The following is a 144,179-nucleotide window of genomic DNA, read 5'->3' on the forward strand; positions in this document are numbered from 1 at the left end:
GTCAACCAAAAAAAAAAGATTGACAGTTAAAAGGATTAGACAATTTCAATTCTTAATCTTTTTAACTGCAATGTAAAAATCAATGTAATTACAGTTTGCAAAATTAATCCAGTGTTGAAATTGTACACATTTATTCTATAATACTTGATATAAATAGGTCAGTACTTTATGCTTTTAATACTTAATGAAGAGACCATTGATTTATTTTCTGCATTGTAAAGTAGAGAATTGATGTTTAAAACTCAAATGCAAGACCAGCTCAACAGAAGCATTGAATGAATCCTAAAAATAAATTAGACCAAAGGGTAAACTTGTTAAACAAATAGGGTACAGTGGTCTAAAATTGCATTTTGATTAAAGAACTTTCTCTTCTTTTTTTTTTTTTTAACAATTTAGACATATTGGCAAGTTGTTGTTCTGTTGGACTTTGCCTTTTAGTCAGAGCATCTGCACTAATAGAGTCCTGTTGATAAATTTAAATACAAAACAGTTTAGTGAAGGATTATTTTTTTAAAAAACCTTAGCAGGACTTCCCTTGTGGTCCACTGGTTAAGACTTCACCTTCCAATGCAGGTGGCACGGGTTCGATCCCTGGTGGGGGAGCTAAGTTCCCACATGCCCTGCGGCCAAAAAACCAAAACATAAAACAGAAGCAATATTGTAACAAATTCAGTAAAGACTTTAAATATGGTCCACATCAAAAAAATCTTTAAAAAAACTTATCAAAGTTGTAAAACAATATGAGTATAAATAATGAAAGGTTAAAACTTAACTGCTTGAGTGATACTCTCTTGAGTTCAGTAGCTTTTATTATACCACAGACACTATGAAAATCAAGTCAAAATTATGAATCAACCTTCTGAAAAATTCACAGAAACAACTATCTGAGAAAATTTCCCTATATAAAATCAAAATTTAACTTTTTCTACCTCCATGTTACATCAGTTGTTTCTTTACATTGAATTATTTATTACCATTTTTCTATGCATTTCACTTTCTTAAAGGATTGATTTCTTTTTTAATTAGGAGAAAATTCTCTCCCAAACAACTATAAATGACAACAATTACTTTAATAAGAACTAAAATTATGTCATGTACAATAGGTAGCTGATTATTTTATGAAAAGAGCTACAAACCCACCCTGAATGAAAGTAATCAACACTAAACAGAATTAAAAATTTGTGACTTATTTTTTTAGGCAAAAGCCAATTTGTGTCAAATAAAACAAAAATTGTTGACTATCACATGATTTCGATTTATATCTCAAGTCAATAACTGCATCTATATAAAGAATTTATATGAGTTTATAAATAATAGAAGTATACATTATAATTACCCATATGGATTGAGATTTACTTTGAGTTCTTGTAGATATTTTAGGTTCTTAAGGATCAGGGAGTTCTTCATTTTTAAAAAATGATTTTTTAAATATGACAAACAACTTTTGTCATATCAGCACCAGAAACATGTGTCCAAAGGTTGGCAACTTCATGATCTCTACTATATTCTTTCAGAATAGCTCTTTGGTCATAAAGCCAGTGATTCTTGGGCTGCATCCATAATGCTGTCTTCATTGCCATGCACTGAATATTGCATCAACATTTTGTATGAACATTTGTTGATGCATATATTTGCATCAACAAATATACCCCCAAACAAACAACATTTCTGTCAAAATATCTGAGAATGGTCCTTACTTTTTTTTAGGAAATCAAACTTCTACCTGAAAATCATGTTATGTGTCAGAATTTACTCTCTGAATGCCATAAACTCTGGGATATACAAATGCATAGTTTTCTCACTTCCTTTAAAACAAATCATTTTCAAAAGTTGGAGAGTTAAATCTTCGACAGAAGTTTTAGCTTTCTTGGCAGATTTTATCCAGAAATAATGGTTTTATTTCATGTCAATGCATGCTGAAATGGATCACAGTTATCTTTCTTTTAAAATAAGTAATTAGACCACTTATATTGCCAAATATTACAGGTGCTTTTTGTTCAAAGCAAGTCAAAGTTGTTTTTTGCTATTATTTTTGCATGACAAAGAAGCTTCAAAACTTTTAAAGACCTGAATGGTTGTTTTGTTTTGTTTTTCCTAAATGAATCTCACATTAGAGCAATTTTTCTTTGATGTGTCTGCAGGTACACAACGCAGAAAACAGAAATTGGATGCCAGGAAAACCATTACATTTATTGTTTCATGTTGCCAAATCCTACATGATATGGTTTGAAACATTCAAAATTTGTTACTAGGTCTGCAGTGGGTCATACCATTTGTAGAAGACATTTCTTCATTTATTTTTTTATTGTTGTTTAAAGCCACAAAGAAGCTCAGCCATTTCCAGAGAGCATGATTTTAAGGGGGTGTCTCTGATTTTTGTGTGGCTTCTCTTATTCCACCAGGCTTAAGCCACTGAAAAGTGTATATATATACACACACACACTTAACATATATATACACATAGATACACATATATATGTATGTATATTTTAATGATCTAATATGAGAGTTTTGAATTAAAACAAGTCTACATTTGGTCCACTTCCATTTATTTTTCAAATGAGTGTAATATTTACAACAACAACAATAATGTAACATCAGACCTGGATTTTTGGCCAAAGATAAAGGTTCTTCTTTATCTGTGTGTGGTCTTCCTATTGCAACTGACAAATATATTGCCATAATGAAAGCAATTCCGTATTAATATCTCATCACACTCACTGATGTAACAAAAAACAAAGGATTAGTAAACTTGTTTTGGTTGTTTCTTTACATCTTTAACTTAGCTAGATATTAAAAAAAACCCAAAATACCCCAGATCATATTTATAGAGCTTTGAATGTAGTTGTATTATATTTACATAATTATATATATATGTATATATATTATATAATTCATATATATATAAATCACATAAATAATATATTTATAATAACTATAAAGAGATATAATATATGGCTTTGATTTTATGTGTATTAAAACATTTAAAGGGAAACCATTTGATATGCTCTTAAACCACCGATAATTATCTGTTACTTCACTCTGTAAAGTATCATTCTAAACCTGTTTGAACTGAAGAAGTACAATGATAACTTAATTTGGTATAGCTTTCAAAAATAATTTTAAAATACCATGAATAAAATAGAAATGTATTATAAGTAGCACAGATAGATTTCATGTTCTATTGTAAATTTGAAAAGTCAGAACTCTGAATATTTATTGAGAGTATGTATCAATTCTTAGATACTTAACTGTTAGATTTTGATTTTTTTGTTACGCATCCATGAAATTATATTAATAAACTTATAGAGAAAGTGGCAATATACACCAAGTGATAAATTCTGAAGAGCTCTATCTCTTGTGGTTGAAGCAGTTTAACTTTCAGCAAGATAAACACCTTTTTCTGTTTCTTCCAAGGTGAATTTCAAAGTCTTATTTCTTAGTCACCACACTCAGGCTCTTTAAAAAAAAAAAAAAAAAACTGCATTAATTAACACAGACTAGGTAGGGTGTTAGGCTGAAGCCCCTTAAATTTTACAACCCTTCATCTTAACCTGAGTATAATGGGTGTCTTAAAGGATCTGCAAATGTCTCAGAGGTCAAGCATAAAAATATTTTTCCTTTATAATTGAAGGCTAAAAAAACAGTCTGGAAAACCAATGAATGGTTGGAGGAGGGGTGATCAGACAGTAGATTAGCAAGTGTTTTACCCTGAGGTCAGCCTGTTCTCTGGAGGGATTGATTGAGGCTGAAAGTATGTCAAAGTTCAAGGACTTGGAAAGAGAAGACCTTGATGTGGTTTCATCAAGTCAGATTAATGGGCATATTGTTCTGATTGATCAGTGCATACGAATAGTTCCGCTATTTATGAGGTTAAGAATGAGAATTTGGAGGTCTGTGTCCGGTCTTGTCTTCTGTTTTATCTAAGTCACATGGGGAAGGGCGTTTGTTTGCCGAAAGCAGGTTCTTTGAACACAAACAGGTGGGAAGATTTTCCATTGTCACAGGGTTTATGTAATTTTCAACACTGTCAATATTAAGGTGTTATAAGTTTGTCCTGTATACCTCTCTGGCCTCATCTTATAGCATTCTTCTTGTTTAAGGTGCTTTAATTTTAAAAAGTTTCCTCCAGTTGCTTAAGTACTCTAAAGTTGTCTGACATCCACTTGTCTGAAATTCTTTTGCTCTCTACATTCTCAAACATCATTTTGTCAGAAGATTTTCTCTCACCATCCTCTCATTTGCTTATCACCCTATTTTATTTTCTTCATAAATCTTAATATTCTCCGAAAAGTATTTATTTACTTATCCATTGTTTGCTTTCCCACTACCATCATTTCTTCGAGATACCTGCTCTTTTTGATTAGCACTCTATCTCTAGACCCTACCATATGCTTAGCTCAAAATAGGTGCTCCAACTGTATTTAATAAAGAAAAGCAAAACTGAATGTTAGGCATTGAATTTAATAACAAGGATTTTTTTTTAGCTCTTTCAGTCACAGTGAATCAAAACTAATACAACTTAAATCTTGTATATCAGGAAACATAATAGAAAAGGGGCCCCCAATTTTAAGAAGAGCTGGAACTTTGATGTTCTATATTCAAGAGCATTCTAGACACCATGAACACACTTTCCGTGTTCAAAACATCTGATTTTCTTTTAATATTCACCAATAAATTAAATCTCAATCTCAATCTTTCTCTCTCTCGCTCCCTTTCTCCCCTCCCCTTTCTCTCCCTCATGCCTTCTTTTTGGAAGTTTCTTTGTATCACTAAGAATTTTGTTTTTTGTTTTTTTTTTAAAGTGATTGTTGTAGTGCAAGCTACACCCATGGGATGTGCGTATTAGCTTTCATGATACTGGACATAGGTTCTTGTTGTGATTAATACATTCCAGTGTATTTTCAAGGAAACCAAAGGATTTTTGACAGATTATTCTCACCCAGAAAATGACTGTTGGATATTTGTTACTTCATTCATTTTACATGTGAATGTGTGTGTATCTGTGTGTGTGTGTGTGTGTGTGTGTGTGTGTGCTGCAAAGGTCCATTTTAATTTATCAAGGTAAAATGAACATAATCATATATTTAGCCATTTTAAGATGTACAATTCAGTGAGGTTTAGTGCATTCACAATACTGTGTAAATGCCACCTCTTTCTAGTTTTGAAACTTTTTCATTACTCCAGAAGACTATCCCTTATCTACTAAGTAGTCACTCCCCAACCCACCCCAGCCCCATCCGCTGAATTATGAATAATGTTGTTATAAATATTCACTGGCAAGATTCTGTGTGGACATATATTTTCATTTTTCTTGGCTGTATACTTAAGAGTGGAATTGCAGGGTCATATAGTAATTCTATATTCAACAGTTTGAGGAACTGCTGAACTGTTTTCCACAGTGGCTGCGTGATTTTACATTCCTGTTAACAATTTACAAATGTTCCTATTTATCCATATCCTTGCCGGTACTTACTTTCAAGATATCATAGTGGTTGTGAAGTAGCATCATCTTGTAGTTTGGATTTGCATTTCATGTGCTTGTTGGCCATTTGTATATCTTCTTTGGAGGAAAGTTTATTCAAGCCCTTTGCCCATGTTTTAATCAGTTGTTTGTTCTTTTTTTGTTGAGTTGTAAGGGTTCTTATATATTCTGGATATTAATGAGATACATGATTTGCTAGCATTTTCTTCTATTCTGCAGTTTATTTGTTCACTTTCTTGATATCGTTCTTTGATGTGCAAAAGTTTTTAATTTTGATGAAGTCCAGTTTATCTATTTTTTATTTTGTTGATCATGCTTTTGGTGTCAAATCAAAGAATCCACTGCCAAATCTGAGGTCATGAGATTTATCCCTATGTTTTATTCTAATAGTTTTAAAATTTTACCTCTTATATTTAGGTTGTTGGTACATTTTGAGCTAATTTTTGTGTATGGAGTGAGGTAGGCATCCAGGTTCATTCTTTTGGTTATCCAGCTGTCCTAGAATCATTTGTTCGAGAGATTATTTTTTCCCCATAGAATGGTCTTGGCACCTTTGTCAAAAATCAATTGGCCATAAAGGTTTGGTTTTTTTCTGGATTCCCAATTCTATTCTACTGCTTTATATGTCTATCCTTATGTCAATACAGCACTATTTTGATTACTGTAGCTTTGTAGCAAGATTTAAAATCAGGAAATGTGAGTCCTCCAACTTTGTTTTTTTCATTTTCAATATTGCTTTGGCTATTTGTACCCCTTAGCAATTCCATGTAAATTTAAAGATAGGCTTTTTCATTTCTGAAAAAACAAAAGGCAATTTCAGTTTTTACAGTGATTACAATGAATCTGTAGATTGCATGGGAGAGTATTGCCATCTTAATATTATATCTTTCAGTCACTGCTTATGGGATACCTTTTAATTTAATTATCTTCATTAATAACTTCAGCATATTTTGTAGTTTTCATTGTACAAGTCTTTAATCTCCTTGGCTAATTTATTCCAGGTATTTCAGTCTTTTGGATGCTATTTTAAATGGAATTGTCTTCTTTATTTCCTTTTCAGATTGTTCATTACTAGCATATAAAATCACAACTGATTTTAGTGTATCAATGTTGTACTCTGTAACTTTGAATTTGTTTATTAGCTGTAGTAGGGTGTGTGTGTGTGTGTATTCTTTGGGATTTTCTACATATGAAATCATGTCATCTACAAATAGATATAGTTTTATTTCTTTTTTTTCAACTTGGATAACAATTTTCCCTTGCCTAATTGCCCTGGCTAGAACTTTCAGTATGGTGTTGGATAGTAGTGAAAGTGAGAATCCTTGTCTTGTTCCTGATCCCATGGGCAAAGATTTCAGTCATTCACATTTGAGCATGATGTTTACTCTGGGTCTTTGAAGAATGTCTATATCATGCTCAGGAATTCCCTTGTATACCCAGTTTGCTGAACGTTTTTATAATAATGGGTATTGGATTTTGCCAAATGTTTTTCTCTACATCCATTGAGATAATTTTGGGCTTTAAAAAATGTGTTCAATAGATGTGATGTATTACACTGATTTTCTTATGTTGAACCACCCTTGAATCCCTGGGGTAAATCTGAGTTGGTCATGTTGTATAATTTTTTAATGTGCTATTAGATTAAGTTTGCTAGTATTTTGTTGAGGATTTTTTGGTCTATAGTCATAAGGGATATTGACCTCCAGTTTACTTGTGGTATCTTTGTATAACTTTGGTATAAGAGTAATGCTGGACTATTAGAATGTGTTAGGAAGTTTTCTCTCCTCTTCTGATTTTTGAAAGGGTTGGAGTAGGATTGGTGCTAATTCTTCTTTAAATGATTAGTAGAATTCACCAGTGAGTCCATCTGGTCCTGGACTTTTCCTTGTTTAGAGGTGTTTGACTATCGATTCAATCTCTGTTCTTGTTATAGGTTTGTTACTGTATAGGTCTTTACTTGTTATAGGTTTTGTTATTTCATCTTTAGTCAGTTTTGCTATTTGTGTGTTTCTAAGAATTTGTTTACTTCATGTAGATTGTCTAATTTTGTGGTGTACAATTATTCATATAATTCTCTTATAATCCTTTTAATTTCTATGAGGTTGGTATTAATGTCAATACTTTTATTTCTGAGTTTAATTATTTGTTCTTTTTTTTTTTCTTAGTCATTCTGCAGAGAAATTTTGTTAAAGCTTAAAAGAACCAAGTTTTGGTTTTGTCATTTCTCTCTACTGTTTTCTTATCTCAGTTACATTTATCTCTTTTGTAATCTTTATTATTCCTTCCTTATGCTACTTTGGCTTTATTTTTTTTTAAAATTTTTTAATTTATTTATTTATTTATTTTTTAAACATCTTTATTGAAGTATAATTGCCTTACAATGGTGTGTTAGCTTCTGCTTTATAACAAAGTTAATCAGTTATACATATACAATATGTTCCCATTTCTCTTCCCTCTTGCATCTCCCTCCCTCCCACCCTCCCCATCCCACCCCTCTAGGTGGTCACAAAGCACCGAGCTGATCTCCCTGTGCTATGCGGCTGCTTCCCACTAGCTATCTATTTTACATTTGGTAGTGTATATATGTCCATGACACTCTCTCACCCTGTCACATCTCACCCCACCCCCTCCCCATATCCTCAAGTCCATTCTCTAGTAGGTCTGTGTCTTTATTCCCGTCTTGCCACTAGGTTCTTCATGGCCTTTTTTTTTTTTTTTTTCCTTAGATTCCGTATATATGTGTTAGCATACTGTATTTGTTTTTCTCTTTCTGATTTACTTCACTCTGTATGACAGACTCTAACTCCATCCACCTCATTACAAATACCTCCATTTCATTTCTTTTTATGGCTGAGTAATGTTCCATTGTATATATGTGCCACATCTTCTTTATCCATTCATCTGTCGATGGACATTTAAGTTGCTTCCATGTCCTGGCTATTGTAAATAGAGCTGCAATGAACATTTTGGTACATGACTCTTTTTGAACTATGGTTTTCTCAGGGTATATGCCCAGTAGTGGGATTGCTGGATCGTATGGTAGTTCTATTTGTAGTATTTTAAGGAACCTCCATACTGTTCTCCATAGTGGCTGTATCAATTTACATTCCCACCAACAGTGCAAGAGAGTTCCCTTTCCTCCACACCCTCTCCAGCATTTATTGTTTCTAGATTTTTTGATGATGGCCATTCTGACTGGTGTGAGATGATATCTCATTGTAGTTTTGATTTGCATTTCTCTAATGATTAATGATGTTGAGCATTCTTTCATGTGTCTGTAGGCCATCTGTATATCTTCTTTGGAGAAATGTCTATTTAGGTCTTCTGCCCATTTTTGGATTGGGTTGTTCGTTTTTTTGTTATTGAGCTGCATGAGCTGCTTGTAAATCTTGGAGATTAATCCTTTGTCAGTTGCTTCATTTGCAAATATTTTCTCCCATTCTGATGGTTGTCTTTTGGTCTTGTTTATGGTTTCCTTTGCTGTGCAAAAGCTTTTAAGTTTCACTAAGTCCCATTTGTTTATTTGTGTTCTTATTTCCATTTCTCTGGGAGCTGGGTCAAAAAGAATCTTGCTGTGATGTATGTCATAGAGTGTTCTGCCTATGTTTTCCTCTAAGAGTTTGATAGTGTCTGGTCTTACACTTAGGTCTTTAATCCATTTTGAGTTTATTTTTGTGCATGGTGTCAGGGAGTGTTCTAATTTCATACTTTTACATGTATCTGTCCAATTTTCCCAGCATCACTTACTGAAGAGGCTGTCTTTTCTCCACTGTATATGCTTGCCTCCTTTATCAAAGATAAGGTGACCATATGTGCGTGGGTTTATCTCTGGGCTTTCTATCCTGTTCCACTGATCTATATTTCTGTTTTTGTGCCAGTACCAAACTGTCTTGATTACTGTAGCTTTGTAATATAGTCTGAAGTCAGGGAGCCCCAGCTCCATTTTTCGTTCTCAAGATTGCTTTGGCTATTCGGGGTCTTTTGTGTTTCCATACAAATTGTGAAATTTTTTGTTCTAGTTCTGTGAAAAATGCCAGTGGTAGTTTGATAGGGATTGCATTGAATCTGTAGATTGCTTTGGGTAGTAGAGTCATTTTCACAATGTTGATTCTTCCAATCCAGGAACATGGTATATCTCTCCATCTATTTGTATCATCTTTAATTTCTTTCATCAGTGTCTTATAATTTTCTGCATACAGGTCTTTTGTCTCCTTAGGTAGGTTTATTCCTAGATATTTTATTCTTTTTGTTGCAATGGTAAACGGGAGTGTTTTCTTAATTTCACTTTCAGATTTTTCGTCATTAGTGTATAGAAATGCAAGAGATTTCTGTGCATTAATTTTGTATCCTGCTACTTTACCAAATTCATTGATTAGCTCTAGGAGTTTTCTGGTAGCATCTTTAGGATTCTCTATGTATAGTATCATGTCCTCTGCAAACAGTGACAGCTTTACTTCTTCTTTTCCGATTTGGATTCCTTTTATTTCTTTGTCTTCTCTGATTGCTGTGGCTAACACTTCCAAAACTATGTTGAATAACAGTGGTGAGAGTGGGCAACCTTGTCTTGTTCCTGATCTTAGTGGAAATGGTTTCAGTTTTTCACCATTGAGGACAATGTTGGCTGTGGGTTTGTCATATATGGCCTTTATTATGTTGAGGAAAGTTCCCTCTATGCCTACTTTCTGCAGGGCTTTCATCATAAATGGGTGTTGAATTTTGTCGAAAGCTTTCTCTGCATCTATTGAGATGATCATATGGTTTTTCTCCTTCAATTTGTTAATATGGTGTATCACATTGATTGATTTGCATATATTGAAGAATCCTTGCATTCCTGGGATAAACCCCACTTGATCATGGTGTATGATCCTTTTAATGTGCTGTTGGATTCTGTTTGCTAGTATTTTGTTGAGGATTTTTGCATCTATGTTCATCAGTGATATTGGCCTGTAGTTATCTTTCTTTGTGACATCTTTGTCTGGTTTTGGTATCAGGGTGATGGTGGCCTCGTAGAATGAGTTTGGGAGTGTTCCTCCCTCTGCAATATTTTGGAAGAGTTTGAGAAAGATAGGTGTTAGCTCTTCTCTAAATGTTTGATAGAATTCACCTGTGAAGCCATCTGGTCCTGGGCTTTTGTTTGTTGGAAGGTTTTTAATCACAGTTTCAATTTCAGTGCTTGTGATTGGTCTGTTCATATTTTCTATTTCTTCCTGGTTCAGTCTCGGCAGTTTGTGCATTTCTAAGAATCTGTCCATTTCTTCCAGGTTGTCCATTTTATTGGCGTAGAGTTGCTTGTAGTAATCTCTCATGATCTTTTGTATTTCTGCAGTGTCAGTGGTTACTTCTCCTTTTTCATTTCTAATTCTATTGATTTGAGTCTTCTCCCTTTTTTTCTTGATGAGTCTGGCTAATGGTTTATCAATTTTGTTTATCTTCTCAAAGAACCAGCTTTTAGTTTTATTGATTTTTGCTATTGTTTCCTTCATTTCTTTTTCATTTATTTCTGATCTGATCTTTATGATTTCTTTCCTTCTGCTAGCTTTGGGGTTTTTTTGTTCTTCTTTCTCTAATTGCTTTAGGTGCAAGGTTAGGTTGTTTATTCGAGATGTTTCCTGTTTCTTGAGGTAGGCTTGTATTGCTATAAACTTCCCTCTTAGCACTGCTTTTGCTGCGTCCCATAGGTTTTGGGTCGTCGTATCTCCATTGTCATTTGTTTCTAGGTATTTTTTGATTTCCCCTTTGATTTCTTCAGTGATCACTTCGTTATTAAGTAGTGTATTGTGTAGCCTCCATGCGTTTGTATTTTTTACACATCTTTTCCTGTAATTGATATCTAGTCTCATAGCGTTGTGGTAGGAAAAGATACTTGATACGATTTCAGTTTTCTTAAATTTACCAAGGCTTGATTTGTGACCCAAGATATGATCTATCCTGGAGAATGTTCCATGCGCACTTGAGAAAAATGTGTATTCTGTTGTTTTTGGGTGGAATGTCCTATAGATATCAATTAAGTCCATCTTGTTTAATGTATCATTTAAAGCTTGTGTTTCCTTATTTAGTTTCATTTTGGATGATCTGTCCATTGGTGAAAGTGGGGTGTTAAAGTCCCCTACTATGATTGTGTTGCTGTCGATTTCCCCTTTTATGGCTGTTAGTATTTGCCTTATGTATTGAGGTGCTCCTATGTTGGGTGCATAAATATTTACAATTGTTATACCTTCCTCTTGGATCGATCCCTTGATCATTATATAGTGTCCTTCTTTGTGTCTTATAATATTCTTTATTTTAAAGTCTATTTTGTCTGATATGAGAATTGCTACTCCAGCTTTATTTTGATTTCCATTTGCATGGAATATCTTTTTCCATCCCCTCACTTTCAGTCTCTATGTGTGTCTAGGTCTGAAGTGGGTCTCTTGTAGACAGCATATATATGGGTCTTGTTTTTGTATCCATTCAGCCAGTCTGTGTCTTTTGGTGGGAGCATTTAATCCATTTACATTCAAGGTAATTATCGATATGTATGTTCCTATTCCCATTTTCTTAAATGTTTTGGGTTTGCTATTGTAGGTGTTTTCCTTCTCTTGTGTTTCTTGCCTAGAGAAGTTCCTTTAGCATTTGTTGTAAAGCTGGTTTGGTGGTGCTGAACTCTCTCAGCTTTTGCTTGTCTGTAAAGGTTTTAATTTCTCCATCACATCTGAATGAGATCCTTGCTGGGTAGAGTAATCTTGGTTGTAGGTTTTTCTCCTTCATCACTTTAAGTATATCCTGCCACTCCCTTCTGGCTTGCAGAGTTTCTGCTGAAAGATCAGATGTTAACCTTATGGGGATTCCCTTGTGTGTTATTTGTTGTTTTTCCCTTGCTGCTTTTAATATGTTTTCTTTATATTTAATTTTTGACAGTTTGATTAATATGTGTCTTGGCGTGTTTCTCCTTGGGTTCATCCTGTATGGGACTCTCTGTGCTTCCAGGACTTGATTAACTATTTCCTTTCCCATATTAGGGAAGTTTTCAACTATAATCTCTTCAAATATTTTCTCAGTCCCTTTCTTTTTCTCTTCTTCTTCTGGGACCCCTATAATTCGAATGTTGGTGCGTTTAATGTTGTCCCAGAGGTCTCTGAGACTGTCCTCAGTTCTTTTCATTCTTTTTTCTTTATCCTGCTCTGTAGTAGTTATTTCCACCATTTTATCTTCCAGGTCACTTATCCTTTCTTCTGCCTCAGTTATTCTGCTATTGATCCCATCTAGAGTATTTTTAATTTCATTTATTGTGTTTTTCATCGTTGCTTGGTTCCTCTTTAGTTCTTCTACGTCCTTGTTAAATGTTTCTTGCATTTTGTCTATTCTATTTCCAAGATTTTGGATCATCCTTACTATCATTATTCTGAATTCTTTTTCAGGTAGACTACCTATTTCCTCTTCATTTGTTAGGTCTGGTGTGTTTTGACCCTGCTCCTTCATCTGCTGTGTGTTTTTCTGTCATCTCATTTTGCCTATCTTACTGTGTTTGGGGTCTCCTTTTCACAGGCTGCAGGTTCGTAGTTCCCGTTGTTTTTGGTATCTGTCCCCAGTGGGTAAGGTTGGTTCAGTGGGTTGTGTAGGCTTCCTGGTGGAGGGGACTATTGCCTGTGTTCTGGTGGATGAGGTTGAATCTTGTCTTTCTGATGGGCACGTCCACGTCTGGTGGTGTGTTTTGGGGTGTCTGTGGCCTTATGATTTTAGGCAGCCTCCCTGCTAATGGATGGGGCTGTGTTCCTGTCTTGCTAGTTGTTTGGCATAGGGTGTCCAGCCCTGTAGCTTGCTGGTCGTTGAGTGAAGCTGGTTCTTGATGTTGAGATGGAGATCTCTGAGAGATTTTTGCCGTTTGGTATTACGTGGAGCTGGTAGGTCTCTTGTGGACCAGTGTCCTGAAGTTGGCTCTCCCACCTCAGAGGCACAGCCCTGATGCCTGGCTGGAGCACCAAGAGCCTTTCATCCACACAGCCAAAATCCGTGTTTATTAGATTTCAATCCACTTCTGATTTAGAAGAACTTCCGTAGATCTTAGCAAGTTCAGCATACGATTTTTTTTCCTTTCCTTATTAAGTCGAGAACTTTCACCTTTTCACATAGAGGAAGCACTTTACGGCTACTCTTTGGCATATCCGAATTGCCAGTATCACTACTCGGGCTCTTTAGGGCCACTGTTTGGTAAAGTCAGGGTGACTTGTACGCAGTGCCTGCGTATCAGATGCCGCCACAGTCCTCCCGATAACCAAGATCTACTTTGGCTTTAGTTTGCTCTTCTTCTGATTCATTATGGTTTAAAATTAGGTTGTTGATTCGAGGCCTTTCTTATTTTTTTTAATATAAGCATTTGCCATTTGCCAGTATAAAATTCCCTCTAATGCTGCTTTGGCTGCATCCCTTAAGTTTTCAAATGTTGAGTTTTTGCCTTCATTTATCTCAAAGTATTTTCTAATTTTCCTTGTGATTTTTTCTTTGACCAATTGGTTGCTTAAGAATATTTTGTTAATTTTCCAGGTATTTGTGGAGTTTCCAGTTTTTCTTCCATTATTCCTTCTGTATTCCATTGTGGCCAGAAAAGATACTTTGTGTAATCAATCTTTTGAAGTTTATTGACAATTGCTTTTTTAGCCTAATATATGGTCCATCCTGGAATGTTGCACGTGGACTTAAGAAAAATATATATTCTGTTGGGTAGAGTGCTCTGTATAGTTCTTTTACAGGTAGAAACAGTATCTTAAAAAATAATGGTGAAAATTTTCCAAAATTGACAAAAGATATTATACCCAGATCCTTGAAGCTTTACAAAGTGAATCAAGTTTAAAGGTAATACATCTGGATTTTATATGAAAATTGATGAAATATCAGAGTAAGCAAAATTCTTTATGTAGCTAGAAAGCAAAAAGCAATTAAAGGTGGTAGTTGACTTACTGCTAAAAACAATGGAAGCCAGAAATAATAGAAACCTATCAAATTATGCATCAAAATGCTGAAAAAAGAATAATGCCAACATAGAACTCTAAATCCAGCAAAATTTCCCTTCAAATTAAAGGGGAAAATAAACACATTTTCATAAAAACAAAGTAAGAAAATGTGTCACTAGCATAACTTTGCAGTGGAAATCATAAAATAAATTGCTTTAGGTCAAATGAAAATTAGTCCATGTTGATACAAGAAGAAGTGATTAGAAATACAAAGGTTAAATATGGGATTAATCTAAATTAATATGGAGTCTAAACCAGTAGTCATAATATCTTGAGAAATTTAAATATACATAGAAATAAAACATTGAGCAGCAGTATCAGAGAGCAAAGTAAATAAGAGGTAATATTTCAATTTCTTGCATTGACCAGTAGGTGGTAAAATAATAATTTTAATTAGAATATACAAGGATACATATAGAAATCTCGAGATAATCACAAAAATAATGGCAAAATAATATAGAATTAACAAGTTAATGAGGTATGTGTAAAATAATACAAACATGATTAATTTAGTAGATGACTAAAATGGAGAGTCAAAGAAATGGAAAACAGTGGAACAAATAGAACATAAGTGACAAGATGATTTATAAATCTAAATGCATCAGCAATTGCATTGTATTGTAAAAGAGACCAAATAATTCCATTAAGGAATCAATATTTGAGACTAGAAGGTGAAAAGAAAGACTGCATATTCCTTTAAAAAGACATGAATAAAAATAAGGATGCAAAATTTTGCAAGTGAAAGAACAAAATATATGCCATATAAACGCTAGGTAAAGAAGCTGCTGTAACTTTTTTTTAAAGATCTTTTGATGTGGACCATTTTAAAGTCTTTATTGAATATGTTACAATATTGTTTCTGTTTTCTGTTTTGTTTTTTTTGGCCCTGAGGCATGTGGGATCTTAGCTCCCCGACCAGGGATCGAACCTGCACCCACTGCATTGGAAGGCAAAGTCTTAACCACTGGACCACCAGGGAAGTCCCTGCTGTAACTTTTTTTACACCAGAGAAAAGTAGACTCTAAATCAAGAAATATTATGAAAAATAAAGAAGGATGTTTCATATGATAAGGATCTTTCCATGTGGAAGACTTAAGAATTCTAAATTTATTTTCACCTAATAATAGTCATACATATAGATAGATATAGATATAAAATACATACACACACACACACACACACACACACACACACATATTAGTCTGCATGACCAAGTTGTATTTGTCCAGAAATAAAGATTGTTTTAACATTCAAAAATCCAACGCCATCAACACACATCTTATGATTATTAAATAGAGGCAGAAAAAGCATCAAACATTTATTTAATGATTAAAAGCTCTTAGAAAACTATAAAATGAAGTTTCTTAATCTAATAAAGAACATCTACAAAGCTCTACAACATATATAATGATTAATGGTCAAATATTTCTTTTCCACTGAAATTGGAAACAAGAAAAGCTTTTATACTATCACAAACTCAGTGTAACATTGGGATGAAGTACATTGCCAATAAAATAAGATAAAAGAAAATAAAAAGTTTAAATAACAGAAATAAGTAATTTGTGTCTCTGAATGGTGTGATTTTATATGTAGAATATCCAATAATAAAATAATTAAATTCATAACACACAGGATCAATATAAAAATAACAGATATCCAACAACAGTAAGTAATTACAACATAAGATTTTGAGAAAAAGTGCCAATTACAATAGTATCAAAAACATAAAACTACTTATAAATAGAACATGTGCAAGATTTCTAGACAGAATATATCAGACTGTTATTTAGCAAACTAAAGAAAACGTAAATAGAGAAAAGTATCAAGTGCATTGAGTAGAAGACTCATCACACTTTATTATATATTTATAAATGTCAATTCTGTCAAATATTGTAAAATATGACAATCTGTATAAATATTATCCCTAGCTTCAATATGGTATGAATTAAAATTTGATGCTTTTGTGGAAATTGAAGCGTTGATTCTAAAATCATTTGGAAACATATGTTTATCTAAGGTAATTTTTCATTCTTTACAATTAAGTTAATTATGTTATAAATTATAGGCAATATATACCCAAATTTTATGTGTACAGCTTGTTGAATATTTAACATATGTGTGACCTAAGAGAAATAAAATTTTTATCAGCACAGATTTCCTCAAGTCCCCTTGTAGCAATTACCTCCGTAGTAATCTCTATTTTGACCAATATCACCGTAAGTTAGGTTTGAGTCTTTTTTGAATTTCATATAAATAGAATCATATAGTAGGTGTCCTTTTACATATTACTTTCACTCAACATTGTGCCTTAGATTCACCTATATTTCGCATGTAAAGGTCACTTACTTTTTTTTTCATTGTGAGTGGCTGGTAATATTTTACCAATTTTGACCTAAAAATATATTTTGCAGTTATCTATAAGTTGTCCTAACTTGTGGAAGTTGAATTTAATATTGTATTTCACTAACATATATCTTTAATTTTTTACTTTAGAACTTCTCTTTATCAGGCAATCTATTAGTTTTTGTATTTCAATGGGTGTGAAATAAGACACTCAGTTTCTTCTTTCCTGGAGTTTAGAGTGAATGATGGGCATTAATTAAAACAAAATTATCTATACACTAATAATGAAGTAACAGAGAGGAAATTAAGGAAACAATCCCATTTACCATCACATCAAAAAGAAAAAAATACGTGTAATAAACCTACCTAAGGAGGCAAAAGACCTGTACTCTGAAAACTATAAGACACTGATGAAAGAAGTTGAAGATGACACAAACAGATGGAAAAATATACTGTGTTCTTGGATTGGAAGAATCAATATTGTTAAAATGACCATACTACCCAAGGCAATCTACAGAGTCAATGCAATCCCTATCAAATTACCAATGGCATTTTTCATAGAACTAGAACAAAACAATTTTAAATTTATATGGAAACACAAAAGACCCTGAATAACCAAAACAATCTTGGGAAAGAAGAACAGAGCTGGAGGAATCACACTCCCTGACTTTGACTATACTACAAAGCTACAGTAATAAAACAGTATGGTACTGGCACAAAAACAGACATATAGATGAATGGAACAGGATAGAAAGCCCAGAAGTAAACCCATGCACTTCTGGTCAATTAATCTATGGCAACGGAGACAAGAATATACAGTGGAGGAAAAAGTCTCTTCAATAAGTGATTCTGGGAAAACTGGACAGCTTCATGTAAAAGAATGAAATTAGAACATTCTCTAACACCATATACAAAAATAAACTCAGAATGGATTTTAAAGACCTAAACATGAGGGACTTCCTTGGTGACACAGTGGTTAAGAATCTGCTTGCCAATGCAGGAGACATGGGTTTGATCCCTGGTCCAGGAAGATCCCACATGCCACGGAGAAACTAAGCCTGTGCACCACAACTAATGAGCTTGCCCTCTAGAGCCACAACTACTGAGCCCTCATGCCACAACTACTGAAACCTTTGAGTCTGGAGCCTGTGCTCTGCAACAAGAGAAGCCACCATGATGAGAAGCCTGCGCACTGCAACGAAGAGTAGCCCCCACTCACCACAACTAGAGAAAGCCCACAGGCAGCAATGAAGACCCAACACAGCCAAAAATAAATAAATAAATTAATTAATTAATTTTTAAAAAAGACCTAAATATAAGACTTGATACTATAAAACCCCTAGAGGAAAACATAGAACATTCTTTGACATAAATCATAGCAATGTTTTTTGGATCCATCTCCTCAAATAAAGGAAATAAAGCAAAAATAAACAAATGGGACCTAATTAAACTTAAAAGCTTTTGCACAGTAAAGGAAACCATCAACAAAACAAACAGATAACCTACTAAATGGGAGAAAATATTTGCAAATGATATGACCAATAAGAGATTAATATCCAACATGCATAAGTAGCTCATACAACTCAATATCAAAAAAAAACAACCCAATTAAAAAATGGGCGGAAGAACTGAATAGACATTTTTCCAAAGAGGAAATGCAGATGGCCAATAGGCACATGAAAAGATGCTCAACATTGCTAATCATCAGGGAAATGCAAGTCAAAACCACAGTGAGATATCACCTCACACCTGCCAGAATGGCTATCATCCAAAAGAACACAAATGACAAAAGTTGGCAAGGGTGTGGAGAAAAGGGAACTCTCGTACACTGTTGGTAGACATGTAAATTGGTGCAGCCACTGTTGTAAACAGTGTGGAGGTTTCTCAAAAAACTAAAAGTAGAGCTACCATATGACCTAGCAATTCCACTCCTGGGTACATATCTGAAAAAAAAAAAACTAATTTGAAAAGATACATGCATCCTAATGTTCATAGCATCATTAGTTACAATTGCCAACATATGGAAGCAGCCTGTGTCTATCAACAGATGAATGGATAAAGAAGATGTTTTATATATACAGTATATATATATATATTATATATATATAATGGAACACTACTCAGCCATAAAAAAGAATGATATTTTGCCATTTGCAGCAAGGTCGGATGGACTTGGAGAACATTATGCTAAGTGGAATAAGTCAGAGAAAGACAAATACTGTATGGTATAACTTATATGCAGAATCTAAAAAAAATACAACTAGTGACTATAACAAAAAGAAGCAGACCCACAGAGACAGAGAACAAAGTGGTGATTACCAGTAGGGAGAGGGAGGAGGGGCTATATAGGGGTGGCAGAGTGGGGGGCACAAAGTATTGTAAGATAGGCTTAAGGATGTATTCTGTAACATGGGGAATATTGCCAATATTTTATAATAAGTGTAAATGGAAAGTAACCTTTAAAATTGTACAATTTTTAAAATTAAAACAAAAACTTTAAATGTACATATAATTACCAGCTGACATTGATTTATGATGTGCAAAAGTAGAAAAAAGAGAATCAAGTTTTTAAATGTGTTTGTGTGCAGGATGTAGGGTGGGAGTTGTCTAGGAAATCTTCCCTTAGAAAATGATGTTTGTTGGAGATCTGTCAACTGAAAGGGGGTAAGTGAATAGAATCTCAGAAATAACAGCGTGTGCAAAGGTTCAGCTGCAAACAATTCTCTTATATTCTGTTTTAAGTTTTACTATCCTTTTAAAATTTTATTTGTGTAATGCAAAAGAAAACAATGGTCCCATACTTACATTTTCATGTAAAAGATTAATAGATTTACTCCACTATCTCATGTCCCATCCTCTCACTCTTTCTTCTCCACATGCAGAAGAGTGAATTATATGAGGAGTGAATTTGCGGGAAGGAATCAGGTAGATATGTCATAACCCTTTCTAGGTTTTCTTTTAGGTCACCTCCCTACTCAGACTGTCTTTTTGTGGTTTTATGGTCATTCTTTAAGGGGCCCGTAGAGTTAGTCAACAATATTTTAATTCTGCTTGTATCAGAGTGGGTAAATCTATGTCTGGTGTAAAAATAGAGATGCTAAATAGGCCAAAGGGTGAAGACAACATTTATAATGAGTTTTAGAAATAAAGCTGGCTTCTTTTTGATCTGCCTCACACTGATTTCTGTGTTTCTATATCCGGGTCAGTTCCAGAGTTATTTTTCAAGATCTGAATTTTTATTTTGCCCAAACCTTAACATATAAGCAAACTCAGCTAATAGATAGTAGTTGTATTTGCATATATTTATGCTCATCTAAAACATATTTTCAATATAAAGTCAGGATAATATCATTTGACAACATATAGATTTTTCATTATTTTGGGTTTGAGTGTGGGATTTCATGTATCTTTATGTTTCATTGTCATTTAAAATAAAGCATAAGTAGATGGAAATTATTTTCAAAACTAACTTCCTTACCTTAAAACTATTTTATGCTCAATGACACTGTATCTCTCCTAATCTCAAAATAAATAATGCGGTTATCTTTGGACACCCTCTAATTCTCTCTCCATTTTCAGTCACTGACCAATGCTGTGAATATATCCTTGTTAATATCTCTTGCTTGGTAAATATATACTTATTTTTCAGTGCTCTAATCATAGGGTAGCACATCTTTGAAACCTCCATTGATTCAGAGTTGATATACTACTCCCTTGTGTTCCCATTCTAACATGTGCACACTTCTAATTTATGGAGTCATACTATTTGTAAACTTATAGTATCTATTAAAATGATAGTTCATAAATACCAAATTAATGAATAATCTACAGTTGGCTTTGATTTTCTTTTATAGCATATTATATTAAGCAGGATATTTTAGGAAAAAAATGTAATGCTGCCATAGCTGAATTTTGAAGCACTATAGAATCAAAAAACGTATCTAGGAAGATATAAAGTCTAGAAGTGATTAACATGCTAACACAAAGGAAAGCCATAAACCAAATGTCTGGTTTCATTGCCCACTACTTCCTTAAACACCATGCAGTTGATTTATTTAATAATTTGAAATGCATTGTGAACCTTCTGTCTTTGGGCTTTTTGTGAACAAATCCCACCTGTTCCTTTAAACCTTCCTGATACATCTCCACCAGTGGTTAGACCTCCTGTCATTTAAAGGTTGCATAAAAAAGATCATAATTCATCAATGATAAACTACATGTATACTGTGCTATGATATTTCTTCCACCATTTCCTAGAGTCATATATTCCTTTTAATTAAAAATAATATTGGCTTATATCTTGCTTATACAGTTAGATGGAAATGCCCTTGAGGGTATGAATGTTTTATGCCTATTGATTTCTCTAGAACAGAGAAAAATATTCCATTTATATCTGTTCCTTATTTTATTAAAGAGTTACAGAAAAAAATTGCACATGTTGTATAAAGCATATGACTCGTATACTAATTTCCTCTCATGTCAATATAGACCGTTTTAATTACTATAAAATGTGACAGCTTTATTCTCTTGATTCCTCATGAATTATTGCCAATTTGAAACAAAGTGACATATGGTTTTCCTGATTATCAGTATTTCATTCATTAAGGTACCATAATGTGAACACAGTATAATACTTTGAAATGCCACTGAACTAAGCCAGTTATTACACATTATTTTAAGTAGGAGTGGTATTACTCAGTAGCTCAACTGCTGTAAAAAAAAAGAAAACAGCATTACAATTAAATGGAGATGTATATCACTTCCTTTGTATCTACCTAGAAAGCTACACACATATTACATACTACTTACCAAGCATTGTTGATATATGACTTATTGTCTCTTTCTTACAAATACATATATGCTGCCTCTGTAAGACAGGTTACCCTATAAAGTTAATGAGCTTCATCAAATTTTTATTTTAGTTTTTATAATAATCCTCCTGTCTGTTTGTGTCATCTTTGGGAAATGATTAGTTATTTTATTTTCTACTTCATAGTTTTTTTCTTATTCCTATCTTTCTTGAGTGTTATTGAAATCTAGTTACCTAATATAACAAAGCTTGTCCCTGAAAAAGTTCCCCAAATAATCGTGAGATCAGCTGTTCTGTTATAACATAACAAAAGATTGATTTGGATAACTTATAGATGCTCTATAGTATTAAAATATATGATCAAATTGCTGTGACAATTAATTTAATAAATTGAACAATATTTACTTCTGAAGCTTTCTCATTTAACATTTTAGAAGATATTGCTCCACTCTACACTCATTTTTTTTAAATAAATTTATTTGTTTGTTTACTTATTTATTTATTTTTGGCTGCATTGGGTCTTCGTTGCTGCGTGCAGGCTTTCTCTAGTTGCGGTGAGCAAGGTCTACTCTTCGTTGCAGTGCACGGGCTTCTCATTACGGTGGCTTCCATTGTTTTGGAGCACAGGCTCTAGGTACGTGGGCTTCAGTAGTTGTGGAGCCCTTGTCAGTTGCATCATTTGCAAATATTTTCTCCCTGTCCTTAAGTTGTCTTTTTGTTTTGTTTGTGGTTTCCTTTGCTGTGCAAAACCTTATATGTTTGCTTAGGTCCCGTTTGTTTTTGCTTTTATTTCTATTGCCTTGATAGACTGACCTAAGAAAGCATTGCTATAATTTATGTCAGAGAATGTTTTGCCTATATTCTCTTATAGGAATTTTATGGTGTCATCTCTTATATTTATGTCTTTAAGCCATTATGAGTTTATTTTAGTGTATGGTGTGAGGGTGTGTTCTAACTTCATTGATTTACATGTGGCTGTCCAACTTTCAGGGAAGGGTTTTTAAAGGCAACATTAAGCAGAGGGTTATAGGGTAAGTGATCAGCTTGTGGACATCCTTCTGATTGGGTGATGGTGAAGTAACAGGGTGATGTTTCAGGAATCTCAGTCGTAAGTCTTCTAGTTCCAGTGGGTCTGGAGTGCTGATGGTCAGCATGCAGTTAAATTCTTCCACCTGGTGGTGGTTTTACTATCTGCAAAACAACTCAAGGATGTGGTTCAGAATATTATCTACAGTCCTTGAGGAGGAAATGAAGGCCCTTGAATTTGTTTTATGGCTAAACTATTATTATTTTGTCTTGCTTGACTGTTTTCATTTGTTTATGCATTTTCTCATTTCTCTGATTAGATATGTTCTTTGGAACTTGGGGAAGGCCCAGGATGCTAAAGCTTTTCTATAAACAAGAGGCAAGGGACTGTGGGGGTGGGTGTTTCTGTCTCTAACTGTATCTCTATTTCTCTCTTTCCTCTCTCTCTCTCTCTCTCTCTCTCCCTTTTGTCATCTTTCTCTTTTAGTGAGAACAGTATAGTGAAGAAGAAAGGGAAATGAGATGGGGGGAATAAAAGAGGATTCTGGAGAAAAAGAAGAGCCTGAGCTGGGAAAGAGGTGATAGAGGCCATGTCCTGCACAACTAACAAATTAACCATACAGCTGCTTTAATTACCTTTTATTCCACTCACATTCCGTTACCTTCTTTCCATTTTGCCATTAAAGACTTATTTTTCCTGCCATAAAACACTTCAGCTCTGGATTGAAATATGGCCTTTTATGTTCCTATAAACACTATTCTCAGTGTAACTACTAAAAAAGTACAAATCAACAATAAACCTATATAACTAAATAAATTCATATGTAGGTAAACAAGTGGAAAATACTTATATATATACATATGTATATATATGTATATATAATATTTGTGTGTGTGTGTGAGACACTGCAAATTACTGTTTTTTTAAATTTCTTTTGAGTCCTCAGTATTCAATTAAGATTTTGCATCACTATTTAACTTCTGCTAAAATTCCCCCTCATTTGCTAATCCAAATTTTTAACTTTATCATAAAATTTCAACCTCATTCTCACCTTATTCTGTTTTTATTATCAGCAGAGAAATTTTCTTGCTAATTTACAGGAAATCAATAGCAGTAAACAAAATTTCTTCAATTCCTTTTCTTAACATATACATGCATCTTAATTTTCAGTGATGTCCCCCTTCTACCATCATATAATTTTTGTTGTTTTTGTTTTGGTTAAAAAAGCACCTGTTTTTGTTTTCATATGTGTTCCTTAATTGTGTTTAGCTTGTGTTTTCTCTTCTCTCCTCAAGGTTTAGGCTTCCTGAATCACTCCTCTTCTTTTAACTTCCATCTCATCTCTACTTATCTTTCTTTTATTTAATATAAAAACAGAACATCTCAGATAGCCCTGCTAAACTTCTTGTCTTCATTAAGCTCTTACATGATATTTCTTCACAGCTCATATTCTTAAATGGAGCCTACATTTCCCTTATTATCTCCTACTTAGTAATAAAACTCATATATTGTTATTTATACAATAACATTGGATAACACTCTGGTTAAGATAGCCAATTATTTTTGTATTGCTAATTCCATTGAAAGTGTTCTGTACTTCTCTTAATTTCTCAGGACCACTGCATATTATACTTATTGATTCTTAAAAATCCTCTACTTTATTGATATAATCACTCTGTTTTTTCACATTTTCCTTTCTTTATTATCCCTTATCAAATATCCTTTGTGGAGCCATCGTCTTCCAGTAGTTTATTAAATGTCAGTATGTTCTTTGCCTTCTGCTCTGTGGTGATATATTCAACCTTGTCTTCTCTCTTGCTTATAACGTGGATCCCAATCTAAATCTCTTAAGTTGGCCAAAAAATACATATTCAGTGTCTAATAAATATTATCAGCCTTTTTTAATATAAAGCAATGAAGACCCAAGGATGGGCAAAACAACTGTCTTCCATGTCTGCATGAAGTACATAGAAAGATATGAAAATAGCCATGCAAATAAATTGACACTTCAAACTGTGATTAGTGCAATGAAAAGATACATGGTGACAAGAAGTTTTACAGTAGGATAATTTGACCTAGTCAAGTATGTATGGAAAGACTTTCCAAATGAAATAAAATAATTTGGATCTTAAAGGTGAGTGGGCTCAAACTTGGCAAAAGGAGAAGAGATTTCCGCACAGAGCAGAGCAACATGTGCAAGGACTCTATGATAGGATGAGCATGGTGCCCTATAGGAATTATCTTGTTAATATGGTTAGAATGATGAGGAAAAAGAGGTGTGTTTGTTGCAAGGTGAAGATGGATAGAGGTAGGTACCAGAATATAAAGGCATGTTAAGGTTCTTTTTATTCTTTATTAACAGAACAATAGTAAATAATTAAAATATTAATTATAGCAGTTATGTGGATATCTAAGTTAATGACTTTCGCCTCTGTGTGGACTTTAGGTTGATGGGGACAATAATTAGTATCTGGAAGCTATCAGTGTAGATAAGTTTGGGGAATACAAATTTCTCTTGGGATAGAGAAATGTTCAGGGATCCAGAGAAATCTGCATTATTTGAGACATATTCAGAAGGTTCTATTGAGAGGACTTGGTGATAAGTTAGAAATGGGAAGTTGAGGGTAAGATGTCATCAAATTTCTAGTATCACGCAACTGGATTGTTAATCATGGTGTTGCTGAGATAACTGGAGGAAAGTTAAGTTTATTTGTGGGGGAAGAGGACACTTTGATGTTTGATATGCTTTAGAGAGGTCAAAAAAGATAAGACAAATAGGCATTTGAGATATATATATACATATATATTTGGAATAGAGGTGAAATATCTGGGAAATATAAATGATTTAGTGAATTATTTGTATGCAGGTGGTAATTAAACATGTGGGCATAAATATAATTGCTTAAGCAAATATATTTCTTAGGCAATGTATTGAGAAGAGAGATGAAGACAGAAACTTCAGGAATTCAATCAGTGTTGGGGAAGAGACAATAGTTCTGTAAAGGAAGTATGGAAGTAGCAACCAGAGGAAGAGAAAATGGGTCAGAAAAACTTAAAAGCATGTGTATTAAAAATGATGCAGCAGACATTATGATAAATGCTGCCAAGAAGATGAAGATTGATAAATGGGTATCTTGTTAAATACTCTTGTTCTTAGCAGGAACTGCATCATTGAAGGTGTTAAAAATGATTAACACAAGCATAATACTTAATGTGGTGTTGTTTTAAGTTCATTAAGTATATTAACTAATTACAAGATAGGCGGTACATATACTATTATTATAAGACTCATTACACAGATGAGAATCATGGCATAGATACTCTAAGTATATTATGCAAGGTCAAATGGCTAGTAAATAGTTGGAAGCAGGATACAAACAGTCCATTTAGTGAGTCCATAATCGTGTGTGATATCAATAAGGACAAGATAGTTTAGAGTAATATATGATGAAATAGGAGGAAAGTAAATATATCGCAGATAAAGATAATTCTTCAGGAGCAAACTGCATCACATATCTGCGTAAATGTAAATAAATATTGTAAAGTAACAATAATGTCTGGTGAGTTTAACATGTAGAAATAATTAAAACATAACGTGAAATAGCATGTAAGTCAAAAGGGTGTTGTATGTGGTTGAAGTGTTCCAAGGTTGTTGCATTTTCTGGGAAATGAAGATATCAAAATGCAGCAAGTGAGTTTTAGGTCAAATACTAAAATAATTGTAAAGAAATATATAAATACCAAGCAAATGATGGTATTGGATAAAATTCTACGAAAGAGCAGAGTAGAATAATAAATAAATACATAAGAAGGAGGTCAAATGGGGGAAAAAACATAATTGATAGATTTAATCTCAAACATACATTAAATGTAATTGGGCTTTATCTCTGGAAAGAGTATAGTAAACAGAAGCAAGACAGTGTTCCTGTTGCCACACAGAAATATCTGGTAAATTACAAAGCAAAAACACATAATTTTAATTACATTTGAGAGCTAGGGACGGAACAATACAATAAGATTCCAGAGAAAGAAGTTCTTCCTGAATGTGATTACATCAGTGGCTAATTTCTTCCAAGAATATTGTTGGTTTGATGTTAGGGCTTTTAAGGGTAGACAGATCTGCCAGGGAGAAAGCAGCAAATTATGCTAATCCCTTACAAAATAAATCAGTAAAACTTATAGTAATAGTCTTCCTTCTTTTACAACAAAATCATCCCTTTTCCCTATAACAAATAGTGGATTGAGGTACAAATCAAGTATCAAGTCTCAATTAATTCTGGATTCCAAGTTTCTTTTATGCATAGCTATATGACTTTTTACTGTTTTCACTGTAAACAAGCATAGAAAAACATAAATAGGAAAATACAGAGTGAATTAAATTTATGTAGCTAATTATGGATGATGTGCTTTCAATAGACCACTTCAGTAATTTAATCAATATCTCATAGTTTGCTGTCACTTTTTTTTTTAATTTAAAACTTTAGTCTGATCCTTGCAGTAACCAATGTAGAGACACAAGGGAGAATAAATGAAAAGTAAATCTGACTTAAAACACCTCCTGATCTAACGTAGAGCATTAACATTCATAAATAGTCAGAGAACATTTGGTATAGCATAATAAGCACATCAAAAGATATATAAATCTAAAATCAGCTAACACTAGAGATAGAAAAAAGGTTAATCAGGGGATTGAGCATATGAAGGTTATAAAAAGGCAATTTAATTGCTTAAAATTTTCATTGATTATAGGATATACATGTCATTTTTTATTTGCAAACATATAGATTTGGTTCCTTGCTTTGCTCTAGAATTTTATGAAGAAGTTATGTATGATAATTATTATTTAATTTATAAAACCATGAAAAGTTTTATGAAATATTTATATTATTCTTTTAAAAATATAGCACTGAATTACTCTCAATTGCAAAATATTTTAGTGTGAAAAAGTCATATTTTTGAAAAGTTATAAAAATAATTTTTGAATAACCATTATACACAGATTTCCTAAATGATGTATATTTACTTAATTAATTTATAATTTGTTCTCTTTCTTCCTCTTTTCTCTCTCACTCCCTCTCTCTCTTATTTATATTGACATATGTGTATGTATATGTGTTTATATATATATAAACTATACTGTAAGTACAGCAATGAATATATTTTAAAAACAAGGAGACTTGGTTCACATTTTTCTAAAGTTCTCGCTAATTTTCTTTTTTCTAATCAAAGATCCAAAATAAGTTATCACTTTTTTTTGTTAAAAAATCCTTATCCTACAAGACAAGAGTTTTCTAGAGCTGTATATAGAGGTATCAGTCATCAGGTTGTGTGTGTGTGTATATGTGTGTGTGCACGCATGCGTGCTGCATGCATATAAAACAGAAAGGCATTATATCTCTTATACGTGGGTATTTGTGATTCATCGTGAGAATTCTCGCATAATAAGTAAATAATTTTTAAAAGTAAAATTGAGAAATGTGGTGGAATATAATGGAAACCAAATATATAATGAAAATACTTTATATTTTATGACTCCAAATTTGTGTCACTGGTGGTAGATTTTGCATCCACACCTATCAGAGAATACTTCAAAACCTATCTATATTTTTAATGTGAAAATACGCACATGCACACACATTGAAAGTGTTACTGTGAGTGAATGAATTGGTCATTTGGCTATATAATATAAACAGAGAAAGCTACACTAGGCCTCCAGATAGTTTAAAACACTTAATTTAAAAAGTTACTTTTGAAAATCCCCTCAAAAATTTTAACTGTCCACTTCTTATTTTTAATATTATTTATTCTAATGTGAATGGAATGAATATATAATAAAAACACTGACAATTTAGATATAAAGTCTATAAAGCAATCAATTAATTTCTAACTTAAGACAGTTTTAGCATCACTTTAATGCTATAGTTATTCCATTATTCAAAGCCTCAGGTGATTCATCCTTATGAGTACATTTTTGTAGCAAAGTATAATCAACTATTAAATAAAAGCAAGGTAGGAAACATAGAAAATGTAGATATTTTAGTCATCCAAATATATATAGACTGGGAATATTAGAGTGCTCTTTACATAGATTTAAAAAAATAATTTATAATCAGCAATTTTCTAGTTTTGCTATGGTACCAATGATTTTACTGTCTGTTTTTCTATATTACTAAACTGACCAATGATGTTTCTACTGTGAGCTTTTTATTTGTTAAAAGATTTATAAACGCCAATATCATCAAACAGATCCTGAATTCACAAATATGAAAGAAGGATAATATTTTTTAAAATTTTATAATGATTATTATGTGTTGATATGTGTTTACAGTCTCCTAATATCTTTATATTATATACTTACTACGTATCACACTTTTATTAAAGCAATTTAGTTATATTAACACATTTAATTGCATAGCATGCTACTTTGTGCCAATTATGAACCAGGCTGCACTATTAAAGTTTTACATTTATTAACTTCTTTTAATTCAAGGTATACAACTTTTTGAAATAAATATCACTCATTAGAATACTATTAGTCAAATTGTATATTGGAGAAATATTGCATTATCTTTTCATGATATGCAGCAAATTCATGATGAAAAAATAAAAGGACATTCACATATAGTATTTGTAAAACTTTTAGAAGAAAACATAGGAAAAAAATCTTTATGTCCTTAAGGTAAGCAAAGATTTCTAAGACATTATACCTAAAATACAACATATCATTAGAATTTAAAAAATCATGTGACTCCAAAGACAGTGATAGAAGAATGAAAAGACAAGAAACAGACTGGGAGAAAATATTGGCAAATCACATATCTGATAAAGGACTTGTATCAAGAATATATCAAGATATACCAAAACTCAATAATAAGAAAGCGAACAACACAATAAATAATGGGTAAAACATTTGAGCAAACGCTTTACAGAGAAGATGTGTGTATTGCTGGTAAACACATGAAAAGATGCTAGACTTAATATTCATTAGGAAAATTCAAATTGTGAACACAGTGAGATATATAGAGACAGAGAGAGGATTGATAAGACAAAAAGCTGGGGAAATGGAATTTATTGGTGAATATAGTTAAAGGGCATACAGGCAATTCTCATAATCTTATAAGTTTGAATTTATATAAAAATAAAAGGTTACAAAAATACTTTCTAGAAAATTTGAGAATTATATAACACATAAAATGTCAATTTCTTCCACAATGATCAGACTGTACACGACTAAATAAAGATGTAATAATACTTCTACTTCTCTACATCTCTACATTCTCTTCCTTTTTTATAAGATAATTATTCATCTCACTTTTATGGAGCACACACTTTTAATATTGCCAATTTATTATAATCAACTTAATCTCTTTTAATGTTTAAGTTTGACTTGGGAATTATCAAATACATTACATATGACTTCTTTTTCCTTCTCATCACTATGACATTTTTGGTTTTAAATGCTATTGTATTGGGAGCACTCCTGTAGAAATTAGTAGTGATATGGGATCTTAATATTTCATCATTAAAATATTAGGAGAAACAAACATAATTTGGAATACATAAAAGTAAAAGCATGTTGTTAAACGTGTAACAGTTTTGCAGTTAATTTTCATATTGTGGAAGTGGTTCAAGGTTTATCTCAAAATTATTAACAATTATTTTGACAAGAAGTATCCACTTAAATATTAAAAACTAAAACTAAATTTCTACTGACTTACCATAAGATTTAAGAATCTAGGGACTTCCCTGGCGGTCCAGTGGTTAAGACTCTGTGCTTCCAATGCAGGGGGCATGGGTTTGGTCCCTGGTTGGGAAACTAAGATCCCACATGCTGTGTGTCATGGCCAAAAAAAAAAAAAAAAGAATCTATACCAAGCTGAGAGAAGAAGGAACTTCTCCTAGAGGGTGATATTCCACCATGTTTTTTTGTTGCTTTTTAACTCGATGGGGTTGATTGGTTCAGTTGAACTATTGAGTTGAAATAAACTGTAAGATTTACTTAAAAGGCAGGGTCATTTGGACAGATTTTTTCATAGAGATATCATAATGAAAAAGAGAGAGAAACATTGAGAAACATGAAGAAATACGTCAAAATGTAATTAAAACACTGTGAAGTTAGAAAAAAAAAAGAGACTGAAATGAGATCAGTAAATCAAATCATCAAGATTAAAAGTTGGAAATTTACACTGAAGCTATGAGTACTGGAACTTTCTTGTATAAGAACACTGATCATTTTCTCTGGCTTGAAGTTAGGGTCTAAAAGGAACTAGGCCAGAATTAATTCTTGGAAGAAGGGAGTCCAGAAACCATTAACTAAACCATAAAGTGGTGTTTTAATTTGGGTACTCCCCAAAATAAACTCAGAGACAGGGAACTGAGTCAGGTAGTTTACTTAGTAGGTCAAGTCCTCATAAAGATGATAATCAGAAAGTCAGGAAGTGGAAGCAGCCAAAAAAATGTTAGATGGAGTTTAGTGTGGGTAACTAGAGTTGGTTTTTATTAGTGCTCTGTTCTCAACTTGACACACTAGTATAATAGTTATTTTAGATGGCATATATTCAGATTTTCAGTTTCATTACAAGGCTGACTTATGGCTAAATTTGCATACTATAAGGCAAATACAAACTATCCCTTAATCAATGCTGATATCAACATCTGAGTGAGTGATGATGATCCTCTTAAGCATGAGTGCTTCCTTAAAGGTCTACAAAAGGAATAGAGGATTCCTGAATGGAATCCACTTACCTATGACAGAAATTAGCTCATCTAAAGAAGGAGTACTAAAAATTTTGAAACTGCACCATGACCAATATGGCCATTTGGTATTATATTCTGACATAAACATGAACTTACCTATCACTCTGTAGTACAGTCTGGTCTGATTATATTACTTAACTCTTTTCTGTGGAATCACAGCTGGAGTCAGCTTCCCAGTTCTTCCCAGGAATTATGGTAATAAACTTTTAGATCAACCATGAAACCTATTTTACAACAAAAACACAGTAAATAAAACTACAACAAAGATCCAAAAAATATTTTTCTCTATTGGCTTCTCATATTTTTTTTCAAAATTTAATACTAGAAACTTTAGGAATTGTAGAGGACCTCTATTTACATCTCCCTTACCTTCAATTTTCACTAGAGATAACTACTGTCCAGAAACAGATCCTGTCATTCTTCTCCATTAGACCCTGACAGCAGTTTTTCTCTATATCATTGCAAACTCTAACACTGTCAGATGTTTTAGGGTTTTTCCCTTAAAAGTAATGAGTGTGATAAAGCTTAAAGTTATTTTGATTTGTATTTTTTCATCATTTGTGATACTAATCAATTATTTTATAGACCAGTGCTCATTGAGTTTTCCTAGTCTGCTAAGTATTTGCTTACTTATTATACTCAGCTCTCTATTTGCTTGGTTATCTTTTCGTTACTGTTATGTATTTGAGCTTTTTATACTGTCAGCTATTCATGTTTTCTCCCAATTGGGCTACCAGTTGTGGTCTAGGACATAATCAGTTGAAACTTCTCACATGTTGCAGATATAAAATCTTGAAAAATTATTGAAAAACTGAAAATGTAAAAAGCATTGGAAAACCACAAACAAGCAGTAGTAGAAGAAAATTTACCCTTGCTAAGGTACAGCTGCAATATAAGCATGAAGTGAGAATTGTTGGGGTTTTGTTGTTGTTTTTTTTCCTTTATTGGCTGATGGTACTTTCCTACTCCCTTAGTAATAGTGCCAAAGCCCACAACTTTACTGGCTCAAATTTGCAGGAAGTTTTCAATGCTGTCAAAAAAGCTGGAAAATTAGCAGGAGTTGGGGTGGAGAGTGTGATATTGATAGTAAGAGAACTGTAGAAAGGGTAAAACCCCAATTCTGAGTATTAACTTTGCCCAAATCTCTGCTGACTACCAAAGTATGAATGCATGGCAGAAACACTTGGGAGTTTTGCAAACAAGCAACCAGAAAGCGAGGAGTCTACATCTGAACGACAAAAGTGCACCAGATGAGTTTTGTGAATTTACTGTTTTTATAATGAATTCAGTTTCTCAACCTGAACTAATCTTAGGCAGCATCAAATTGAGACTTTTGTAGCTTAAGATGTCAAAGCACAGAGCTCTGGGCTGACAGGTCAGGTGAAGATTTAGGGGAGAGGTGACCATCAGAAGCAAGGAAGTACTGAGTTATAAAATATGAAAATAAACTCAGCCCAGATCCTTGGCTGACTACTAAACTAAACAGGCACTGACAAGAACCCTGAGGGAGCCCAGGCCAAAATATCAACCTCCAGAAACTGAAAGAATGAAGAGATACATCAACTAATGTGCACTGTATGAAAGAGTTTGCAATATGAGTCTAAGGAATATTAATTACCTAGTAGACGTAAAATTAACAATAGAGAGAAGGACATAAAAGAATACAGAGTCACTACATTATTTTAGCATTTACTGCATTGTCTAGTTGTGGTGGCCATGAAAATGTACCTTTCAAGTCTACTGCTGTGAAGAAAATATTTGACCGATAGCCTCTGTTACCATTCCACAAGATATACTTACTACTACATACACTACACAGCTACCGTTTTCACTCTGGGTTGCTCCCAGCCAGTGTTTGAGCATGGTGGGGATACTGATGGAGGCCCTGATCTGTGAAAGGTGGAACTCTTGCAAGGGGTATCTTTCCTTAAGGACTCCTCATCAATCTAGCCAAAACAAACTTGAGGTCTGCACCTCAGTCTGAGACTCAGCGCACAATTTTCCTTTCTTCCACATTTACTTTTACTAATGTCAGACCTATAATGTGTTCTGAATGTTCCCAATACATACCTTTGCTCCACCCCACTCTCCATTTTTCTTTTATAGGAATTTGACAAGTAAATCTTGTGTACAACTAAATCCGTCTGGTTGTCTGTTTCTCAGAGGACCTAAAAATATGGTACCATGTTTGATCTGAGAAGTCAGGTGATATGATGGGGCCTTGGGACTGGCTCACTCACTGCCATGAAAATATCATGGTGAATGGTATGTTGAGCACAGCCTTGTTGCTGATCTCAGTAGAAAAGATACTGATAAGGAGGAACACCCTTGGAGGGGTGATGATTCAAAAAAGATGGGGTTGAGGAAGCAGTTCTTAGAGTAACAGCAAAGTTTGCTGGTTATTGCTAAGTTGAAATTGATACACTGCAGAGGGATAATGAGGGCCATTTGGGAACACACAAAGGCTAATTATGAGTCAGAGGGTATCTTTGGTAGCTTACAAAAAGCTCTGGGTGGAAAAGTTCATTCTAATCCTAATGGGAGGCACTGAAAAGCCTAAAATGGCTACAGGTCATGAATATTTGATTTTGCTAAAGGGTGAATGTAAATCATACATTTATTCCAAAGGAGCAACAATAAAACTGACGATATTTTCAACAACAACAAAAAATGGGATGAGGAGATATTACTAGTATATCTTTAAATGAAGAAACAGCAACAGTAACAATTGCCAACCTGGAATGCTATATTCAATGAAATTATCCTTCAAAAATATAAGCTAAATGTAGAAATTTTTACAACAAACATGAAATAATTGATCCTTGGAAATTCTTGCATTAAAAGGGCTACTAAAAAGAGTATTACAGCACATTCTTCAGAGGGAAAAATGATCCTAGATAAAAGAATAGAAGTACAGGAAGACCTGAAAAGAAAAGGAAAGGGTAAATAGGTTGGTAATTGTATTGGTTTAGGTTTAGGTTTAGTAATTTATATTTTTTCCTAGAAATTTCCCAAGTTCATCACAGTTATGAAATTTATTGGACAGAGTGACCATGGTTTTCTCTATGTCTTTAATTTTCTGAATGTAAATTGTAGAATAATGGAATACAGTCAATTTTCTGCTGTATTGATGATTCCTTTATCTTAGGCAGAAAATTTGGTTTTGAGGAAATTAAAGTCTTTCATTCCTTTAAAGGAGGTTTTGCATTTTATCTGGCAGTCCTTAAAATTTCCTGAATTTTTGGTTTCTGCAGTTTCATGATGAAGTATCTAGTAGGGATTTCTTTTTATTTATTTCCCTCAAAATTCTTTGGGATCGTAGAATTTTCTGATTGGTATTTTTCATTGTTTTGAAAAAATATCTTATCCATTAACTCTTCAAATACTGCTATTCTGTTTTCTCTCTTTCCCTAGTGGGTCTCAGATTAAACAAATATTTAGATGTTCTTACTTCATGTATTTTACCCCCTCCTCTGTATTTTCTCTCTTTATTATTACTCCAGGTAAGACTCTGGAAAATTTATTCTGACCTCAGAGTAGTTCACTTTCTCTACTCAGTTGTGTCTAGTCTTTTATCAAACTCAGGAGTTGAGTACAGTATTTGATTTTTGTTACTGGATTTTTTTAGTACTAGAAGTTTTCTGCTTCTTTTTCAAATTCAATATGTGACTTAATAATCTCTTTTTCCCAGAGATATTTTCAAACTTATCTTTTTAAAAAAATATATAATGGATCAGTATCTGATCATTCCAAAATCTCACATCTTTCTGAACTGTTTTCTATTATATATTGTTTCTATGCTTCTCAGGCATGACAGTTTAAATCTTGTGTGACTGGTTTTCATTGAGAATGTAGATATAGAATTTAAAACTTCATTTGTATGAACAATTTTAGACATAGCATGATGTTAATTTCCTGCAAATATACTTTATTTACTTTTGCACCAGACACCCCAATGTCAGGGAACACTAGAGACAAGGACAATCTTAGTCCATATTTTAGGCCTGAGGTAGCCTGTATTGCCCAGGTGGCATTGAACCAGGTGGAATGTCCCCAAGAGTACAGTTTTACTTCTGTTTCATCCTCAGTCTGAAGGTGTAGCCATGTGGGATCCCAGATTAAAATGGGAATACATTAGACTCTCCTCTTTAGGTTAGAAGGCCCTGCACTCTAATGTTGTTCCCTGCTTCTCACTACTACACAATCTGAAGCTCGATTTTCTAGATGGATTTTTTCAGAATTGAAAAATACCCTCAATAAAAAAACTGCTTCATAATAGACATATATCTATGGTGTCTCTCCTTTTCCTAGACTTTAGCCCTGCAACCCCTTACTATGTTGTTAACATTTCACATAATATATTCTAATGAATATTTTATTTAATTTTATTCATATTTTTGATGTCCTTAGCAGAGAGGTTGGTCTTAAGCACTAGCCCACTATTACAAGAGTTGGAAGTTTAAGTTTCATGATATTTTGATGCTTTTAAGAAGTATATCATTAAAGTTACACTAATTAAATAATTAATAATTTAATATAAAACCCTTTTTTAGTCATATCAGTCAGATCATCTTTTCAATGGGATACATGAAAAAAGAAGGCATAATTTTTTGTGCCCTTCTTTGTTTTGAGCCACACATTAATCTTAACTAATTAGCCCTACGTTAAATACATTAAGACATAATCATAGTTGGAGGACCTTCAAGACGGTGGAGGAGTAAGACATGGAGATCACCTTCCTCAACACAAGTACATCAAAAATACATCTACATTTGGAACAGCTTCTACAGAACACCTACAGCACTGCTGGCAGAAGACCTCAGACTTCCCGAAAGGCAAGAAACTCCCCACGTACCTGGGCAGGTTAAAAGAAAAAAGAAAAAAACAGAGACAAAAGCATAGGGATGGGTCCTACACCTCGGGGAGGGAGCTGTGAAGGAGGAAAACTTTCCAAAAACTATGAAGCCCCTTCACTGGCGGAGACGGGGGTAAGTTTGGGGGGGGGGAAGCGTGGGAGCCACAGAAGAAAGCGCAGTAACAGGGGTGCAGAGGGCAAAGCGGAGAGATTCCCGCAGAGAGGATTGGTGCCGACCAGCACTCACCAGCTGAGAGGCTTGTCTGCTCACCCGCCAGGGCAGGCGGGGGCTGGGAGCTGAGGCTCGGGCTTCGGAGGTTAGATCCCAGGGAGAGGACTGGGGTTGGCTGCGTGAACACAGCCTGAAGGGGGCTAGTGCCTCAGAGCTACCTGAGAGGGAGTTCGGGAAGAGTCTGGACCTGCCTAAGAGGCAAGAGACCATTGTTTCAGGGTGCACGAGGAGAGGAGATTCAGAGCACTGCCTAAATGAGCTTCAGAGACAGGCGAGAGCCATTGCTATCATCACAGACACCAGAAACGGGCATGAAATGCTAAGGCTCCTGCTGCAGCCACCAAGAAATACAGTGGAATATTACTCAGCTATAAAGAGGAACGAAACTGAGTTATTTGTTGTGAGGTGGATGGACCTAGAGTCTGTCATACAGAGTGAAGTAAGTCAGAAAGAGAAAAACATACCGTATACTAACACATATATATGGAATCTAAAAAAACAAAAACAATGATTTTGAAGAATCTAGGGGCAGGACAGGAATAAAGACGCAGACGTAGAGAATGGACTTGAGGACAGAGGGAGGGGGAAGGGTAAGCTGGGACAAAGTGAGAGAGTGGCATGGACATATATACACTACCAAATGTAAAATAGTTAGTGGGAAGCAGCCTCATAACACAGGGAGATCAGCTCGGTGCTTTGTGACCAGCTAGACAGGTGGGATAGGGAGGGTGGGAGGGAGACACAACAGGGAGGGTATATGGGGATATATGTATACATATAGCTGATTCACTTTGTTATACAGCAGAAACTAACCAACCCACCATTGTAAAGCAATTATACTCCAATAAAGATGTTAAAAAAATAAAAACAATTGAAAGCAAAAAAAAAAAAAAAAGGATTTAATCATACACTAAAAAAAGTGTGTCAACAGAGAATTCTCACATATAGCATCTTCATGCAACACGCATTACCAAAATACAACTGGAAAATTAAGAGAGCTCTTTGGTAATATATACTAAGCTATTATGATACTGATTTATGTAAATAACCTTGTCCATAGGAACCATTCCTAATACAGAGTGGCATGTTATTCACTGTGTCATAGATGTTAATTTACATGACAAGAAAATTCAAAGGGGAAAAACAAGATGTAAACCCTCCTAAGCAGTAAATCCAGAGCTTTTCTCAGTTTTTTAAATCACAGACTAGCATCAAAACCTATAAAGCTAACTGTTGAATACATTGTTGAGAGTAACATTTGTTTTTGTGTTCTGAACAACTTAGATCAGAGAAAGTGGCGTCTTTTCTTTCTCAACTTTTCATCTTCCATTTGGTGCTTCCTAAATTATTCATGAATGAAATAACAGTTTTCTGCATTAATAATGTATAACTACATCAAGAGACTATGTAAGATAAAATATGTAAGTGGTAAAAGAATCAAAGTTTTGGCATCTTTTATGATGCCCATTCATCTAGTATTTTCTATCATTAATCATTATGCCGTCTTTGGTAGATACATGCTCAGGGATAGACGGTTTCCCATTGACATGCAATACCATTATATTTTAATTTAAAGATACAACTTTTTTCTTTACTATAAGATACTTGCCAAAGAGCAAGAAATTTATTTTTATTTTTATTTGTTTTGGGTGTTGTTATTTAAAAAATACTTGGAAAAATTAGGCAGAATTTTTTTAGTTCTATTTTTTCTCTCATGTATTAATTACCTTGCATGGTACAATGCTGTCAGCTGGGATGAACATGGATAATATTTCAGTAGAAAAATTAATGTCCTCTACAGAATATTTTTTTCTTCCTACATACTTCACTCTTATCTTTACTCAGAATGATGCACACAGATATAATCTCCACAAATTTGTGTATAGATTTTTTCATCGCAGTGCAAAATTTCACTTTAAAGCTTATCAAGTTAAATATTTTTAAAGGCATAGAACACATCAGCTTTTCAAGAGGCCAATATTTGATTGCAAAAATACAAAAATAAGTAATAAATTGTGATCTTAAGGGAGTTTGTTTCTTAGTTATCCCTGCTAGAAACCCTATCAATTGGTTCTAATTGTTTTGCTAATATAAAGGTTTGAGTTTGAGAAGCAATTCCAATGCTTTATTTTTCACCATAGAACTTGAATATTGAAATGGGTCTTAAATATCTTCTAGTCAAACTCCTTCACTTGCAGGTATGGAAAATAAACACCAAAAAAATCAATTATATTATCACTATTGTAACAGGTATTTATAATAGAATCATATTATCCTGAATTTCCATTATGTAATATTGACTATTCTTGTGTCCTTCATTGTCAATAAGCATTATTCTTTAATCATCCAGCCCTAAGTTAGCATAATAACCACGAAAACTTCCCTTCTATATTTGTAATATAAGCAGATCATAGAACATGACGATAACCATGATCAACCTATTACATTACCAAAATCAGATGCTGCAAACTGATTTTCTTCCACAAATGAGATTTATTTGTCCTTCACAGTGTTGAAAGTAAGATTAATTTGTTGAAACAAGATTAAAAATTGGGGGAGCTTAAGTAAAAACACAGATTTGCTAATTTTCATGAGGTTATACATATACAATGGTAAGTGTAAAGCAGCAGTGATGTAAGCATTCCACTTATCACAATCCTCACCACTCCGTATCTTCTTGCAACCATCTGACTTTTCTCACATACATAGCTTGCCTGCTCTCTGAAGGAATTTCAGTTTGTTACCCCTAGAATGTCTAAGAACATAAGGAAAATGAAAACTTGAAATCCGAAGGGAGGGATGCAATACGTAATGTGTGTCTATTATGAGTCAGACATCCTGCTGAGGTACTTAGGTGGTTATTCTGTCATATACTTTACTCAGAAATTCTGGGTAGGGTTGACATTGTCATATTTTATACCTACAACATTTTCTTTCATTTTCCTATTTTCTTACTTAAAAATAATGTAAAAATTGGATGCAGTCTTTATATTTTCAAATTATTACCTAAAATATTTCTCTTTTGTTGTAGGTTTCTCCTCCAGATTGCTGACATATACACTGTTAATGAATACATGAAAATATAATACATAAGTCACATGTATTTATTATAACAGTCATATGTTTAACTGACTACAATGTAGTAATATTCAGTCTGTGTACTCGTTTGTATAAACAAATAGTCACTTGTATTTCTTTGAAATTTTTTATTTGATATGCTTTTTTTCCCTATGCTTATTGGTATAAATGTATTTCAGGTTAGAATACAAACAATTACCTAAGGCATATCTTTACCAAATATTGTATTATGGAATATAATGAGGAAAAATATGAAGACATTTTATACCCAATTTTATGTAAGCTCTGTGATCTATCCTTCTTAATTGCTACATGGTTATTCATTATTTATTTACCTTTCTTATCACCACTTGCGATATGTGACACCAAGCTGCCTGGAGCCTAGTGACTTATTCAGACACAGGAACAAATGCAGGCTACCCTATTATGTTATTCTTCTTGAAAAACAGACTACCGTAGTCATTGCTCTTCCCTCACTGCGTACAAATGCAGAACTGAAATATTTACCTTTAGCTGGCACGTCCACATGTCTCTAGAAAGAAAGTGATTGGTTTAGTCATTTGTCATGGAACATAAGGAGATCATTTTCATCAAAATACTCATAGTCTAACTTTTAGGTCAGGTACTCATGCTTCATCCAACAAACTGTGACAAATGTAACAGTACATATGGCAAGCCTCAGTGACCTATGTATAATAAATTTCACTTAAAAAAACAGAAAAAACCCAGAAATATTTGGCAATATATTTGTTGTAATGTATTTCAGTGTTATATTTTTTGTCTCATAAAAATAGATGTCTGATGTGACATGTATACATTACCAATATAAAATGGCCCTTTAGTCTATTACATCAATCATGTGCTCTCTTTATAAAATACTACTGCTACAGCTGTGCTACAGCTAAACCTGGTTTTTGAGGAGTTTTTCTTATATATTTTTAACATTTTCAAATGTCTTCATTAGCCATAGGTTTATGCCTCTTGAAAGATAAAATAGAATATATACTTAGGATTTTAAAATTTTACTTTGCATTTTACCTTTTTATATAAATCCAGTTCATCCATAGAGGTGATTTTATATATATATATATATATATAATTTCTATCCATTACTGGCTTTTTCTTTGTATTTTGGCTTAATATTTAATTTTCACCATTTTCTATATAAATTATATTTTATTCCTATATATTTTTTCTCTCTAGTAATTTAATACTTTTACGATCAATTTCTGATATTACATAGATTATGATGAAATAAAATAAATTTATATTAATAATCAACGTTAAGAAATGATTTATTTTGACTCCCACATATGTAAGATCTATGGTATAGATAAGAGCATATTCCAATGTATTTAAATTTATGTGCACTATTTGCCCCAATTTTCTTTACTTTCATGATATAGGATATGGAATATGTCTTAGTTCAGCCTACATTAACAAAACACCGTAGACTGGGTGGCTTAAACAACAGAAATTTGTTTCTCACAATTCTGGAGGCTGGGAAGTCTGAGATGAGTGTGCCAACATGATTGGGTTCCTGGTGAGGGCTCTTACTGGTGTACAGATGGGAGCCTTCTTATTGTATCCTCATTTGGAAGAGAGAGAGAGCTTTGTTTTCTTCATCTCCTTATAAAGGCACTAATCCAGTCTGGGGACTTGTAAATATTGGGCACGATATATTTAGGCAAATAGAAGAAGACTGTTTTCTTACTACATTCTTGTATTCTTATTGTGGGTTCAATACAATGCTTTAGATCTTTTCTCACATAAAAGATTTTTTGAATCTTATTTTGAATTACCTTAATATAAGCCACTATTTTATGTATCATAATTGTATCATAATCATATTAATTATTTGGGACACTCAAAGAAAAGCATGAACAAACATTGACAGCATCCTGCAATTTTGTTATTAGAGCATCATTCTTGCTTTAAAGCAAGTTTCCGAAGTAATTTGGTGTTGTTGGGCATAACATACATGGGAATTAATATCTAGTTTAAGTTTGTATCATAGAAATATGAAATACTTTTAAATATTTATTCTTTTGGGTAATTTATGCAATTGCAAATAATTCTATAAAATTTTATATTCACTTTATAAGTGAATATAAGGTGGATGAAATTTTCTCATTTTTATCTGGTAAAAAAGCATTTAACCTAGTTTGAAATAATTAAGTAATATCAAATGAAGATTTCAGTCACTATAGAAAGAAATCATGCTAGTGTCTACAAATTTAGTGGAAAAAATTAAGTATTTTTTATACTCAGGAAAGAGAGGAGAATATACAAACAATTTGGCATAGCTTTAATAGTTTCATTAAATTCATAATAAGCTAATATTATGTAAGCAGAATAAATTTATATTTTGGAATTTTAAAACAGGGAAAAATTTGCCTTTGAAAATTGATACATCAAAATTGCTTTAGAAAAAAGTTCTGTGTACTGAAGAGGATGTCCTGATCTATGTTTATTTATCATGTTTCATATTCTCTTGGTTTTGTCGTCATCGTCATCATCATGATAGGATATTTACCAAGGATTAAGCAGAAAATGCATCTACTAAGATACCAAACTGAAAATTACATTTGGTTCATTTATTTTGTGTGGGTGCTTTGTAAATTAATATATAAGCATTGAAATGAAAATGTTACAGTATGAAAATTAATAGGCTCTCTTAAATTAATCTGCCATTAATTCTTCAGAAACAATATGTGTATGCTTACACAAGATGTATGAACAAAATAAAATTCAAACTAAAATCAATACCAAAAACCTAATTTTACATTCCACAAAAGTCTATCCATAGCTTCTTTTTTCACTAATCAGTAATATATTTATTTTGAATACAGTGTTATGCCTGGAGTAATGTTTCCTGGATAAATCAAACATTTTTGGATATTCAGTTAGCATTTATCGTAAAATTTAGCATTTGTCATAAAATTTCAAGTATAATTACAAAATCACACTTGGCTTTCAGATATATCAATATGTATCTAAATTTATCGTATCTATTAATATCTATTTATCCATCATTTCCCTCCATCTCTCCCTCCCCTACTCCCTCCCTTTCTCCATCCCTCCTTCCCTCCCTTTTTCCTTACCTATTTAAGGGCTAAGCATTCTGAGAATATTGTTTTCCCCAGTACTAATTACTGAGATAATCGTTTCAAAAGCAGTGACAAACTAATAAAAAAATTCATCAACAATTTTCATTTGATAATGCTGCTTAACAGAGCAGGATATTTGTTGTCCAGATTTTGTCTAAAAGTCAAAACAAACATCTAAATTATAACTTTGTAACATCTGCTTCCTCTAGGGGGCTATCTGTATGGACTTTGACAGATGTGAGAACTGCAAAGAATGGTTGTAACAAATGAGACAACTAATAGTGCCATCTTAAAAATGCAGCCAGTCTGAGTTTATTGAAATGAGCTCCAGACTGAGACTGAGATGACATGCACCTGTTCCTCCAAACTACTGTTCTGGAAAAAGATAATGACTTTATAATTATTATTTTCCATCATATGAAATGTGAAAAAAATCAAAACACCACAGGATATTGTAATATCGCAGTAGCATTTTCATGAAGCAGTTTGTGCAAAATCATGGTGAATTTTATTGTCTGGTGAATGTATAGTGCAGGAATGAAAGTGGTGGAAATCGATTAGCTTATCTACTTGTGTATGCAAATGACTGTTTACAAATGGTAGAAACAATTCTGTAAACTAAGGTTCCATAATTACACACCAGAATACAAGGAGTCAGTCTTGATGCTACTTTAATATCTCAGGAATTGAAGTCTTGTTAAGTATCCTCTAAATAGACAATCAAATATATTGGAGAATTAGAAGAGCACAGTTGTCATGGTGAATTCATGAATGCTAGAATTGAAATAAGTTTAGGTTTTCATTTTAAATAAAGAAATAGGTTTATAAATTTATAGTTTATATTTTGAAAAGCATAGCCCATTGTGTGTTCTTTGGGTTTAAACATATCTGTAAATACTTTGATACTCCACTCATGAAGAGGTAGAGTAGATGTGGCCTTCCTTTGAACCTAGACATACCTTGAGTGAGTGCCTCGGTGATTAGAATGTGGTGAAAGTGGTGCTGCATGATTTCTGAGAATAGGTTAGAAAAGAACATGTAGTTTCTGATGGTTTCTCTTGGAACATATCTCTGGGACTCTCCAGCCGCAATATAAGAAGTTCAGTTACACTGAGGCTGCCAGACTAAGGAGTCCATGTAGAGTAAGTTGCCCTAGGAGACTCAGCTGTTCCCAGATGTTTGATTCTTCCTAACCCAGGCACCAAGCATGTGAGTGAGGAATTTTCTAGATGACTACATCACTTTCTGAATGAGGAACTGACCAATGACTGATTAGTTGAGCCTAGTCAATTCTGAAAAGCATAATAGATGATAAAAATAAGGGAATGTTGTTTTTATGTGCCTAAATATGGGGTGGTTTGTTAGACATCAATAAATATACAGAACACTAATTATATTAAAGTTTATTCAGTAGCACATTTATGGTGTTTAAATAAAGAAAAGTGTAAACCATCTTGTACTTTGTAAAATATTCTTTTTTTTGAAAAGTTGTAATTTGTTTTCCTTAAATGTAAAATGCAAAGTCAAATGCACGCAGACAGCTGGATTTATTCACAAAATCTTCTCTGTTCACTGTTGTGAAGTTAGAGATCTTGAATCTAGTCTTTTTAGTAAGTATGTATCATAAGACTATTTGCCTGACTTTTCTCAGCCTCAGTCTGGGCTATCTGGGTTGAAATGTGCATCAACCCACATCATTGTTGATCATTGTTTTGATATCTATATTATGGATTTCTCACAGATAAAAAAGGAATCTTAGTAACTGGTATTGTTCCAAGAATGTACATCTATTCGATTCTCCTTATTCCTTCACCTTTGACTTACCCAGGTTGCCTTCTGTGTTGATCTATTGTTTATGATCAAAGTTTTTCAAGGTAATTGATTATTTTGTGTAAGAAATGTGCAGGTTGTCATATTGTGGGTGGACTGAAAAGGTCAGTCCTGTGCAGGTAGAGTCATAAAGTAGGTAGAGACCAGAGGTGCTTCAAAATAGCATGCAATGCACAAGATGTTATCCAGCTTAAAATGTCAAAGTGCTTCTCTTGAACAATCTAGATCTGTAGTAACAAAAAAAGCAAATCAGTGGTAGTTTGGGGATAAGAGAAAAAGTTTACAAAGAGAAAAATGTGGGGAATGATTTATATGTTTATTGTCTGGGTGGTGGGTATGGTTATATGGGCCTATTCCTATGTCAGAACTTATCAAATTGTGTACTTTTAATGTGTCAGCTATGTCTTAATTAAGATGTTAAAAAAGCCAGTATATAACTGGGAATCTGAGTCTAGAAAAATATTAAATAATAAAAGAGAAGTTAGAAAAGTAGAAATAGAAGATCGAAATAAAATTGAACAAACCAAAAATAGTAAAATGACACACCTAAACCCAACCATATTGATAATTATAATAAATATGAAAAGTCAGAGATCACCAGAATTGATGAGAAAACAAGGCACAGCTACAAAGATGCACTTTAAATATTAAATTTTAGGTAAGGTGATAGGACAGAGGACAGAAAAGCACATGCCATAAAAACAGCAGATCATATGCAAAAATTAAATATGAACATGTGAAAACCAAAATTATAGTTTTTGGAAGAAAACATAACAAGATATAGTTGCAACTGGGTTGTAGACAAAAATTCTAAAATCGAGACCAGAATACAATGACTATAAAATTTACCAGAAGATATATTAGACTTCATCAAAATTAAATACTTGTTTATAAAAATAAAAGAAAAATATGTCCCATTTTTTTGTCAGTAAGAAAATGAATAAGGACACCACAGACTGCTAGAACAAATTGCAAAACATATATCTGACATAGGACTTGTGTCCTGAGTATGTAAAATATGCCAACAACTTCATACAAAGACAATAAACAACCCTATAAAAAGGTGGGAAGACATTGGAGACAACAGAAGGATGGTATACAGAGGATCAATAAGCACATAAAAAATTGTTGAGCATCATTATCCGTTAAAGATATGCAAATGAAAACCACATTAAGATAAACTACATGTCCACCAAAAAGGTGAGCAGAGAATTGGGACTCTCGTACATTGTTGTGGAAGAAAAAATAGCGCAATCATTATAGGAAAATTCTGGCAGTTTCTCCTAAAATTTAAATATATCTACCAGATGATCCAACAATTCCACAATTACATATTTAATCAAGAGAAATGAAAGCATGTATCCTAAAAGATTGCACAGGAATGTTTACAACAGCTTATTTATAATAAATAAAACTTGGAAATGTCTCAGGTTTCCATTCACAAGAGATTAAGCTTTTCTTTTTAAAAATGGCATATTCATCAATGGAATATTACTCAGAAGTAAAAGGGACATACAACTACATGGGCAAATTTCAAAAATACTATGGTGAATAAAAGAGCCTTACACAAAAGAGTGCATACTCTATAATATTTATAAAAAGGTATGTAACAGGCAGAATTAATCTATTGTAAAAAAAAAATAAGGTTGAAGAATTTGTCTTTGGGGAGTGGAGGTAAAGATGGACTAGGGAAAGACATGGAGGAACTTTGTGGGGTGATGGGAATTCTGTAGCTTAATAGGGATCTGGACTACACAGGTGTATGCACTTTAAAGACTCATTAAATGATACATTTAGGAATAATGTTTGCATTTTACCTCAAAAAAATTGTAAACAAATACTGAACTCTACTTAATTACAATTTATCTCCAGTTAATAATAATTCTGAAATGTTTAGGAGTAAAGTGTACTAATATCTACAACTTTGAAATGCATTAGTATTTAAGATACATTATGGGTTGGATAAAAGGATTGATAAGATATATAGACATGTAACAAAGGAACTATGTAGCACAGTTACTGCAAGAATCTAAGTAGTGAGGTTATGGTTTACTGTGTAATTCTTTATATTTTTCTATATATTTTTTATATATAAATTTAAAAACAAAAATTTTTTTAATTTACGAAATTTTTCCTAATGAAATGTTTGAGAAAATATCTATGAAGAAGACTGTATATTTACTGATAAAAAAAATTCACTAATATTTTCTGGATGTCATGATAAAGAAAATTTCTCAATTGTTTTTGTGAAGATATTACAAATTTTCTAGTCACTACGTACCTTACATTGTTTTGAAATTATTTCATATTTTTTTATTTCTTCATTTCTAATTTCACTGGGGTTTTTTGTCTGTTTGTTTTTGTTTGTTTGTTTGTTTCTTTGGCCACGCTATGAGGCTTGTGGGATTTCAGTTCCCCAACCAGGGCTCAAACCCATGCCCCCTGCAGTGGAAGTGTGGAGTCCTAACCACTGGACCACCAGGGAATTCCCCTAATTTCATTGTCAATTACTTATCAAGAATGTGTTTGTCCCATTCATAGAGATTTAACATTTTGAGTATTCAAAATACGATATGAACTATAAGTTTTAAAACCAAATGCTTAAAATAAGTACTTATTTTCCCTATGATAGAGAAATAAAATAATCTCATTTACATTTCCTTTTAACCAGCAGAGAAAATGTCTCCCATTATAAACATAAGTCAGTGCTATTCAACTTGTTCCATGTATCACTGAATGAGACACAAAGTTCACAGAAATAAAAGTAATACAATGTCCCTCATGTATTGTTTTACATTATATAAATCAAACTAGTTCTGTAATCCCTTTTTACAGGTTGACATTTATGCATAGGCAATATATGTTCATTCTTGCTCAGTGAACTGTTTAAAAAAAGCTATCATTTTTTTTTTTTTTTTTTTTTTGCTATGGACTAAAGTTTCTAAATTACTACAAAAGGCAATATGATTAATTTCTGCATTTTTAACTTAGAGAGAGAAAAGTTAAAAAGTTAAGTTAAAAAATTAATTCATATGGAAAAAAATTTCTCCAGAGTGATGTTACCAAGATGGCAAAACACGTTGTTCTTGACTTTGCTCCCCCTCACAAGAAGGACAACTAACAGCTATTCAAAAACAAGACACCACTGAGAGAATCCTAGAACACAGGAGTGAAATGAAAGCACTTCTGACCCCACAGAGATCAAGACAGAGTGAATTAGAAGGGTGAGAGAAGGGGCTATGCATTGACTCTGGCCCCTCCAGTGGGTAAAGAGACCCCGAGGAAGCAACCAGTCCCCACCCGCAGCACTGGGGTTATTTTGTGGGAGCCCCTACTCTGATTTTGTACCACTGGGATTGCAGGGGAGTCTGTGACTCTCAGCCACTGGAATCGGCCTATGAGAGAGAATGGGGGAAGGGCTTGCAACAACCAGTGCATGAATCTTGGCAGACTGAGTTCATACCTGCAGTGGCCAAGTACTAATCCCAGCCAGTGGCTTCGCTCATCTGCAGAGCTAAGTTGGGGACACACTTTGACCAGGGAACTCTGCAGGGTGCAGATCTGCCTGATTGGGATCCTCAAACAAAGATTTTTGCTGGCTCTAGAGCCCAGTTTGCCCACGCCCAGGCAAGGAGAGGAGTCATATTTCCACCTGCTGTGAAGAGTGTCCTCTGGCCACATTTGACCAGGAGGGCTAGCAACAACTTCTGGAAATTGTGCAGGCCAGTGGTGCCCCAGCTGAGAGATGGGTACACAGAGCTGATTGCCCTCAGAGAAAAGCCGGTACCGAGCATGGAACGTTCCTATGCTATACACGTGTAAGGAGCATTAATTTATAGCCAAGGCTGAGAGCACCTCCTGGCCCCTCCCAACCAGAAGAACTGTTTGGGAAATTGAGAGTACTCTGGAGAGGCACCTCTCCCTCCTGCCCATGCAAGGGAGCTGAGACATAGTCCCACCTACTGCAGAGAGTGTCTTCCAGTTCCATCTAAACAAAATGGTTGGTAACAACTCCTGGAAGCTGTGTTCAGCCCAGTGGTGCTCAAACCTAGAGAAGGGCAAGCAGAGCCAATACTTTTCAAAGCAAAAGTAGTGGCCCTATTTAGCTAGAGAACTTGGGGTGAAAGTCCACTTGAGTTAAGATAACAAAGAGCTTTATAGCTTTAGAGCTGCTTCTCCTGCTGCACCTGGGCAGGAATCTAATTTGAAATTCCAATCCTTGTTGAATACAGCTTTCAGCCTGTCCAGCCAAAGAACCTAACAAGAGCACAGGGGAAACTGCATAGCTCATACAACAGCCCTATATACAGTGGAACTTGAACAGAGAGCACAGCCCATGCCCCCCATCTGCAGAGCAAAATCAGTGACATCACCTGACCAGGAAATTCAGTGCACACTCTAGCCTGATTTGGATCTCCAAACAATGAGCTGTACAGTCTCTGGATCCCATCCTGCTGCCCTACCAGGGCAGGGAAACAAATTCATAGCCTCATCTACAACTGAATATAGTACCCAGTTGCATTAATCCAGTAAACCTGATCAAAGAACCAGGACAACTGCAGAACCCATTCTATAGCCTCCCTTGGGTAGGGAACCAAGCCATCAGTTCTATCCAAATGTTTTCAGCCAGAGGCACAACCACCCGTCGCCATCCTCAGAGCTCAAACGTTCCTTGCTCAAAAACAGAGCATAATAGCAGTTGGCACATGCTCAAGGATATTACCAGTAGACATATACAGAAACCCAAACTGTGCTGACTGGTGTAGAACAGTCTGCCAAAACAAACATGTAAAGTCTGGAAAAGGAGTCTGACGACTCAACTGCATAGATACTAATGAAAGGAATCAAGGACCATAAAAAATGGGCAAACATGATACCACCAAAGGAAACTAACAAAGCTGCAATAACTGACCCTAAAATAATGGAGATCTGTGAACTGTCAGACAAAAAATTCAGAATAATCCTCTTAAGGAAGTTTAATGGACTGCAAGAAAACAGACAGACAACCAAATGAAATTAGGAAACAATGTGTGACCAAAATGAGAAGTTTGACAAGGAAATACCCGTCATCAAAAACAAAACAAACAAACCCAGAAATCCTGGAGTTGAAAAATACGATAATTGAACTGAAGAATTCAATAGAGAGTTTCAAAAGTAGACTCAACCATGCAGAAGAAAGAATTAGGGACCTGAAGGATAGGACATTAGAAATTATCTAGTCAGAATGGTTGGGATCAATATGGTGGAGTAGGAAGATACTGAGCTTATCTCCTCCAACAGGCACACCAAAATTACAACTACTGAAGAGCAACTATCTCTGAGAATAACCTAAAAAGTAGCAGAAAATATTTTTCCATAACTAAAGATTAAAAAGGCACCACAATGAGATAGGTAGGAAGGGAAGAGATAGGGTCTAGTTATAACCGACACCCCTGGTGCAGTGACCTACAAGTGGGAACCATGCAACCCTAGAGGTCCTCCTTAAGAAGCAAGGAGTCTCAGCTCCATATTAGATTCTCCAACCCAGGGGCCCTGCATTGGGAAGATGAGCCCCCAAAACATCTGGCTTTGAAAACCAACAGGGCTATGTTCTGGAGAGCAGGAGGGCTGTAGGAAACTAGGACTCCACTCTTAAAGGGCACAAGCAAAAACTTACTCTCACTAAGTCTCAAGACAGAGGCAACAGTTTGAAAGGTGCTTGAGTCAGACCCACCTGTTGATCTTGGAGAGCCTCCTGAAGAAGCAGGAAGCAGCTGGTACTCCTCCCAAGGACTAAGACACTGACAGCAGCCATTTTTGTGATCTTGTTACATTGTGATGACACTGGTACTGGCAGGCACCATTTTGGAATCCTTCCTCTGACCTATCAGTGCCATGTGTCTGCCCCACCCAATAGCATACCCACAATAGCTGTGTACAGCCAAGCCTTGCAGCCAGCCATGCCAGGATTCTGCCTGCCAACCAGCATGCCCACAGCATTTGGCCCTACCACAATAGAAGGAAACAGACATTTAAGTTCATGAAGCACACAGAGTCCCAAACAAGATGAACTCAAAGAAGGCCACACCAAGACACATTATAATTAATATGTCAAAAATTAAAGATAAAGAGGGAATTTTAAAAGCAGCAAAAGAAAAGCAACTAGTTACATACAAGGGAAATCCCATAAGACCATCAGCTGATATTTCAGCAGAAACTTTGCAGAACATAAGGGAGTGGCACAATATATAGCTGACCCTTGAAACAAGTGGGGATTAATTTCCATATAATTAATAGTAGGGCCTCCCTATCCATGATTCCTCTGTATCCAGGGATTCAATGAAATACAGAACATGTAGTAGTGTAGTATTTACTACTGAAAAATATCTGCATATTAGTGGACCCACACAATTCAAACCCATGCTGTTCAAAGGTCAACTGTATTCAAAGTGCTAAAAGAAAAAAAAAAAAAAAAACCCTCAACCAAGAATATCTGGCAAAGTTATCATTGATAATTGAAGGAGAAATAAAGAATTTTACAGATAAACTAAAGTTAAAGTAGTTCATCACCACTAAACCAGCCTTACAAGGAATATAAAAGGGGCTTCTCTATGCAGAAAAGAATAGAGCACAACTAGAAGTAAGAAAATTATGAAAGAAAACATCTCACTGGTAAAGACAAACATATAGTAAAGGTAGTGTATCAACCGCTTAAAAAGCTAGTAGGAAGGTTAAAAGATCAAAGTAGTAAAATCATCAATATCTACAGTAAATAGTTAAGGTATACACAAAATTAAAAAATGTAAAATATGACATTAAAACACATAAAACATTGGGGGAGTAAAAATTTAGGGCTTTTAGAATCATTTGAAATTTAGAGGTTATTGACTTAAAATAGAGAGCTATAAATAAATAAATATATATATATATACACGCACACACACACACACACACCTACCTCAGGGTAACCAAAAACCTATAATAGATAAACACACAAAAAAGATAAAGGAATCCAAACATAAGACTAAAGATAGTCATCAAATTACAAGGGAAGAGAGCAAGAGAAAAAGGAACAGATAACTTTAAAACCACCAGAACACAATTAAGAAAATGGCAATTAGTACATAACCTATCAATAAGTATTACAACTGTAAATGGACTAAATGTTCCAATCAAAAGGCATAGAGTATATGCCTTTTATACATTCAGGCATGGCTGAATGTATAAAAAATACCATATATACATATATGATAAAAGGATAAATCAAACAAAATAATATAATATGTGTAAATGTGTATATGTACAACATCAAAGGCACTAAATAAATAAAGCAAATGCTAACATACATAAAGGGAAAAATAGATGGGAACACAATAAGAATAGGGGGATTTAACACCCAACTTATATCAATGATAGGCCATCCAGACAGCAAATCAATAAGGAAACATTGGCCTTAAATCACACATTAGGCAGGATTAATTAACAGATATATATGGGACATTCCATCTCAAAACAGCAGGATACACATTTTTTTCAAATGCACATGGAACGTTCACCAAGAGAGATCACATGGTAGGTCACAAAACAAGTCGCAATAATTTTACACAATTGAAATTCATATCAAGCATCTTTGCTGACTACAACAGTATAGAACTAGGAGTCAATTACCAGAAGAAAACTGGAAAAGGCACAAAATGTGGAGGCTATACAATATGCTACTAAACAACCAATGGGTCAATGAAGAAATCAAAGAGGAAGAAAAGAATTCCTTGAGACAAATGAAAATGGAAACACAATGTACCAAAATCCATGGGGTAAAGCAAAAGCAGTTCTAATAGAGAAGTTTATATTGATACAAGCCTACTTCAGGAAACAAGAAATATCTCAAATAAACAGTCTAACCATGTACCTAAAAGAACTAGAAAAAGAAGAGCAAACAAAGCCTAAGTTAGTAGAGGGAAAGAAACAATGATCAGAGTGGAAATAAATAAAATAGAGACCTAAAAAAATAGAAAGGATCGATGAAACTAACAATTAACTCTTTGAAAAGATAAAATTAATAAACCTTAGCTGGACTTATCAAGAAAAAAAGAGGGCCTAAATAAAATCAGATATGAAAGTGGAGCAGTTACAGCCTACACCACAGAATACAAAGGATCATAATAGATTACTGAGAACAGTTATACATCAATAAATTATACAACCTAGAAGGAAGAAATACATTCTTAGAAACATAAAATCTTCCAAGACTGAATCAGGAAGAAATAGAAAATCTGAAGTAAATGATTACTAGTAGTGAAATTTATTCAGTAATCAAAAAGCTTCCAACAAACAAAGTCCAGGACCAGATGGCTTCACAGGCGAATTTTACCAAATATTTAAGGAAGAGTTAATACCAATCATCCTCAAACTGTTATAAAAAATTGAAGAGAAAGGCTCATTTTCAAATTTGCTCATGAGGGCAGCATTACTTGATATAGATATAGATACCAAACAAAGACACAAGGACACTACAAAAAAAGGAAAAGTACAGGCTAATTTTCCTGATGAACGTAGATGCAAAAACCCTCAACAAAATACTAGCAAACAAAGTTCAACAAAACACTGAAAGAATCATATATCATAATCAAGTGGGATTTATCCCTGGGACGTGAGGATGGTTCAAATCTGCAAATCAGTCAATGTGATGCACCAAATTAACATGACAAAGATAAAAATCATATGATCATCTCAGTAGATGTGGAAAAAACGTTTGATAAAATCCAACATCCATTGTGATAAAAACTTTCAACAAAGTGAATATAAAGGGAATATACCTCAACATAATAAAGACCATATATGAGAAACCCACAGCTAAAATTATACTAAATGGAGAAAAACTTTTTCTCTAAGATTAGGAACAAGACAAGGATGCCCACTCTCACCACTTGTATTCAGCATAGTATTGGAAGTCTTAACCACAGCAATGAAACAAGAAAAATAAATAAAAGAGTCCAAATTGGAGAGGAAGAAGTAAAGTGTCACTATTTGCATAATTTTAAGAGGCCAGCATTATCCTGATACTAAAATCACAAAAAGACACTACTAGGAAAGAAAACTACTGGCCAATATCCCTGGTAAGTATAGATAAAAAAGTTTTCAATAAAATAATTCAGACCTAATTCAGCAGCACATTAAAAGGATTATTCATTATGATCCAGTGGGATTTATCCTGGAGATTTCAAGGATATTTCAACATATGCAAATCAATCAATGTGATACATCGTATGGTTTTATATAGAGAAAACCCAAAAGATTCCACAAAAAAACTATTAGAACTAACAAATGAATTTAGTAAAATTTCAGGGTACAAAAAATTAATATACAGAAATCTGTTGCAGTTCTATACAGTAATAACTAGCTATCAGAAAGATATTAAGAAAACAATCTCATTTATAATTGAATCAAAAATAATAAAATACATAGGAAAAATTTAACCAAGGAGATGAAAGAACTATGTGCTGAAAATTATAAGACATTGATGAAATAAATTGAAGATGATACAAATGGAAAGGTATATCATGCTCATGGATTGGAAGAGTTAATATTGTTTTTTTCTATAAATTGTTCGTTTTTAAATTTATTATTTATTTATTTTATTTTTTGGCTGTGTTGGGTCTTAGTTGAAGCATGTGGGATCTTCATTGAAGCTTGGGGATCTATTGTTGCAGCGCGCGGGCTTCTCTCAAGTTGTGGCAGTGGGTTTTCTCTTCTCTAGTTGTGGCGCGCAGGTTCCAAGGTGCATGGGCTCTGTAGTTTGCAGCATGCAGTCTCTCTAGTTGAGGCTCGCAAGCTCAGTAGTTGTGGCATGCGGGTTTAGTTGCCCCATGGCATGTGGGATCTTAGTTCTCTGACCAGGGCTTGAACTTGCATCCTCTGCATTGGAAGGTGGATTTTTTACCACTGGACCACCAGGGAAGTCCCTAATATTGTTCAAATATATTGGGTTGGCCAAAAAGTTCCTTTGGTTTTAAAGTAAAAATAAAAGACACAATTTTCATTTTCACCAAGAACTTTATTGAGCAACATATTCACCGTTTTGTTCCACTACCTTCTGCCATTTTTCAAGCAACTTCATAATTCCATCTTCCCAAAACTTTTTATCTTTTTGAGCAAAGAACTCTTCCAGGTGCCTTTTACAGTCTTCCAGGGAACTGAAATTTTTTCCATTAAGAGAATTTTGTAAAGAATGAAATAAATGGAAATCCGAAGGTGCAATGTCTCTTGAATACAGCAGATGAATCAGAACTTCCCAGCCAAGCTGTAACAGTTTTTGCCTGGTCATCAAAGAAACATGCAGCCTTGCTTTATCCTGATGGAAGATTATGCATTTTCTGTTGATTAATTCTGGATGCTTTTCGTTGAGTGCTGCTTTCAGTTGGTCTAATTGGGAGCCGTACTTGTTGGAATTAATTGTTTGGTTTTCTGGAAGGAGCTCATAATAGAGGACTCCCTTCCAATCCCACCATATACACAACATCACATTCTTTGGATGAAGACCGGCATATGGTATGGTTGGTGGTGGTTCATTTTGCTTGCCCCATGATCTCTTCCATTCCACATTATTGTACAGTATCGACTTTCCATCATCTGTCACAATTTGTTTTAAAAACGGAACATTTTCATTACATTTAAGTAGAGAATTGTATGCAGAAATACAGTCAAGAAAGTTTTTTTCGCATAACTTATGTGGAACCCAAACATCAAAGCGATTCACGTTACCAAGCTGGTGCAAACGATTTTCATCACTTGATTTGGATATTTTGAGTATGTCAGCTATTTCCTGAGTGGTATAACGTTGATTGTTCTCAATTAATGTCTTGATTTGATCACTATCAACTTCAACTGGTCTACCCAACTGTGGAGCATTGTCCAGCAAGAAATCTCCAGCACAAAACTTTGCAAACCACTTTTGACATGTTCAGTCAGTCACTGCACCTTCTCCATATACTGCACAAATCTTTTGTTTGTTTGTTTTCCAGTTGCATTTTTGCCTTTTTTGAAATAATAAAGCATAATATGCCAAAAATGTTGCTTTTTTCTTCCATCTTCAGTATTAAAATGACTACACAAAAATTCATCAATTTTGGTAATTTTTTTTAAAAACGCCTGCTGATATGACAGCTGTCACAATACAATCTAACAAAATTATTTTGAATGAAGTTAAAGGTAACTAAGTGTTACTAGAGCCATTGTATTGAAAAAAACCAAATGAATATTTTTGGCCAACCCAATACATACTACCCAAAGCAATCTACAGATTTTATATATGCATGGAATTTTTTTCACAGAACTAGAAGAAACGATGCTAAAATTTGTATGGAACAACAAAACACCCCAAATATCCAAAGCAATCCCTTGAAAGAACAAGGCTGGAGGTATCATCCTCCCTGATTTCAAACTACTACAAGACTACAGTAATCAAAACAGTATGGTACTGGCACAAAAACAAATGCATTGATAAATGGAAAAGAATAGAATACCCACAAATAAACCCATGCTTATACTGTCAATTAGTCTATGACAGAGGAGGTAAGAATATACAATGGGGAAAAGATAGCCTCTTCAATAAATGTTGTTGGGAAAACTGGACAGCTATATGCATAAGAATGAAACTGGATTCCTTTCTTACACTATATACAAAATAAAATGAATTAAAGATTTAAATGTGAGACCCGAACCCATAAAACTCCTAGAAGAAAACATAGACAGTTGAGTCTCTGACATCAGTCTTAGCAATATTCTTTTGGATATATATCCTCAGGCAAGGGCAACAAAAGCAAAACTAAACAAACTAAAAAGGTTTTACACACTGCAGGAAACCATCAACAAAATGAGAGGGCAACCCACTGAATGGGAAAAGATACTTGCAAGCAATATGTCTAATAAAGGGTTAATATCCAAAATGTATAAAGAACTCATACAACTCAATATAAAAAAAATAAGCAATCTGATTAAAAAATGGGCCAAGGATCTGTATAGACATTTTTCTGAAGAAGGCATAGAGGTGGCCACCAGGCACATGTAAAGATGCTCAACATCACTAATTATTGGGAAATGCAAATCAAAACCACAATAAAATATCACCTCACACCTGTCAGGATGGCTAATATAAAAAAGACAACAAATAACAAGTGTTGGCAAGGTTGTGAAGACAAAGAAACGCTTGTATAATGTTGGTGGGTATGTAAATTGGTGAAGCCATTATGGAAAACAGCATGGAGATTCCTCAAAAAACTAAAAATAGAACTAACATATGATCCAGCAGTTCCACTTCTGAGTATCTATTCAAAGAAAACAAAGACGTTAATTCGAAGAGGTATATGCACCGCAATGCTCATCATAGCATTATTTACAATAGCCAAGATATGAAAGCAACATAAGTGTCCATCAATAAATGTATGGATAAAGAAGTTGTGGTATTTATATAAAATGGAATATTAGCCATAAAAAGATTGAAATTCTGCAATTTGCAAAAACGTGGATGGATCTAGAGTGTAGTATGCTAAGTCAAGTAGGTCAGACAAAGACAAATACTATTTGATTTCACTTAGGTGCAAAATCTAAAGTGTGAGACAAACGAATGAAAAAAAAAAAAAACAAAGCAGAAACAGACTCATAGATACAGAGAACAAGTTGTTGCCAGAGGGGAGAGAGCTTGGGGAATGGACAAAGTAGGTAACAAGGATTAAAAGATACAAACGTCTAGTCATAAAAAATATGTCTTGCAGATGTACAGAATAGGTAATATAGTCAACCATATTGTAATAACTTTGTACAGTGACTGGTGGTTACTAGCCATATTGTGGTGATTATTTTGTAATGTATGTAAATGTTGAACTACTATGTTGTATACTTGAAGATAATATTGTATGCTACCTATACTTCAACAACAAATTAAAATTTTTTAATTAAAAATAATAAATTACCCAGTCAGAATAACAAAAAGAAAAAGGAGTGAAAAAGAGGGAAGAAAGCCTATGGGAATTATGAGACACAATTAAAAGAAACAACATTTGCATTATGGGAATTCTAGATGGAGAAGAGAAAGAGAAAGGGACAAAGAAGTGTATTTAAAGCAGTAATGGCTATAACATCCCAAACTTGGGGAGAGAAATGGACATCCAGATCCATGAGGTCCAAAGGGCCTCAGATAGGTTGAAACTGAAAAAGGGCTGGATTGTGACACATTATAATTAAATTGTCAAAAGTCAAAGACAAAGAATTTTAAGAGCAGCAAGAGAAGAGAGAGAAGTTACATATAAGGTAACCCTCATAAGATTTTAGGTGGATTTCTCAATAGAAACTTTTAATGGCAGGTGAGAATGAGATGGCATATTGAAAATTTTGAAAAAAAAATAACTTTCAGTAAAGAATTCTAATGGCAAATCTATCCTGCATAAACAAAGGAGGGATAAAGTCTTTCCTGAACAAACAAAAGCTGAGGGAGATCATTAACACTAGACCTATCTTACAGGAAATGCTAAAAGTAGTTCTTTGAGTGGAAGTAAAAGGATGTTAATTAACATCATAAAAATATAAAAAGGTAGCTGAAAAGGTAGCATAAATCTTACTGGTAATGATAAATATAGTAATAGTTAGATTCTGCAATATGGAAATCGTGTTACATAATTCACTTACAACTCTAGCTTAAAAGGTAAAAAAAAATGTAGCAAAAATAACCATAGCTACAATAATCTCTTTTAGTTACACAATTTTAAAAAATGTGCAAATTGTAGTAACAATAACCTAAAATGTGAGAAGGAGGGGAAGTAAAAATATAAAGTTTGCAAATTCTATTGAAGTTAAGTTATCTGTTTTAAAATGGGTGTTATAATTTTTAAATGTTTTATGTAAGTCTCATGGTAACCACGAAGAAAAATCCTATGGTAATTACATTAAAAAACATGATAAAGAAGTCAAAGCATACTGATATCAAAAGACATCAAAATACAAAAAAAAGACAGCAGGATAAGAAACAAGGATCAACAGATCTACAAAACAACCAGAAAACAATTAACAAAATGACAGTAGTAAGTTCTTAACTATCAATAATTACTTTAAATATAAACAGATTAAATTCTCCAATTTAAAAACATGGAATGGCTGAATGGGTTAAAAAACAAGATCCAAGAGTATGTTGTCTATAAGAGACTCTCTTTGGCCTTAAAGACACACATTGACTGAGGATAAAAAAAGCATGTTAGGTGTACTTATATCAGACAAAATAGACTTTAAACTAAAAATGGTAAAAGAGACAAGGTCATTATATAGTGATAAAGGGGTTAATACATCAAGAAGATATAACAATTATATTTATGCAACCAACACTGGAGCACCTAAATATATAAAGCAAAAACTAACAGAGCTGAAAGAAGAAATCAACAGTAATACGATAATAGTTGGGGACCTTTATACCCCACTGTGAACAATGGATAGATCATCCAGACAGAGCATCAAAAAGGAAACAGGAGATTTGAATAACACTTTAGATCAAAGCTACTGAACAGACATATCCCGAACATTTCATCCAACAGCAGGATACACATTCTTCACAAGTTCACATGGAATATTTTTAGGATAGGACATATGTTAGGCCACAAAACAAGTCTTAGCAAATTTAAGAAAATTGAAATCATACCAGGTATCATCTCTGACCACAATGGCATAAAACTGGAAATCAACAAGAGGAAAACTGGAAAATTCATGAACACATGGAAGTGAAGCAACACTCCCCAAACAATCAACGGATCAAAGAAGAAATTAAAGGAAAAATAAGAAAGTTTCTTGAAACAAATGAAAATGGAAGCACAATATACCAGAGCTTACAGGATGCAGCAAAAGCAGTTCAAGAGGGAAGGTCATAGCAATAAACACCTACATTGAGAGGCAAGATAGATCCCAAACCCTTAAGGAACTAGGAAAAAAAAGAACAAACTGATCCCAAAGTTAGCAGAAGAAAGGAAATAATAAAGATTAGAGCAGAAATAACTGAAATAGAGAACAGAAAAATAATGTAAATGATTAACCAAACTAAGAGTTGGTTCTTTGAAAATATAAACAAATTGACAAACCCCTAGCTAGACTATGGAAGGAAAAAGGGAAAGGACCCAAATTAACAAAATTATAAGTGAAAAAGGAGATATAATTTGTATTACAGAAGTTCAAAGCATCATAAGAGGCTACTCTGAACAACTATACACCAACATACTTGACAATGTAGAAGAAATGGAAAAATTCTTACATTAAATTTAACAATATTAAATTTACCAAGACTGAATCAGGAAGAAATAGAAAATTTGAATAGACCAATTACTAATAAGGATATTGAATCAATAATCAACAATCTCCCAACTAAGAAAAGCCTATTACCATATAGATGGCTTCACTGGAGAATTGTACCAAACATTTAAGGAAGAATTAACACCAATTCTTCTCAACTCTTCCAAAAAATTAAAGAGGAAGGGCCGCTTCCAAACTCATTTTTCGAGACCAACATTATCCTGATACTGAAACCACAAAAAGACACTGCTAGGAAAGAAAACTACTGGCCAATAACCCTGATGAGTATAGATACAAAAGTTTTCAATAAAATAGTTCCAGATCTAATTCAGCTGCACATTAAAAGGATTATTGATTATGATCCAGTAGGATTTATCCTGGAGTTTTCAAGCATAGTTCAACATTTGCAAATCAATCAATGTGATATATCACATTAATGGAATAAAAGAAAAGAATAATATGAATGAACATCTCAATATACAGAAAAAAAAATTGACAAAATTCAACATGAATTGATGATAAAAACTCTTAAATTAGACATAGAAGTAAATATCTCAATGAAGATAAAATCATCAACAAAGAGTTTGGAATGTAAACAGTAAGAGGAACAAAGGCCAAGGGCAAAACCTCAGTGAAAGTGAAGAAAACTGACGGTTACCTTCGGGGGGAAGAGTTAAATAAGGGTGCCAGTGAACACATAGAAAATAATATATTCGATTCTCAGGACTCAGATTTCAAGAACTTCTGTTACTGAACTTGGTGAATCTGGTAAATTTTCCATCCCTTGAGACACAACCTTCAGAAACTGATTCAATAAACAGGATTAGGGTACAGGTAGTTGGAATTTTAACAGAAACCTAACTGATTCTACTATCACGATTTGTGATGCAGATGTGGTTGCCTTTGAAAGGAAAAAAAATAATCTTTCAGATACCTAATGCCTGGCAGATTACCGCTGACAATCAAGGATGGGTTGTTTGATGGGCAGAATAATGTCCCCTCAAAGATGTCTACTTCCTAATCCCTGGAACTGTGAATATGTTACCTTATATGGTGAAAGATAATATGTAGTTGTGATTAAAATTAAGGACATTAAGAGGATATTATCCTAGATTATTAGAATGGGCTCAGTATAATCACATGAGTCCTTAAGAGGAAAATAAAATGGCAGAAATATAGATCAGAGAGATGTGACATGAGAAAAATTTGTTCTTTTGCTGTCTTTGAAGGTGGAGTCAAGGAATGATGATAGTTTTTAGAAGCTGGAAAAAGGTGTGATTTATCCTCTAAAACCTTCAGAAAGAAATGAAACCCTGATGAAATCTTGATTTTAACCCAGTGACATTAATGTAGGACTTTTGATCTAAACAACTGTTAAGGCAATAAATTTGTGTTGTTTTAGTCTACTAAATTTGTGGTAATTAGTTAAAGCAGCACTAATAATAATATAATAATAATACAGATTGTCAGATATAGGGGTTCACTTTGAGATACAAAATCAAAACAAATTGTACATCCAATTTTTAGCAGAGTAACCAGCACATTGTATAAGGTACTTAATAGTCATCCTTTAAGTAAATAATTAAGTTAAAGATGCACAGAATACTTGAAAGTGATTGATGAGAAGAGAATAGGATTATGGAAAGCAGACATAGGTAAACAGGAGAAAAAGCCTCCAGTAAAGTTATTTACAGCTAAGTAAATTTGAAATAGAATTTGGACTTAAAATGAGAATTATTATTAGCTCTGTAATTTATAGAATCATTTAGGAAGTATTGTTGGTATGCTGGTCTCTGCAGTTTTCATAACACTGTGTATTCTAGGAAAACTTCAGTTTCTTTGGTTGTTCTTATAAATTAGAGTATATTTCTATTAATAGAAATAAAAAATAAAATGAGAATAATAGCAGTCTCATAACATTTATTTATTGCTTATTGATTAATTCATTCAACATAAGTTTTGATGTTCACCTAACATTCATAAAATATATCATGTGCTAGGAATAAAATGGTCAGCAAAACAGTGATTATCTTTGCCCTCAAGTTTGAAATCTGTTTGGTTAGTAAAACTTTAATCAAATACCTATGCAAATAGATTTTTAAAAGGACAATTGCAGTGAGCCAAATATAGGGAGTTATGAGTGTGATTAAAGGAGGGGGTGACCTGTTCATGAACTTGGGCCTGACAGTAACCAACAAAAGACTTACTAAAAAAGTACTTATTTAACCTCAGACACTTGGTGCTCTCATTATCACTAACTGTTACAAATCACAAATATTGCTTTTAACTATAGTTACTTTATTCAAGCTCTGGTTTCTATTAAAAATTATCTCACCATTTCCTCTATTCTAGCATCTCTAGCAGGCTGTATATATCTCAGACATATTACCTGTGTTGAAACAGAAGAGTAGCATTACAACTATGGCTCTGCTTGTCATTAGTAATAATATATTATGTTAGGCAAATACAACTTATTTGTCTGGGAAATGGGTTAACAGATATGATGTAATTTTCTAATGATATAGATTTGTTCAAGTGCTTTGAAAATTGTGAAGTATTGCATAAATTTGCAGTATAATTGCTATTAATTTCTCAGTGCTCTGCTCCAAGTTAACTATTCACAGGAAATTGCAAATGGGTGTTGCAAATAAAATATAACAAAATGGTCAGGACTGATCAAAACTTAATGTAATTGAAGTATTTGTATAAAAAGAAGGCCTAACATAAATAACTTTTTCTTCGATGAGGGAGCATTAGAAAATGTATCAGGTCTTTTGTAAGATATTTGTGAACATATGGGCTGTACCAATTGTCTGATTGATAGAATGAAGTAAACTGTTTAATCTTTTTCTAGTAGGGCTGATGTGGCCTTTCCCCATGACTGCCTCATAAGACTGAATTGAATCAAACCCTAAAGATATTGGCAGAAACTACCTTGTAATATGTTCACTCTTCGTAGTTAAATGAATATGACATTTTTCCTTAATGACAAGAGTATTGAGCATCCTGCAAAATAGGGTCAATAAAATAGAAATATTAAGAAATCCCTCTCCCTTATAAGAGTGGTATTATGGGACCTCAGATGAGCCTATTTTTCAACTTAAGTAGGAAAAAGAAAAGTTAACAAAGTTTCTCTTGTAGATGTCGGGAATGTCTGCATTTCATTAATTATGAAAAGAGGATTTTAATAATTATCCCAAATCACTAAGCAGTATGAAGTGTGTCTTTAACTAACATGACCACTAAAGTTCAAAATAATATATGTTCGTTAAAATGAGTAGCACATAGCTGTCACAACATATGCTGAGTTTATGAAAGATACATTTATGAAAGAATAACAACCCAAATACATAGAACACTAACTGGCATGACACCTCTGAAACAATAATGAAGAAACAACAACAATAAGTGGAAGAAATAGAACTTTCATTGGCCATCAAATAAAAATACTGAGTTCACACAGCTTTGTATTTTAAAAGATATTCCCTGACCAAAATTGCTAGTTGTTTCTGTTATTACATGGTTTACTGCCTTGGATCATAGTAATTTATAAAAGATTGTACCTGCTGCTTTTGAAAATATAGCTAAAATTGATTTATTTCTCCTCTGTTTAGGCTGCAGTCTTTATTGTTGGCAGATCCTTTTTCTACAAAGAGCTGCAAATTAAATGGAGAACATGGCTACATTTCAGAAGGTAGGATTTACAAAAGAGTCTGTATATAGAACATTACAGGTAAATACACAAAAGAGGGAAAGTACTAGAGAAATGTGGTGCATTTATCCACATAACTTCAATGTGCAATATTTTTTCTCCTTCCCTAACATGCTATTCTTTGTGCATTTTTCACATTGTTCAGTTCCTGTGAAAACCCATGGATTGTTGAAGTAGGGAACTAGTACAGAAAAGAGAATTAAGGAACATTTTCTTCTTGTAAAATATCTCAAATAAAAAAAAATATAATCAATTTTTTTCAATCAACCCTGGATGCTTCTGTTTTCATTCAGCTCAAAATTCATTGCTCAATTTTATAGTATAGTTAATCAATATTATATAAACAATTGTTGCTATTGTTATATAATAGCATATTCCATGTTGCACATATAATCTTCATAATTATATTTTGAATAAAAAGATATTTAAATGTAGTGATGCCTTATGGTAACAAGCATCATTTTCTTGTCCTGCATTTAGATTATTTTCAATATTATTCTAACAGAGAATGATGAACTGTCTTGCAAATATTTTTTCCTGTGGTAAATTATTTTGCTACCATAAATTCTTACCTCTCTGAGGTTCGGAGAAAATTAGCATTTTTGTGACCTTTGAGTCACTTTGACACACTAGTTGATCAAAGGGATAAAATAGTAATTTACATTGCATCTAGCATTATATTAACTGCCAACTTCCTGTAATCTTACCAATAGTGAGAGGTTATTATGAAAAAAAGATTTGTTGGTTACAGGGAATTGGCAAGTATATACTCTTTTTGTTTGTCTTTGTAAGAGTAAATATCAGTTGTCATGAATTAGCGTAAAATTTGCATTCCCACCTATGTTAAAATTTTGTCATATTCTTTTGTAATTTATCTATTACATATGTTTAAACACATTCTTTTAAAATATAATTATATCTATGTGGGTCATATTTTAGTCAACTGTTTTACAGATAGACTTTTGCTTTCAATTTTTATAGAAAAAATATATTTATTTATACCTATTATTGCCATACAGGTACAATATCCATTTTCTTCTAGGTTTTCTGTAAATTTGTTTAAATGTGTAACTTTTAAATCTTTCTGCACATATATTTTATTATATTGTCAAGTATAGATTGTTTTCGGTTTTTTTTTTCAAAGTACTTTGCAGTTCTCACAAAACCACTGACTAAATTATGTTCTTTCTCTTATTTGAAGTCACTTTATTGTATATTAAGAACTAACTATAAGAATTGCTAGTTTAAATTAGAAGCCTGATCTCAGAAACTCTTCAAAAACCTAAGTTAATATACCAATATCATTATTAATAATAAAAATTAAAACAAAGTGAAACCCATATCGCTCTTATTCTCAAAGGTAGAACCCTCTTATTCTGTTCCCAAAGGAGACAACCTAAAGTCATATTCAGTAAGCATTCAAGAATTCTTGGTGATATTCTGTCCTTTCCATTACTCTACATGTGGCTTTTTGTACTTTGACAACCTAAGAATTAAAGCAAGTTATTCGTCCCCACCTTCAGTAACGCTTAATATACAACAGTGAAACAGAAAATAATGGGAAAACAAGGATGCATTTCCCCTTTGTGTAAAGGGAAGAAGTGGAGTCTGGTATAGCAATTTTGAAGTTCTACTGGAAAGTGTGATGAAAGCTCTCTCCCATGGGAATAGAAGATTGTATTGATCATCTGTGAACCCCTTCATATAACTTTTCATCCTGCTTTATTATTTTGTGTGGCCTGGGAATTTGATTTGAATCAATGGGCTTCTTTATTATGTAATATCTGCTTCAGCCAATAGGAAGCAAAGCAGAAGTGTTCATTCCTTACATTTCCTTTCTGGGGAGCCTCAGTGACTTGGCTACCTTCCTCAACCAGAAGTCACAGTTCTCGTCAGGAAATTTTTAACAGAAAACTCTCATTGTCCAGATTCTGATTCTCCCTTATTTTCCCTCTTCTCAAGCACAGGAAGAGTAATGGCATCTGCTCTTTCTGGTTTTGGGGTGGCTATGCTATTGATTTTTGTTTGTTTGTCTCCTTATATCTATCTATAATTTTGTGAATGGCCTCATTATTAAAATCACCCAACTTGAATATGCAAAGTCTTTCATTGCAGTACCCTAATTGATTGAGTAATTGATACTGGAAATAGGCCCAGGAAGTAAACTTTCAAGATGAGTTTCTTGGATTTGATTGGTCATGCACATATTTGAAGAGTGCAGGGGTCTGTGATAAATGCCATTCAGTCCTGAGAACCAGAAAAGTACGAGGATTAAGACAAGAGATCAATGGCAATATTCAATAAAACTTGGTTGCAGATTGAATAAAAGGGGGCTAAAAAATAAATTGAGAAATGATTTCAGGTTTGAAGTACTCTGGATTGTGATTCCGTTCACTGACGGTGGGATTCTGGAGAAAGAGGGGATTTGATGGAGGAAGATGAGGAGTTAAATTTTGAGACGTTGAGTTTGTAGATCTTATAGAATATCAGAATAGAAATTGTATTAAAGGATGTTGGATATATGGATCTGAAGATCTGAACAAGTTCTAAGTTGAAGAAATATGTAATTCATGTGCATACAGTCATTCCAGTTGAGAACATGAATATAGATTAACTATGAAAGAGTGAATAAAATTTATGAAAATAGAGATAATAATAAGACTTGGAAAATTTAGAAGGGTCAGTGAATGTAAAATATAAGACTTAGAATGAACAGTAGTGATATTCTTATAGATTTACAGATAAAGTGTTCTCAAGCAAATGTGTGTCAGAACTGTCAAGATGAGTACGCATGTTAGCTCCTAACATGATTCCTGGTTTAATGCATATTTTACAATGACCAAACCATAAAACCTTTGGAGGAGCACAAGTACTGGTTTAAAATATTTTAATATCTTTTTGAGGAAGTTCCAGAGCAAAAGTCTATTCTCAATTCAATGAAAGGATAAAACCTAAAAGACCTTTTGTAGAAGTTTTTAGTCACATGCAGTTTTATATTTCTAAGTTTCACTTGTCTAGTTGAAACACCATTTATATTGTCAAATCAAGCCTTTTGTTTCAACATGCAGTACTTTATTTGCTTCACTTGCTCTGTTCATATTTAATAAAGTAATTCTGCCCATCTCTTATTGCAATAAGTATGTATAGTACAACAAAGAACTAGAATAGAACATAACAATTCTCTACCTTCCTGAAGCTAATGAGACTTGCTTCACTTTCATTGTTCTATTTTAAATATATTGCCAATGAGAGAAATGAGAATGTTAAATCTCTTGAAATTTAGAGGACTTTGAACTATTTTAGTATTTCTTTATAATTCCTTACGATAAGAAGTACCTGACAATTGCTAATTTATAAGACAGAAATATCTGAACAATTTACTGCTTTTTAAAGAGCATTAAGTATACTATAATGATACATGAAAATCTATTTTTTTCAAAAAATTTTGTAAGAATAACTAACATAAAATTTATTAAGAGAGGACTTTATTATGCTTCCAAATTATACTGTCTTATGCAATTGTAATTTAGTTAAATATATTTTGTACTGAAACATGGTATAGTGAGGAAAATAATGTATTAATGTTAGGAAAACCTTCATTAAAATGTAGGCTTTTCAACTTACTAGCTGAATTATTCTGTGAACTTGCTTTAAACTCTACACCTAAATTTCCTTATTTCCATAAGGGGCAGAAAACAACTGTTATCAAAATCTGTATGTGAATAATTGGTCACAAAGTGCTCAATAAATGGAGGAAGTTCTAAAACCTTTTTAAATAAATAAACTTTACTGAGCTAATGGATAAAATATTAAATTTAAAATATCTTGAATTTTACCTATTACTAAAAGTTATTCCAGATGGACACTAAGGTGAATATTAACTACTATTGTCTAGCATTTATGATGGAGACTACCCTTGAACATTTTGCTATTGTTTTAGCAAGTTTTGATCTCAGTGAAAGTTTCATCCTCATTTAAATGGGATTATTTAAAATGTTATAATTTGCTAGAATTGCTTATTGAGCTATTTAGTTATATGGGTAGCAAATGAATGGAATTTGTAAACATTCACTGTCAAGAAAAATTTATTTTTTCCTATTTGGAAGAAATTACACACACACACACACACACACACACACACACACGCACTGAACCTGGTATATATCTCCTTAAAAATTTTCTGGTATTATCTGCTTCCAGGGTCTGTATCTCTGTGGCTGTGGGAGATATATTTCATTTCTCTTTAAGAACAGTTTTCAAAATGGAATTAACAGTTTCAAATGTTTATAGAAGTTTTATACCTTTTTAGATTCACATAACAGGTACACGATGATTAGACATGTGAGCACCATAAGTTGCAAAATGGATGTCGTTCATCACAGCGTTCTTTACATACATTTTAAATAATTAATTAATTAACTAATTTAGTTTTGGCTGCGTTAGGTCTTTGTTGCTACGCGTGGGCTTTCTCTAGTGTGGCAAGCGGAGGCTACTCTTCGTTGCGGTGTGCGGGCTTCTCATTGCGGTGACTTGTCTTGTTGCAGAGCATGGGCTCTAGGCGTGCGGGCTTCAGTAGTTGTGGTTTGTGGGCTCTAGAGCGCAGACTCAGTAGTTGTGGTGCACGGGCTTAGTTGCTCTGTGGCATGTGGGATCATCCCAGACCAGGGATCAAACCCATGTCCCCTGCATTGGCAGGCAGATGCTTAACCACTGTGCCACCAGGGAAGTCCCTACATACATTTTTTTCACCAAAAATTTAGCAGAGATGCAAAGCGCAATTGTAAAGGAAATGCCATTGCCCATCTTATTCTCTATTGAATCAATCTTGCTTACTCCATTCAGTTAAACAAACAAACAAAAAAACCCAAAATTAATATTATTTAATCCCCTTGTAGGAAAACTAGGTGTTATTTTTTGGGAATAGTTATTAGATCTTTCTATACAAACAGGATATCATGTTAATATATTTCTTTTGAAATCTCATACAGTACTACCTCTTAAAGGAATTATGTTAAAACACTGCTTTTCATCTTTACATTTTTATTATTTTTATTATTCTTAAAGTGCACTTCACATTGCATTTGCCTACTTATGTTCTGTGAAGTCTACAAAGGTAAACCAACACTGCCATTGCCCTTAAGTTAGTTACATTCTAGTGAAAGAATTAAACAACAGTATACATCATTATAATTAAGCATGTTAATTAAAATTGGTAATAGCCCATATATTTATAGAGATGTATGATAGGGCCCCTAAATTAAATTTTGGTATTAAAGGTTAGAATCCTGTAAAACAAATGACATCCTAAGCTGATTACTGAAAATTGATTAGAATTAAGACAAACAAAGAAACAATTCGTGTTTGTGGAAAAGGAGTGTGTGGGTATGGTTGGGAGTAGAAGAGGATTTTAGGTAATGGGAAGATAAAGTTAATTAGATAAGCGGAATATTATGCTCAGATCCAAAGAAAAGGAGAAAATATGGTCCATTGGTGGGTATAGAGGTTAAAAGGTGCTCCTCCTTACCTTCTATGGAAAAAAAACATAGTCCGGAATGTAGAAAACTTTAAATGAATTTATATTATCTTGAAATGGTGTTTAATCAGTCAATAATATAAATATGAATATAAACACCAATAGATCAACTGGTAAATCATTTTCTTTTGTATATCAGAGATAGCTACTGTCCATCCATTACAGATTCAAAACGAGCTAGTTCTTTCTCAGTTTGGTTTGCTGTCAGATAGCAGAAACCACCTTTGGTTTGTCACCTTTGCAATAGTTGTGACATGTGGTTAGATCTCAGTAATAGAATGTTAGTAAAAGTGATTTGTTATTTATTGGAAATTGTAGTTTAAAAAATGGGTGTACTCTTCTCTTCCATGGCAATCCTAGAAGCCAATGTGTCAAATATGGTGGAGCTACAAGATGGAAAGAGTCTTATCCCTGAATCAAATGTGGAAGGATGCCCACCATGCCACACAAGTGACAGGCATATACTTCTGATTTGTTCTGTCAATAATATTTTGGAACTTTTTGTGATACAAGAGCTATCACTACTTCAACTAACACCAAAATTGGCATCAAAATTTGTGTTCTGCCATATAAAGTATCCTAAAATATTTGGCACTTGCTTAGTAGTTATTGCAAGCAAGCAATGAAAGTGATATTGACAGCTAGAAGACTAGAGAATTATGTGATAAGGTGGCAAAAAAATAATTGATACACACATTGATTCTGGATGTAATTTCTATCTACCACAAACATACTGTGTCTATACCTCTATGGGAAGAATTCGGGTATGAATTTTCGTTGTATTTTTGCTTACTACTAGCTGTTCAACAAGATATTAGAAAAACATGTGAGATATAAACTTGTGTTATTAAAAACCATTCATATTTTGGGGACCTAAAACATTATGACTTAGCCTAAGCTGACTGACATAAAAATGAGTTCCAGAAATGAGCTACTGATTTTATGAAACACCTAAAATATGTATTGTCCTAGAGAGTAGTGTCATGGAATTGTATTGGACACTGAAAATCAAATCACATTTTAAGCAGTAGTGCAATATTTTATAAAACTGTCTCCTGCATTACTTTAAGGTCAGATAATATAACTATTAATCTTATCCTAAGCTGACTGATTAGCCTTTCCTTAAACTCTGATGGCCTCAAGATAGCCAATGTTAATTTAGAAGAAAACCATGGGGATAAGTAAGGAAAGAAATGTGTCAGTCCTGAGAATTATGTCAAAAAATAAATGTTGTTGTTGTTATTGACATACGGAACTGAATGAAAGAAAATGGATCAGAAGGCTATTAAGTTTTTGGAGCAATTACATTGTCATAGATTATGAGTGTTTTATATAAACCTTTAAAAAAACTTGTAGACCTCCATACATGTAGCAACAAGAAGAAGTCCATGAGTGTTTTATATACTTCAGCACCTGCCTAAGATGTTGTCAGGGAGAATAATAGATAAGAAAAACCACTTGAACGGTGGAGTTAAGATCCAAGAAAACAATGAAGAAGAGAATTCCTCCCAGAGAGCAGAACCAACTTCAGTTCAGTGACACAGTGTTGATTCTTTACCTGAGATATAAAGTGGGGCAGTGGGTAATTCACTAGCCTAACAAATTACTAGGCAGCAATTATGACAACAAAAAGATGAAAGCAGGCTTTCAAAGGATAAAAATTTGCAAGAACAGTCAAATCGTACTGTACTTGGGTATTTTCTCCTATAGACTGTGGTCAAAAGAGAGCAGAAGACATGTCAAAAGACAGCCCACATTCAATTTAGGACTTTGTTGACAGGAACAAAATAATTAAAAGGAAATTAAAAATTAAGAGTTTAAAAATTTGTGTAAGAAACACAAAGGCAACTCAATAAGGGATAGAGACTAAGTTATGCCATCACCCCAAATTGTTTTATTTCATCCAATTAACAGAAGTTCTCAAATGCCACTCTTTGAAGGAGGCTAAGAATCCTAAAGTGGGCTTTTATAGGGATGTAGGAAACATATCTCATACTATTTTATAATATAATTTTTATATATGATCTCTTGTTTTGTGTATCTATTCTAATTCTTCCAAACAACACAAAGGCTTGGCAATTGGTGAGAATGCAGGTCTAGATTGCATCATATGCTGGGCTCTGGAAATTACATTTTCATCACATAATTGTTTATATGCTGAAGATCTTTCATTTTGAAATGTGTTTGACATGAAGTTGATTTGGGGAAACTTTAATTTGACTTTGAATCTTCAATTAGTGACATTTAAGAGACTTGGTGTTGGGTTAATTCAAATTTAGAAAGTCCTACAGAGGAGACATCATTTCCTGTATACTGCTTCTGCTGAAGGGACCTAGGTCCTCTCCAATTTCCATCTTGTTAAAATTGAATAAAACAGAGGAGACAATATTTTGGACTTTAATGTCTGGTATAATTAATTGGAAGATACCTGTTATTGAGGCATAAGTATTCCTTTTAGCCTTTACCAGAGATGGAAGTTTGTATTTCAACTTGATCCATCATTAGCATTTGTTATTTGAGATATTTAATACTTTTATTTACTTTCATAATACAAAAATCTCTAGTTAGCTATATTGGACAGTGTACCTATAAATGATATGGAGAATATGCTAGGAAGTGAATGTCCAACCAAAGGTATAGTGTGACCTTTGAGTTACCTTAATTACTATGGAAGGTATGGGGAGAGATAGCTAATAGTTAAGAGGGCAAAAAATAAACTAATTCAAGAGCTACATTTTTGGAAAATGAACATGTAACTCTTTGAATATAAAAAGCAAGTTTTAGAGGATATATCTTTATATAAAAGCATGCACAGTATTTGATATCACTTAGTAGTACAATATATGTAGTAAAGGTATAACAATTAGAGTGTAAGTATTTTATACCCAACTCAAGATACTGGTTATCTCTGAAAACAAAACAGTTGGATGAAATCAGGAAGTTGTGTGTATTCAAGGACTTTAATTCTGTCTGTAACATTTTCTTTTTCTTTTATTCTTTCCGGGATTTTAGACTTTATAGACAGCCAACATTCTAATATATATTGTAGCAAACTTATTTTTCTGACTAGGGTATTTTAAGAGTCTTAATCTTAAATTTACAATATATACCTAAATTATTGTTATTTTACATCGATTTTGTTAGGACACCATGAGGAATTCATGAAATCTGCAGACTAAGCATTTATAACTCAGATGTGTTCTTCACTTATGTATTAGAAAATTTTTCTATTCTTCTTGTTTTGATCTTTTAATCAGGAATACATTATTACTATATTGTTTCTGTTTTCTTATTCCTCTAGTTTTCTCATTTTTTAATCTCTTTTTTTAATTTTTGGTCTTTTTCTTCTGCATTCTGGATTTCATTTCAAGCATTTTCTTCACAGCAGATTCAATTTTCTGCAATGTTAATTTTTTTATTTTTTTTAACCTTCTGTTTTTCATTTTAATGTCCTAACTACTTTCCTTATATCATCTGGCTTTTTCCCCTGTTGCCTCAAAAAAACCTTCCTTTAAATAAAAGACTGCTGCTTCATAATTTGTCTCTTGCTTTATAAAGTCTGACTTTTCCTAAATTTATTGTACTGTACTTGGTACAATTACCCTGCTGCTGTTTCCATTTGCTTATGCTTGGACAGTGCTATGGGTTCAGTTCTGTCCTCCAAATTTAATGTATTCGAGTACTAACCCCAGTTCATCAGAATGTGACCTTATTTGGAAGTAGTGTAGTTGTAGATGATCAGGTTAACTTGTGGTCATTAGAGTGGGCCCTAGTCCAATATGACTCTTTATAAATCGAGAAAATTTGGACACAGAGACAAACACACACAAGGAGAATGCCATGTAAAGATGGGAGTTATGCAACCACAAGTCAAGGAACTACCAGAAGCTAGAGAGAGGTCTGGAACAGATCCTTTACTAACACCTTCAGAGGGAGCATTGACCTGCCAACAACTTTATCTCAGACTTCTAGCCTCCAAAACTGTAAGCAGTAAATTTATCTTTTTAAGTTACCTAGATTGTGCTACTTTGTTACGGTAGCCCTAGCAAACTAATATAGGCTGATAGAAGCTGTAAGGCTTTTGTTTTTCTTGCTGAGTTATATAGCGAGGACTGGATATTTTGTGTTGAAGAAAGTGTGTGTGTGTGTGTGTGTGTGTTTTCTAGGTAAGATAGTGAGCTGCACATCATGACTGAGATAGTGCATGTGCTTTATCAGAAAGGTAGTTAGAACACCCAGACTCTTCTCTTGCTTCTGAGATTTTGGTGACTGTTCAACTCTGGAGGTGTGGCAACTTACCATTTCCATTGAGGAGTAGCCTCTGAGAATTGGACATTTTTCTTCTAGTTATTATAGATCCTTCCGCTTTATTGCTGTCCCAGAGAAAGTCAAACTCATTGCTCATTTAATCTGTCTTTCCTAAATTCCATGATAAAGTAGGCACAAAATATGGCATATAAATTTGCTTTCTTTCTCTCTCATATTGGAAGAGATTACTGAGAATTTTCAAAATTCCATACCCGTATCAGTTAGATGGTTACAAAATACATATCTGAGCAGGTGATATCTCTGTGCTCCGCTTCAGGATCCTCTGTTTCTTTCTTGTTGTTTTTGATTCGTGGTTTTTTTGTGTTTGTTTTTTTTTTCTTGGTGGGGGGAGAGTGGGAGGATGCAAGTATTAAGGGCAAAACAATTACATGAAGAAATTTAATTTACTGTCTTAACAGTGTCTCTTATTTAAGCTTCGTCAGACTTTAAGCTTGAGGGGGCTATTTAACATAATTTAGCATTGTACATTTATTAATTCCATAGCCCATTATGAAAAGGAAGACAGTCAGAACTATGAGCAGTCCCAGAAGTGGATTTTCCTCTCTCTGGTGCTTGACTGTTTCTTTTGAGCTGGGATGCAGTGTTCATTAAAATTTGCATTTAGTCTGGCTTCCAATTACTATTTGTGCCTGATCCTTGCCTATATTTAGAGGATATTTCTAGATGCATTATGTTATGAACAAGCTGTTTCCTCACCTTTATCCCTGCTCCCCCAACACACACACACACACACACACACACACACACACACACACACACAAACCATACCTTGACACAGACTGCCATCTGCATAATCTGCAGCTCCAATGTAAATTATGTTGCTGATTTACATCATCAACATGTACACTTGCTATTTTCACCACTGCTCATGCTTTTCCATGTGTTCTGTCTCTTCAAATTAAAGGTTGTTCATTGAGTTTTCCAAAGTTATTTTCCATGAAAATAATGAAGGGATCCTTTAATATGACAAGTTAACCCTGAAACTAGCTTGTAAATTCTTGTCATATCTGAACTGTATGAGAGAGAAATCCCTGAAGTTTCTCTAAAATGAGTAGCACCCTTTCTTAGCTGTCAGTGTTACTGGAGGTCTTGTGCTATTTTTATATTCTTGACCATTTCTATAATTATGTGTATGAGAATTCAGTGAGAGTTCTGGGCGGATATCATTTCACCCTGTCATTTTGCTTTACATTCTTAGAAATACAGTGACTTCAGAAGATGCTCTAAATTTTCCTTTTAAGATTGATAAATAAGAACTTTGCTTATTAAATATATTATGCTGATATTATTTAGTAGCACCCAATTTCATTTCAAATACTCTGTTGTTTTACCTTTCCAAATACATGCATTTTAAATCATTATGTTTACTCTGATCACTTCTTTCGTATTCTCCTATATATTTTGGTTTCATCAGTGGACAATCACATTGTCCTCATAGGTGTGTATATATACACGTGTATATATATATACACACATCAGATTAGCCACAATGATCCAGATATACTGTGGAAACTAGAATCTAAAAGACTAAAGACAAACTGTTTGGTACCAAGGAGCTCATCACCTATGAAAAGTGATGAATAAGTGATAGAATATAATACACACTGATTAAGGTAAGACCTATGAGCACATTAGTGAAGCAGAGAGAAATAGATGATGGTTTTCTATTGAGAATGTGAGGTATGTTCAGGAGTGTTCAGAGAAGGATATCAAATGGTGAAGGCTGAGTGCGACTTCAGTGGGAACGTATTCCAATCATGCTTAAGAAATCACTATCCAAACTTCCAAATCATTCACCACAATTTTGGAAAAAGAAATAAGTAGAACAGTAGTTATCTGTAGAACTACTGTTTTTTTCCTTTATTATCCTTAGAGGATTTCTTTGCACTTTGGGTCAAGTTGGTATCTCTAGAGCTTAACATCCTACCTAGCAAATGGGAAGCTCATATTGAGTGTTTATTATTAAACTCATGAACTAATGAAACTAGGCATTGGTTTGTTTCTTTCTAATAGTCTAGAAATATATTTACTCACAATATGCTAATTATAATGAAATTGCATTTGAATATCTTGATAAGTCAGAAACATAACAATTTAAGCTGCAATGCCAATTTTAAACTGTTGCAATCAGAGAGGGAAGCAAAAAGATTCCTGAGTATCATTTCACATATGACATTAAAGAAAAGTACCATTCAGTTCTGTATTTTGTCCCTTTTATTTTTATTATTTTATTTTAAAAGTAGATAAATAATGTCTATTATATATGTAAAGGAAGAACCAAACCTCTGGACTTATAGTAAAAATAGTTTATGATTACTGGTACTTTATGAAACACTGGTGATTTACAAGTTACTTCTAAACTAGTTCTAACTGATTACCTCACAAATCCCTGTGAATTAAACCTTTCAGTTCACATTCACATTCCGAATAACCTTATTTGCAGATTAATAAAAGCTCACACACTGAGAAGTAAGATAATGTGCTTAATGTCACACACCTAGTAAGTGCCTAAGCTGCAGTTTGAAACAGCCCATTGGCCTAAAAAATCTATGTTCTTAAATAAAGACATTATACAGACTCAATAAGGGATTGAGGCAATTATGCTGAAAGCTTTTATTATAATTCCATATATTAATATTTTAAAAAGGAGCCCTAACCCAAAGCACAAAATATAGAAACTAAAATATACACTTAAAATTATGATACATAGGGAAACATCGAGTTACTGTTTCAGTAAATTGATTTAAGTATCTTAATCTGTCCTTCTAAAAGATGGATCATACTTACAGCATACTTCTTTCAGAGTTGTTATGAAGACTGTAAAACTTAAGGAGAACATTAAATTTATAAAACTTAACTGAGAAAACTCTTTCAAATTAAATCAATATTTTGACGATCCTTAGAGATATTTAATCATTAATTTTCAATTGAAAAACACGCCCAAGTTTTGTTTGCTTGCTTGTTTTTCAATCTTCAGATAAATTTGAGCTTTACTCTTGGGATGGAAAAAGTCATATTGCAATATTGTGCAAAGATCAATATGCTGGCATTTAAAACTAAGGTGGCAAATAATATTTTGAGTAAGAACAGGAGATAACTTATATAAAGCAAGAGTTATATATACATTGATAATAGAGTGGCAGCATTAAAAAAAAGGATGAAACAGAGAGTACTAGACTTTATTTTTGTTAATCCTTCTAGGCTTCTAAAAATATTTCTTAAGGCAAAAATGCTTAACATTTCAAAGAGCTATTCTAGAAATATGTGTAATTTTTACTCTTCATATTTCTTATGAGATGTCTATTTTATTATTTAGACCAACACCATCAAATTTTCTTATGGCCCAAAGATAAAATTGACACTATGAAACTTACAAATATTACCCACAGAGGTAATACAAACCAAAAAAACTCATTGTCTCAAACACAGTGTTGTGAGAAGTATATGGATTTTTCACTTTCAATAACTATATAACCTTTACTCACCTATCAGTTTATTCTGATAAATATAGTATTTGTTCTCTAAGATTACACCTATAATGGAGAATACCATGTATAGATTTATATGAGTAATTGTAAAAAATTCAAGAATAAGGGTTAAATTTAAATTTAAATTTAAATCATGATTGAATTTCCCTAAGGAAGGAGCAAGATCCTTTTGTAAAATTTTGTCATATATTACTTGCAATCCATTAATTAATATCATTAGCAAATTGTTATCATTGGGTATATTCAGAGAAAAAATACAAAATGTGTGTATTTCTGTTTTTGTACATTTGAGTTTACATTTGGGGGGGTCACAAAATTGTAATAGAGCTAAGATATGTTGAATATTTGTAATTTTATTGGAAATTATGAGCAAAAAAATCAAAATTTGTATCTGAAAAAAATAAGTGTAGCCTTCCTTTTTCCTTCTTAAATATCTAAAACTGCAGTCTAAATTTTATTAATGTTTCTTCTTACTTTCCTCCTCAATCCAATAGAAGTTGACTTCCATCTTTACTTTCTTACTGTAATACCTTTTATTAAGGTCACATATTAAATAAACTAACAGAAACCAAAAAATAAAATGCATATACAGCATGCCACCCCATACAAATTGGCAAATAATAGGAGATTTTAGCCACACAATAGATACCTTGCCACAGCTGATGCTTGTAGACCACTGCCGCTAACAACTGCAAAGTATACTTTTTTAAATTAAATACATAAGGAATATTTATGAAGAGCAACCTATATTTTATAAAGTAAGTCTCATCAAGTAAAAAGAATATATTCTATGTATCTTAATTCTCAATATTCAGAGTCAGAGTAATAGTAATTACAACATGTCCACAACTAAATGAGAATGATAATCTTAAAAGTATAAACTCATGGTACATAGTAAAAGGAATACCTAAAGGAAAGTTTCTCCTTACATATTTATAGAAGAAACATATATTCTCCCCACATAAGAATGAATTAATTATTTTACATTAAATAGAAAAGGAGATAGTATTTGCATACATTTCATCAAGCTCAGAAGAAGAGACTACTAATGCATTATTTATAAATAAATACTACTAATGCATTATTATTTATAAGTAAATCATGTCTATGATTACCACATATTTGGGAAAAACAAACCTAGAGCAATATTCTCTTTAATATTATTATCAAATACATTTATCAGTTCTAACATTTCATCGTGCAGTATATCTGATTTGCCGTGTAGTAAAATTCACCATTTTATCAGGCAAAGCAGAACAGACACCTACATAGTCTTAGATATGAAAAACGCAAATATATTAAGAAAACAATTGTGATGTTGTAACTATCATTTATAAAGGTAGGAGTTGCTCAAATCCTACTGATATCCATCATCTCAACTGAAATTGTTTGGATTAGTGATATTCTAGGTGGATTTTTATGAAACTTGTAAGTAAGCTAATATCTGCTAGTGTTTGTGATGAGACAGAGAAAGAGAGTAGAGGAAAGTGTGAAGACCAAGGAATAGAGGCAGACAAACTGCTAATGAAAATGGATGACAGAATACCTTGATAGTGGTTTGGGAGTGTTTGTGATTAGAATACTCAATGTTGCTACTGAAAATGAAATATGGTCAAACTCCCCCAAGGCAGCACATTTTGTGAAATATCACTCTGGCATTAGCTCTCTTAGATTTATAAGTACTGAAAAGGTCTCTGCCCTGCGTAAGGATAATAACATACCCCACTGCCAATGCGCATGAGAATTAAGATGGTTTCAAATAATGGTTGTAAGCAGAAACGATTTGTTTGCTTTTAATCAACAGTGCTACTATTATCATGCATTAAATATATGCAACTTTAAATATACTGTACTTTTGAGGGTTTTTATTTTTTCCAGCTGTAAAGAATGATATTCTAGCATGTAAACCATTCCTACTAACCATATGAAATAATTATAGGCTACAAAAATATGGACTCAGAGGATACAGGGTCTTGCTTTTCAACAGTCATTTTATGTGTTTCAGTGCCAAATTCTTTCTGACTCTGGCCTTTAACACTCCCGATCTGTTGTTTGTTTACATGGCTTAAAACTGCACGGATAAATACATACGCTAAATATCACACCCCAAACAAGCCCATGGCTCTTTGGGCAAAAAACAATTTAGAATAAAGAAGAGCACCTTATGGAAGTAGGTAATAAAAACAAATCCAAACTGATTTCATTCATCCAGTTTTTCCAGTGTGAGATATGAAAAATTAGAATATCTATGTTATAAATAATGGTTTAGAGCTTTATTTGGTAATGGATAATAGCAAACTGATGAAATTAATGACTGTCTCCAAAAGAAAAAAAAAAATGCACAGAAGTATTTCTATACAAAGTATAAAGATTTTTTCAGAGTTCCTGAAGCATATGCACAAATCCTAAGAAAACAAAAAAGGATTTCTTCATGGAATCTGCAAAGTTTACATAATTACATATATATTTTAGTTGTATATGCATATATATAAACATTTATGAATATTTTACATGGGTATCAATATGTTATATACTGATGATTTAAATATTTCATGACAAGATATGCTTAATATTTCAAAACCAAAAAAGTATTCTTAAGGAAAAATTTCAAGTGATTTTCTTACTTTAAAACATTTTGCTATTTTTAAACTACTATTGAGTTTTGTAAATTCTTCAACATTGATATGGAATCAGAGAGAGATATTTAATTTATAAAATAAATTCTAATTTTAGTTTTCTGCTTACATGAATTCCACATCTTTAATATCACTTAAGACTTTTGCATAAAATAGCAATATTATTGTAAATAACACCAAATTTTTGCATTGTTTTAATCAAGCTTAAATTACAGTATTTCAAAGAAGGAAAAAAATATTTAAATATTAAGTTTTATGTTATTATAGAAATTTTTGATTACCATATAGAATATCATATAAAATATAACTTCCTTCTGATGTCCTATTCAAAATCTTAAAATACAACATAATGAAAACTTGTTAATTTTCAAATTATCTTTTACTAAAAGGAGCTCTTAGTTGTACAATTTTGTTATTTACTCTTCTCTATAGGTCATAAATTGCACTGATGCCCTTGAATTGGGAAACCTAAATGCAATGGGGATAACTGGATCCCAGGGTTGCAGGAGCCAAGTGGCTGCACTAAATTGCCAAAGACAGGTGTGCAGGGTTACCGAAATGCATGACAGAACAAATCAATAATCAGAATATTCTGACTTGCAAAGATTTGTGGTATTGGCTAGTTGGTCATAGTGTCTACTAAATTCTTACTTCATTTGTATAAGCAGAAGAGTTGTAGGTCAAGTGGACACAAGTCTAATTTGAATCATAAAAAGAGTCACAGCCCATCGCTGAATTCCCAGTATCGAGCCAGTTCACAGACCTACAACGTCTTGAATGAAGGAAAATATGTATCCTTACAGGAAGGACTCCACTACTCTGCCAAAATTTATATTTTTAATCTTTCTTCCAGCTTTTCCCAAAAGAACCTACAGACTTTTACAGAATATGCATTGGGGAAAAGAAGTATACAAAGAAGATGACAAAACTTTTCAGGAATACCATACACTTGTTTGGCCTGACACTAATTCCAGGAGGCTCAAAATGTCACTGTGAGTTCAACCAGTAGAATAGGAGCTTATGGAGATCAGGTGATTAATAGAATTTTAACTCAGGTCAGATCAGTTCATGGGTCCATAAACATATCCTGTAGTTAATTTTCTCAGTTCTAGAATGCATAATTGGAATAGACAAACTGTATTGGCTGGGTGATTAAGCCTTATTACCAAGAGAAAATTGGCCTGCTACTAGACAATGTAGGTGCAAGAATATGTCTGTAATACAAGAGATTCCTCAGAGTGCCTGTTAATGTTATCACATGCTATGATTAAAATTAATGTAAAACTACAACAACCCAATTCTGGCAGGACTACTAATAGCATAGATCCATTAGAAATAAAAGTTTGGGTCACACCATCAGGTAAATACCATGACCATATAGTAGTCCGATTTTTGTTTTTGAGGAACCTCCATACTATTTTCCATAGCAGCTGCACTATTTTGCATTCCAACCAACAATGTACAGGATTATGATTTCTCCACATCCTTGGGAACACGCATCCTTTTTTTAAAAAATAATAACCATTCTAACAGGTGTGAGGAGATATCTCATTGTGGTTGTGTTATGCATATCCCTGATGATTAGTGATGTTGAGCCCCTTTTCATACACGTGTTGACTGTTTGTATGTCTTCTTTGAAGACATTATTCCTGAAAATGTCATCTTCTTTTCCCCAATGCATATTCTGTACAACTCCTCACTGAGTTCATAACCTGTTTTGCTGGTTATTATTTCAATTGGGCAACTGACATTAGACAACATTAATTACTGTTTCTAAATAGTTTTCCTCATGCTGTCTTCCCAATTAAATGGCCTTTCCTATTCTTCTCTTCTGCAATTTAAATAATCTTCCAGACTTTGAGAACACTCTTCCCTATGTAAACTTATGCATTGTAAACCAGGAGAATTTTACAAGACTGTTCATAATCCAGTTTGTGTTAGTAGAAACACTGAAACCACACAAAGACCAACCAGTAAAAAATGAATAACAAATTGTTGTATATTCAAACAGTGGAAGACCATATAGCTATAAACATGAATTAATTAAATCTACAAGCAACAATTGTGGCAGATTCCAGGAAATATATATTGAGTAAGAGAAAAGTGTCTCAAGAAAACATACAGTATAGTTATAACCATACATTTAAAAACATGCAAAGAATAATTATTTATAGATGCAAACATAAAGACAAAAAGAATAATTAAAAAAAATTAAAGTTAATGGTTACATGTTAATGATAATTATGACCAGGAAGTATCTTCAAAGAAAATAACAATATTCTGTCTCAATAAGTTTGTGGTTTGTAAATGTCACTTTTTTGTGATGTTTAATGAAAACAGTATCACTCTGCTCATAGTCCATTAGTCTGCGTTTGTCACATGATCCTGCTTGACTATAGCAAGTCTGGTAAATTTAGTCTTCCATGAGTCCAAGAAGGAAGGATGACATGGATACTGTTGTGCATAATACTTTAATTTAGAAGAATGATAAATTTTATGCTTAAAGAAACCTATATTTCCAAAATAAGATCATTAACATATTGAACAGGACATATCTATAGGATGATAATGATATGTGGTTTACCCTAACAGTTTAACTGTATTTTTTCACTACTCCGACAGAAACTAGATTTTCATTCACTGTTTTTATATTGTCTTCCAAGTTCAAATGAAACCACAGGTATGGCTTCTGATCTGACAATTGAACACATATGCATTATGGCTTTGCACCATTTATCCAATTTAAAAAGTTTATTGAGTTTCTACTAAGTACAAAGACCTGTTCTACTGTCTGAGGTTATGATGCTCAATGAGTCAGACAAAAATACTTGACTTTTAGAGATTACATTCTAATGGAAAGAGATAATAAATAATGAGCAACTAAACTTACACAGTTAATCATATTATTATTTATTTATTGCAGACTTATTTGTTTTAGTTAATTTAAGAAAGAATTTAAATACAAGGGGGTTGGCGTTAATATGGTGGTTGCAAGGAAAAAATAGATGCCCATCACCTTTTCTTATGGTCTGTCCCTTCCTTAGTCTTTAATATGTTCACGTTCCTCTTGCTGCCTTCTTTCATTACTTGTATAAATCAGCTGTCAAACATCACCCTATGCTAGTCACCCAGACTCAGAGTGATTTCTATCAAGAGCCGTTAAGTATTGTCAGCTTGTCAGGAATGCCATTGCCTTGTGCTTTTCAACTTTGCAATTGCTGCTTGATTGACACTTTTGAAATTCTGTCAGCATTTCTTTCCTTTGTTTGCTTTATACAGAACAGAAAAGAAGATGCAGTTCCTATCCATTAGCTTGACAAAATCACAGCATCTGTGAGGGAAAGAACAATCTCATAAATCATGTATTTTATAAATAGAAAAATAAAGATGACTGAATGGATACTACCGACTCAGTTGCCAAAAGGATTACTGGTCTAAAAATTAAACACCTTTAGTTCTCAAACCTCCATATATACGTTAAAATAACCATAATGAAAAATAAAATATTAAAAGATATTTACTGACATTCTTCAGTGTACAATAATGATATCTTTATTTCTTCAAAGAAACAAGTTTTATTAAGTAGATGAACAAATAATCAATTGTAGGTTCTAAAATCTGTGAGCCTAAATGAACTATAAACCAAGTATATTTGATATTATTTTTTGATTTTGCTCATTGCGGTATTGCAGAAAGCACTAATTGTTCTAAAGATTATTATTGTCCCTTTAGAAGTCATAGATAAGCTAATGTAAGTGTCACTCTTTGGCTTAAGAAGTCTAAGTGTCAAAACTAAGAAAATGGGAATCACCTACTTACTATTATTTGAAATTAAAGTGAGGAATACATAAATCAGAATTAATTATATTAAAGTATAGATGTTCCAAATGAAAACCTATTATGATATTGTAAGTAATAAACAATTAGTAATACTGAAATGTTTTCATAACATATTCTGTTATAGCTTTTTTATTTTTCAGTGGTTTCCAGATTGAACATTTTACTGAATAACTATGACGATATTTTAAGTGCTTGGAGTAGATGACATAGTTTCAATATATTTTTGCTTCAAATCTAGAAGTAGACTTGTTAATCACTAAGAAATGCAGATAGTACCAAAATGAAGGTTAAACAATAGTTAAACAATGGGCAAGCTGTCAGGTAAATGATGAAAAAGTAAGCCTATTGGAAATGAGAGTATTAATCATGAATGCAAACATTTCATACAATATGATTCTAATTTTATTTTTTATTAGGAAATAAATTATATCATTTAAACTAGCATATATGCCATATTATCAAGCTTGATCAAGATATATGTCTATTATGCTTTAGCTAAAACAGTGGAATTCAAATTAATTCTAGGGATGCAATTTTCTTATTAGGAAAGAGATATAGATATCAACTCAAAGATGGTAAAATGAATAAAAAATTAAACATAGAAAAATAGGGCAAATATTATAAATGAAAATTATATATATATATATGCTGCAATACATTTATTTTAAAATTCTCAGTGGTTTAGACACATTTCTCACTCAAAATTTTGCAGGTTGGCTGCAGTGGCTTCTTTTCAGGGGACTGGTTGGTTTGGATGTGCTCTCCGTGAGCTCTTATTCCTGGTTCCAGGATGAAAAAGCATCTCTTAACTGGGCAGACACACAAGATGATTGTCGTGTTGCCTCTTTACATCTCTGCTTGGAAGTAGCATCCTTTTGACTTCTTCTTTATTCTGTTTGTCAAAGCAAGTCACGTGGCCAGTCCACATCAGTTAGGCAAGGACTCAATTGAGGGCTACATTCGGGAGAGTGAATTTTGCTAAAAATGATATATTTGGCCATAAGATGCTATCTTAACCACACATACGTAGCTTCCTTTCTTCTATATGGAAAAACCAACCACTGAAACCCAAGGAAGATATCCCAGAAGTATCCACCAAACAAAACCTGTAGCTCTAAGTCCTTGATTTTTCAATAATTTCTATATCAGATCTAAGTGAGGTTCTTCCTGGACTGGAAATTTAAGAACCAAAAAGAAAGAGAGAGAGAAGGAGGGAGGGAAGGGGAAGGAGAGAGAGAGAGTGGGAGGAGAGAGAGAGAGGTAGAGAGAGAGAGAAGGGGGGTAGAGAGAGAGAACTAGAGAAGGAAGGAAGGAAAGAAGGAAAGGCACTTAATACAATGGTAATGGAACAGGGTCCTATTTCAAAAGGGGAAGAACTCAAATCACACTGCTGACATCTGTAGAAATTCTGAAATTTGTTATTAGTCCCTAGTACTGCTGCCTGGGAGTATCTTACCAGGCCATTATTCTTCATGGGTTTTGGCTTCCCACTCTGGGTGTTTCTATTTTATCACATTATTGTACTTACACACATTTGAAAGGGGTATTAGGGAACATTCCTTCCTTGCCGGCTGAGCAGTTTTCTCTGTCAGATTTCTGTCCATAAAATATTGGATGCTCAAGAGTAAATTTCCATTTTAAAGTTTCAAAGTTTCTCTTCATTCAAGATGGCAATTTTGCCTATCTTACCCTCACAAAGTATCATTAGTTTTTCCTTAATTATTATAACTTGTGGGTTTATTTGATTCCAATCACAGCCACCCACAGTTCTTTCCAGGAAATGCCTATTTATTTCTTGACTTGAATACAGATTCTTTGGACATTTAAGGCATCAGTGGCACATGCCCTTAGTCTCTTTTACCGAAGCTTTTATATTTTTTAAATTAATGCATTTTATTGGAGACCACTCTCTAAATCAATCAGAGGTATCTTAATATAACAGATCTTAATGTTATATATCAAATCTCAGAATTTCTGAATTCTTCTTTTTCTCTTTTATCTACCAAATACTATACCAAATACTATATTACCAAATACTATATTAGCCAGCTTTTGTGGTTTTAATATTATCTTCAAATGTCCAAAAACATCCATGGTTTACAGTAACAAACATTGTTACTGTCTCACTGACCTGCATGCTGACTGGTGAAACTCTGCTTCAGGTGTTATACTGAGTTCAGAACTGGTCCACAGGTCTTCTCTTTTCTGAGTGTTAAGTTGAAGAACCAGCTTCTATTATGGCACATGTTCTCATGGTAGAGGGCAGATGGTGGACAGAAACTTGCCAGGCTTCTTAAAGACTCTAGTTGGAGCAGATACACTGTTCACTTCCACACAATACCACTGGCCAAAGTAAATCATATAGCCAAGATGAGAATAAACAAGGTGGGAAAGTATAGCCCTCCCATGGCGGGAGGAGAGATGAATATTTGGTGAATAATAATAAAACTACTACAGGAAGTCAACAGGTCCACACATGCCAATGCTCATGATAAATATAAAAGGACTAAATTGCCTATTAAAAAGAAATATTCAAACGACTTTAAGAAAAAACACTCATATATTCTAAGTGAAAAGCTTAAAGTAAAAAACCCCATGAAGTTCAAATTAAAAAGAGGTATTCAAGCTAATACTAAGAAAATAATATTGGTATAATTAATATCAGATAAAATAGACCTTCTGATAAAATTACTATTCAAGATGGAGACCACCATAACATGATGGGATAATTTATATTTCCTAAAAAAAAAAAAAATTATGATTTCTTTTGTAATCTGGATGCAACTAATAAAATGCCTCAAAATAAAAGGGGACTAAATTGTTAAAACAGCAAAGAGCAAACTAATGAATCCATTGTAACAGAATATAACCCATTACAAATAATAGGATACCTTGAATCTATAAATGAATAAATTAAAATTTTGATGACAACTATGATATATTACATGATTTCAAAATTACTCATTAATGACAAAGGGGAAAAGAGTAATTTTACAATGGAAAAGACTGGCAGACATACCTTAATCAAATAAAGTTAACATCACTGATAATCTGACTATTAGAAAATGTGTGCCACCTAATAGGATTCAGTGAAAAAAAAATTTTCACTTCTGTGATTTTCCTGCCAAATATACATAACCTGAAAGTAATTATGAGGAAACATTAGACAAATCAAAGAGAAGGACTTTCTAAAAATAACTGGCCTATAATCATCAAAAGTGTCAAGGTCATAAAAGTCAAATAAAGACAGATTTTTTTTTAGATTGAAGAAGGCTAAATAGAAATGATAAACAAAAGCAACACGTGATTCTAGTCTGTCACATTCTCCTTTAAAAGGCATTATTAGAAAAGTTGGCAAAATATGAATTGTGTTTGAGGATTAGATGGTAGTAATATGTTAATTTTTTTTTATTTTTTATTTTGACTCTTGCATTTTAGTTATGTAGGAAAATAACCTTATTTCTAGGAAATACATCCTAAAATATTTGGAGATGGTGGTACCTCACATTGACATATCAGACATATGAGCAATCTATTAAAGATTTCTATGGACTAAATTTTTTAGTTAAGTACACATTATGCTATCATAGTATTTTATTTTCCAGAAATAGTCATAAACAACTGTTGTGAGATAATCTTTCTAAATAAGATCATGAGAGCACCAACAGATGTGGCCTTCTAAATTTTGCGTAAGACTTCTGAATGCATATTTTGCAAATTTATCCCAATCTTAAGATATATACAACTTTTACTGAATTTAGACAAAATTCCAATTAATAGTTTGAAAATGCATTTGATAAAAGAAACTTTTTTTTTCTGTTAGTTGAACCATCTCTTCTCTTGACTAGTTATTTTGATGTTCATTCTCAAAAGCACTATCTACGTCTTATTAACAAGGACTTTTTTTCTTATAATAAAATCCATTTGACTAACTTTTATAAATTAATGAATAATTATTAAATGCTTGGAATACATTTTACTTTTCTTGTAAACAACTTAGTAATAATAAACTGATTTGAATGAGTAAACTTTCAGTTGCACCAATTCTGATTATACAGTTTAAATTTGAATCTCTTTTTGGCCTCGTAAAGCTCTTTATTGATTTAAAATCATAATAATTTTGCTGGCTATTAATCAGAAGTATAAAATATAAACCTCAATACATAACAGTTTTAATATTTTCAGACCCATGCTCTAGCTGAAACAGTTCTCTATTCATGATGAGACAACAGATGAGATACATAGAAAGAAGCATCTGAATATATGCTTAACTTTCATATTTTTATCCATCTAACATTATATTAAATATCTTTATCTATTAGGCTTGTGATATATAATAGTGAACAATTCAGACAAAATGCCTACCTTTATGTCCTCACAGGGCTGAGATGCTAAAGGAAGGAGACATTGTGTATGTGAGTGCGTGTGTGTGTGCTCATGTGTACACATATACTCACAGATGTATGCACATGCACACACACATACATACATAGTATAAATGCAGTATTATTTTCTGTGAAGGAACTAAAAGTGGGTTAAGGGGGTTTTACATTAAACAGAGTGATCAGTGAAGTTTTCTCTGAAGGAGTGACTTTTGAGCTCCACTAAACCTGTGTGAAGAATTCTACCAAGAGCTTGAGGGGTTAGAACAGAAGATGCAAAGGCCCTGTGGCAAAAGAAACTGAACTAGTTTGAAAAACTGGAAGTTGTGTGTGGTTGTCACAGAGTGAATGGTAGGGAATATGGAGCAGAGACAAATGGAGAATTAGGCAGAAGCCAGGCACATAAGGCATCTAAGTTCACAGTGAGAAGTTTGGATTTTCTTTTCTACGTGTGTTGGAAAGCCTTTAATGTCTTCCAAACTAAATTTATTTTGCCTTTTAAAAGACCACTCAGGACCCAATGAAAGAGAATCATAGTGAATTGTGGGAGGTGAGGCTATAGTAAACTGGTGTCACATTATACCAGATAGTGCAGGCCATGTTAGGATTTTAGAACTGATTCTTAGAACACTGGGGAGCCACCAAGGTTTTAAAGCAATGGAGTGGGCTTATCAGATTTGTACTATTTCTAACAGAAAATAAAAATATATTTGCAATATATTAAATTTGCCAAAAACAATACTTACAAGTAACTTCTTATGACTAAGTATAACTTACTTTTACTTAAATATATACTTCAGGAAAGGTACCTTGAGACTTGATTGATGGAAGGAAGTATAATAATAGATAGATGTGATGCTTTCTTTAATAGTATATAAAAATATATATAAAAGTATATAAAAGTATATATAAAAGTATATAAAAAATAACTCCAAGTTCTATCACTGAACTAAAGTTACTTAAGAATTTAAAAATGCAAGTTCCAAATAGTCTATATGAGTAAAGGTAACAATTATATTTTTTTCAGGAAGGGAAATATATTCTTTTAAAAATATACAATGTAACAAATGCATACAAATAATTATTTGAACTTCTGCTCCAGTCTGTATGTTATTTTCTGGGAGAACCATAATTTTAATTCTGTAATTCTTATTTTTGTACACATGTGGGAGAGCAAGTACACTAAACTAGAGTTGAGAGAGTAAGAGAGAACAAAAGAGAACAAGTGAAAGAGAAAGAGAAAGCATAGAACAGGAGGCCACACAGAGATCAAGTAGGAGATGAATTTCAATATCAGAGAACTTGGGACAGTTATCAAAATAGAACAATCATAGTATACTCAATATACTGTTGCATAAATATTTTTCTTGTTAACAAGTTGTTTACAATAAAATATTATTTAAATTTATTTGTATTAACACATATTAACAAACAAATCAAACACACACATAAACTAATCTTAACACTTTCTGAAACAAAGTTGGATATGATTAAACTAGCAAAAATGATTATCTCCCTACATGCCAATATCTTTCTACCCAAAAGTCAAAGTTAAGCTCTTTCTTCTGACTTAAAAAGGGGCTAGACCAGAGGATGCATAAATACTCTTTAACACAGGCTATTATCTTTCAGAATCATTAAGCATTGAAATGAATTTCATATTCAGCTGACAGTGCTTCATTTTATAAAGCACAGTTAGGCATTGTAACAGTCTTCATGAAACAAAAAATAATAATAATTCAATCAATATCATCAGGCTTCTTGTTCAATTCTAAATGTACTAATAAAAATGTTTTTAAAATTTCAGGTCTGTTTTAGTAGATATGCCGCTGATTATTTTTATGTTTTATCTTATCTGATTCTAATAGTAATTGTCAGCACCTCCCCCCGCAGGATTAAGCTCATCAGCAACTGTGGTAGCTGGTTCAATAACTCATCTGCTTTTAGTTGCCTTCCTTTTTCTGTATCACTTCTCTCCTTTTTTGCTAATTTTTTTTCTGTTCCTCCCAAATAAAAAATCTGGACTTGAATACTTGACTTAGAATCTGCTTCTGGGAGTACCCATACTAATTTGTTACCAGAAATGGGACAAAGAAGCAGATACTCATGAGGAGATTATGGAATTGAATTACTTACCGTTAAGATGACAACAAAACCATTTTTTGGTGGTAAGCAGTGTGGTTATAAGTGCTGGCATGTAGGAGCATTACAATCATTAAAGCTCCTACATGCGTGAAATTAGGATGGGATACAGGTAAAAAGAATTGTGCTGACATATGTAAACTTTCTTGGATTTGGGAAAATGATGGAGATGGTAGTTGTGAAGATGCTAGTGTAGATTGGTTGGCTTTTAAGTGCTGTTGATGCATTCAAGAAAGAAAATGATAGGTTGTGACAGGCACACACCAGCCCTGTCAAATCAGTAAATTATGTGGAAATCTAAAGTTCTGTGAAAGCCACAAGTCCTCTATGAGAAGATTTAAAGACATCCATATCCTACTGACTGAAACAGGGCACAGGATCTGATTTCAGAGAATAGATTTTCAGAGGAGGCTTTTTTAAATCTCTGAAAATTCTCCTTCACTGAAGACATAGCTCTGATAGACCCTGTTAGACCCTGACACCTGGGATGGGGGTATCTAGTTGGATGTGTTTAAGAACGTTGATCTCTAAACTCTCTTACATTAGGGTAGAAACCTGCCTATGCCTTGGCAATATGCAGAAGCCTCAACTGAGGTGGATACCTCAAACAATGATATTTGTCCTCTTCAACTTTTGTCCTTATGTTTTGTAAGGTATTATAGGCCCATGGCTAGAATGAAATCTCAGCCAGAATCAAATCTTAGCATGGCCTGACTCAGCAGTCATTACATGTTTCAAGAGTAAGGGTATTAGCCACCAAAAGATCTATAAATTCAGGCTAACATATTCATAAATGATAGTGAAAATGTGACTGGAAACATATCTTGGGTGACTGAAGTGACATGGTGAGGCAAATATGTCTAAATACAAGAAATTTACTAACATGGATCACTCTTATAACACAGGATTTAGCATTCCTGAGCTGGTCTTAACATGATACTTGAATGATTTCTTGAATCTTGGGGAAAAAAAATCAAAAAATGAAACACACAAACAAAAGCAATGGTCTACAGTAAATAAGGTGGAAATACAAAATTTGTCTTGGCATAGTATTGAGGATAAGGTCAAATCTCAGTGTGGTTGCATGCTAGCAGAGATTTATTTCATGAGACTAGAGGGCCTGTTGGTTAACTCTGTTCCTTTGGAGGGCCCAGAGGATATTTCTTTCTCTAAAGCAATAACCAGTGTGCTAATGAAAGAGTTCCAGGCATCATTAAAAAACATGCCACATGCAGAATAATGAAACTGGAGTTTTGTCTTACATCATACAAAAAAATTAATTCAAAATGAATTAAAGACTTAAGTGTAAGACCTAAAGCCATAAAACTCCTAGAAAAAAACATAGACAGTAAGCTCTTTGACATAGACCTTGACGATGATTTTTTGAATCTGACACCAAAAGCAAAAGCAAGAAAAGCAAACATAAGCAAGTGGGACTACATCAAACTAAAACACATCTGCACAACAAAGGAAACTATCAACAAAATGAAAGAAACTTACTGCATGGGAGAAAATATTTGCAAATCATATATATGATAATGGTCTAACATCCAAAATATATAAAGAGCTCATACAACTCAATAGCAAAAATCCCAATCAATTTAAAAATTGGCAGAATATCCAAATACACGTTTTTCCAAAGAAGACATGGAAATGACCAACAGGTACATAAAAAGATGCTCTATATCATTAATCATCAGGGAAATGAAAATCAAAGTCACAATGAGATATCACATCACATGTTAGATGGCTATTATCAAAAAAACAGGAAATAACAATTGGTGGCAAGTATGTGGAGAAAAGGGAACCCTCGTGCACTGTAGGTGGGAATGTAAACTGGTGTAGTCACTGTGGAAAACAGTATGGAGGTTGCTCAAAAAATTAAAAATAGAGCTACCATATGATCTAGCAATTTCACTTCTGGATATTTATCCTAAGAAAACAAAAACACTAACTAGGAAAGATATATGCCCCCATTTTTATTGCAGCATTATTTACAATAGCCGAAATATGGAAACAATCTAAGGGTCCATTGATGGATGAATGGATAAAGAAATTTTGGTATATATATACAAGGGAATATTATTCAGCCATTTTCAACAACATGTATGAACCTCAAAGGCATTATGTTAAGTGAAATAAACCAGACAAAGACAAATACCATATGATCTCTCTTATATGTAGAATCTAAAGACAAACAAACAAGCTCATAGATACAGAGAACAAGATTGATGGTTGCCAGAGGCAGGGGTTGGGGGGGTGGATGGGAGAAATGTGTGAACTGCTTTGGGGTTTTTTTTTAGTTTAAATTGAATAATACACATATATATATATATATATACACACACACACATATTTATAGAATTTTTAGTCCAACCCCTTGTTAGCATTTGAACTTATGCTCTATGTGCTAAAGAGCCATTAATAGGCAAAAAGCTTTACTGGAAGATAACTCACTAGCACTTTTTGAACACATTAACAGAGATCATTTTAATCAATTTATCTAACAATGCCTTAGTTTTAAAAAAGCAACAAAACTGCAAAGGAAAAATGAAAAGTCTCCAGTTGCCTTTCATAGCCAAGCCACCTTTCTCTTTCTTCACTCTCCACCCTTCAAAACTGTACCAGAGGGCTGGACACCTAATTTAGGGCCTGCTTTAGGTCCACCAGATTCTTTCTGAAGAAAATTACAATTGGTACAGTCAATTCAGGTACTAGACTTGTAAAGATCACTTTTGGGGGGCAAGTCAAGATGAGGCCTACTCTTCAAAAAAGTGCAGTGTGCTCTCTGAGGTAAAGAGAAAAAGGTGCATGAAGAGAAAACATGTATATACATACAAACCCAGGGAAAAATAGATGAAGAGAATAATTGCTTTTATTAGAGATGACTTCTCAGGTCCTTTTTGCAGTTCCACATAAGGCATGGCTACAGTTTCTGCTTTTGGCTTTTAGATGGCCGTTATTATTTGTTTAGATTAGTTGTAGTGGGATTTCTTAAAACCGAACAATCCCTGGCAAAGACAACCACCTTGGGATAAACTTCCATCATAGAGAAGGGTAAGGCAGCAATAGACTTTAGGAGAGGGTAGTGAATTGGGAAAGTGGAAAAGAAAATTTGGGTGGAGGACAGTGCAGATCATGAAAGGGATGATACCAACTTCACTTACTTTATATAACTTTAAAGATGCTGTTCCTGAGCCTATAAAGCCTTCCTCTTTTTTAAGTAAAAAAAATTAGATTATTCATCTCTGCTAAAAGAATGAAATATCTTTTCAAAACCATCAGTCTTATACTTATTTAGCTGGTTCTATTACAACTAAAATTAAATTAAATTAAAATTATAAATAAATAAACAAAGTGCATGAAGTGCATGGAATAATGACTGTCATATAGTTATTGATCAAAACATGCAAGCTATTACAATTTTGTCCCAAATATATTTAAAGTGCCAGGGACTGAGCAGATATCAAAGTGGTAGCTATTTCACTCCTGGTTTTTATAAGTATTTTACGAGTTATAAGCTATATAGGGGAACACTAAATGCCTCTGATTAAAACACCTTTCTAGTTCTTATGTCATTTGCTTTTTAATTTTTAAGACTTTTAAAAGCATTTTCTTCTTTGCTATCAGCCTCTCATCTTTCTCTTGCTACTGTTTATAATATATTTTCTATTATCAGCTTGCTCATACCCGTCTAGTATAAATTGCATTTAATTAGCTACTTCTAGTCTGCATGGAAAGAAAAGTAGTAGCCATATCTGTTAGATTTGGTTGCCACTCTCAGTAAGTAATATCCCTATTAAGACCTAGGGGAGGTAACCCAACCTTATGAAATAAACAGTATTCTTTTTTAGTAAAGAATAAAAACTATGTATTCATTTTTGTAGTTTAAACATATATAGAAGAGAAGCAGTTTACATATAATTTTGAAGAAAAGTATCTGGTAGATATTGTCTAAGACAGTTAAATTCTCTAACCATTCATTTTTAATATATAAAATAAAATAGTAATGGTGTGCCTACCTTACTAAGCTAGCATACACCTGAATGAAAATAATACCTGTGGAAAAATGGCCAATTTTCAGTGTTATGCTAATTAAAATGATAATATTAATGATAATAATAGGCTTAATGGATTCAAATGTTTTTATTATACTTCCCATTTATTATGAAATGTTCAATTTTTTCATTAGCAAAAGAGTTAATACAGATAAAAGGTTAGGCATAATGCATAGGAATAAGCAGTTAATAAATAACTGCTATGTTGGTTATCCTTACTTTGTAGCATTTTTCCACGTATGTTGATTTCTCTATAATTATTAAAACAAGTTGTTCTCATTTACTATTTTCTGATGTAAAGTTTCCCCCAGAACTTTTTGAAAATGTGGATAGCAAGAAGTTTCTAAAAGATCTCAGCAATATATATTATTATGTGACGTGATAGAGGTTCTATCCCTACAATGGCAATCGTATTACAATATATAAATGTATCATAACAACATATTGTACTAAAATTTATACAATGTTATATGTCAAATATATTTCAGTAAAAAAATTAGAGGATGAACATTTGAAACAATAAAATTGAAGTGGTAAAACAATGTTACAAATAGATTAAATATAAAAATATATTAAATAATAATGATAGTCATCCGAAAGAATGAAAAATATTCTATTTAAATAGCTAATGATAGTATCTGTTTATGAACTCAATTTATATTTTTTTTATATTTTTCATGCACAATATTTTTATCTTAAGGACAAGCTAAATGATAAATATTTATTTAGACTTAGTAGTATTCCTTGGAGTCCTGTAAATTATATTACATTTAGCAGGTACCAAATCAAACTAAAACACATCATTCTAAGATCTTTTGAATACAGAAACTATGGTGTAAGTTTAACATGGCTTGTCAGAATGTTAAACACTTATCCTTCCATTAATATATCTATTGAACTATAAAGGAAAAAAGGATCATTCATTTAAGAAATATAAACTGGTTCCTTATTTTGAGCCAGGCAATTCTATAAGGACTGTCATGATGAACAAGAAGGTGAAGCACTTGCCCTAATGGAACATGTATTTTAGAACCATAAATGTCTGGGATTTTGTTAAAACATTTTTAATAATGGTTATGCCTTAAATTATTTGCTATTTTTTAAGATAATAATATTATAAATAATGCCAATTATACTTTTATTATAAAAATAATTTTTGAAAAGTAATCACATCTATAAGGACATGAATAAATAATGATTAGCAGTAACATTCTTTTTTAATAAAATAGCAAATTATTACAAGTCTTTTCATGTAGCTTCCAATGTAACAACTAAACTCATTTTAAAATACTACCCTTTCTCTGGGAATTATAATGGTAATATGCAAAAATCATATAATTGCATTCTGATGAGATGAGCACCTAAAATTCTAAATATATCATGAAAAGACTAATGATAATTAGCAATATATAATAATTTTCTTAAGCATATTTAAACTATTTAACATATAAATATGAGTATATAACTTAATCAAGTCCAAGCAAAAAATAGGGGAATTATGAGATCAAGTTTGAGGTTCATTATTGCCACATGTTTTTTTTCAGTTTGTGCATAACCCTTACTTAAATAGTTTTCCCTTTCCATGTTGAATTACTTGGATAAGTTTTTTGAAAATCAATTGATCAATTAATCATACCAGTGCAGGTTGATTCCTTGACTCTCTATTTTGTTATATTGATCTATTTTCCACTTTTCCCCAAATACCACAGGGTATTGATGTCTAGTTTTCTATTAAGAATTGAGGTCAGATAGTTTAATTCTTCGAACTTCGTACTTTTTTCAGATTGTTTTGGTTATTCCAGTCTTATGAATTATCATACAACCTGGACAGAGCTGTGAAGTATTTTGGCTCTAAATAAGATGAGAATTACTATTTAGCTTAGTGTGTCATTTTTGTATTATATACTACAGTTATTTTAATTAAATCAGAAATGATTTATTTATTTGCTTCTGTCAAAGGAGAGTATTAGGTTTAAAATATACTTCTAATAGTTCTTTTCTTGAATATCTCCAAGGCATTACCTGTCAACAGACTTTTACCCAAATCTGGCATTTCTATTTGTCCCATATTTTAAAATTCCTCAAATAATTCTATACAGTCACTTAATCTATAGTTTGAGTTAGATGATTTAGGAATGGGACATACTCTGATCTCTTCAATTTCCATTTACAGTAAGAACTAATTTTTTCTTTTTCTTTAGAACATCTTAAAAGCATTACTTAAATGCATTTCTTTAGGCTTATGTGCTTCATCTTATAGAGGGTGTTTTTATTTTAGTGAGTAATATTTCATTTTTTCCAAAGCATTTTTATAGTACATTTTACATTTATAATGAATAATATTCCAGATCAAGAACCTTTTCTTGAAGTACCATAGAAATATTTCCCTACCATTGGCTTATAGGTATCATCCTCTCCTTGTGGCTTATTTAGAGGATATCTGTACAAGCTTAAATTTTTCTTGGTCAGTAGCTGAATCATTTTCCACCCATTATAACAAGAAAAGTGAGGAAGGAAATTGGCTCACTATAGAGAAAATAATAGAGAAAATGGAGCTGTAGCTTCCTTTTATATAAATTTTGAGTGTGAATAATAACTATCTTCCTTGTATTTAGTTCAAAGGAAATATTATTTGAGGACCTATACTGTAGTATTTAATCATGACACAAATTTTAATTAGTATGATCATTATTTAAAATATCTCATAGAATGCTAATGAATTTCTTGTGCTCTATTATTGGGAACCTGTTATTTTTGATAGAAATTGATACTGAATACTAACGAAGGTTGATGTTTGTTCTCAATGGAAGTCATCAAGCAAAAAGAAACTTTATGCCAACCAACTTTGAAGCAGTCAAATATTCTCAGGCTTTGTATAGAATTGCTAGAAATTTAGTCACAATAAATGTCAGTGTTGAACCATGAGGCATTTGAAACCTGAAAGACCCAAGTACTTTCTGAGTCCTAATAATCACATTGAGAAAAAAATTGCTAATGTCATCTTTCTTATGGGAATGTTGTGAAAACTGTGTTTTCTGATTTTAGTGCCTGCCATGAATTTGTTGTTCAGAAATATTTTTCGCTTTCTTTTCTCTTGTCTCAGTGTGTTTGCAACATCTATTCTTCTGTTCAGTTATACTCAGGGTCTATTGTTGTCTCTGTTGTCTATAATAATTTAATAGTAAATGGATTAGACAGGATTTTTTGGTTATAAGCAATAAACAGTCTGCTCAAATGGATTTAAGAAAAAAATTCTGTACATCAAAGGGTATATAGCACCTTAAATAACTTCATACCATGACGGAGCCAAACATTTGTTTTATTTCATTCTGAATCGTTGTTTATTCCAGTCAGGAGTTCTCCATATGATAAAACCTACAATCCCAACCTTATGTCACAGGTAGAGTTAACAAAGGCAATAGAAAGACACCTGGGATTTCATTACTCTGTGTCATAGGACAATCCCCAGCTGCTTGTGTATGGCCAAGAGATTTCAGTAATTTCTCTAAAAAGGCCAGATCATATGTCTGATCCTGTACCCAGTGTGTGAATTCAACCCTGTTCCATTCACATGGACTGAGGAGGGAAATGGGGTGGTTTCCACAGTAGACACATGGATGCAATTAACAGAGAAGGAGCAATGAATGCTTACAACAGCTATAACAGATATCTTTACTGAATTTATAATCATCTTCATTAGTAAGATTGAAATCCAGTAATATATTTTTAGTATTTTCTGAGAATTTAAAGGCTTTTTGTTTCAATCCTATTGATCTTAACACATTTTGACTATAGTCCAGATATCTGGAGATTGAATACTTTCAGTTCTAAATATCTGAACATTTTCATTTCTCTTCCCTTTTAATCCTTTTCTGATAAAGTCTGCCTTCTTCCAGTCTAGATTTTCTATATATAGCTCCCTAACATTTCAGTTAAGACTTACTTCCCTTTAGCTTATCCTTGTCCTCTTCCAAATACCTTGTTGATCTTTCCCTAAAGGAATTCTCGTTGTATTGTATACAGGTGTGGTGTTCCTTTATTATCAACATTTTCCTGGAAATCACTTTTCATCATATTTTATTACTGACCCCCGATGTAAGCTTATATTTGCTAGAGGAGATAGTAAAATTATTTGTAATAAAAATGTTAAACATCAAATTTATTTAATTTATATATGAATACATTAAGAATTAGAGAATTTGTTAGTTCTTCACAGCATATTTTCTAAAACTCTATTATTTGTTATTAAGAATGATGGATTCTTAGTAGAGTAGTTAGGGCCCAGAGAAGGAAATAGAAAAATTTCTAGATGTTCAAAGAGAAGGGATTTAATATATAAAATAAATACCAAATCATCAAAATGTTTAGATTAGGGGAAATCAGGGTTCTGAGAAGACTTACTGGATTTTTTACTTCAAATTAACATCATTGGTCTTGTGATATAGAAATAAGAAAACTGCTGCTGCCACCCTCTATCCCAATGTTTCTGTCATAACTCCTCCCTTTGCTCTTGAAGCTGGTAGCTGGACAGTGTAATGTGAGGTCATCTTGCTTCAAATACTCATCGGTACTTTAACTTGGCACTATTGCCCTCATTTCTACATTCCAACACTAACACAAGTACATTTCTTTAGAGGAACCTAAGTAACATTTACTTTTTAGTACCAAGGGTGTCTGGAAAATGAACTCTATAATTTTCAAGCCCATGAGATATGGGGCAGGAGAGTTGGAGCATACAAGGCAGTGAGCAGCAATGCAGAGTACCAGTAGAAGAATCTATCACAGATACAGTATAAAGTTATTACAAAAAGGCAGCCAGAAATATAGCTTAAGATGAATGCCAATATTCTTTTTTTTTTTTTTAATTTATTTATTTATTTTTGGCTGTGTTGGGTCTTCGTTTCTGCGCGAGGGCTTTCTCCAGTTATGGCGAGCAGGGGCCACTCTTCATCGCGGTGCGCGGGCCTCTCACCGTTGCGGCCTGTCTTGTTGCGGAGCACAGGCTCCAGATGCGCAGGCTCAGCAGTTGTGGCTCACGGGCCTAGTTGCTCCGCGGCATGTGGGATCCTCCCAGACCAGGGCTCAAACCCGTGTCCCCTGCATTGGCAGGCAGATTCTCAACCACTGTGCCACCAGGGAAGCCCCAATATTCTGACTTTATTGAATATAAAACATAGTCAGTGGAATGATACGACCTATTGCATTCTGAAATAATACAGAATATATCGTTGCTTCTATGGAAGATTAGTATTAAATTGATGTCTAGGGATAACACATGTATTTCAATAAGGGTGTCGATTATCTCAGTGTTAATATTTTCTGTTTATATTTATAGGTATATTATTTCCTTCAGGTACTTAATTCTATAAATAAGACAATACAGTATATTATCACCTCACAGATAAGTGTAGTTCCAGAAATTCCCTGGAGGTACAGTGGTTTGGACTCTGCACTTTTACTGCCAGGGCTCGGGTTCAATCCCGGGTCAGGGAATTAAGATCCCACAAACCTCTGGGCAAGGCCAAAAAGAAAAAAGTGTACTTTCATTGTAGTGTTGACTGTTATTTTCATTTAGTTTAATGAACAAGATGAAAGAGAAACAATGAAAATATATGTTGGAACTAATCTCACTAATCAATGACATGAGCAACATTTTCGCTAAATTAGATACTGTTTTCAATACTAGAATAATATTTCCTCATTTTTTTGGTATTTATAACTTTTTGTTTGGTGGGCTATGGAAGTCTTTTTAAAAAATTTTTTATTTTATGTTGGAGTATAGTGGATTAACATTATTGTGTTAGTTTCAGTTGTACAGCAAAGTGATTCAGTCTTACCTATATATGTATCTATTCTTTTTCAAATTCTTTTCCCGTTTAGGTTATTAAAGAATATTGAGCAGCATTCCCTGTGCTGTACAGTAGGTCCTTGTTGGTTATCTATTTTAAATATAGCAGTGTGTACATGTCAACCCAAAATCCCAATCTATCACTCCCCCCTACCCTTCTCTGTGGTAACCACAAATTAGTTCTCTAAGTCTGTGAGTCTGATTCTGTTTTGTAAATAAGTTCATTTGTATCACTTTTTAGATTCCACATATAAGCAATATATATAATATTCGTTTTTCTCTGATTTACTTCACTCAGTATGATAATCCCCAGGTCCATCCATGTTGCTGCAAATGGCATTATTTCATTCTTTTTTATGGCTGAGTAATATTCCACTGTAGATATGTACCACATCTTTATCCATTCATCAGTTGATGGACATTTAGGTTGCTTCCATGTCTTGGCTATTGTAAACAGTGCTGCAGTGAACATAGGGGTGCATGTATCTTTTTGAACCATGTTTTTCGCTGGTTATATGCACAGGAGTGGGATTGCTGGATCATATGATAGCTCTAATTTTAGTTTTTTAAGGAACCTCCATACTGTTCTCCATAGTGGCTGTATCAATTTACATTCCCACCAACAGTGCAAAAGAGTTCCCTTTTCTCCACACCCTCTCCAGCATTTATTATTTGAAGACTTTTTGATGATGGCCATTCTGATTGATGTGAGGTGATATCTCATTGTAATTTTGATATGCACTTTTCTAATAATTAGCAATGTTGAGTATCTTTTCATGTGCCTCTTGGCCATCTGTATGTCTTCTTTCAAGAAATGTTTATTTAGGTCTTCTGCCCATTTTTTGGTTGGGTTGTTTGTTTGTTTTTGATATTGAGCCACATATTTAGGATTTTCTATGTATAGTATCATGTCATCTGCAAACAGTGACCGTTTTACTTCTTCTTTTCCTATTTGGATTTATTTTTACTTATTTTTCTTCTCTGATTCTCATGGCTAGGACTTCCAAAACTATGTTGAATCAAAATGGCAAGAGTGGACATCCTTGTCTTGTTCCTGATCTTAGAGGAAATGGTTTCAGCTTTTCACTGTTGAGTATGATGTTAGGTGTAGGTGTGTCATATATGGCCTTTATTATGTTGAGGTATGTTTCTTCTATGCCCACTTTCTGGAGAGTTTTTGTCATAAATGGGTGTTGAATTCTGTCAAAAGCTTTTTCTGCATCTATTGAGATGATCATATGGTTTTTATTCTTCTATTTGTTGGTGTGTTGTATCACACTGATGGATTTAGGGATATTGAAAAATGCATTTCTGGTTAAATCCCACTTGATTGTGGTGTATGATCCTTTTAATTTATTGTTGGATTTGGTTTCCTAGTATTTTGTTGAGGACTTTTGCATCTATGTTCATCAGTGATATTGGCCTGTAATTTTCTTCTTTGTGGTACCTTTGTCTGGTTTTGGTGTCAGGGTGATGGTGGACTCATAGAATGAATTTGGGAATATTCTTTCCTCTGCAAACTTTTGGAATAGTTTCAGTATAGGTATTAAGTCTTCTTTAAATGTTTGATAGCATTAGCCTGTGAAGCCATCTGGTCCTGGCCTTTGTTTGTTGGGAGTTTTTAAATCACAGTTTCAGTTTTAGTTCTTGTGATTGGTGTGTTCATACTTTCTATTTCTTTTTAGTTCAGTCTTGGGAGAATTTGTCCATTTCTTCCAAGTTGTCCATTTTATTGGCATATATTTGCTTGTAGTAATCTCTTACAATCCTTTGTATTTCTGTGGTGTCCACTGTAACGTCTCCTTTTTCATTTCTAATTTTATTGATTTGAGCCCTCTCCCTTTTTTTCTGATAAGTCTGGCTAAAGATTTATCAATTTTGTTTATCTTTCAAAGAACCAGCTTTTAGTTTCATGGATCTTTGCTATTGTTTTCTTTATTTCTATTTCATTTATTTCTGCTCTGGTCTTTATGAATTCCTTCCTTCTACTATCTTTGGGTTTTGTTCTTCTTTCTCTAGTTGTTGTAGGTGTAAGGCTAGGTTGTTTATTTGTGATTTTTCTTGTTTTCTGAGGTAAGATTGTATTGCTATAAACTTCCCTCTTATAACTGCTTTTGCTGCATCCCAGAGGTTTTGGATCATCGTGCTTTCATTTTCTTTTTTCTCTAGGTATTTTTAAAAATTTTCTCTTTGATTTCTTCAATGATCCATTGGTTGTTTAGTAGCATATTGTTTAGGTTCCATATGTTTTTGTTTTTTACAGTATTTTTCTTGTAGTTGATTTCTAATCTCATAGTGTTGTGGTCAGAAATGATGCTTGATATGATTTCAATATTCTTAAATTCACTGAGGCTTGCTTTGTGACTCAGCATGTGATCAATCCTGGAGAATGTTCCATGTGCACTTAAGAATGTGTGTTCTACTGCTTTTGGATGGAAATGTTCTATAAATATCAATTAAGTCCATCTGGTCTAGTGTGTCATTTTAGGCCTGTGACTCCTTATTGATCTTCTGTCTGGATGATCTGTCCATTGATGAAAATAGGTTGTTAAGTCCCCCACTATTATTGTGTTACCATCAATTTCTCCCTTTATGGCTATTGGTATTTGCCTTATATATTGGGGTGCTCCTATGTTGGGTTCATATATATTTATAATTGTTTTATCTCCTTCTTGGATTGATCCCTTGATCATTATATAGTGTTCTTCTTTGTCTCTTGTAACAGTCTTTATTTTAAAGTCTGTTTTGTCTGATATGGGTATTGCTACTCCAGCTTTCTTTTGATTTCCATTTGCATGGAATACCTTTTTCCATCCCCTTATCTTCCATCTGAATGTATCCCTAGGTCTGAACTGGGTCTCTTGTAGACACCATATATATAGGTCTTGTTTTTGTATCCATTCAACCACTCTGTGTCTTTTGGTTGGAGCAGTTAATCCTTTTACATTTAAGGTAATTGTTAATATATGTATTCTTTTTTTATTTTTATTTTTTAATAGTTATTTATTTATTTATTTATTTATTTATGGCTGTGCTGGGTCCTCGCTTCTGTGCAAGGGCCCTCCCCAGCTGCGGCAAGCGGAGGCCACTCCTCATCGTGGTGTGCAGGCCTCTCACCATCGCGGACTCTCCCGTTGCGGAGCACAGGCTCCAGACGCGCAGGCCCAGCAATTGTGGCTCACGGGCCCAGTCGCTCCATGGCATGTGGGATCCTCCCAGACCAGGGCCCGAACCCATGTCCCCTGCATTGGCAGGCAGATTCCCAATCACTGCGCCACCAGGGAAGCCCTGATATATGTATTCTTATTGTCATTTTCTTAATTGTTTTAGATTTGTTTTTACAGGTCTTTTTTTCTTCCCTTCCATTCTCTTGTGATTTGATGATTAACTTTAGTTTTGCGTTTGGATTCCTTTTCCTTTTTTGTGTATGTATCTATTGTAGATTTTTGGTTTGCAGTTACCATGAGGTTTTGATATAACAGTCTATATATAAACAAGATTGTTTTAAGTTGCTGGTCTTTTGATTTCAAATACCTTTCCAATATCCTGCATTTGTGCTCTCCTCTTTTCAGAATTGCTGGTTTTGATATCATATTTGTGTGCAGATGATTTCGTATCTTTACTTTATGTTTGCCTTTACCAGTGAGCTTTTCCATTCGTAATTTTCTTGTTTCTAGTAGTGGCCTTTTCTATCCCACCTAGAGAAGTTCCTTTAGCATTTGTTGCAAAGCTGGTCTGTTGGTGCTGAATTTTCTTAGCTTTTGCTTACCTGAAAATCTTTTGATTTCTCTGTGAAATCTGAATGAGAGCCTTGCTGTGTAGAGTATTCTTGGTTGTAGGTTCTTCCCTTTCATCACTTTAAATATATCCTGCCACTCCCTTCGGGCCTGTGGAGTTTCTGCTGAGAAATTAGCTGATAACCTTATGGGGGTTCCCTTGTATGTTATTTGTTCTTTTTCCCTCATTGCTTTTTTTTTTTTTTTAATCTTTATTTATTTATTTTATTTATTTATGGCTGTGTTGTGTCTTCGTTTCTGTGTGAGGGCTTTCTCTAGTTGCGGCAAGTGGGGGCCACTCTTCATCGCAGTGCGTGGGCCTCTCATTATCGCGGCCCCTCTCGTTGCGGAGCACAGGCTCCAGACGCACAGGCTCAGTAATTGTGGCTCACGGGCCTAGTTGCTCCGCGGCACATGGGATCTTCCCAGACCAGGGCTCGAACCCATGTCCCCTGCATTGGCAGGTAGATTCTCAACCACTGCGCCACCAGGGAAGCCCCACCCTCATTGCTTTTAATATTTTTTCTTTGTCTTTAATTTCTGTCAGTTTGATTACTATGTGTCTCAACGTTTTCCTCCTTGGGTTTATCCTGTCTGGAACTCTCTGTGCTTCCTGGACTTGGGTAACTGTTTCCTTCCCATGTTAGGGAACTTTTCAGCTATTATCTCTTCTTATATTTTCTCAGATCTTTTTTCTCTCTCTTTCCTTCTGGGACCCCTATAATGCGAATGTTTGTGCTTTTCATGTTGTCCCAGAGGTCTCTTAGACTGTCTTCATTACTTTTCGTTCTTTTTTCTTTATTCTGTTTCAAGACAGTGATTTCCACCATTCTATCTTCCAGCTCACTTATCCGTTCTTCTGCCTCAGTTGTTCTGCTATTGATTCCGTCTAGTACATTTTTCATTTCAGTTATTGTATTGTTCATCTCTCTTTGTTTGTTCTGTAGTTCTTCTAGGTCTTCTTTAAATATTTCTTCATCTTCTTGATCTCTGCCTCCATTCTTTTTCCAAGATCTTTGATCATCTTCACTATCATTACTCTGTATTATTTCTCCTGTAGGTTGCCTATCTCCACTTCTCTTAGTTGTTCTTCCTGGGTTTTATCCTGTTCCTTCATCTGGGATATATTCCTCTGCTATCTCATTTTGTCTAACTTTCTGTGGTTGTGGTTTTCATTCCATGGGCTGCAGGACTGTAGTTCTTCTTGCTTCCACTGTCTGCCCTTTGGTGGATGAGGCTGTCTAAGAGGCTAGTGCATGCTTCCTGGTGGGAGGGACTGGCCCACTGGTGGGTGGAGCTGGGTCTTATCCTTCTGGTGGGCAGGACTGTGCTCAGAAAGATGTTAAGCAGCCTGTCTGCTGATGGATGGGGCTGTCTTCTTGCTCTGTTGGTTGTTTGGCCTGAGGTGTCCCAGCATTGGAGCCTACAGGCTGTTGGGTGGGTAGGTCTTGGGGAAGAAGTGGCGGCCTCCAGGAGGGCTCATTCCAATGAATACTCACCAGAGCTGCTGCTGCCAGTGTCTTTGTCCCCTCAGTGAGCCACAGCCAGCCCCTGCCTCTGCAGGAGACCTTCCAATACTAGCAGGTATGTCTGTTCCAGTCTCTTATGAGGTCACTGCTTTGTTCCCTGGGTCCTGGTACACACGGTACCTTATGTGCACCCTCCAAGCATGGAGTTTCTGTTTTCCCCAGTCCTGTGGAATCCCTGTGATCAAACCCCACTGGCCTTCAAAGCCAGATTCTCTGGGGGATCCTCCTCCTATTTTCAGACCCCCAGGCTGGGAAGTCTGACATGGGGCTCAGGACTTTCACTCCTGTGGAGAACTTCTATTATAATTATTTTTCAGTTTGCATGTTGCCTACCCAGAGGGTATGGGATTTGATTTTACAGTGATTGCTCCCCTTCTACCATCTCGTTTTGGTTTCTTCTTTGTCTTTGGATGTAGGGTATCTTTTATGGTAGGTTCTTGCATTTTTTTTGTCTATGGATGTTCAGCAGTCCGTTGTGATTTCAGTGTTTTTGTAAGAAGGGGTGAGCTCACGTGCTTCTACTTCGTCATCTTGCCAGCCAATCTCTGGTATTTATAACTTAATTGCTGCAGACAAGATACACTTTGAAGTTAATATGCATTATTAACATTTTCTTCATCACTTTCTTAAGCCCATACAATTAACAAACAGTGAATCAAGCCCTAACTGTTTTTTTTTATGGTTTCCTTGGTGCCAACACTCCTATTATAGCTGATCTCAAGTAATCAACATAATGTTGCCAAAATGGATTTGTGAAGAGAAATGCAGTAGCACCACAATATACTGTATTTCCACTAGATAGATACAATGGTCATAACCTCAAGAACACAAATAATAGAAAAATAGTAAGTAAAAAAAGTAAAGTAATTAGAAATATATATATTAATATAAATGGTAGAGTCTAAAAATAATACTGCAATAACATAAAACAATAATATATATGAGTTTAAATTTTGTCAGCATTTAGAGAATTTAATGATGTCACTTAGAGTAGACAAAGAGAATACTAGGAAGTAAGATAACTTGATTTGCATTAAAAAAATAATCTGTGGTTTGAACCAGAAAGAGTGTTGCTAGAAAGACAATTCAAACATGTATTAATTCATGGAACATAATAAGCAGAACAAAATATTGTTCTTAATACTGTGGTCAGGGTAAAGAGGGAGATAGAGCTCACTATCTGCTAAAAACAACATGGCAAAATATGAAAGACAGAAACATCAGTATGATTTGATTGTGTCGTTTAAACAAAAATTTACAGTGAAGAGAATGGAAGGTTTATAAAAATGCCATTTAGAAGTAATTAATATTACTCTTAGGAAAAAGCAAATTTGAAAGCATTTAAATCAACTCAAAAATTAATCCCTTCCTAGGGCTTACTTAGAATCATTTCAGAACTGTTGCAATGGTAAGGAGTATCAACACTGGGCAAGTGATTTTGTTTTTATGTGTATCCTTCCCCACTCAGTGAATCTGGAACTTGGAAAATTTACTTACTCGCTTTGAACAATTTCTTCTTGGGAAAGTGAATGCACAATCTAGTGTGGCAAATGACAAATGATTGTTTATTGTTATCAGTAAATGTTATTATTTATAAGTTGAAGAGAATTGAGCAAGTGTCAGGAGACTGGATTACAAAAAAAGAAATAAGACAGAGAACCTGCCCTCTGAGTTTGTAGTGCAAAGAGGTTGACAATTAAACAATAAATTTTACCAGTGTGTCAAATGCTATGACATGTAAAATAATGAACACTGGCAGCTGGTCTGGTAATAATGAGTCAGGGAAAGCTTACTTCAAAAACTAATGTATATGCCTATAATAATTTTGCAGTTGCTAGGCCTATATGGGAGCCTGATCTTGTCACTCAGTAAGGAAATGCTTTTATACAATCGTGAATCAAACTGTCTTAGGTCATATTTTTATTCATATTGCTTGGTTTATAATTTTAGTAACTTTTCTTTTCAGCATTGTCAATTAATTTCATGTTATAAATTTAAAAAATTAATGTCTAAATTGAGGATATGGATAGGAATTATCTAGAAGAAACAGTTGTCAGAGAGAGGGTGGTGGTTCAGGCAGAAGGTATATATTATATATAATCTGAAGATCCAAAAAAATGATATTAAACAATAAAAGCAAAAGTTAACAACTGAGACTACATGAAACTGAGAAGTTTTCTGCACATCAGAAGAAACAATCAGCAAAATGAATAGGCAACCTACAGAAATGGAGAAAATATTTGTAAACTATGTATTGGATAAAGGGATAATATGTAAAGAACAAAACAAATCAAAAATAAGAAAAAAGCCAAACAATTCTATTAAAAATATGCAGAGGATCACAAGAGATTACTACAAATAATTATACACCAATAAAATGGACAACCTAGAAGAAATGGACAAATTCCTAGACATTTACAATCTCCCAAGACTGAACCCAGAACAAATAGAAAATATGAACAGACTAATCACCAGGAGTGAAACTGAATGAATAATTAAAAAAAACTCCCAGCAGGATCAAACAGCTTCACAGGTCAATTCTACCAAACATTTACAGGAGAGTTAACACCTATCCTTCTCAAAATATTCGAAAAACTCTCAGAGGAAGGAGTGCTTCTGAGCTCATTCTATGAGGTCAGCATCATCTTGATACCAAAACCAGACAAAGATAGCACAAAAAAAGAAAATTACAGACCAATATCACTGATGGACATAGATGCAGAAATCCTCAACAAAATATTATCAAACCAAATTCAACAATATGTTAAAAGGACCATACACTATGATCAAGTGGGTTTTATCCCAGAGATACAAGGAATGGTCAATATCCACAAATCATTCAACTTGATACACCACATTAACAAATTGAGCAATAAAAATATTGTCATCTCATAAAGGCAGAAAAAGCTTTTGACAAAATTCAACACCCATTTATGATAAAATCTCTCCAGAAAGTAGGCATAGAGGGAACATACCTCAACCTAATAAAGGCCATATATGACAAACCCACAGCAAACATCATTCTCAATGGTGAAAAACTGAAAGCATTTCATCTAAGATCAGGAAAAAGACAAGGATTTCCATTCTCCCCACTATTATTCAACATAGTTTTGGAAGTCCTAGCCATGGCAATCAGAGAAGAAAAAGAAATAAAAGGAATCCAAATTGGAAACGAAGAAGTAAAACTGTCACTGTTTGCAGACGACATGATACTATACATAGAAAATCCTAAAGATGCCACCAGAAAACTAACTAGAGCTAACCAATGAATTTGGTAAAGTTGCAGGTTACAAAATTAATGTACAGAAATCTCTGGTATTCCTATACACTGCCAACGAAAAATCAGGAAGAGAGATTAAGGAAACAATCCCACCTACCAGTGCAACAGAAAGAATAAAATACCTAGGAATAAATCTAACTACGGAAGTAAAAGACCTGTGTTAGGGAAACTATAAGACACTGATGAAAGAAATCGAAGATGCCACTAACAGATGGCACAATATACCATGTTCATGCATTGGAAGAATTAATACTGTCAAAATGACCATACTGCAAATCTGTAAGCAATCTACAGATTTATTGCAATCCTTATCAAAATAACAAGGGTGTTTTTCACAGAACTAGAACAAATAATTTTAAAATTTGTATGGAAACACAAAAGACCCCAAATTGCCAAAACAATCTCAAGAAAGAAGAACAAAGATGAAGGTATCACAGTCCCTGATTTCAAACTATGCTACAAAGCGACAGATAGAGAAATAAGTCAGAGAAGGAAAAATACTGTATGGTTTCACTTATATGTGGAATCTAAAAAATAAATATATTACACATATTATTGACTATATTGATGAGTAATAGTCAATATATAATTAATAAATATGTGTAATATAGTCAATAAATATGTGTAATATCTTTGAGTGGTGACATAACTAGACTTATGGTCATCATGTTGAAATGTATAGAAGTATTGAATCACTATGTTGTGTAACAGGAACTAACATAGTGTTGTAGGTGAATTATTGTTTAAAAACAAACAAACAAACAAACTCATAGAAGAGATCAGATTTGTGTTTACCAGAGGTGAAAGATGGGAGGGGGGAGTTGGATGAAAGAAATCAAAAGATACAAACTTCCAGTTATAAGTAAATATTAGGGATATAATGTACAGCATAATAAATATAATGAACACTACTCTATGTTACATATGAAAGTGGTTAAGAGAGTAAATCCCAAGAGCTCTCATCACTAGGAAAATACTTTTTTCTATTTCTTTAATTTTTTTAATCTGTATGAGACGATGGATGTGCACTGAACTTATTGTGATAATCCTTTCATGATGTATGTAAATCAAATAATTATGCTGTACACCTTAAATTTATACAGTGCTGTATGTCAATTATATCTCAATAAAACTGGAAGAAAAAACGGGCAGAAGAACAAAACACACATTTCTCCAAAGAAGGCATACAGGTAGGCAATAGGCACATGAAAAGATGCTCAACATCACTAATCATCAGGGAAATGCAAATTAAAACCACAATGAAATATCATCTCACACCTGTCAGAATGACTATCATTAAGAACACAAGAGATAACAAGTGTTGGCAAGGATGTGTAGAAAATGGAACTCTTGTATACTGTTGGTGGGCCTGTAATCTGGTTTAGCCACTATGGAAAACCGTATGGAGCTTCCTCAAAAAATTAAAAATAGAAATACCATATGATCCAGCAATTCTACTTGTGTATCCAAAGGAAATAAAAACAGTATATGTGAAGATATATATGCAAGCCCATGTTTATTGCAGCATCATGCAAAATAGCCAAGATATGGAAACAACCTAAGTGCCTGTCAGTGAATGAATAGATGAAGAAAATGTGGTGTATACATACAATGGAATGTTATTCAGCTATGAGGAAGAGGAAATCCTGGCATTTGTAACAACATGGATGGACCTTAAGAACATTATGCTAAGTGAGATAAGTCAGACAGAGAAAGACAAATACTGTATGATATCACTTACATGTGGAATCTGAAAAAGCCAAACTCATAAAAACAGGGAAAAATGGTGGTTACTAGGAGCTGGGGTGGGGGAATAGAAGAGATGTTGTTTAAGGGTACAAACTTGCAGCTAGTAGACAAGTAAGTCCTGGAGATCTAACGCATTGTATAGTGAATATAAGACAACGATGTTATATTAGAATCATCAAACTTGCTAAAAGACTAGATCTTAACTATTACCACCGCAAAAAGAAATGATAATTATATGACATGATAAAGGGACTAAATATCACATTAATAACAATTATATTAAAATATGTAATTGTACAAAAAATGAAACATAGAATATCTGATGGGGAAGGGCAAATGTGAATTGTAGAAATATAAAAGTAAGTCATACAAAAATATTTGTATTTTATTCTAAAGTCTGGAAAACTAGAGTATGGTTTTAAGCATGTAATGCCACTTGGATGCAACAAGGAGCATGGAAAACCTGGAGGCAAGGATGCCCATCAGGATGTGCCTGCAGTAATCTGGGTGGGAGATGGCAGTGCCCAGGATTAGAGAACTGTCCTTGGAAATTAAAAGAAATAGATGAATGAATTTCATATATACTTAGAAAATAGACATAAGATTCCTATTTGAATATGGAAGATGAAAAGTGATAAAGGAATAAAGCAAGAAATTTCTGTGTCTTAAGAACACAGAGAAGCAGTATGAACATTGCCTTATATATTGTTGTCTCAGCTACCAGATTCCTGCAACCAGAAAAAATAGTTAACATCTCTGGCCATTAGTGAACTTATCCAAACACTAGGTGATGGAACAGAATGATAAATATCATCTTCTGCTTTTCCGAATTTCCATTATTGTTCAATTCAATAAATGTATGGGCTTATCAACCGCTGTATTCAGATACTGTGATAAATAAAATTGCACAGCAGATGAATACGATATGATCCTTATCCTTTAAAAGCTACCATGAATTGCAGCTCTAACAACTGAAAGTAAGAGTTTGAATAGTTTACAAAAGGCAGTTTAACATGGGGACACATGAGAAACAAATTACTCCAATGTAAAAATTTTCAGAAGGCTTCCAAAGAAGCAGTAGCATATATGATATAAATGAAAAAAGATGAGTTGAAAAATGGCATTTCCTTCTTATATATTCTTGAAAATTGGAATTTTGAAATTGTGAAAGTACAAATATCAAACAATTTCCCACTATAAAACAGTGGTTCAAACCATGGACAACTTTGCACTTCCCTACCCCACTTGGACAGGGAACCCAAGGGAAATTTTGGCAATTAACAGGAGATCACCTTCTTCCCTGATAAAGAATTCTCTGGTACAAATGTTAAGGGTACTGAGGTTAAAAAACACCACTTTAAAGTTACTTAATGAGGTTGAAAGTGAAAATTTAAGTTTAATAAGAATAGCTGGTCTCAGTTCTTTCCACTTTTCTACTCTGTCCAGTTCTTACTATGTAGTGTTACAAATAACTTTCCTCCAGCACTGTTAATTGCTTTAAATTCTTGTTCAAAATTTCAGTGACCAAAGTAGACTAACAAATTAATTTTAACATTTTAGCCTAATACTCAAAGCATTTCACACATGATCGAGTCAAGTTCACTTTCTATTTCAATGTTTACATTAATAGATGGATATTAAAGGAGTAAACAGAGAGATAAGTGGCTTTTATTTGTTCGGTTAATCATATTTTATGCTACCACTTACCACGGTTTACCTGAGTATCTCAATTGATATTTTTTTCTGATGCATAAAATGTTCTTTCAATTAAATAAGGGTTTACTACATCAATATTTTGTTTATTAAATCCAACAATTTACATTTTGTAATTATAAAATGGTACTGAATATTTCTGGTTTCAATAATCAAAATACTATCATTAAAAGGTATGGTACATCTGTTATGAATTAAAAACTCTAGTTCAATTAACTTTGTAAGAAAAAAATTATTTACTTTATTATGTTCATAGTTATTGAATCCACAGTTATTTTCCCTTTAATTTGTCATATTTTTATTAACAATTTACCAGCTGTGTTTAGTGGCAATATTTTTTATTAATTGTCCTTCAGGGAACTCATTTACTTCTGAAAGAACAGATGTTGCTCCATTAATGAAAACTACTCTGTCTCTTCAGAGAGAATGTATGATGTTTATAAGCCTTAAGAAATGGATTTGGTGAATACATCTATGTTACTAAATCATTATTTAATATATATATTTGGAGTGATAACTCCAGGAAACACAAACTTTTATAGCCTATGTTTGCATCACATTTAAAATGAAGGTAGGTACTTTAAAGTATAAATTGTGTATTTACATTTCTTTTTATTATATATTTTTATCATTATCAAGTAGTTTTCGGTGCTTACCTGCTCATTACTAAGTCACAGATATTTTTCAATATTAGGAATATGAGTAAATATTTCTCTGTTTTATTAATTCATGCAATTAACAAGCATTTATTGAACTCCTTATTTAGTAAATATTTTTCTCTTTATTTCATCGAGGGAACAGAAACAATTTAACGTACTTCTTCCCAAATCTATAACTTCCCTGAAATTATTGTCATCTAGTTTGGCTTTGGTCTTATTGTAATGAAGGAAACCCCGATCATGTCTTAATTTATTCATTCATTCAACAAATATTTATGAAGTGCATACTATGTTAGATTTTTTAGTATATTGAACATAAGGTAAACCTACAGAAAAAAAAATCTATGATTTCATGAAGCATATATTGTAGAATTAGCAAATAAAGTAAATCAATAAACATTATAATATATTAGTTTATCAGTCAGAATAAGACAAGCTATTTTAACACTAACAACAAAATTTAAAATGCCAGTGGCTTAAGGCAACAAAAGTTTATTTCTAACCATAGCTACTAACAAGACTTGCTTCTTGTCTAAGTTTTAGTCAGGCTCCTCAAAGCTCTCTGGGCCTCAGCCTTATTTGTCCTTGTTGGGCCTGAAGTGCCCAGTTGTAGCAAGAATCTTGCTACATCAGTTTAGAGAGAACACAGCTATAGATATCTGATCACCCTCAATAGATATCTGATCAAATTTCTCATTCCTTACCACCCTGATATGATATCTGATCACCTTGGCCTGCCTTCAAGAATCCTGTCAAGTTGGTTTAGCCAGAATCTCCCTTTTCCTTGAGATTTCCTTTTGGTATTTTTTTCTCTGCTGACTCCCACCCTGCTCCTTATAAAGTCCCAGTTTTCCTTGTTATATTTGGAGGTGGGCCCAATCTCTCTCCCCTACTACAATAGCCTATAACAGTAGTCCCTTGAATAAGGTCTTTCTTACCATCATTAACCAGTGTCAGAATGGTTTTTTCCATAACACTACTTATTCAACCTGAATCTTCAAAAAAGCACTACTAATCCTAATCCTTTAAGTAATCCATTAGGAAATCATTCTAGCATTTGTTTCAGTGGTCACCATGGTAAGGGGAAGACTTAGTTAAACTTAATAATGCTATCAATCTACTGGATATAATGGACATCTATAGACTACTTCATCCAACAATGGGAGAATACAAATTCTTCTCAAGTTCACATCGAACATTCACCAAGATAGACCATATTCTGGGTGATAAAACATACCTTAATAAATTTAAAAGAATAAAAATCATACAAAGTTTGCTCTCAGACCACAATAGAATTAAACTAGAAATCAATACCATAGAGATAGCTAGAAAATCTCAAAACACTTGGATAGTAAATAAATAGTGCTGGGCCAACTGGATATTTTCATGCAAAAAAATGAATCTAGACAGAGAACTTACAACTTTCACAAAAGTTAACTCAAAATGGAAAATAGACCTAAATGTAAATGCAGAACTATAAAACTCCTAGAAGGTAATGTAAGAAAAAAAACTAAATGACTTTGAAGCAACCATGATGTCCTTTGGTAGGTGAATAGATAGATAGACTAGAGTACATCCAGACAGTGGAATATTATTCAGTGCTAAAAAGAAATGTGCATTAAGCCATTAAAAGATGTGGAGAAACCTTAAATGCATACTACTAAGAAAAATAAACTGATCTAAAAAGGTTACACATTGTATTATTCCAACTATATTATATTCTGGAATAGGCAAAACCATGGATACAGTAGAAAAATCAGTGGTTGTGGGGAGAGAGAGAGAAGATTTTTAGGATATTGAAACTATTTTATATGAATTTGAATGGTGGATACATGACATTATACGTTTGTAAAAACCCATAGAAGGTACAGTACCAAGTGTGAATCCTAATATAAACTGTGGAATTTATTATGATTATGATGTGTCAATGTAGATTCGTCAAATGTAGGTTATTCAATGTAGGTTCATCAATTGTAACAGAATTGTAACACCATTCTTGAGTGGGATGTTGATAGTGAAGATGTCTGTATATGTGTGTGACCAGGGGTTATATGGAAAATCTCTGTACCTTCTGCTCATTTTTCTGTGAAAGTAAAATTTCCCTAAAAAATAAAGTCCTCTTAAAAAATAAATAATTCACATAATTTACGATAACAGCAGGATGAATGAGAAAACCATATCATCGACACAATGGATGCATAAAAAGCATTCACAAAGAACCAAAATCCATACAGATAAAAAGTTTTCCACACACCAGAAATAGTAGATATCTTCCTCAATCTTATTAGGCTCCTTTACAAAAACATACAGTTAACATAATACTTAAGGGTTAAATATTGAATTTTATAAACCTTCAGTCTGAAAAATGGCAAAGGTGACTGCTTTCACCACTTCAATTTAACTTATACTGGAAATGTCAGCCATTGGGTTGGGGAAAGGGTGAAACAAGGTTAAGAAATTAAAAGCATGCTTTTTGGAAGAGGAAAGCAAAATTCTCCATATTCATAGATGACATCTTTCCTTAGAAATTTCTAAGGAAGCGCTACTACAACTAATAAGTGAATTTAGAAACTTTGAAAGGTTCAAGATCAATTGTATTTCTGTATAGCAGAAACAAATAATTAGAAAATATACATTTAAAAATACCATTTAAGATAACACAAAAACATGAAATAGGAATTAACAAAAATGGGCTAATCTATAAAGCACGTGGAGAGAAATAATCAAGTCCTAATGGGGGAAGTAAAAGGGAAAGTATATTACGTTTTTGGATTAGAAGATTTAATATTGTTAAGATTTCAATTTCCCCCAAATCATCAAGTAGATTTAAAATAATCCCACCATGATTTTTATAGATATTGAAAAGATGATTCTAAAATTTATATGACTCCAAAATATTCAAAATAATATTGAAAATGAACAAAATTGGAGCATTTATACTTACAATTTCAAGACTGTGAATGGTGTAATCATGTTAGTGTGTTATTGGCCTAAATAACAAAGAGGAGAATGTAGAAATATACCCTCATTTATATAGAAAATCATTTTTTGATAAACGGCCCAATGTAGTTAAATGTGTGAAACCCTTTTTTAAGCAAATAGTTCTGGAAAGTCTCGATATCTATTTAGAAAAAAACAAACAAACAAAATAAAAACCCTTTCCTCACACCATATATAAAAATTAATTCAACATGGAACTTAGACATGGAAAAAGCTAAACTATTAATTTTCTAAAATAAAACAGAGGAGAATGTCTTTGTGAACATGGGTGGAGAAATATTTATTTTATGCTTCAAAATAAGCACAAATCATAAAAGAAAATAATGATTAATTGGACTTCATCAAAATAAAAAATTCCTGTTCTTTGAAAACCCTATTAAGAAATGAAAAGACAAGCCAGAGTTTAGGCAAACATGTTCCCGATATGTATCTACAAAAATGACTTGTATCTAGACTACATAAGAAATGCATAACTCTTAATAAGAAGAAAAAAGAAATGGGAAGAATTTTGAACACTCATAAAAATATACCTGTCCAATAAGCACATAAAAAATTTTTCTACATAATTATTCCTCAAGGAACTTCAAAATAAAACTATGATGAATACAATTACACACAGGAAAACAAAGTTTTCAGTGTGGAAAAGATACAGTACATCTGGAAATCTCATACAGTGCAGTTGAGAATTTAAATTATCACCACCATTTTGGAAAAAAAAAATTCAGTTTCTTATGAAGTTAAACATATACTTATCATGCTAATACAGTATAATTTATAGGTAACATTTATAATAAATAAATATTATTGAATAAAAATATAAGCAAATGAATAAATATGTAAAGTCTCTGCTCTCATTTGTTTACTGACAAATTAAGTGAACATTCCATTTTCTCTGAAACCTAGTAATTCAAACACTTGTATAAACAACTACTGGCGTTCTCAAATTCAATTTCTTAAACACACATTGTGCATCAAATTTAATAAATTAAACCTCTTTTCTATATATCTTTCTATTATAAAGCAGAAAGCACCAATAGAAATATATACTAAGACAAATGAACTAACATGTTGCCTATTAGAATTTCAAATCAGGTCAAAATTAAATGTCTAATTCAGTTAAGTAACACTGCATAGACAAAGATATAACAAATTTTAAAGAGGCCAAGTAATGTGCACCTCTTATGTGCATGTTCTATAACATCATTCTACAGAAAATAAAATTAAATAGAACATGGACTCATTCAACCGTTAATGCTATTAATTAAAAATGTGATATTTTAAAGAATTTTTTAAATATGTTTATAGCTTGGGAACCCCTCAAGGTAACGAAGAGTCAACTAAAGGCCTACCAATTATCATAAGCATTTCTTTTGTTATCTGCAGTAAATTTCCTCAAGGCTTTGAATGCTACATTGAAGTTTTAGATTCTTAGATTCTTAATCTTATGTTCTCCTGAAAAAAAGTATATATATAACATGTATGCACACATACAGACATGCACACAGTCATGAATTTGACAGGATATACTATTATTAGAGGAAGTGATTTTTTCCTTGTTATATATAGTTATTTTGCTATGATTTCATTTAATGTTGTCTTGAGAATTTCTTATACTTATAGTCAAAACCATCTGTTATCTGTGAAATTCAAACTTTGTTTTAGTAATCAGTAAACACTAAGCGAATGCAGTATCTTAAGCCACTCACCCCCATGCCAAAAACAAAAAATTCATTGATTGCATGTTGTTCTATTTGAAATGCAGTGATGAATTTATCAGTTTTTATCTACTCTCAAAATTTACTGTATTTAATGATAAAATATCATTGAAAACAAAGTAGAACTATGGAATAATAGTGTAGAACCCACTATATTAGTGTTTTGAAAGTCATTAAAAGTTAAGTTGGGAAGTGTTTAGGAAAATTACTCTTCTGACTCTATGAAGCAAATAAATTATTGTAAGCCTTCAGGAATTATGAGAGGTGTTTTTAGTAATTTAGTAAACAGTCTCCCAAAGTGGACAAGTAAATCTAGCAATAAATAGGAAGTGTCAGATAAGTGCCACAAATCCTATGTATTTGTGAGAATTGTCAGTAAGGCTCACAGTCAACAAAAATAATTCATTGAACTCTATGCTCAAGTAGAGATGTGCTTTAGCTAGAAAGTTTAAATTTCATACATATTAAGAAAAAAAAATAGTTTTGAGGCATCAGAATTTTAAAGCCTATCTAGGTTTAGAAATGAAAATTTTTGTTGTAAGATCAATATATTAGAGTACTTTTTCCACTGTTAACTTATAGGTTTTGTGCTAGTTATATATATATGTATGTATGTACACACACACACACATGCATGCACACAAACATGTATTTGTGTGTATATACATATATATAAATATATTTATTTATATATATTTATATAAGCATATATGCATAGTTGTAAATTAACCCAGGTTACAAACTACACTAGAGAAGAGTGTGGAGAATCTTTTCAACAAATTATAGTGAAATAATTTGATAGATGAAAAAATAGTTATTTGACTTCTATATCATACTATAAATCAAAAATCAATTTCGTGTGGCTTGTAGGCCTAAATCCAAAAAGCAAAATTATATGGTTCCCAGTAAGTATTATAGAATATTTTTTTAATTAATTTATTTATTTTTGGCTGTGTTGGGTCTTCGTTTCTGTGCTAGGGCTTTCTCTAGTTGCGGCAAGTGGGGGCCACTCTTCATCGTGGTGCGCAGGCCTCTCACTATCGCAGCCTCTCTTGTTGCAGAGCACAGGCTCCAGACGCGCAGGCTCAGTAGTTGTGGCTCACGGGCCCAGTTGCTCCGTGGCATGTGGAATCTTCCCAGACCAGGGCTCGAACCTGTGTCCCCTGCATTGGCAGGCAGATTCTCAACCACTGCGCCACCAGGGAAGCCCCTATAGAATATTTTAATGATTTGTGAAATGAAATAAAAAATCTTAAATAGACTATAAATATAATAAACATAACAGAATACATTTTACAACATGAAAATGAAGAACTTGTGTTTATCATAAGATATTAGGAAAGTGAGCATGCAAGTCACACAATGTCAGGCAATATTATTAACAAATATAACTGATGAATAAATTGTATCCAGAACAAAGAAAGAGACTATAAATCTATAGGTAAAAGGAAAAATGCAATATGAAAATAAAAATACAGTATAAAAACGGACAAAACCTATTAATAGGCATTCTAAACATGTAGATATGGAAATGACCAAAAAGCATTTGAAAAGGAGCCTTCCTTATTAATTGCAAGGGAGTGGCAAAAATTTTACACAGATACAATATGAAGTCTTAGTAAAGCATGTGGAGCAATGAGATTTATCATACAATGCTGGTAGAAACATAAATTATACACCTATTTTGGGAATACTTGATATTACTTGCAACAGTTCAAAATATGCATACCTTGTAACCGAGCAATTCTTCTTTCATTATACATTCATGAAAAATATTGGCACTTGTATATAGAGAAACATGTACAAGAATGTTAAAAGTAGTATTATTTATAAGGGTAAATATAAGAAAAAACACAATTATCCATTTATGTAGTGGTTAGATAAAGTCTGGTAATTCATAAAATGGAGTATTATGCAACAGTGGAAGTGGATGAACTATAGCCACATGCAGCAACAAGAATGAATCTCAAAAAAATAATGTTGAGGAAGATCAGCCATACAGAAAACAGTAATGTTGTATAATTATATTCATATAACATTATAAAACTGCCTAGGTATACATGTTTTAGATCTAAATATGTAAAGGAAAGAAAGAAATGGATTACCATGTAATTTAGATAGTAATTATTTTTAGAAGGAGGGAAAAGACAGTGATTAAGGAGGAACTGGGAGGATGTTGTCTTGGGTAATAGCAGAGGTCCTTTTCTTTTTTGAGTGAGGGTTGAGTAAATGAATTTTTGTTAAAACCATTGAGCTTTCCACTTTTAGCTTGCAATTTTTCTGTATGTGTACCATATTTCACAATGGAAATGGTTCAAAAATTTAAATTGCTAAACAATAACCAGTCATTTCTAAACTAATGGATTTAGCTCAATAAGCTTCTTTCATTGTATTTAATTTGTTTCAGATTTTCAAAATGTTTGTCTTTTAAATTTTTAATAGTAATGCAACATATATTCATGTAAATAAATCAAAAGTACCTTGTGAGAATACCCTCCAACCGCCCCCCCCCAACTCCACCTCTCTACTTCCTTACACCCCTGGCACCTCAGAAATTACAAATAAAATCCCTCTCTTCTGTCTCTTCTTGGTAATTACTATACCTGTTTCTTCAGATCTCATAACGTCTTCTCCATATTGAATAATAGAGCTTATTAAAATCTTATTAAATCGGATTAAATCTTTTAAAATCTGATTAAAATCTTGGCCATGATAACCTCCAAAGTAGGGAGAGTTGAAAAAGTCTAGAAAGGGCTCTGAAAAATCTATCTACAACAAGACTAATTAATTCTAGAGTAGAAAAAAAAAACTTATACAGTTCATTAAATGTCAAAAATAAATAACTCAACAAAGGTAGGGTGCTAAATATTCTCAAATCTACTGGAAGTTCATAGGAACAGAAGTAGAGTTATTATTGGATTGTATAACAAGGATGTCATCAGTGACTTTTGTGAACATTTCTAGTGGAGCAGGGTCAGAATACAGAATGTATAAGACCTCACTTTCTCCAGTCTTCCATTAGTAGTATCCATCTCCGTTGCTATGGCTGTGTGCCTTTTTGAGAGCACTGATGTAGCCAATGACACAAGCTAACTGGTACCATATAGGTGAGTCATCATGTCCATTTTGTTACTGTTTCTTTTGTGGTATCTGATATCTGGTGAGGGATAAGTTGCCATAAAAAGATCTTCACAATTCATGTCACCTCCAGTGGGATGATCCATTTATCTCCTCCCTAGGCTTTATTGTCCTCAATTTTCCGGTCTTTACCCTTCCAGACCACAGATCAGCTTAGTCATTTGCCACTGATCGTGACTCAGTGTATGCCTTTAATTCAGGTCATTTCCCTCTCCTGAGAAATGATCAGGTAAATGTCTAAGGCTCTGATAACACAGAGAATTTCCTTTCATTAACTACCTTCCATGGCAGTCCCTGAGTAAAGTTGTGTGTCAGCAACAGATCATTCTCACCTTTCCACCTACATCCCCAAGCAACACATGAATAAACTAAGCCTGGGATATTTCCTCTTCTGTCAGTAATTCAAAGAAACCATCCAGGAGACCAGAGGTATGAGCTGAGTTTGAAGCATGAATACAGTAATGCTAGGTTACACAGAGTTCTGTGCCACCTACTTATGAATTTTACTTATGTGAGACAGCCATTAAGGTGCATGTGATTTATTTGCAGATTGTTCATAAGGGAACTATGTACCCCAATGAGGAGTAGTGCAGGAATGTGAAGAAGGAAAACAGTGGGCAAGAATATTGTTCCAAATAAAGTGTACCCATGGCTAGACAAATTGAATGTGGTGGCCATAGATATGTTGTGAGCCATCCTTGTAGTGCTGCATTAATTCTGTGGTGAACAGACTGATTCTAGTTGAGGAAAATTCTATGGAGAGGTCACGTCTGTAAGCTCTTAGCTGCAAAAAATAATAATAGTAACTGGGGAATGGGTGCATAGGCCTGGCTAAGGGAATCTGATCATGATAGTGACATCAGCCATTATGACCCCTGCACACACTATGGTTTCAATATCTACAAAATGTAAATTTCCAGCTCATATCTCTTCTCTGAGATCATAACTCATGCACTCAGGTGCCTGCTTGACGTCTCTTTACAGATCTATCAATGGCACTTCAAACCCACTATTTCCAATATTGGGCTCTTAATCTGTCTTGATACATGGTTTTCTGTTGTTAGTAAAAGGTATATATATATATATATATATATATATATATATATATATGTTCAGTTGTTCAAAATATAAATCTTGAAGCCATCTTCGATATCTTCTTCTTCCAATCCATATCCAACCTAATCTTGTAAGAGATGCTGTTACATCTCTGTTCATATTCCTATAGCTGTTATCATTCTTATTTATGGTGTTGGCATTGCAACTGCCTGTGACTCGTCCCCCAAAGTCTTCCTCTGGCATATTTAGACCATATGTGGGACAGGCTAGAAGTGGTAGATACTGAATAATTTAGAAGGAACTTTCAGATAATGATGGGTGGGATTTGGAAGATTAATTCTCCAGTATCCTTTACCCTTTCATAAGACAATGATGAAGAATTCTCTACACTGTCTGCTGGAGAACCCAGCAGCAATGGGCTCCAGGTGCCCACAGTGGAGTCTTTTTTAGTAAAACATCTGAAATGGATTCCATTCCTCTCTCATCTCATCCCCTACCTCAGTGTTTCTCTGAATCACATCTAAAGAAGTTCTTGCACTTAAGTCTTTGTCTAAGGATTTACCTCAGAGAAAACCAAACTAATAAATGTATAAATCTTACCAATCTTATTCCCTTAGTGTTTTAAAAATCTGTGGTGTCTTTTATTTACATGGTCATACCATAAATACAGTTTGCTGTCATTTCTCAGCTTTGACCAACATTGAAAAAACTTCCAAACTTCTTTTTAGAATCCATTCTGCATCTCTTTAAGCCATTCTCCATACAATAAACCCTGATAGTTCCAAAAAGCAAAACTACCTAATGGATTATATGACCTCAGGATTAAAAGTCAGCATATTGATATTTTGCATAGTGTACAGTTTTTGGTGTATTGTCAGTCAGAATCCATTCTCAAACAGCTCCTAACACCTTCCTGACCTGCAGTGAATCTAAACATTATATTTCCTAGGCTAATTAGTAGTGTGGCTTAATACAGGAATTATGCTTGGTCACTGAGACATGCTTCTATGAAACAGGAAGGGAGTTTTGAGGCAAGTACTTTAACACAGCCTGATGCTGTGATGTTGACAAATAAGTTTTGAGAGACTTTAGTGTTTGTGATGACCAGTGTGGAATTTCATGTCTAGATACATGTTTAATTGAGGCAACAGTACTAGTGTCAGAGGCAGCATAACCTTCTGGTCTTTGGAAAGCTGCTGTGAAGGTGAGCTGCATTGTCATGTGGCAACATGTCTGACTGATATTTCTTCAGTGACTCCAAGATATTTTAAAGCTCCTAATTTCCTCTGTTAACTCTCTTCATGCTTGAAATATATTGGATGATTTCTGTTCCAAGCACTGAAACTTGATGATAAAATAACCTGGCAGTTAGTTGATTTGTATGTACTTCCCCAGCTCTAGCATCCACAGATCTCTTTATTTTCTGCATTTTAGTCATCCTGAACTCTTCTGGAACTTAAATTTTAGTATTAGGTTGCAAAAGACAGACAGTTAACCCAATAATAAGGAAATTATATAGTTGGTTAGAAGATAATTTAATAAAAAAAAGAAGACAACATGATACTGAGGTTTTGATGTTTAGGGACAGGCAATGGGTAGAGTTTAGATGGAACATTACAATTGTAAATAAGGTGCTCATAGTGTGCTTTATCAAAAAGGAATACTACCACTAATGAAAGAAGATATAGAAGTTAGCCACGTGAACGAATGGCTGGGGAAGAACTCATTCCAGTGAGAGAACATTGCTAGTCAAAAAACCCTGTGATGGAGTGAGCCTAGTGTTTTCAAGAAATAGTAAAGAGTCTGATAGGTATAACTGGAGCAGAGTGATCAAGAGAGAATGTGGATGATGAGATAAGAGATGTAACCAGGATGTCAGGACACTCAGAGCCTTATAAAGCAGATAAAGGATTTGTTTTTACTCTGAGTTGAAATGAGGAACCTTTCAAGTGTTTTGAACTTACGAGCAACTTGATCTGACTTATGTTTTAGAATGCTACTCTGGCCGATACTTGTAGTAGGTTAGTTAAGGTAATACAGATGATTTGGAATATTATTGCATTCGCTGGTTTCTGGTTTAAAGAATGTGTGGTTCCAACAGTTCCTGTTTGAATGGGTTGAGTTTCTCAGTTTCAGAGAAAGGCTCCTGCTCTCATTAAAAAGCACTACCTAAACACATTGATTTACCTCAGAAAAGCCATCTCTTTGCATGTAAAGTGGTCAGTTCCTACCTATGTCACTAGGAATGCACTTGCCTCAGGAAATAAATAATCAATTTCTAAAGTGTCTTGTTCCTGTAGAAAATGTCAGTATTTTCTACTGATAAGATGTGTGCAGTTTCAACAATGCAGTGAGGGTCTAAACCACCTATCTGTCAAGAAGGTTATTTATGCTCACTTTGGCAGCACATATACTATCAAGAAGGTTATCTACCAAAGGCTTCACAGAAAGAAGGTGCTGGCCTAGTAGATGACTTAGTGCGTTTAACCCTATGTTACCTGCTGGATGTAGAACACATAAGTATTCTTTCAGATATAATTTCATAAGAAGATACAAATATGTCTATTGTAAAGAAAACACAAAAATTTTGAAATTTATCTTTTTATATTTTACCTTCAATTTCTAAATAATAAAAAGCAATGAATACAAAGTAATTTAAAAAAGAGAATCTTCTCTCAAATATGAAAAGTAATTAAAACAAAGGAAGTGGAAGAAAATAAAGATAATTAAAAAAATAAAACTTCATCCACTCAATATCCATTTATGATAAAAACTCTCAACAAAGTGGGTATAGAGGGAACATTCCCCAACCTCGTAAAGGCCATATATGATAAACCAACAGCCAACATCATACTCAATGGTGTAAAGCTAAAAGCTTTTCATACAGGATCAGGAACAAGAGAAGCATGCCCTCTCTCACCATTTCTATTCAACATAGTGTTGGAAGTCCTAACCAGAGCAATTAAGCAAGACCTTTGTCTTGCTTAAATAAAAAGGATCAATCCAAATTGGAAAGGGAGAAGTAAAATAGTCACTATTTGCAGATGACATATTGTATATAGAAAACCCTAAAAACACCAAAAAAACCTGTTAGAACTAAGCAACAAATTCAGTAAATTGCAGGATGCAAAATCAATATGCAAAAATCTATTGTGTTTCTATACACTAATAACTATCAGAAAGATAAATTAAGAAAACAATCTCACTTGTAATTGCATCAGAAAGATAAAATACCTTGAAATAAATTTACCAAGGAGGGGGAATTTCCTGTAGTCCAGTGTTTAGGACTTGGTGCTTTCACTGCCAGGGCCCAGGTTCAATCCCTGGTTGGGGAACTAAGATCCCTTAAGCCGTGCTGCACGGCCGAAAAAAAAAAATAATTACCAAGGAGGTGAAAGACCTGTACACTGAAAGCTGTAAGACACATAAAAGAAATTGAAGACATAAATAAATGGAAAGATAGTTCATGCTCACGGATTGGAAGAATTAATATTGTTAAAATATCCATGCCCAATTATAGCCATTATCTTGTAATAGATTTTAATGGAGTATAATCTGTAAAAGTACTGAATCACTATGCTGTACACCTGAAACCAATATAATGTTGTAAACCAACTATATTTTAAAAAGAAATCCATGCCACCCAAAGCAATCTACAGATTCATTGCAATTTCTCCAAAATTCCAATGTCATTTTTCACAGAAACAGAACAAACAATTCTAAATTTTATTTGGAACCACAAAAGACCCAGAATAGTCAAAGCAATATTGAGAAAAATAACAAAGCTGGAGGCATTATGCCTTCTTACTTCAAACTATGAAACAAAGCTGTTGCAATCAGGACAGTATGATATTGTCATAAAAACAGACATATAGGTCAATGAAACAGATTAAAGATCCCAGAAATAAATTACACATATATGATTAATTTACAACAAAGAAGCCAAAAATATACAGTAGGAAAGGTCAGTCTCTCCAGTAAGTGGTGTTGGGAAAACTGGACAGCCACATACATGCAAAAGAATGAAACTGGACCACTATATTACACCATACACAAAAACAGACCAAAATGGATTAAAGACTTGTACATAAGACCTGAAACCATAAAACTTCTCATAGCTAAGCATTAAGCTCTTTGACATTGGTTGGCTATAATTTTTTGGATTTGACACCAAAAGGTAAGGAAACAGAAGTAAAAATAAATAAGTGGGACTTCATCAAACTAAAAATCTTCTGCACAGAAAAGAAAATCGTCAACAAAATGAGAAGGCAACCTACCTAATGAGAGAAACTACTTGCAAATTATGCATCAGATATATCTGATAAGAGGTTAATATCCAAAATATATAAATAATTCATATAACTCAATGGTTAAAAAAAATCTGATTTCAAAATGGGAGAGGATCTACATAGACATTTTTCCAAAGACAACATAACACATGACCAATAGGTACATGAAAAGGTGCTCAACATCACTAATCATCAGGGAAATGCAAATTAAAACCACAATGAGGGAATTCCCTGTGGTCCAGGGGTTAGGACTCTGTGCTTCCACTGCAGAGGGCCTGGGTTCGATCCCTGGTCAGGGAACTAAGATCCCACAAACTGTGTGGTGTGACCAAAAGAAAAAAAACAAGAAACAAACAAACAAAAAACCCACAATGAGATATCACCTCACACCTGTTAGAATGGCTATTGTCAAAAAGACAGGAAATAACAATTAAAGGCAAGGATGTGGAGAAAAGGGAAACTGTGTGCACTATTGGTGGGAATGTAAGCTGGTCCAGCCACTATAGAAAACAGTATGGAGGATCCTCAAAAAATTAAGAATAGTACTGCTATATAAACCAGCAGTTTTATTTCTGGGTATTTATCCAAAAGAAACTAAACACTAATGTGAGAGATAATGGAGAGAAATGAGCCAGAGATATCTTATACGTTCCTAAATTGGTTAACTGGATAATTGAGATGCTGATGAAATATAACTAATTCATTTTTTTGGACCCACCACATTTGAAATAAATTGAACATTCAAGAATTACAAAGTATTGGGCTTCCCTGGTGGTGCAGTGGTTAAGAATCCGCCTGCCAATGCAGGGGACCGGGTTTGAGCCCTGGTCTAGGAAATTCCCACATTCCGTGGAGCAACAAAGCCCATGCGCCACAACTACTGAGCCTGCGCTCTGGAGCCCATGAGCCGCAACTACAGAAGCCCACGTGCCTAGAGCCCATGCTCCGCAACAAGAAAAGCCAACACAATGAGAAGCCCACGCACCGCAATGAGAAGCCCACGCACCGCAATGAAGAGTAGCCCCCGCTCGCCACAACTAGAGAAAGCACGCACGCAGCAAGGAAGACCCACTGCAGCCAAAAATAAATAAATTAATTAAAAAAAAAAAAAAAAAAAGAATTACAAAGTGTTGGTCCAGAGTTTGGAGGCATAGTTTTCAGTCTTTAACACTAGGGCTCCAGGGATACAAACAGAAAGATAAACCAGTAAAAAGCACAGCAAAAACTAAGGTGAGTAGTTTGAATGGAGCCAAGGAAACAGACTTCCAAGAATTAATAAGAAGCCAGCTGGGTTATATGCTATTAAAATCAAAGAGAAAAAGTAGTGAAGTGCTAGAGGTTTACATACTAGGTAGTAACTGATATCCTTGACACAGCAGTTTCTTCAGAGTGGTAAGGAGAAATTGTGATTGGAAAGGTTAAGAATGAATTTTCAGTCACAAAGGTTAAAAAGTATTGTTTAAAGGTATTTGTCAGAATAAGGAAGGATAAGTAGAGTGTTATTTTGAAAAAGGGATAAAGATGAGGAAAAGTTTATTTTATAATTTTATAAAGCAGAATTATTATGATATATAAAATTAATACACTATTTTGGCCCTGTTTAGTCCAGTGTAATTTACTTCTTTTATTAAATAGGCTAATTTGATTCTATTTGAATTATGCATTAATTCATTATATAAATTTAACAACTCATACATTGCTTCCTTATTTAGAATGATTTAATGTTAGTGATGATAAAAATTTTAAATACTTATGTTTAGCCACACCTAATACATAAAAATGGCTTATAATACTGTATTTATGATGCAGTCCTGAATTTTATGCAGATGTTTATAAACAAGCAAACTATAAAATAAATTTATTCATTGAAAAGAAGAATGTTTGGAACTTCACTTTAGCAGGTGCCAAGAGCATAAGAAGGTTTCCTTTATAATCGTCCTCAGTATTAAGCTTTGGTTTATTTTGTTGAAAACTTTATTTAAATAAAAAGGAACAAAAGTGAAAAGAAAACACTAGGAGGAGGTATTATATTCACCCTCTATAAAGGACTTTAATAGACAAATGCTCAATTGTTATTTCACCTTTCTTTTTTTTCAAATTCTGAAAACCTAATCATTAAACTAGCAAACAAGAAAATCAATAATGGAAATTGCACTATCAAAAATTTAGTTGCAGTTCTCTGAAGAGTAATCAAAATGTTTGTATAGTATTATTCTTAATATAATCCATAGCTCCCCACAAAGTGTGACAAACTGGTGTACAGGTTATGAGTTACCAATGTGCCAAGGTGTTGATGGCCTCATCATTTAGGACACCAGTCAATTAGGCTGGCAACTATTAGCCTCAGGCAGCTTTGCTAACTTAACATTACCTAAATTATCTTTCTCGAAGTGTGCCATGATGCAAAAAGTTGGTGCTTTAACCAATATAGTCTTTGTTAAATACTACCAATTCAATGATTTTTTTTTCTTGAAGGAGTTGAAGAAAAATGAAATATCAGCTATTTTAAGTGCAGTATGATTTGATTGTTTCAATCTTTTCACAAGCTAATTACCTCAGTAGTAGAATATTAAAGCTAACTAAATTTCATTGAAATGTGTTTAATCATGAAAAAACACATTTATTAGATATTTCCATGAAATTTTGCCTTTTATTTAGATTTATATTTTTTCCAAAAGATAATCTGGTTAATATAAAAGACAATTTAATTAAGGTCCCTAAAGTTCACAGCATCTCAGATAGATAGTGGTATGAAAACTTTTGATGAGCAGTGTTAGCTTATATGTTACGTTTATTTAATTCAAACAGTTGTATTAATAACACATCCGTATTTGATAATTGTCGTTCTGAATGTAATAATTCAAATAATTGTGCTAATTTCAAGTATTGGGTCTTTACCATTCAATGGTACAAAGGAACTTATAGCCCTAGTATATTATGTTAATGATGATAAAATAGTATCAATGATAAAGAAACAGCTGGATGTCTAAACGATGGAATAGTAGTGAACTACATAAGGAACAATTGTAGAAGACACCAGAGAGACATTTGATGGACACATATGTCAACTTAATGCACTCATTATATATAATACACAGTTGTTATAGTCATTCTTTCTAAGGCTACAAGTACTATAAAAGTCTCATAATTTAAGTTATATAAACCAGAAAGAAGGTGATGAGGAAATGGAGAAATCAGTGTTAAATCCTAGATACCTGGCCTGACTGTCTGAAAAATAATGTTTCTGTGGGGGAAGAAAAATAGATTTCCTGTGCTGGAAACACTCATTTTTGTTTTGGAATTAAGTTTGACCTGCATATGAGACATCTCAGTGGAGCCAAGTAGGCAATTGGATATATTAGTTAGGAGCTAAGGAGAGGTCTTGACTAAAGATGAAAATTTGGAAATGACCAGCATGTAAATGGTATTTAAAGCATGGAAATGAATGAATCATTTAAGGAGAAAGTTCATCTAGAGAAATAAGGGTATATATAATCAATCTTCTCAGACAGTAAGAGTATAGAAGTATATGTGTCTAGTAATAATTCTTCCTGAATAGGAAAAAAAAAAATAGATAGAATCCCTATAGGCTTAGTAGTGGTATTGAGTTTATTTGATATGATTTTTAATCATGCCAATCCATTTTGTTGTGTTTTTTTAAAGAAACTTCCAATTGATTAGATGCAAAAGTGAGAAAATTGACATTTGAGTTGAAACATTATTGTGATTTCATTAGAAAAGTAAGATGAGATGAGAGAGAAATGTGTTGATATTAAGGCTGTTTATAAAGAAGTAGTTAAAATGATAAATCATGTAATTTCAGTTGAGCAACAAGAGAACTGAAGACAGTTTTGTAGGTCTATAGGTTGGAGAATTACTGAGATTGAAGAATTTGTGCAATGAGATATTTGAATAAATGAGCTGGAGGGAGAGGAGTACAGTTTGAATAGTGAGATAATTGTGAGCAGGACTGAATGTGGCATGTTTGTAATATAGGGTAAGTCATCGAATTGGGTTACAAAAGTGCAATACCTGTAGTTGAGGGTTCTGTGTTTGGGGGAGAAGAAAGATGCAAATAACCTGCACTTCTGCTATCAAAACAGTTAAGAGGCACACATGGAAATTAATTTTAACCCAAATATTTCATTCAGGCATGTTGATATTCGGCAATCTTCAGCAAATTCTTTGGGCACTACCTACAAAAAATCTGGACTCTAACTGTTTATTTCTACTTTCACTGCTACCACTGTGGGCAAAGTCTCCATCATCTGTCAGATGGATTGCTTACTAATTGGCCTCCCTCCTTCCACCACTGTACCTTTCTACATACTTCTCTCCAGATCAGCTATAGCTGTATTTTAAAATCTAGATTTTACCTTTTTTTCTGCTCAAAATCTTCCAATGATCCCTATCCCACTCCGTGAAAAACCGAAGTAATGGTGACAGTCTGTTACCTCTTTTCTCATCTGCACTTGCTCTCTCTATAATCACTGATGCAACCAGACTGACTCTTGGATAATCTCCTAGCTCAGCAGGCACACTTCTGTCTCACAACATGTGCATTTGCTAATATCTGCCTAGTGCTCTCTACTCCCCAGGTTGGCAGGGTTCATTCTCTTATGCCATTCTAGTATTCACTCAATTATCACCTTCTCAGTTACAACTGTATCCACTCTATTTAACTTGGAACACACACTTATTTTTATTCTCTAACACTCCTATTTTTATTCTCTGTTTTATTTTCTCCAGAACACTTGTATGTAATAAATTATGTAATTTATTAATTATGTTTACTATCTCTTTATCTATACTAGAATCTAAATTCAATAAGGGCAGTGTTTGCTTATTCATTAAATTTTAATGTTTTCTTTACATTACTGTATCATCTGGATCTAGGATGTTAGGATAAAGTTAGTTTCCAATATGTACTTATTATATGAATGAGTGGGTGAATTTATTGTGCTATAGCAAATCTATATAAGTTAAGATACTTTCCAATAAGGAAAAATGGTATTTATACTTATATCCTGAGCATAAAGTGAAAAATCAATACACTAATTATTTAACAGGGGAGACATTTTGTGGAAAAGATGACTTTTTCATCTGCTTTTCACATGACAGTAGATAGATGATGACTACTTGAACTACACTGCTTTTCGATTTGAACTTATGTTTCAGCAAAAAGATTTTATAAGCTGAATTGTATGAAAATATTCTGCTAAAATACTTATACAAATATACAAACATTAATATGTTCAGCTTTAGTAAAACTCAAGGAAGTATAACAATAAATGATGCCCAGTTTATCAATTGTGATTTGGATGTTTTAAAACACCTTGGAATTACCCAAAGTAAAACTGAAGCCAATATCATTCTGACAAATGAATTTTTTTCAATTAATATTTTGAATAAATGTTGTCTGTCTTAGAAAAATCTCCAAAATGCCATGAATGAATTCATAGGCTTATGGCCTAGATTCATTTGGCATTTCTCTTGGAAGCTAAATCTTATTTTCATAATCAAGGCCTCCCACAGAAGACTCTTCTCACATTGGATACATGCCTGGTTCATCTAGATGCAAGCCAACTAATTGCTGGGACAACAGATGGGTCTATTCAATCAATGTGCCTATCTGCCAAGTAAAGCTTAAAAAAGTCTCAAACTAAAATAAAGTAACCCCCAAATCAGTGCTTGATCAAATTGGACATATAAATATAGAAAATTTTAATTTTTATCTTTTCATCTTTCTTCATTATAGAAAATTAGAAAGAGGAAAGTGTCTAGGCTGAGACAAAATTCTGCAGAATCCTGCTACAGGGAGAATGATGGAAACTCAAGCAATAAAAATAAACTTAAACCATCAATTCCAATGTTAATTTTGTAACTGTCAGGCTAGTCAAAAGTTTTTTGCTTTTTTAAAAAATTTAAACTGTAATGGAAATATGATAGCCAGTGAGAACATCACAGTGGTCCTACCAAGTGTTTGACTCTAAATAATGTTGTTGTTGCTGTTTTCCCATTAGTGACTCTTTTTAGCATCTTATAAAAGGTTCAGATAATTTATCTTGCAAAATGCTACACTCTCTCAAATTTGTTAATGCAATCTTGAGTCAAGAGGTCTGTGGTGCTCATTCATTTGTCCTTGACCTTTGGTCAGGAATTACTCATTACCCACTAGAGCCTGAAATTCCAAAATAACAATTCTGAATTATCTGCTTTTGGTTATCAAAGCTTAAAGTCTGTGCCTTTAACAACAGATTATGGAGAGTGAATGAAAAAAATTGATTTTTCCAAGAAATTAAATAAACAGATTGGGGAAGGAAGAGTTGGTTTAAAAAAAAAAAAAATGCTGAGGGAGACCAAAAATGAAAAAATCAGAATTGGAGGAGTGGGATCAGGAATCAGAGATGTCTCCCACCCAAATCTCAGGCTCTGTATTACCTGAAGCATAGTGGAAATTACACTAATGTAGCTGCAAACCAGACAAGGAAACTTGGACTGTTTCTACCATTATTGCTGCCTTGAAAACGGGCTCTCCCAACAAAATTGCTGGTGACCAAACACTATAACACAGAGCCTGGCACCAATAGATACTCAGGTCTTTTCTCGGTTTTTTGCCAGCAGTTACTGGAGAAAAGAAAGTCTGTGTTCCACTACCATCTACTCAGTGTTATCTGATTGTGTCTCATTAGTGGAATCTTATATGCATCAAGAATAGGCGGAAGACCTAAATAGACATTTCACCAAGGAAGACATACAGATGGCCAAGAGGCACATGAAAAGATGCTCAACATCACTAATTATTAGAGAAATGCAAATCAAAACTGCAATGAGGTAACACCTCACGCTGGTCAGAATGGCCATCATCAAAAAATCTAGAAACAATAGATGCTGGAAAGTGTGTGGTGAAAAGGGAACCCTCCTGCACTGTTGTTGGAAATGTAAATTGATACAACCACTATGGAAAACAGTATGGAGGTTCCTTTAAAAACTAAAAATAGAACTACCATATGACCCAGCCATCCCACTAGTGGGCATATACCCTGAGAAAACCATAATTCAAAAAGAGACATGTACCACAATGTTTACTGCAGCACTATTTACAATAGCCAGGACATGGAACCAACCTAAATGTCCATCGACAGATGAATGGATAAAGAAGATGTGGCACATATATACAATGGAATATTACTCAGCCATAAAAAGAAATGAAATTGAGTTATTTGTAGTGAGGTGGATGGACCTAGAGTCTGTCATACAGAGTGAAGTAAGTCAGAGAAAAACAAATACGTATACCAACGCATATATATGGAATCTAAAAAAAAGGAAAAAAATGGTATTGATGAACCTAGTTTCAGGGCAGGAATAAAGAGGTAGGCATAGAATATGGACCTGAGGACATGGGGTGGGAGGGCGAAGCCGGGGCGAAATGAGAGTAGCATCGATATATATACACTACCAAATGTAAAATAGTTGGCTGGTGGGAAGCAGGAGCATAGCACAGGGAGATTGGCTCAGTGCTTTGCAATGACCTAGAGGGGTGGGATAGGGAGAGTGGGATAGGGAGGATGGGAGGGAGGCTCAAGAGAGCAGGGATGTGGGGACATATGTATGCATATAGCTGATTCGCTTTGTTGTGCTCCAGAAACTAACACAGTATTGTGAAGCAATTATACTCCAATAAAGATCTATTAAAAAAAAAAAAAAAAAAAAAAAACTAGCTGCAAGGGTACTCTGTAAATGTAGCTTTAAATTTTCCAGCCCATCAGATGGAACTGATTCTCAGTCAAAATCTAAACTACACCTTAATCTTCTCAAATCACTTGGTCCTTGACTCCGTGAACTAAACTCCCTCAGTAGGCCATGCTCTCCACAGTTATCTGGGCATAAGCATGCTCTGATAGCACATAGTTTACCCCTGGGATCATCACTCTTGTTAGTATAGCAGTGTTTCATAATTTGATATTTCATGCTGGGTATGTTGGGGCTGTATGTGTGTGTATGCATGTATGTGTGTGTGGATGTGCACTCTATGATTATAGCAATGCCACAGAACCTGAAAAACATAGCCTGGGATTTGCTTATCACCCTCTTCTTAACTTAACCTTTTGTCTTTCATTAGATTCCCTTTCCTTTACGCCCCCATGCCCTAAGAAGGGGTTACATATTGCCCAGCATATTTACCTCTTTAGTGTACTTGAAATTACAGTATCTCATATGTTACCTGCTGTGCATATGAGTATCAAACTTTAGAAAACACTGAAAATATAACAGTATTTGGGGGGGGAAAGTAGTCATTTAATCAAGTGTGACCATATTATCTTCATTATTTCATAGGAGATACGGCTGTTGGGAATGTTTTTTGATAAATGGAACGGTGTATGGCTGATGATAGTGATTTACCAAATATATGTTAAATAAATCAATGAGTATAGTATTTATTTTTTTTAAATTTTATGTAGCTTTTAGTATTTTTAATTAAATAAATAATTTTTCAGTATTTAACTTTTTGTACATTTACATAAATGAAGGTAATATTCGTAAATCTGTTAGGGGAACAAACAGAAGAGATATGTACTTTCCCGTTCACCTTCACCACAGACCCCACTAGACCATCTTTGCTATACATACGAACAGGCTAATGTAGATGTTAAATATGAAACCTTAGAAAAAACCACTATTTCCTGTTGATATTTCAGTTGTAAGAACTTTACATCTTGATCAACTCTATATTCAATATCTTAGGAGACTGGGCTATCAATAATACATACTACTCTTATTTTTATATTTTGGCTTTTGGAGAAACATTTGTATTGTGTCTAACAGAGGAACTTTTATCTGAGGAGCTCATATTGCCTCTAATTCTGACGCATCATATAATAACACTGTTTCTCCCAAACACAAGACGTTGATGAAGTCAACTTTTGTTCTGTTGTCTCCATTTTTCACTTTCTAAGTTCTTCAAGTCTAATGGTGGTTCCACACCTCTCTCTGTCTCAAACGTCAGAGGGAATATTAGCTTTCTCATTTCCTGAAAAATCTGAAGCAAAGAATCAAATTCAAATTGAAGGATAAATGAAGCAACTTGAAACCCAAAATATTGTATTATCAGAGGCACTTGCAACCTAGCAAAAGTTTGAAACTTTAAAATAGTAATAAATTGTATAACATCTGACTTTAGTTTTTAGGCAGAGTTCTATTCAGTATCTAAAGTCACATGATGTAAACATACTTCACCAAGAGTTGAATAAGGCCTATCTGCTTAAGTCATAGAGGCTGTACATGGCTACATTTTTTCAAACCCAAACTTAATACTTTGAAACATTATACAAAATAGTGTCATTATTTAATGAGGATCACAACAGCTAGCCATCATGCTTAAGAAATAACTACATGTGTTGGTGCAGCATTCATGGAGTTAGAAAATTCAACCAATTTACCTTGGCAAATTTCTTTGTATGTCTAACAGATGACATTTGGAATAATTAAATAGTATTTTGTGTAATTTTAAAAAAATAGTTAAAATCATTCTGAAATTGTCTTATAAATGTACATTCAAATGAGTTTTTAAAAATCCACTTTAAACAACTCTTATGTCCAGAAATCTTCAATATTTCTAATCCCAGCACCTGTTCTGCAATACTTAAGTGAGGTTAAAAATAAGAGATATGTAATTAAACAAATAAGAATGTCAATAAAAAGAGCTCATCTTCCTTATTAAAGTGAGACTTAATATTTCCTATAATTTCTATTATAATGTTGCAATGCAAATATTTTAAGGATCATAATAGCATGGGTGAACAAAGTGAAAGCTTTTGGGAAAATTTTGCTTAGCTTATGGATTCTTAGCTATTTGAGAGCCTGGTATAGAGGACAGACTAAAAAGTATAGGAAAGTCATGATATATTGTGTATGCGTAGTAGAAGTTTATAATATAACTCTAAAGATATTTTTCAAATTTAGAGTAAATATTACTTAGTTACTATTATTCTGAAATAAACCTATAAAAAATACTTTAGTTTAATAGTCTGAGAAAAGAAGAATGATAAAGATGTAAAAATTAATTAAAGATATAATCTATCACATTAACAATTAGTGAACTATGTGAGTTTATAGAATAACATTGAACCACATGACTCTGTCTTGAAACAAACAATTTCATGAGGCGGACTTCAAGATAAATTCTCCATAAAGTATTTCTGAGATATGAGAAAAATGGAGTACAGATTATATTGAAAACCCATAGGAACATCTCAACATTCTTGACTAAAATAATAATAAATTAATAGCTAATATATGATTAGAAATAGGCAATCCTGAAAGATTTGACATCAATAATACATAACATAATTTTCAAGGGGGATGACCAGAGTTAATGCATTAAATATCTTTTTAAAGTTCGAGAGACGTAGGCAAGATATCATTCAAATTAAGATATGGGAAATTACATACATGTATATTTTAACGTTTTAAATTAGCCACTAAAAAGCATAAATGGAAAGTGTAATTTCTAAACCAGTAGAAATGAAACAGTAAAATAAGTAGAACATATTTTATTGATTCATAAAATGAATTTAAAAAGAGACAAAAGAAATATATAAAAATGAGCTCAAACATAAATATGAATAGATATGGCATATGTCATTAAGGAAAATACATAGAGTAACATGACCGTTAGATGATAAAGATTAATAATGAGTTGTTTTAAAACATACAAATCTATATGCTGTTTAAAAAAGACACATCTAAATCATAAAATCATAAAAATATTGAGAATAAAATGATGGAAAATTTTACATCAGGCAAATACTAACCAAAAGAAAGCAATTATAGCTATATTTATAGCAGAAAAAAAATATTGTAAGACAGAAACATCATCTATAGTAGACAGGATCAGTACTTGATAACAAAATGCCTACTTCAGAAGATCATATAAAATTTTTTAAGTGTACATACCTAATGGTGTACTATTTATACATATCATTCATTGTAATTAAGCCAAACAATATAAAATCAGTAATGTTATGGCAACTCACAACTATCAAGCTTTATCTACTAAATTTCTGTATTAAATTGTGTATCTAACACTTACAGGGTAAACATTCATTTCAAAGACTTACGAAACTCTTAAAAATGTCACTCAGGTCAAAAGATTGTGTCAACAGAGCCTCAATATTAAGTATCACTGAGAACATTACTATGTTATCATGGAATTAAATCAAAAGTTAATAAACAAAATGATAAAATTTAAAATACTATTTATTAGGGACTTACTAATTCATGAGTCAAAAGACGAATCTTATTGGCAAATAATATATATGCCTATATAGCTTATGTATGTACATGCATATCTATCCATCTATCATCTATCTATCTATTTGCAACACATGTACAAAGACTGTATCTCAAGCCTGAGGAATGTAGCAAAATAGTGCATTCAGGGAAATGTATTGAACTGAAAACTTATAAATAAAAAAAAAGAAATAAGTATCCAATGAGGAATCAGGAAAATGGTAAAGAGAATAAACACTAAACAATAAAAACAGATAATTTTTAAAATAAGAATATATTTTGATTAAAACTAAAATAAAACTAAATAATTAAAGAGAATCTATGAAATCAAAATTATCTGAAAAGAGTAATAAACTAGACAAACCTTTGGTTTGATTAATCCAGAGAAAACACAATAAGGCAAAAATATTGTAAGTAAAAAGGGATAAACAACAAGATATAGAGAAACTTTAAAAAATAGTACATATAGTTGAGGCAAGATGTGAAATCTTACACAAATTGTCACTAAACAAAAATACCAAGCAAAACTGAATTGAATAAAATGAAATCTCATTATAGCTTTACTTAATTTATTTTTTTATTAAATAAAAGTACTTATTTTAATATTTTTCATTAATAAAGCATTAAATTTAGAGGGTTTTATAGGTCGGTTTCACCAAAATTTTAAGGGACATATTTTCATCTTATCCAAATTCTTTGTCTAGGCAATAGAACAAAAAAAAAAAAAAGTAGTCTGTAATCATTCTTTTTTTTTTTAATCATTCTTAAAGTTTGTAAACATTGGTACAAAAATCAGACAAGGAGAGGAAGAGAAAGGAAAATTACGTTACTATTTTATTCATAGTTATGAATGCAAAACCCCAAACAAACCAAAATTTAAGAAACTGAATCCAATTAGATAAAAAGAAGAATGCAATGAGTTTAACATTTTGAAAATAATTTTTATTAATTAACTCTAACAGATTAATGAAAAGAAATATGATATCTTCTTAACAGAATCAGAAAAAAAAAACATTTAATATAAATGCTGGGAAGAAAACAAACCTCACTGAATAAAGTTAAAGTATTTAACACTCTGTTAAATAATATCTACTTAAAACCAACAAACAAAAAGTAAACAATAGAACTATACAATAAACATTATCTCAAATCAGGAAAAGTTGGATGCATTCACTTTTAAAATCAGCATTTAATTGGGTCAGTTTCAGAATTATCAGCAATTAAAGTAAATCCTAAACTTTGTGACATTCAAATTGAGAGCTCATGCTATTTCCTTTTGACTAACAATAAAAAAGGGCAAGGAAAACAAGGAGGTGAAAGACTGTCTTAAAATGAATATTGGTAATTTTTTAACCTCTGCCTATTTGAACCTGCTTTTATGTGATCAAATACTATACATTAACATTTGCCCTAGCATCTTACTATCTGCTACCTTTTTCTGTACCGTGAACTCAGCTACACCATTTGGGATTACTGTACAGTATTTCTAACTAACACCTGAGCAGCTAACTAGAAACCATGGCCCCCCATTTAATGTGTATTTTCAGTTCAAAGTCAGAACTCTTATCATGGATGCATTCAAACTAATTGTCTTTGTTTTGCATAAATTTTTTGTACTAAATATTTTTCTTTGCTTTTCATGATTGAAACTTGAACTAAATTCAAGGAATATTCAGTGAAATAGTTTTTACCCTCTTCCCTTATTCTTCTGATGAGGCTCTTTATCAATACAGAATATGGAAGGAAAAATAATATTGAAGGGAAAATAAAGGCAATACTGTTAGTACTCTCTTGGGATGCATTTGGAGAGTGTTGGATTTTTCCTTGTTTTCTATCTTTATATTAGAAAATGGAGTGTTAGATGTCAGATTAGCAGCTGTTTGTAAGAAGCAGGCCAATGAGGAATAAAATAAAAGTAGTTTATTCCTTTACAGTTCTTATCAAGATAACTGATTCTCATCAACTGCTTTGTAGGACTGATCTGTCTTTTAGGTATTCTGAAATATTTAAATATAATTTATATTTTAAATAGCATGGTTGAATGGATTATATTTATATTAAACACAATGTCTCTACTAACACTGATTTAGCTCTACCCTATCATAAAATCTTTTTTTTTTTAACATCTTTATTGGAGTATAATTGCTTTACAGTGGTGTGTTAGTTTCTGCTTTATAACAAGGTGAATCTGTTATACATATACATATGTCCCCATATCTTGCATCTCCCTCCCTCCCACCCTCCCTATGCCACCGTTCTAGATGGTCACAAAGCACCGAGCTGATCTTCCTTTGCTATGCGGCAGCTTCCCACTAGCTATCTATTTTATGTTTGGTAGTGTATATATGTCCATGCCACTCTCTCTTTGTCCCAGGTTACCCTTCCCCCTCCACGTATCCTCAACTCCATTCTCTAGTAGGTCTGCGTCTTTATTCCCGTCTTGCCCCTAGGTTCTTCATGACCATTTTTTTTTTAGAATCCATATATATGTGTTAGCATACTGTATTTGTTTTTCACTTTCTGACTTACTTCACTCTGTATGACAGACTCTAGGTCCATCCACCTCAATACAAATAACTCAATTTCGTTTCTTTTTATGGCTGAGTAATATTCTATTGTATATATGTGCCACAGCTTCTTTATTCATCTGTTGATGGACACTTAGGTTGCTTCCATGTCCTGGTTATTGTAAATAGAGCAGCAATGAACATTTTGGTACATGACTCTTTTTGAATTATGGATTTCTCAGGGTATATGCCCAGTAGTGGGATTGCTGGGTCGTATGGTAGTTCTAATTTTAGTTTTTTAAGAAACCTCCATACTCTTCTCCATAGTGGCTCTATCAATTTACATTCCCACCAACAGTGCAAGAGGGTTCCCTTTTCTCCACACCCTCTCCAGCATTTATTGTTTGTAGATTTTTTGATGATGGCCATCCTGACAGGTGTGAGATGATATCACATTGTAGTTTTGATTTGCATTTCTCTAATGATTAATGATGTTGAGCATTCTTTCATGTGTTTGTTGGCAATCTGTATATCTTCTTTGGAGAAATGTTTATTTAGGTCTTCTGCCCATGCATGGATGGGGTTTTTTGTTTTTTTGATATTGAGCTGCATGAGCTGCTTGTAAATTTTGGAGATTAATCTTTTGTCAGTTGCTTCATTTGCAAATATTTTCTCCTATTCTGAGGGTTGTCTTTTTGTCTTGTTTATGGTTTCCTTTGCTGTGCAAAAGCTTTTAAGTTTCATTAGGTCCCATTTATTTATATTTTTATTTCCATTTCTCTAGGAGGTGGGTCAAAAGGGATCTTGCTGTGATTTATGTCATAGAGTGTCCTCCCTATGTTTTCCTCTAAGAGTTTGATAATGTCTGGCCTTACATTGAGGTCTTTAATCCATTTTGAATTTATTTTTGTGTACAGTATTATGGAGTGTTCTAATTTCATTCTTTTACATGTAGCTGTCCAGTTTTCCCAGCACCACTTATTGAACAGGCTGTCTTTTCTCCACTGTATATTGTTGCCTCCTTTATCAAAGATAGGGTGACCATATGTGTGTGGGTTTATCTCTGGGCTTTCTATCCTGTTCAATTGATCTATATTTCTGTTTTTGTGCCAGTACCATACTGTCTTGATTACTGTAGCTTTGTAGTATAATCTGAAGTCAGGGAGGCTGATTCCTCCAGCTCTGTTTTTCTTTCTCAAGATTGCTTTGGCTATTAGGGGTCTTTTGTGTTTCCAAACAAATTGTGAAATTTTTTGTTCTAGTTCTGTGAAAAATGCCAGTGGTAGTTTGATAGGGATTGCATTGAATCTGTTGATTGCTTTGGGTAGTAGAGTCATTATCACTATGTTGATTCTTCCAATCCAAGAACATGGTATATCTCTCCATGTATTTGTATCATCTTTAATTTCTTTCCTCAGTGTCTTATAATTTTCTGCATACAGCTCTTTTGTCTCCTTGGGTACGTTTATTCCTAGATATTTTATTCTTTTTGATGCAATGGTAAATGGGAGTATTTTCTTAATTTCACTTTCAGATTTCTAATCATTAGTGTATAGGAATGCAAGAGATTTCTGTGCTTTAATTTTGTATCCTGCTACTTTACCAAATTCATTGATTAGCTCTGAGTAGTTTTCTGGTAACATCTTTAGGATTCTCTGCAAACAGTGTGAGCTTTACTTCTGCAAGTAAATCATGTCATTAGCAAATAGTGACAGCTTTACTTCTTCTTTTCCAATTTGGATTCCTTTTATTTCTTTTTCTTCTCTGATTGCTGTGGCTAAAACTTCCAAAGCTCTGTTGAATAATAGTGGTGAGAGTGGGCAATCTTGTCTTGTTCCTGATTTTAGTGGAAACGGTTTCAGTTTTTCACCACTGAAGACGATGTTGGCTGTGGGTTTTTCACATATGGCCTTTATTATATTGAGGAAAGTTCCCTCTATGCCTACTTTCTGGAGTGTTTTTATCATAAATGGGTGTTGAATTTTGTTGAAAGCTTTCTCTGCATCTCTTGAGTTGATCATATGGTTTTTCTCCTTCAATTTGTTAAGATGGTTTATTACATTGATTGATTTGCGCATATTGAAGAATCCCTGCATTCCTCGGATAAACTCCACTTGATCATGGTGTATGATCCTTTTAATGTGCTGTTGGATTCTGTTTGCTAGTATTTTGTTCAGGATTTTTGCATCTATGTTCATCAGTGATATTGGCCTGTAGTTTTGTTTGTTTGTGACATCTTTGTCTGGTTTTGGTATCAGGGTGATGGTGGCCTCATAGAATGAGTTTGAGAGTGTTCCTCCCTCTGCTATATTTTGGAAGAGTTTGAGAAGGATAGGTTTTAGCTCTTCTCTAAATGTTTGATGGAATTCGCCTGCGAAGCCATCTGGTCCTGGGCTTTTGCTTGTTGGAAGATTTTTAATCACAGTTTCAATTTCAGTTCTTGTGATTGGTCTGTTCATATTTTCTATTTCTTCAGCCTCAGAAGGTTGTGCATTTCTAAGAATTTGTCCATTTCTTCCAGGTTGTCCATTTTTTTGGCATATAGTTGCTTGTAGTAATCTCTCATGGTCCTTTGTATTTCTGCAGTGTCAGTTGTTACTTCTCCTTTTTCATTTGTAATTCTATTGATTTGAGTCTTCTCTCTTTTTTCTTGATGAGTCTGGCTAATGGTTTATCAATTTTGTTTATCTTCTCAAAGAACCAGCTTTTAGTGTTATTGATCTTTGCTATCATCTCCTTCATTTCTTTTTCATTTCTTTCTGACCTGATCTTTATGATTTCTTTCCTTCTGCTGACTTTGTGGTTTTTTTGTTCTTCTTTCTCTAATTGCTTTAGGTGTAACGTTAAGTTGTTTATTTGAGATGTTTCTTGTTTCTTAAGGTAGGATTGTATTGCTATAAACTTCCCTCTTAGAACTGCTTTTGCTGCATCCCATAGGTTTTGGGTCGTTGTGTTTTCATTGTCATTTGTTTCTAGGTATTTTTTTATTTCTTCTTTGATTTCTTCAGTGATCTCTTGGTTATTAAGTAGTGTGTTGTTTAGCCTCTATGTGTTTGTGTTTTTTACAGATTTTTTTCCTGTAATTGATATATAGTCTCATAGCATTGTGGTCGGAAAAGATACTTAATACATTTTCAATTTTCTTAAATTTACCAAGGCTTGATTTGTGACCCAAGATATGATCTATCCTGGAGAATGTTCCAGGAGCACTTGAGAAAAATGTGTATTCTGTTGTTTTTGGATAGAATGTCCTATAAAATCAATTAAGTCCATCTTATTTAATGTATCATTTAAAGCCTGTCTTTCCTTATTTATTTTCATTTAGGATGATCTGTCCATTTGTGAAAGTGGGGTGTTTAAGTCCCCTACAATGATTGTGTTCCTGTCGATTATCCCTCTTATGGCTGTTAGTATTTGCCTTATGCATTGAGGTGCTCCTATGTTGGGTGCATAAACATTTACAATTGTTATATCTTCTTCTTGGATTGATCTCTTGATCATTATGTAGTGTCCTTCCTTGTCTCTTGTAATCGTCTTTGTTTTAAAGTCTATTTTGTCTGATATGAGAATTGCTACTCCAGCTTTCTTTTGATTTCCATTAGCATGGAATATCTCTTAACATCCCCTCACTTTCAGTCTGCATGTGTTCCTAGGTCTGAAGTGGGTCTCTTGTAGACAGCAAATATACGGGTCTTGTTTTTGTATCCATTCAGCCAATCTATGTCTTTTGGTTGGAGCCTTTAAACCATTTACATTTAAAGTAATTATCGATATGTATGTTCCTATTACCAATTTCTTAATTGTTTTGGGTTCGTTACTGTAGGTCTTTTACTTCTCTTGTGTTTCCTGCCAAGAGAAGTTCCTGTAGCGTTTGTTGTAAAGCTGGTTTGGTGTTGCTGAATTCTCTTAGCTTTTGCTTGTCTATAAAGGTTTTAATTTCTCTATCAAATCTGAATGAGATCCTTGCTGCATAGAGTAATCTTGGTTGTAGGTTCTTCTCCTTCATCACTTTAAATATGTCCTGCCGCTCCCTTCTGGTTTGCAGAGTTTCTGCTGAAAGATCAGCTGTTAACCTTATGGGGATTCCCTTGTATGTTATTTGTTGCTTTTCCCTTACTGCTTTTAATATTTTTTCTTTGTATTCAGTTTTTGATAGTTTGATTAATATGTGTCTTGTTGGGTTTCTCCTTGGATTTATCCTGTATGGGACTCTCTGCACTTCCTGGACTTGATTAACTATTTCCTGTCCCATATTAAGGAAGTTTTCAACTATAATCTCTTCAAATATTTTCTCAGTCCCTTTCTTTTTCTTTTCTTCTTCTGGGACCCCTATAATTCGAATGTTGGTGCATTTAATGTTGTCCCAGAGGTCTCTGAGACTGTCCTCAATTCTTCTCATTCTTTTTTCTTTATTCTGCTCTGCAGTAGTTATTTCCACTATTTTATCTTCCAGGTCACTTATTTGTTCTTCTGCCTCAGTTGTTCTGCTATTGATCCCTTGTAGAGAATTTTTAATTTCATTTATTGTGTTGTTCATCACTGTTTGTTTGCTGTTTAGTTCTTCTAGGTCCTTGTTAAACGTTTGTTGTATTTTCTCCATTCTGTTTCCAAGATTTTGGATCATCTTTACTATCATTATTCTGAATTCTTTTTCAGGTAGACTGCCTATTTCCTCTTCATTTGTTAGGTCTGGT

This window comes from Balaenoptera musculus, chromosome 5 (assembly GCF_009873245.2).
Source record: "Balaenoptera musculus isolate JJ_BM4_2016_0621 chromosome 5, mBalMus1.pri.v3, whole genome shotgun sequence".
Taxonomy (NCBI): domain Eukaryota; kingdom Metazoa; phylum Chordata; class Mammalia; order Artiodactyla; family Balaenopteridae; genus Balaenoptera; species Balaenoptera musculus.